A 144,179-nucleotide genomic window follows, 5' to 3' on the forward strand; every position below is an offset into this window, starting at 1 on the left:
CTCAAACGGTCAGAAACAGACTCCATGAGGATGGTAATGAGGGCCCGACATCCACAGGTGGGGTTGTGCTTACAGCCCAACACCGTGCAGGACGTTTGGCATTTGCCAGAGAACACCAAGATTGGCAAATTCGCCACTGGCGCCCTGTGCTCTTCACAGATGAAAGGTTCACACTGAGCACATGTGACAGAGTCTGGAGACGCCGTGGAGAACGTTCTGCTGCCTGCAACATCCTCCAGCATGACCGGTTTGGCGGTGGGTCAGTCATGGTGTGGGGTGGCATTTCGTTGGGGGGCCGCACAGCCCTCCATGTGCTCGCCAGAGGTAGCCTGACTGCCATTAGGTACTGAGATGAGATCCTCAGACCCCTTGTGAGACCATATGCTGGTGCGGTTGACCCTGGGTTCCTCCTAATGCAAGACAATGCTAGACCTCGTGGCTGGAGTGTGTCAGCAGTTCCTGCAAGAGGAAGGCATTGATGCTATGGACGGGCCCGCCCATTTCCCAGACCTGAATCCAATTGAGCACATCTGGGACATCATGTCTCGCTCCATTCACCAACACCACGTTGCACCACAGACTGTCCAGGAGTTGGCGGATGCTTTAGTCCAGGTCTGGGAAGAGATCCCTCAGGAGACCATCCGCCACCTCATCAGGAGCATGCCCAGGCGTTGTAGGGAGGTCATACAGGCACGTGGAGGCCACACACACTACTGAGGCTCATTTAGACTTGTTTTAAGGACATTACATCAAAGTTGGATCAGCCTGTAGTGTGGTTTCCACTTTAATTTTGAGTGTGACTCCAAATCCAGACCTCCATGGGTTGATAAATTGGATTTCCATTGATTATTTTTGTGTGATTTTGTTGTCAGCACATTCAACTATGTAAAGAAAAAAGTATTTAATAAGATTATTTCATTCATTCAGATCTAGGATGTGTTATTTTAGTGTTCACCTTATTTTTTTGAACAGTGTATTATACATTAACAAATTAACAAATGTTGTCAAATTCAATAAGACAATGTTATGCCACATGGTAATTATATTTTTATGGAAAACATATATCTCTATGAATTAGAATGGTATTATGAAGTAATTTACTAGCCGAAGTGACAGTTTATTTCTGCTTTAGTAAAATTATTTGTCGCTGTCTTGGTGAGATAGCAATATAGCGTTGTAATACAGAAACAGTCCAGCACCCAGGCTGATATTTAGTAAAATGGAAACAAATGTGTTCACGGACAATGGATAATGAACTTCCAGCACAAGGTCGGATGACCAGGGAGAACACCACCAACAATAACCTCATCACAAGTAAGTGATGACCCTGACTGGACATATTGGCAGTAGGCATGTAGACAAACCAACAGCAACTGCACTTTTAATGTATAATCTCCATTGTATGCTTTTTAGACTAGTTCTAACACTAGCCTTAATCATCTGTTAAATTATGATGTTTCATAAATCATATCGATGTTAGACTGGTTAATATTAAAAGTGGCCTTTCACCCTGGGCTGAGGTTGATTGAAAGGGAAGTAATTATCATCAGTGTGTCAGCTCAGTCAATCACTGAGAAAATGTGAGGGAGGCTTCCATTTCATTCATATTCTAAAACTGCTCAGAGATTTAGTCATTAACAAGCCTGAGAGTAGTGACTCAACTCATACCATTCAGATCTAATGGAAGACCCATAGGAAAAGGCTGTTTTGACCATATGGATGGTTAACTTAACTCTGCACCTTGGGGAACCATATGTCTCCTTCCCATCTTACTTCCACTAAATCTGCCATAAAAAATATGAAAAAGGCATGTTTCTTATCGTAATGTGACTATTCTCTCCAGCCTCAGGCCTTGGCTCTGCCGGCTGCAACCTCCACTCTGGGGTCCTCTGGAGGAGAGAGCGGGGCTACCACCAGGAGCCACAGTGATCTCCATACAGACTTCCACACTGGGCCTGCACCCTCTGCTCTGGGGCTCCCGGAGGCAGAGATCCGGAGAGGCACGGACCACAGGATGTCCCTCCTCTCCCTGGCCATGAGCAGAGTGCATGGGTGAACAAGCATTATAACTCTGCCTGAAAGACACCCATCATCCACCTTTTATGGTGACAATAACGCCCTTATTTGCTGTGGAACTGACAGCGTTTTAACTACTTTGCGGATATGAAACAAACCGACAATCATAATATCAGTCAAAAATATCAAATTCCTAGTTTATGCTACAAAACCAACTTTATAAGAGGTTTTAAAAATAGGTTAAATTTGACTCAGTTTCATGACATAGAGTAAGGCATTGTTGGCAGAATAGATGGATGCAGTTCAATGCATGAGTAATATAATTCACCAATATATTTCTTGGTAGTCCCAAAAATATTGCTGTCAGGTCGTAAATCACAGCTGGCTTGGTACATTGTTTGCTGCCTCCACCCATTCGTGCTGCACTGTATCTGTTTCAATTACTCAATATTTGGACAAAAACAGACATATGTAACTAATGCTGGGAATGTCACTACAATCAAACTAGCAAGGGCAATGATCACAAGTCAGTCATGCTACTAATTCCCATCGTTTATCAGTGCAAATTTTATGGCCAACTACAAACTGAAAAAGTTTGAGAGGTTTTATCTACTCCTCGTTAGATTTTAACTACTCTGGCTCTGGCTAACATAAGTTGTTGATCTTAAGGAGGGAGAAAAAGCCTACTTCTTCATGGTTGTTTGATCAATAGGACTGTGAAGTTCCCAAATGTAAGAGGACTCCCGTTTAATTTACATATTCGCAGAAATCCATTTAGGTGTATTTTGTGGCTTTTGTCGAATGCTTTATAACTACTTAGAGAGGAGATTCCAACATCCGGTGAAATCGGAGCGCACCAAATACAAAATCGTAATATTAAACATTCATAAAAATACAAGTGTCATACATGACTCTTTAGCTTAGAATCTTGGTAGTCGAACTGCATTGTCAGATTTCAAAAAGGCTTTACGGTGAAAGCATAGCATTCGATTGTCTGAGGACAGCGCCCCACAACAACATCCTTTTCAAACCAGCACAGGCGACACAAAATAGCGATAAAATAAATCACTTACTTTTGAAGATCTTCCTCTGTTTGCAATCCCAAGGGTCACAGCTACACAATGAATGGTCGTTTTGTTCGATAAAGTCCTTCTTTATATCCCAAAAACGCCGTTTAGTTGGCGCCATTGAATTCAATAATCCAGTCCTTCAACATGCATACAAAGGATTCCAAAAAGTTACCAGCAAAGTTCATCCAAACGACTCAAACAATGTTTTTTATTAAACCTCAGGTTGTCTAATATCTAAATAAACGATAATATTTCAGATGGAGATTACTATGTTCAATAGCAAAGGAAAAGAACGAAGAGCGCATCCACGTTCACACGCGCAAAAAGACTACTTTTGCCCTGGCGCTCAACTTGGAACGACTACAAATACTTCTTCATTTAAAAAAAAACAAGTCTAAAACCTTGTATAAAGACTATTGACATCTAGTGGAAGCCATAGGAACTGCAATCTGGGAGGTGGAAATTAGATCTTTCAATAGCAGTGCATTGGAAGTCATTCTGAGCTCGAAAAAAAATAATTCTGTATCGATTTTCCTTGGGGTTTTGCATGCTATATCAGTTCTGTTATACTCACAGACATTATGTTAACAGTTTTAGAAACTTCAGAGTGTTTTCTTCCAATTCAATGCATATTCTAGCTTCTGGGCCTGAGTAACAGGCAGTTTACTTTGGGCACGTCAGGCGGAAATTCAGGAAACTAGCCTTACTCGCAGAGAAGCTAATGGTCTAAAGTTGCGCTACTGCCTGTAAACACACAATCCAGTTCAAAGTGAATGATGGCAGGCCCATGTGGCAAATGGCTTGTTTTTGATATAAGCCTACTGGAGCTCTGATTTGGCTATGGCGCACTGGTCTGTGTAGAGTAAGGTCCTGGACAAGACTGGCATGGTTTTATTAGGTTTTATTTACTGGAGTGTCGCACGGCCGCTTTCCCACTATATATTGCTGTAGAATTTTCACATGCCTTACTCTACGACATTCCCAAACATTCTATGAAATTATGAAAACGTGAAAATGACCATATCTAAGTGCTCGCTTGTCAGAAAATGTAAAAAGAAAAAGGCATCATATTCTTAATGAGGGTGTATATGAATAGATTTCATGTTGCTAAAAACGCTGTCAGTTACATGTTTAAGTATTGGAATTAGGCCAAGACCGTATCTAAAGCTAATAGCAATGGTCAACTTGATGAAATGTCTGGAGGTGTTGGCAGAAAGAAAAACAATTCTGGGACATTTGCTGTATCTGACCATTTCTGAAAGACAAAAACAATTGCATATTGTTGTGGACCTGTAAACAGATAATTTGAATTCAACTTGAAATTATAGTAGCCTGTCTAATAGGCCCAATTAAACAAGAGATGTGCATGGTAATTTGTTCTATGGCTACTTCGGGAATATTAACCCATCAATAGTTGTACAGTGCCTTCGGAAAGTATTATTTTTCTTTACTATTTATATAAATGCTATTGGTCAATCTGTTAAAAATAGTACATTTCCTCTATATGTGGATGATCTATTTTGTACGCATTTGCCCCAACTGCTGACCTGGCTGTGACAAGGCTACAGTCCAATTTTGCAGTTGTGCAGAAAGCCTTTACTGATTTTAAAACTCGTGCTTAATACAGGCAAAACAATACATGTTGTTTACAAGTTCTCGTAAGATTGTCTCAGATGGATTACGTCATCAGATGGTTCAATAATCAAAAGAGTCCCTGCATACAAATACCTTGGTATTTGGATTGACAATGATTTATCGTTTAAACAACATCAGAATCAGCATGTTAAGAAACTCATAGTTACAGTGGGCTTTTTTTTACAGAAGCATCTGGTCTCTCTCTAGTCAGCAAGAAGCAGAGCACCTTTCTACCTGTTCTTGATTATGGTGATACTATTTATCAAAGTGCAGTTTTTCATAGCGCCCTTCATTTTATCATAGAATACAGCTTTATTACTCATCACTGTATTCTTTACCAAAAGGTTGGCTAGACCTCTTTGAAGTCACGTAGATCACGTCATTGCTTTTTTTGTTTATAAAGCCCTGCTCCACAAGCTTCAGACTTACCTAACTGTTAGGCTGGGGTTACAGAAAGAAACTTTCACACAATTTTAGTTGCAGTTGCAGGTTGTAGCCTGTACAATTTCACTAGCTAGCCAAAATAACGTTGCAAACAACACAACTACCTAGCTAGCAACAATCTAAACAAGGTTAAGAACAAATTCTTATTTTCAATGACAGCCTAGGAACAGTGGGTTAACTGCCTTGTTCAGGGGCAGAATGACAGATTTGTACCTTGTCAGCTCGGGGATTTGAACTTGCAACCTTTCGGTTACTAGTCCAACGCACTAACCACTAGGCTACGCTCTTCCTAGGCTGTCATTGAAAATAAGAATTTGTTCTTAACTGACTTGCCTAGTTAAATAAGCTTACAATGAATTAAGCTAGCTAGCATAGTTCATGGTAGACAATTTCAGTTGAAACTGGTCAGGGAAAGGGTTCACTTTAAAATTAAATTTATTGACTGCTAAACCATGTACAATCATTTGCATACATCTCCTGTTGTGATAGGTCTCTTTTCTGTCAAGGCTGATTGTGTGTTGTGCTGCGCCGCACTAACACCTGTTGGAATTCTGAACCTTCGAATGGATCATGTGACACAAGTGTTTGTTTTGATTGGCTGTTGCTTGCAACTAGTTGCTCAAAGTTTCAAATGTATGCAAACAAGTTTCCGATTAGTTGCTTATTAGTTGCAGAGGGTGTTTCACGAAGCAATCAAGAAGCAACTCAGTTGTGTGCAAGTTGCATCGTCTAACAACAGCCTAAAGAGGTTAGAATGACAAGTTATTAAACTAGTTAACTTTGGAGACTCCTTCGGTGTCTACAGAGTTAGGTAAATCAGCCTTTAGTTTTCATGCTCCACATGTTTGGAATAATCTCCAAAATACATTTTGAATAGATTAATTAGTGTCCCTAGGGCAGTTGGCAGCGGACAGATGATTTTTATGATGAAACATTTTTGTTTTAGTTGACTGTATTTTCTGTATATTGTGTATACACTGAGTATACCAAACATTAGGAACACCTTCCTAATATTGAGTTGCCCATTTTGCCCTCAGAACAGCCTCAATTTGTCAGGGCAAGGACTCCACAAGGTGTCAAAGTGTTCCACAGGGATGCTGGCCCATGTTGACTCCAATACTTCCCATGGAAAGGGTGACCGTCTGTTCTACCATTAAACTGCACATCGGATCGCATTGAGCAAAATACTTGAAATAGCTTATCTGTTTACTACTGTGAAGTGGGTCCAATTAAATGAGAGATTGGACGAATGGTAGCCTATCCTAACTTGGTAGCCTATCCTAACAGTCAGAAAAGGTGAGGAAATTAAATAAATAATAGAAATAAAATGCCTTATTCTAATTATTTTAGAATTCAAAGACAAAATATATAGATTTTTGCTCTTCTCAGTAATGGCAAATGATTGCCTGTTTTTTGCCTTGTAATGCAATACTTCAACCACTAGAAACTGTGCATATCTCATAATTGATGATTTTCTACCATAACACATGCATACTAATATATTGTTTCACGAGCTGAAATAAACGAGCTGAATAATATCCCAGACAAGCTTATTTCTCTAAAATGTTGTGCAATTTCTCCTTTGCCAAGATAATCCCTTCACCTGACAAGTGTGGCATATCAATAAGCTGGTTAGACAGCATGATCAATGCTGGGGACAATAAAAGGCCACTCTCAAAGGCGCAGTTTTGTCACACAATGCCACAGATGTCTCAAGTTATGAGGGAGTGTGCAATTGGCATGCTGACTGCAGCAATGTCCACCAGAGCTGTTGCCAGATAATTGAATGTTCATTTCTCTGCCATAAGCCACCTCCAATGTCATTTTAGAGAATTTGTCAGTATGTCCAACCGGCCTCAAAACTGCATACCATGTGTAACCACGCCAGCCCAGGATCTCCACATCGGGCTTCTTCACCTGCGCAATTGTCTGAGACCAGCCACCAGGACAGTTGATGAAACTGTGGGTTTGCCCAACCAAATAATTTCTGCACAAACTGTCAGAAACCTTCTCAGGGAAGCTCATCTGCGTGCTCGTTGGCTTCACCTGGGTCTTGATCTGGCTGCAGTTCTGTGTCGTAACTGACTTCAGTGTCAAATTCTCACCTTCGATGGCCGCTGGCACGCTAGAAAAGTGTGTTCTTCACAGATGAATCCCGGTTTCAACTGTGCCGGGCAGATGGCAGACAGCTTGTATGGCGTCATGTGGGTGAGCGGTTTGCTGATGTCAACTTTGTGAACAGAGTGACCTATTGGGGTGGTGGGGTTATGGCAGGCATAAGCTACGAACAACGAACACAATTGCATTTTATTGATGGCAATTTGAATGTGCAGAGACGCCGTGACGAGATCCTGAAGTCCATTGTCATGCCATTCATCCGCGGCCTTCACCTCATGCTTCAGCTTCAGCGTGATAATGCACGGCCCCATGTTGCAAGGATATGTACACAATTCCTGGAATCTGAAATGGCCTGCATACTCACCAGCCATGGGGCAGCAGGTAGCCTAGTGGTTAGAGCGATGGACTAGTAACCCAAAGGTTGCAAGATCAAATCCCCGAGCTGACAAGGTAAAATCTGTCGTTCTGCCCCTGGAAAAAGGCAGTTAACCCACTGTTCCTAGGCCGTCATTGAAAATAAGAATTTGTTCTTAACTGACTTGCTTTTTTAAATAAAGGTAAAATAAAAAAATAAAAAAACATGTCACCCATTGAGCATGTTTGGGATGCTCTGGATTGAAGTGTACGACAGTGTGTTCCAGTTTCCAGCAATATCGAGCAACTTCGCACAGCCATTGAAGAGGTGTGGGACAACATTCCACAAGCCACAATCAACAGCCTGATCAACTCCATGCAAAGGAGATGGTGAGGCAAATGTGGGTCACTCCAGATACTGACGGATTTTCTGATCCATGCCCCTACCTCTTTTTTTATCTGTATTCCCAGTCATGTGAAATCCATAGATTAGGGCCTAATTAATTAATTTAAATTGACTGATTTCCTTTAGAACTGTACCTCAGTTATATCCTTGAAATTGTTACATGTTGCGTTTTTATATTTTTGTTCAGTGTAGAACAATGCCCTAAATAAATGGTGCGCTGTTTGAGGATAATATTTGACAGTGTTCACAGCTCTGAATGAAATCCCTGGTCTGACATCACATTACGATCACAAGATTAAAGAGAAGTAGCTAGTAATTTGGAGTTGTAATCATGATGCAGATGAATTCATTCTGCAAGTAAATGCTCTGTTGGGCAGAATAAATGATTGATTACAGACTCATACATTGTGGCACAGTGACATGCCTACTCCTGCTCCCTCCCTTCGGCGCTCAACGTCGCCCATCTACTAATCACTGTGTGGTTCTACGTTGGTGGAGGGCCCTTTGAGTGTCTTCCAGCCCATCAATCAGTCCTCCTGTACCATGTTCTGGGATGTAGATGTGGACATCCACCAGGCTCTGGAGAGGGAACCTGCCACCTGCCCTCCAGAGCGTATCTACATCCCGAGAAATCGGCTATTGACCTGGGCCCACACATCCTTCGTTGCTGGACACCTTGGTATCACCCGCACCATCCAATCCCTCTCCAATAAATACTGGTGGCCCGCTTTCGCGCAGGACGTTGCCCACTATGTCAACTCATGTTCAGTATGTACTCAATCCAAATCTCCCCGGCACACTCCAGCAGGGAAACTACTTCCCCTTCCCATGCGTCGGCGGCCTTAGTCACATCTGTACATAGACTTTGTAACGGATCTCCTCCTTTCTGATAGTTTTACAACTATTCTGGTTGCTGTTGATATATTCTCTAAATCCTGGCATTCTATCCCTCTCTCTGGTCTACTTACCGCTCCCCAGGTCGCTGAGGCACTATTCCAGCAGATCACCTGGCACTATGGCCAGATCACCTGGCACTACGTCGCGGGTCTGGAAATCCTTTATGGAAAAGCAGGGGGCCACGGTCAGCCTCACATCTGGGTACCGGCCTCAGTCTAACGGGAAGGTGGAGAGGACCAACCAGGAGCTGGGGAGGTTCCTAAGTAGTCACTGCCAGGACCGGCAGGGGGAGTGGACCCGATTCCTTTCCTGTGCGGAATATGCCCAGAACTCACTTCGTCACTCCTTCACTGAATTGACTCCCTTCCAGTGCTTCCTGGGATATCAGTCAGCCCTGGCTCCGTGGACTCCGAGCCAGCGCGCTGTCTACCGTCAGAAGTATCAGGTGGACCGCAGTGAGGCTCAGTGTTCCATCCTGGCTCTCCACCAGAAACCTCCCGCTCTGCCTGCCCTACCGGAAGCTAAGCCCCCAGGTTTGTGGGGCCCTTCAAGATCCTTTGGAGGTTCAATGAGGTCATATATAATTTAGAACTCCCCACCAACTACCGGATCTCACCGTCCTTTCATGTTTCCCACCTCAGGCCGGTGGTTCCTGGTCCCTTGGCTGATGCCGACCCCCGTGACACCCCTCCGTCTCCCCTGGAAATCGAGGGGATCCGCCTATGCTGTTAAGTCCCTCCTGGACTCCCGACATCATGGGGGATGACTCCAGTACCTGGTGGACTGGGAGGGGTACGGTCCGGAGGAGCGCTTTTGGGTGCCAGTGGTCGGACATCCTGGACTTTAACATTATCCGGGATTTCCATCTCCGCCTTCCGGACCATTTCTCACCGTCGGGACCATCCAACCGCTCATCGGGTATTGGGTAATGTCACGCCTACTCCCTCCATCCGGCGCTCGACATCGCCGGTCTACTAACTACCGTTCCTGGTAACCCACATTGCACACACCTGGCAACCATCATTGCACACACCTGCTCCCCATCGTTAAGCACAACTGGCCCCCAGTTTCCTCAGTCATCAGGCAGTATTGGTTTTAATTACATTCAGTATGCATCTCCTGTTTTGTAACAACTTCAGGTTTATTTTTTTATTAAAACCTTCTGCATCTGCTGCCAGACTGCCTGCGTATACACACACAGTCCCTGTGCCACAATGAAGATGCCAGATACACACTAATAATTTCAAACAATAATTCTTACATAACTATGAAAAAGTCTGTTGTAGGCAAGGTCTTGTTTACCACTGTGTTCATGTTGTTGTTTTTATAGAGTTATGTACTAACTAGTCTGTTAAGTACTAAATCAAAACTGTAGCCTCATACATGAGCCCTTTTCATGTTCATAAGCATCATTACCATAACTGTGTGCGTGCGTGTGTTTAAAGCAGTGACGAGCTGAACTCCCTCTCCCAGGGGGAATCTATTATCTTATCATTTCATTTATTCACTTGAGTAAACAGTATAAAATGACTTAATTTGCATAATCCCGCTCTCTACCCGCTCCTTGTAGGGATAAAACAGCAATACACTATCAATACAGTGGATTGGCCAAAAACTGACGCACTATTATGATAATTACAGAGGTTAATATATGCAATTTCATGTGTACTTAGTTTAAATTTTGTAGCAATTATTCCATGACAGCGCCAGTGGCTCATTACCAGTGCACTTTTATTTTTTTATTCTCCCTGTGGACTGTAATCAAGCACTGAGTTTATGTAAACACAATCACACTCCGGTACATCTCTTTTATGTTCTGGATGGCATATATATTGTTAATACAATATCATATTAATTGGGAATAATGCAGTTGTTAACCCCAGCTGACAATTATGCATGTTGGTGGATTTCAAAGGATTCTATTGTAGTTTTGTATGATTATATTGCAATTTTGTATGAACACAGAATATGACCTGTTCTACATTGGATTCTACTTTGGATTATATTGTAGATTTATATGCACTCAATCTGGCCTGATCTACTTTGGCTCTCCTACTGGATGTACTGTATGTCACTAAATCAAAGCATTTTCTCTCTCCCTCCCATTCTCTCTCTACCTCGCTGCTGCCTGCCCCTGGTACTGGCCTGTCTGTCCTGCCAGTGCTCTACACTGATCCTGGGCCTGTTGGAGGCCTGCTCCTCCTGCTTCCACACCTTCTGCTCCTCCTGCTTCTGCTGCTGTTCCCGCTGCTGTGCCGCCCTCCAGGAGGCACCCGTGTGAGGACCTACACTGCCACACCCACTGCCACCAGATCCTGTTCGAGTCCTGCTGCGAGCCCACCGAGTGTCTGGAGATCTGTTAGAATGGTTGTGAGCTCTGCCACAAGAGTTAGTTAGTAGTGAACCTCAATTTCCGGCTTTCTCACGTGACATACCAATTCACTATGACTTCCCTTAATTTCAAGAGGACAGATCAACAAAAACTTAAATGGTCAGAATCTATCATCAGTGACACTGGTCAACGTGTGGGTAGTGGTCTGAGATTTAACTCTACAGCTAAAGCGAACGTGCAGTCAATGTATTAAACTATGAGTAATTGCTGTAGGTAATTGAGTCAGAGGACAAATTAACAAATAAAATGGTCTATATGTCCGCATCACAGAGACATTGGTCATTACAGTGACACAGACCTACTGGTGGGGTACATGAAAGGGCTTCCCAATATCTACAACTTTTGAGTGAGTTTATGCTCTCATTAATGTTCTCTGCCATTTGTTAAGGTCACTTGATATAGTCTACATCACCAAAAGTTTGTGGACACCCCTTCAAATTAGTGGATTTGGCTATTTCAGCCATACCCATTGCTGACAGGTGTATAAAATCGTGCACACAGCCATACAATCGCCATAGATAAACATTGGCAGTAGAATGGCCTTACAGATCTCAGTGACTTTCAAGGTGGCACCATCATACGATGCCACCTTTTACAACAAGTCAGTTTATCACATTTCTTACCTGCTAGAGCTGCCCCAGTCAACTGTAAGTGCTGTTATTGTGAAGTGGAAATGTCTAGGAGTGGCAATGGCTCAGCCGCGAAGTCGTAGGCCACACAAGCTCACAGAACGGGACCGCCGAGTGCTGAAGTAAGTAGCGTGTAAAAATCGTCTGTCCTCGGTTGCAACCCTCACTACCGAGTTCCAAACTGCCTCTGGAAGCAACGTCAGCACAATAACTGTTCGTCGGGAGCTTCATGAAATGGCTGTTCATGGCCGAGCAGCCACACACAAGCCTAAGATCACCATGCACAATGTCAAGCGTCGGCTGGAGTGGTGTAAAGCTCGCCACCGTTGGACTCTGGATAAGTGGAAACGCGTTCTCTGGAGTGATGAATCACGCTTCACCATCTGGCAATTCGACGGACAAATCTGGATTTGGCGGATGCCAGGCAACCTGCCCGAATTGACAATGCCCCCGTGCACAAAGTGAGGTCCATACAGAAATGGTTTGTCGAGATTGGAATGCCAACTGCGAGCCAGGCCTAATCGCCCAACATCAGTGCCCGACCTCACTAATTCTCGTGTCTGAATGGAAGGAAGTCCCCCCAGCGATGTTCCAACATCAAGTGGAAAGCATTCCCAGAAGAGTGGAGGCTGTTATAGCAGCAAAGGGGGGACCAATTCCATATTAATGCCCGTGATTTTAGAATGAGATATTTGATGCGCAGGCGTCCACATACTTTTGGTCATGTAGTGTATATGTCAATATTTGTATTCACTATGGGTAAAATGGAGGATAAATACTATCAATCAAACATACAGTGTGACTTTGTGGAAAGTTAATGTGAATAATGTTATTTACCACGAACATCAGCCACTGGAATGTTCTAACTGTTGTGGGATCACCTGAACATCAAGAAATATGCATCTTGTAATGCAGATTAAATAATGTTGGGGCAAATTAGCAATTAAAATATTGTAATGATTCTGACCCCAATGTACCCCAGTAGAAAGAAAGGGCTCCCTTCACTGTGGTTCAGTCTGGGTTCTCTCCAAATACGATACCTGCTTTGACTCCTACCTTCACAATCCTTAACAGCTATGGGATGGAGCAATGTCGAACGTGTCAGCTCAGTTTTTAATTCCTTTTCATGTGTCAGATAAAGCACTTAAAACATGAAAGGACGCCTTGCAGCAACGCAAAAGGCTGACAAGAAGCAGCAATAAATGTAATATTTATCCTGTGTGTGATTTTGGGGAGATAAATTCCTAAACATCGAGGTCTTTTGAAAATGCGAAAGCTTGAAGATCGATGTCGGCTCCTTTGAGCTCTTTGCAAATGATGACAGCCAAGAGGCAGGTGTAAATAGCCAAAAATACAACAAAGCCCAACCAAAAGACAACACTGTCAACCTGTCCCAGGCTAGCTGAAAGAGGCTCATTTAAAGGCACCTTAGAGCAAAAATATTGAATCAAAGCATCCCTTTTACCCACAACACATCTTAATTATGCTTTTTGCCAATGACAAATAACAGTGATGACATTTAATTTAGAGCTTGGTGACCATATACAAGAAAATAAACACTCATGTTTGTTTCACTTGTCCCCCTCAATTTGCCTCACCCATGGTCCAATGGATTATGGTACCACTTTGGCCTAATGCATAGGTCTCATATGCCCAACTTGCACACAACCCTTTTGGTCATTAAAGCCCCATTTATACCTGGTTCTAACATGCGTCTGTTGTCCTGATCTTATCCACATTCTGATTGTGCCCACATTTGTCGACAGGTGTAGACAATCAAGCATATAGCAAGCATATAGCATTTCGCTACACCTGCAATAACATCTGCTAAACGTGTATGTGACAAATACAATTTTATTTGAGTAATTATGGACAATGACACCTCTACAATTCCTCCAGAATCAAGACCATGTCTTCATTAGAAACCAAGTACCTACTGGCACTGGTCGGATGCCTCAGTCCAATCGAAGTACTGAACAAAAACATATAAAGCAACATGCAACAATTTCTAAGATTTTACCGAGTTACAGTTCATATAAGGAAATCAGTCAATCGAAATAAATAAATTAGGCCCTAATCTATGAATTTCACATGACTGGGAATACAGATATGCATCTGTTGGTCACAGAAAAAAATGCGTTTGCCTAATGCAGCACGACACATCTTCGCATAAAGTTGATCAGACTGTTGATTGTGGCCTGTGGAATGTTGTCCCACTCTTTAAAGGCTGTTTGAAGTTGCTGGATATTGGTGGGAACTAGAACACGCTGTCCTACACGTTGATCCAGAGCATCCCAAACATGCTCAATGACATGTCTGGTGAGTATGTACGCCATGGAAGAACTGGGACTTTTTCAGCTTCCAGGAGTTTTATACAGATCCTTGCAACTTGGGGCTGTGCATTATCATGCTAAACATGAGGTGATGGCGGCAGATGAATGGCACGACAATGTGCTTCAGGATCTCGTCACGGTATCGCTGTACATTCAAATTGCCATCGATAAAATGCAAACGTGTTTGTTATCCGTAGCTTATGCCTGCCCATACCATAACCCCACCGCCGCCATGGGGTACTCTGTTCACAACGTTGACATCAGCAAACCCCTCACCAACACAACTCCATACACGTGGGCTGCAGTTGTGAGACTAGTCGGATGAACTACTAAATTCTTCAAAATGACATTGGAGGCATTCCTGCAGTCAGCATGTAAATTGCACACTCCCTCAAAATCTTTGGCATTGTGTTGTGCGACAAAACTGCACATTTTAGTGGCCTGTTATTGTCCCCAGCACAAGGTGCACCTGTGTAATGATCATGCTGTTTAATCAGCTACTTGATATGCCACACCTGTCAGGTGGATGGATTATCTTGGCAAAGAAGAAATGCTCACTAACAGGGATGTAAACAATTTTGTGCACAACATTTTTGAGAATTAAGCTTTTTGTGCGTACGGAAAATATGTGGGATCTTTTATTTCAAGTCATGAAACATGGGACCAAAACATGTTGCGTTTACATTCTTGTTCAGTGTAGATCACACATATAGAAAATAAAGATATTAATGAAGAGATATTGTCCCGAATGAGAGAGAAATGGTTCCCAAATTCAATTCCAGTGCAAAATCGAATATTTAAAAGACATTGTACAGAAAGGCCAAGTAACATACTGAACATGCCCCCCCCCCACCCCCCATTCACATGCCCCCCCCCATTCACATTGACGGGCTGTAGTGGAGCTGGTCGAGAGTTTCAAGTTCCTTGGTGTCCACATCATTAACAAACTATCATGGTCCAAACACACCAAGACAGTTGTGAAGAGGGCACAACAACACCATTTCCCACTCAGGAGCCTGAAAAGATTTGGCATGGGTCTCCAGATCCTCAAAAAGTTCTACAGCTGCATCATTGAAACCAATACCTGGAAATAGTAGTCCAGCAATGATCAACAACCAATTTGATAGAGCTTGAAGAACATTGAAAATAATAATGGGCAAATGTTGCAAAATCCAGGTGTGGAAAGCTCTTTATCCAGAAAGACTCACAGCTGTAATCGCTGCCAAAGGTGCTTCTACAAAGTATTCACCCAGGGATGTGAATACTTATGTAAATGAGATATTTCTGTAATTCATTTTCAATAAAATTGCTAAAAAATTAAAACATGTTTTCACTTTGTCATTATGGGGCATTGTGTGTAGATGGGTGAGAGAGAAATATTTCATCCATTTTGAATTCAGGCTGTAACACAACAACATGTGGAATAAGTCAAGGTGTATGAATACTTTCTGAAGGCAAATTGTTACTCATTGTGTATTATTACTTTTATTATTAGGTGTTTATTTTTCTATTTCTCTATTTTCTTTCTCTTAATTGATGGGAAGGGCTCGTATGTAAGCATTTCACTGTTCGTCCACACCTGTTTACAAAGCATGTGACAAAGAAACATTTCATTTGAACTGATGCGTAAAGTCCACAGCTTTCTGTAAGCATGATTGAGGCCACTGTCCAATATGATGATGTACAATGAAATGGGCACTTTAGGCTACTTTCATATTTACATGTACACTTTATTCCTTTATAAAGCTATGGTATTTGCTTTACATGCGTGCACCTTTTGAGCTTTTTATCCATTGCCGCTTTTATACATTTTCATAATTTAACCACTCGTCTTGCTATAGGTTATCATATTAGAGATTCTTTGAAATACAAACTTTTGGTATGCCTTTTCTTAAGACATGCCTAAACACAACCAATGTATCAAAAAAATATATATAAAAAAAATATATATATATAACATGAAGGCGAGTAATGCATAAAAAGGTACCCATAGTCTTATAGGAGGAGGTTATTCACTAGTCTTTTGAGAAGACTAGAGCGAGGGCATAACAGTAAAATGGAAAGCCCCGCTGACATTTATGAGAAGTGTCTACATTGTTGAAGAACCACTGGGCTAGTCTTACGAGAAGGTTGGAGTGAGGGAAGAAGAGGCCCCACTGACAATTGTTTGTAGGTCTTAAGAGAAGTTTGGATATTAAGCTGATTTGAAATTAGGATAATAATCAGATTGAAATTCAGCTATTAAGTACTGAGTGAATGAGAGCTGTAGGGGGACTAGCTCCGATGTGAAAGAGGTCTGAATAAATACCCCAACCAGTTCTGTATGAGCTGAGTTTCCAGTCCTGTGTGAGCTGAGTTTTGCGATCTATACCGTTATCTACGGTTCTGTTATCTAGGGGTTCCGTCCACCACCGGCTATCGTAGTCTGGGACTACTAGCACGTGGTGTTATTGAGCACAGGGTTCTGGTGGGAAGCTTCGATAGACCACCAAGTGCTAACAGTCAGTATCTGGTTAATGTGTGAAATGCTTCATAATGTATGTGATATCAATAGAGAGGTGTACTTTAAAAAAAGATATTGACTGGCTTTCATCAGGCTGGCCACTGAAGAAAAAGCTTCGAACTGTAACTAGAGCCTGCAACCTGGTTCAGGTTATCAATCAACCTGCCAGGGTAGTTACAAACAGTACAGGAATGAAATCATCAACATGTATTGATCATATCTTTGCTAATGCTGCAGACATTTTTTGAAAGCAGTATCCAAATCCATTGGATGTAGTGATCACAGCCATTTCAAGGAAAACCAAAGTTCCAAAGGTTGGGCCTCATATTGTGTATAAGAGGTCATAAAATAATTTTTGTCATGATTCCTATGTTGTTGAGGTGAAGAATATTTTTTGCTCCGTGGAGTGTAATGATGAGCAACCAGATGCTACACTTGACACATTTATGAAATTGCTTATCCCAGTTACTAATAAGCATGCATCCATTAAGAAAATGACTGTATGGTTGAGAGGGATGAGGCAAAAGAGATGGTAAATAGGTCTGGCTGTACAACCGATTGGCAAACATACTGAAAATTTAGCAGCTAATGGCAGCAGCTAATGGGGATCCATAATAAATACAAATACAAATATGTATAGAAAGTAGCATCAACAAAATACATATAGTACATAGGATGTAACTATAGAAAGGTCTACATGGTCTGAACTACTGATAATAGCACAAGTATTATTGTAGGCATTTAGAATTGTTGAAGATGCACATGGGGTGGTGTGGATGTAAATACCTAAGTCCATTACCACCCATCAGATCTACAGATAGAGGATAACATAATGTCTCAGGATCTCATTTGAGGGTAACATGTCTCAGAGCAGTGGTCACCAACCGGTCGATCACGATCGACTTGTCGATCTTCAAGTCATTTCTAGTCGATCGCCTAACATTTATGTAAAAAATCCAACGATAAAGCCTTCTGTTCCTTTTTTTTTTATTCGTATTTTTTATTAGTCTACCACTGTTGGTGGTAGGTGCAGCCAATTCGGCCGCCCTGTGCGCCGGGTAGGCAAACTGTTGCCATTTCATGTGCCTTCCCGGTGGGCCTGGAGAGGAAATCAAGTGCACTATGCTACAGCAGGCCAATTAGACTGCTCAGATGACCGAGTCTGCAGTAGCGTAGCAGGCATAAAAGAAAGTTACGGCAAAATTGATACTGTGAGATTTCAAAACGTTTAAAACCATGACTAGAGAGAGACTGTCAACGAATACAGCAAAGAGCTGCTGTTTTTATGAGTGAGTTCATGTTTAAGTTCTTACTCAGCACTGTCAACACTTAGTATTCAATGCTTTTATAAGCCATAAAATGCCCGTTCTTCCTATTTCCACTCAGCGCTACAACAAGCAGTGCAGCAGTAATGAATGAGTAGGAAAGTGTATCTATAGGCTTGCGTTGTTATTATTAGCGGCTTGGGTCTTTTTTAATATCAAGGAATATTTCACTTTCTCTGTACATAGGAGTAGCAACATGAATTTGTGCGTGAGGCAGAAATAATGCGGTGCGACTTGAGTTTCACCATCAGCTGGAAGACGGTGTCCCTTTTTGGTCATGTCAGTGGAGGAAAGGGAGAGCGGAGGGATGTTGAGAGACGGACCCTCAGTCTGCTGCTCTCTCCCTCCTCTGAGACTGACCATCAGATGAAGGCACCATCAGCCCAGTAAAATAAAAAGCAAATTATTTAAATGTATGCTCACTCAGCTGTGCCTCACAAGTAATACAACAATGGATCTATTACCGGTGTGATCATATAAACTACCTCAATTTTTTTTATATATATTTTTTTAATTCCCGAACAACAATGCATTGGAAGGTAAATTCAAGCAAAGCCAGTATGCGGTGATAATGTATTGGGCCTATAGCTTACTGCACAAACCTCATTGCTACAGTACTGTTTTTAATTGGTTAATGTTGCACAGGCTTACATTTTTTAAGTCATGTTAATAAAAAATAAGAGCGGTAGATCTTGGCATGCATTTTGACTCAGAAAGGGATCTTGACTCAGAAAAGGTTGGTGACCACTGTCTGAGGATAACACGTCTCCATAGTAACGAGGATAACATGTCTCATTAGAGGATAACATCATAACATGTCTCATTAGAGGATAACATCATAACATGTCTCATTAGTAACGAGGATAACATCTCTCAGAGGGTCAAATGTCTCGTTAGAGATAAGGATGACATGTCTCATCAGTGGAGTTTGATGGTATAACGTTATCATGTATGTGGACATGAGAAAGTACTATTCCCGAATATGCTGTTACTGGAGATAAAGTAACATATGTCTGTAGGTATTTATATGAGGTGTCTAATACCTTGTTTATTACCATGTGTAGACAAAATAAATCTCGATTAGATAGTGATCGGATCATCTTGATCGATGACGACAACCACATATTAATGCAAGGCTATAGATAAGTATAAATGATTGATATAGGAATGAAAAGATGGAAAAATAAAGGCGAAAGATACAATACCAGTCAAAGGTTTGAACACACCTACTCATTCAAGGGTTTTTCTTTATTTCTACTATTTTCTACATTGAACAATAATAGTGAAGACATCCAAACTATGAAATAACACACATGGATTCATGTAGGAAGCAAAAAAGTGTTAATCTGTTGAGGACAGACGTTCCACTAGCGGAACCCCGTTCCGCCTGCGGAACCCCTAGCCAACAGCCAATGGCATCGCACGGCGCAAAATACAAAACCAACTAAAAAAAACACAATCAATTTTCTCAAACAATCAACTATTTTACACCATTTGAAAGATAAGACTCTCGTTAATCTAACCACATTGTCCGATTTCAAAAAGGCTTTACAGCGAAAGCAAAAACATTAGATTATGTTAGGAGAGTACATAGACACAAATAATCACACAGCCATTTTCCAAGCAAGCATATGTCACATAAACCAAAACCACAGCTAAATGCAGCACTAACCTTTGATGATCTTCATCAGATGACACTCCTAGGACATTATGTTATACAATACATGCATGTTTTGTTCAATCAAGTTAATATTTATATCAAAAACCAGCTTTATACATTAGCATGTGATGTTCAGAACTAGCATACCCACCAAAAACTTCCGGTGAATTTACTAAATTACTCATGATAAACGTTGACAAAATACATAACAATTATTTTAAGAATTATAGATACAGAACTCCTTTATGCAATCGCTATGTCCGATTTTAAAATAGCTTTTTAGCGAAAGCACATTTTGCAATATTCTGAGTACATAGCTCTGCCATCACGGCTAGCTATTTTGACATCCGCCAACTTCGGGGTCACCTAAACTCAGAATTACTATTAGAAAAATTGGATTACCTTTGCTGTTCTTTGTCAGAATGCACCCCCATGACTTCTACTTCAACAACAAATGTTGTTTTGGTTCCAAATAATCCATAGTTATATCCAAATACCTCTGTTTTGTTCATACGTTCAGGTCACTATCTGAAGGGTAACGCGCGAGCGCATTTCATGACAAAAAATTTCCAAATATTCCATTACCGTACTTAGAAGCATGTCAAACGCTGTTTAAAATAAATTTTTATGCTATTTGTCTCGTAAAATAGCGATAATATTCCAACCGGACAACGTTTTATTCATTCAAAGAGAGAAAGAAAAAAATGGCGAAGTCTCGTGAACGTGCATCTCCAGTGTCACTGTCCCCAGGCAGGCCACTTACAAACTCTGCTGCTGTAATTTGCCCAGAGACAGGAGACGCGTCATTCCGCTTTCTAAATGCTTTAGAGAGCCAATGGAAGCCTTAGAAAGTGTCACGTTACAGCACAGATGCTGTAATGTCGATAGAGATGCAACAGAAGGACAACAAATTGTCAGACAGGGCACTTCCTGCATGGAATCTTCTCAGGTTTTGGCCTGCCATATGAGTTCTGTTATACTCACAGACACCATTAAAACAGTTTTAGAAACGTTAGAGTGTTGTCTATCCAAATATACTAATTATATGCATATTCTCGTTTCTGGGCAAGAGTAGTAACCAGTTTAAATCAGGTACGTTTTTTATCCGGCTGTGAAAATACAGCCCCCTAGCCCCAACAGGTTAACAGGAAGCCAGTGTAGAGAGGCTAGCACTGGAGTAATATGATCACATTTTTTGGTTCTAGTCAAGATTCTAGCAGCTGTGTTTAGCACTAACTGAAGTTTATTTAGTGCTTTATCCGGGTAGCCGGAAAGTAGAGCATTGCAGTAGTCTAATCTGGAAGTGACAAAAGCATGGATACATGTTTCTGCATCATTTTTGGACAGTTGATGTTGAGATGTGTCTGTTACTTGAGCTCTGTGAAGTATTTATTTGGGCTGAAATTTCTGAGGCTGGTAAATCTAATGAACTTATCCTCTGCAGCAGAGGTAAATAACTGGGTCTTCCTTTCCTGTGGCGGTCCTCATGAGACCAAGTTTCATTGCGCTTGATGGTTTCTAAAGACACTGAGGCAGCAGATATTTGTGTCATTCTCAAAATATAATATTTGTGTCATTCTCAAAACTTTTGGCCACGACTGTGCATTACCAGTCAAAAGGTTAACACACCTACTCATTCAAGGGATTTTCTTTATTTTTACTATTTTCTACATTGTAGAATAATAGTGAAGAAACTATGAAATAACACATATAGTAACCAAAAAAGTGTTAAACAATTTTAGATTCTCTCAACCAGATTCATGAGGAATGCTTTTCAGTCTTGAAGCAGTTCCCACATATGCTGAGCACTTGTTGGCTGCTTTTTCTTCACTCTGTTGTTAAACTCATCCCAAACCATCTCAATTGGGTTGAGGTCAGGTGATTGTGGAGGCCAGGTCAGCTGATGCACTCTCCTTGGTCAAATAGCCCTTAAACAGCCTGGAGATGTGTTTTTGGTCATTGTCCTGTTGAAACACAAATTATAATCCCACTAAGCGCATACCAGATGGGAATGTGTATCGCTGCAGAATGCTGTGGTAGCCATGCTGGTTAAGTGTGTCTTGAATTCTAAATGAATCAAAGGCCGTGTCACGAGCAAAGCATCATCACACCTCCTCCATGCTTCACGGTGGAAACCACACATGAGGTCATCTGTTCAGCTACTCTGTGTCTCACAAAGACATGGCAGTTGCAACCAAAAATCTCAAATTTGGACTCATCAGACCAAAGGACAGATTTCCACCAGTCTAATGTCCATTGCTGGTGTTTCTTGGCCCAAGCAAGTCTCTTCTTACTATTGGTGTCCTTTAGTAGTGGTTTCTTTGCAGCAATGTGACCATGAAGGCCTGATTCACGCAGTCTCCTCTGAACAGTTGTTGTTGAGAAAGGGTGGCTACTTTAAAGAATCTCAAATCTCAACTATATATTTTCATTTGTTTAACACTTTTTTGGTTACTACATGATTCCATATATGTTATTTCATAGTCTTGATGTCTTCATTATTATTCTACAATGTGTAGAATAGTAAAAATAAAGAAAAACCCTTGAATGAGTAGGTGTGTCCAAACTTCTGACTGGTACTGGCTATAACAATCACTATAATTACCAGATCTGCATACTGTGCTATTTGTCCTTTAGGGTCAAGTTCAATTAGAAAATTAGGATTATGTATTCTTTTCAAGGGTTTTGCGATGTGTAAATCAGATTCCCATCAATTATTGCAGGTTATTCAAATTATATGTGTAATGCTAGAATATAAGAAGGATAACATGTGGACTTTTTAATTTATATTTATGTTCTGCCAAATAGCAAATGTGTGAGTAATGAACATTTAAGAACTGTTCTTGTTGTTTAAAAAAAAACTATAATCTTGTTTTACTGAAATTCTGATCTAAAGAAGTTAACAAATTCCTTTCCTCTATTGTGATTGTAGGAATGGGAATAAGTGAGCCTAATGTTTTACTGAACTTTAATTTTTATTTTCAAACGGATCTAATGAGCTGAATGAAATGGCCCGACATGCCTTTCTTTAGTTGAATTTGACAACTGACAACTTGCAAAGTGAGCCGATAATGAGCCGCTGTATATGGACATTTGCACATGACTGTTTTTACAACAAACAAAAAAATCCAATGATGACAGTGATGAGGATGATGATTGGATTGTTGTTGCTATTATATTATTATTACAATTTATTAATGTTTTTGTAGCTATTAATATGATAGTGTTTATGATTAATATCAATATTAGTATCATTGTTATAAATATTGTTATTACTAATTGACGAAGATCACAATGGAATAACTGGTAGGATCTTGGTGTCTATGATGGTTATTGTCATTGTCAGTATTGGAATTGATGCAACAGCAGTAATGGTGATATGTTTATTGTTATCATAATTCCTATTATTATTATTGAAATTGCTGTAATTGGATGTTGTTGAATATTGGGAAGGTGAGTACTGTTAGATTATTGTTGGTATATTTCTTTACTGGCTAATATTGTTAGTATGATTATCACTATTGATACAATTAGTTATTGTCATTAGTATTATGTTCCACTTTTTGCTGATATCTGTTGCCCTCAGTACTATCTAATTGATTTATCTATTTCTTTATTTAAAAAAAAAAAAAATTCTCCATTTGTTTTGTTATGTTTTGTAGCTAATCCCAAAAAAGTATAATCCTCTCATGGTCATGCCATAGGCTTAAAGGCCATGGGCTTACGTTTGAGGGGTGGCAGCAGTGAAAAAGCTTTTTGGGACAGTCCCAATTTCTTGCTCGGGCCACGCCAATCGATGGTTGAAGGTGCGCTTTAGGATGCTAAAGGCATGTTACGGGTACGTGGGTGGTATGATAGTATCAGGGACAACACCCCCATTTGGGATGGGGGAGGCTCTGACGGGAGAGATACTGCAATAGAATTGGAGGGTTACTAAGTTGCAGCTACAGTATGCTTAGTAGTGCATATATTAACGTACAGCTACATGGATACAGTGAGGGGAAAAAAGTATTTCATCCCCTGCTGACTTTGTACGTTTGCCCACTGACAAAGAAATGATCAGTCTATAATTTTAATGGTACGTTTATTTGAACAGTGAGAGACAGAATAACAACAAAAAAATCCAGAAAAACGCATGTCAAAAATGTTAGAAATTGATTTGCATTTTAATGAGGGAAATAAGTATTTGACCCCTCTGCAAAACATGACTTAGTACTTGGTGGGAAAACCCTTGTTGGCAATCACAGAGGTCAGACGTTTTTTTGTAGTTGGCCACAAGGTTTGCACACATCTCAGGAGGGATTTTGTCCCACTCCTCTTTGCAGATCTTTTCCAAGTCATTAAGGTTTCGAGGCTGACGTTTGGCAACTCGAACCGTCAGCTCCTTCCACAGATTTTCTATGGGATTAAGGTCTGGAGACTGGCTAGGCCACTCCAGGACCTTAATGTGCTTATTCTTGAGCCACTCCTTTGTTGCCTTGGCCGTGTGTTTTGGGTCATTGTCATGCTGGAATACCCATCCACGACCCATTTTCAATGCCCTGGCTGAGGGAAGGAGGTTCTCACCCAAGATTTGACGGTACATGGCCCCGTCCATCTTCCCTTTGATGTGGTGAAGTTGTCCTGTCCCCTTAGCAGAAAACACCCCCAAAGCATAATGTTTCCACCTCCATGTTTGACGGTGGGGATGGTGTTCTTGGGGTCATAGGCAGCATTCCTCCTCCTCCAAACACGGTGAGTTGAGTTGATGCCAAAGAGCTCTATTTTGGACTCATCTGACCACAACACTTTCACCCAGTTGTCCTCTGAATCATTTAGATGTTCATTGGCAAACTTCAGACGGGCATGTATATGTGCTTTCTTTAGCAGGGGGACCTTGCGGGTGCTGCAGGATTTCAGTCCTTCACGGCGTAGTGTGTTACCAATTGTTTTCTTGGTGACTATGGTCCCAGCTGCCTTGAGATCATTGACAAGATCCTCCCGTGTAGTTCTGGGCTGATTCCTCACCGTTCTCATGATCATTGCAACTCCACGAGGTGAGATCTTGCATGGAGCCCCAGGCCGAGGGAGATTGACAGTTCTTTTGTGTTTCTTCCTTTTGCGAATAATCGCACCAACTGTTGTCACCTTCTCACCAAGCTGCTTGGCGATGGTCTTGTATCCCATTCCAGCCTTGTGTAGGTCTACAATCTTGTCTGTGACATCCTTGGAGAGCTCTTTGGTCTTGGCCATGGTGGAGAGTTTAGAATCTGATTGATTGATTACTTCTGTGGACAGGTGTCTTTTATACAGGTAACAAGCTGAGATGAGGAGCACTCACTTTAAGAGTTGTTATTCTGTCTCTCACTGTTCAAATAAACCTACCATTAAAATTATAGACTGATCATTTCTTTGTCAGTGGGCAAACGTACAAAATCAGCAGGGGATCAAATACTTTTTTCCCTCACTGTACTTATACAATACCAGTCAAAAGTTTGGACACACCTACTCATTCAAGGGGTTTTCTTTTAGTTTTTACATTGTAGATTAAGACAAATCAAAATATATTTTATATTTGAGATTCCTCAAAGTAGCCACCCTTTGCCTTGATGACAGCTTTGCACACTCTTGGCATTCTCTCAACCGTCTTCATGAGGTAGTCACCCGGAATGCATTTCAATTGACAGGCGTGCCTTGTTAAAAGTTATATGGGGAATTTCTTTCCTCCTTAATGCGTTTCAGCCAACTAGTTGTGTTGTGAGAAGGTGGGGGTGGTATGCAGAAGATAGCCCTGTTTGGTAAAAGACCATGCCCATATTATGGCAAGAACAGCTCAACTAAGCAAAGAGAAATGACAGTCATTACTTTAGACATGAAGGTCAGTCAATCCGGAAAATTTCAAGACATCAAGCGCTATAATGAAACTGGCTCTCATGAGGACGGCCAGAGGAAAGGAAGACCCATAGTTAACCCTGCAGCAGAGGATAGGTTCATTAGTTACCAGCCCAAATATTTTAGTTGAAACTGCAGCCCAAATAAATGCTTCACAGAGTTCAAGTGACAGACACATCTCAAGATCAACTGTTCAGAGGAGACTGCGTGATTCAGGCCTTCATGGTCAAATTGCAGCAAAGAAACCACTACTAAAGGACACCAATACAAAGAACAGACTTGTTTTGACCAAGAAACATGAGCAATGTATATTAGACCAGTGGAAATCTGTCCTTTGGTCTGATGAGTCCAAATTTGAGAGTTTTGGTTCTAACCACAGTGCCTTTGTGAGACGCAGAGTAGGTGACCTGATGATCTGTGTGGTTCCCACCATGAAGTATGGAGGATGAGGTGTGGGGGTGGTTTGCTGGTGACATTGTTAGTGATTTATATAGAATTCAAGGCATTCTTAATCAGCATGGCTCCCACAGCATTCTGCAGCGATACTCCATCCCAAAAAAGCAGCCAACAAGTGCTCAGCATATATGGGAACTCCTTCAAGACTGTTGGAAAAGCATTCCTTGTGAAGCTGGTTGAGAGAATTCCAAGGGTGTGCAAAGCTGTCATCAAGTCAATGGGTGGCTACTATGAAGAATCTCAAATATAAAATATAGTTTGATTTGTTTAACCTCTATGGGCTAGGTGGGACGCAAGCGTCCCACCCGTGGTGCACTCCATCAACAGCAGGTGCATTTCAAGAGCGGCAAATTTGAATCCAAATAAATGTCAAAATTCAAATTTTTCAAACATGCAACTATTTTACACCCTTTGAAAGATAAACATCTCCTTAATCTAACCACGTTTTACGATTTCAAAAAGGTTTTACGGCGAAAGCATAAATTTAGAGTATGTTAGGACAGTACATTTACAAGAGTTGTGTGTAATGTTTTGTCAATTCAAAGACAGGGTCACCAAAACCATAAAACCGGCTAAAATGATGCACTAACCTTTTACAATCTCCATCAGATGACACTCCTAGGACATTATGTTAGACAATGCATGCATTTTTAGTTCTATCAAGTTCATATTTATATCCAAAAACAGCGTTTTACTATGGCATTGATGTTGAGGAAATCGTTTCCCTCCAATAACCGGCAGTCAAGTCAGTACCACAAATTAAATAATTAAAATTAGAAAACATTGGTAAAATATTATATTGTCATTTAAAGAATTATAGATTTACATCTCTTGAACGCAATCAACTTGCCAGATTTAAAAATAACCTTACTGGGAAATCACACTTTGCAATAATCTGAGCACTGCGCCCAGAAAAATACGCGTTGCGATACAGACTAGACGTCATGTTGGGGAGATCTAAAATCGAAAATACTATGTAAATAATCCATTACCTTTGATTCTCTTCATCAGATGTCACTTCCAGGTATCACAGGTCCATAACGAATGTAGTTTTGTTCAAAAAAGCTCATCATTTATGTCCAAAAATCTCCGTCTTGTTAGCACATGATCTAAGCCAGCCGGACTTCTCGTCATGAACGAGGGGAAAAAATATATTTACGTTCGTTCAAACATGTCAAACGTTGTATAGCATAAATCATTAGGGCCTTTTTTAACCAGAACATGAATAATATTCAAGGTGGACGAATGCATTATCTTTTATAACGTATTGGAACGAGGGTACCCAACATGAACTCGCGCGCCAGGTGTCTAATGGGCAATCATCGTTCCATGGCTCTTGTTCGGTCAGATCTCCCTCCAGAAGACTCAAAACACTTTGTAAAGGCTGGTGACATCTAGTGGAAGCAATAGGAAGTGCCAAAATATTCCTCAGCCCCTGTGTTTTTCAATGGCATAGGTTTAAAGGTAATACAACACATCAGGTATCCACTTCCTGTCAGAAAATGTCTCAGGGTTTTGCCTGCCAAATGAGTTCTGTTATACTCACAGACACCATTCAAACAGTTTTAGAAACGTTAGAGTATTTTCTTTCTATTTCTAAGTATATGCATATTCTAGTTACTGGGTAGGATTAGTAACCAGATTAAATCGGGTACTTTTTTTTATCCAGCCGTGCAAATACTGCCCCCTAGCCCTAACAGGTTAACACTTTTTTTTGCTTCCTACATGATTCCATGTGTATTTTTTCATAGTTGTGATGTCTTCACTATTATTCTACAATGTAGAAAATAGTAAAAATAAAGAAAAACCCTTGAATGAGTAGGTGTGTCCAAACTTTTGACTTGTACCGTATATTACATATTTAAACAGTGAGGCCCAAGGGGCTGTTCTTAAACGCGACACAACGCGAAGTGCCTGGATATGGGTCTTGGCCATGGTGTGTTGGCAATATACCACAAACCTCTAAGGTGCCTTATTGCTATTATAAACTGGTCACCAATGTAATTAGAGCCGTAAAAATAAATGCTTTGTCATACCCGTGGTAAAAGGTCTGATGTGCCACACCTCTCCGACAATTAGCATTCAGTGCTCGAACCACTCAGGTTATTATTCTATATAAGCTGTTTAAACTACTTTTTATTTTCTCGATCCTAATGACATAGGCCTAGGTGTAAAACAGCCGAGGTGATAAAGAAACGACCCTGGAATAAAAACAAAATGTGTGTGGGTGGAGAGAGGGTTGGTTTTTTACAGGTTTACTCGCTTTGGATTGTCATTACTCCATCTATTCTTGGCTATTGTGCCATGGCTGTGTCTGGGTTGATTGTAAGTTAAACTTACGTATTCCTTTATAAGTAGTGTGATGCCTAAGACACATTTCTACTGGCAGTCATTAGTGGCCATTAGAATCTGTTCCTTTTTCCTCCTTCCTTTTTTGTCGGAATAAAACAGGATATAATGAGGACAACATGACATATGTCTTGTATGTAATCGACATAAAGAACTGGTCTTGCGATATATATATAGGTCGTTTTCTCTTAATTGGATCCACTGAAAAGAGCAGGCTGGGCTGACATGCCTATAGCCTAGCTAGGACTTTCTAAATTTGAGCATGAGTTTATAATATTGTGCTGTTATTATTTCTATTAATATGATCTGTTTTTTGTTGTTGATTTTTTAAGACTTTTTTTCCAAGCTTGGCACACCTGTATTTGAGGAGTTTCTCCCATTCTTCACTGCAGATCCTCTCATACTCTGTCAAGTTGGATGGGGAGCTTTGGAGCACAGATATTTTCAGGGCTCTCCAGAGATGTTAGATTGGGTTAAAGTTTCGGCTCCGGCCGTGCCACTCAAGGACATTCAGAGACTTGTCCCAAAGCCACACCTGTGTTGTCTTGGCTATGTGCTTAGGGTCATTGTCCTGTTGAAAGGTGAACCATTGCCCCAGTCTGAGGTCCTGAGCGCTCTGGAGCAGGTTTTCATCAAGGATCTCTCTGTGTTTTGCTCCGTTCATCTTTACCCCAATCCTGAATAGTCTAAAACCTTACCAAGTGAGGAAAAATTAGCTCACAGTTCAGTCTGGATGCTTGCTATGGGGCTTTCGAGTCATCATACCGCTGCCACTGAGAAGGCAGGAGCTTGAAGAACTCCATTCAGGGCACTGTGGCATGGTGCGAATGAAGGAGATTTCACGCCGCTACTTTTGGTGTCCAGGTTTGAACGCAGCTATCGAAGACAAGGCCAAGTCAGGTTCCGCATGTCAAAAGATGAACATTTTTTTATTTCACCTTTATTTAACCAGGTAGGCTAGTTGAGGACAAGTTCTCATTTACAACTGCGACCTGGCCAAGAAAAAAGCAAAGCATTTCGACACATACAACAACACAGAGTTACACATGGAATAAACAAACATACAGTAGAAAAAAAATCTATATACAGTGTGTGCAAATGAGGTAAAGCGGCAAATAGGCCAGGGTGGCAAAGTAATTACAATATACCAATTGAACACTGGAGTGATTAATGTGCAGAAGATGAATGTGCAAGTAGAGATACTGGGGTGCAAAGGAGCAAAATAAATAAATAAATACAGTATGGGGATGAGGTAGTTGGATGGGATATACCGTAATTTCCGGACTAGTAAGCGCACCTGAATATAAGCCGCACCCACTGAATTTAAAAAAAATATTATTTTGAACATAAATAAGCAGCACATGTCTATAAGCCGCAGGTGCCTACCGGTACATTGAAACAAATGAACTTTACACAGGCTTTAACGAAACACGGCTTGTAACAAAAATAAATAGGCTTTAACGAAACACGGCTTGTAACAAAAATAAATAGGCTAACGAAACACGGCTTGTAACAAAAAATAAAACATTTGCAGTAAGCTTTAGTTGTCTTTTTGCACTGAGTCATATCTTCACGCTGCTGTTTCCAACGTCATATCATCGACTCATTAAGACCAAGCTCCCGTGCAGCAGCTCTATTTCCTTTTCCAACAGCCAGATCAATCGCCTTCAACTTGAAAGCTGCATCATATGCATTTCTCCGTGTCTTTGCCATGATGAGGGTGACAAAATGACTACCGTAATCAGAATGATGGGAAGTTTGAGAGCGCTCGATTTAATCTAAACAGTAAACAAAAAAGTTGTTTGACCTTAACCCGTTCGGCAATTTCATTGGTCTAATAAAAGCTTCATGCCGCCAAAAAACTGAGCACGTCACAGAATGTGTTTTTTTGGAGAAAAAAAATAGAAAGCGGGAAAAATCCATATTAGCGGTATATAGATATATATAGCAGTATATAATTTACGGTATATAGATGGGCTATGTACAGGTGCAGTGATCTGTGAGCTGCTCTGATAGCTGGTGCTTAAAGCTAGTGAGGGAGATTTGAGTCTCCAGCTTCTGTGATTTTTTTGCAGTTTGTTCAAGTCATTGGCAGCAGAGAACTGGAAGGAAAGGAGGAATTGGCTTTGGGGGTGACTAGTGAGACATACCTGCTTGAGTGCGTGCTACGGGTGGGTGCTGTTATGGTGACCAGTGAGCTGAGATAAGGCGGGACTTTACCTAGCAGAGACTTGTAGATGACCTGGAGCCAGTGGGTTTGACGACGAGTATGAAGAGAGGGCCAGCCAACGAGAGCATACAGGTTGCAATGGTGGGTAGTATATGGGGCTTTGGTGACAAAACGGATGGCACTGTGATAGATTGCATCCAATTTGTTGAGTAGAGTGTTGGAGGCTAGTTTGTAAATGACATCATCGAGGATCGATAGGATGGTCAGTTTTACAAGGGTATATTTGGCAGCGTGAGTGAAGGATGTTTTATTGCGAAACAGGAAGCCGGTTCTAGATTTAATTTTGGACTGTAGATGCTTGATGTGAGTCTGGAAGGAGAGATTACAGTCTAACCAGACACCGAGGTATTTGTAGTTGTCCACATATTTTAAATCAGAACCGTCCAGAGTAGTGATGCTGGCCGGGTGGGCAGGTGCAGGCAGCGATCGGTTGAAGAGCATGCATTTAGTTTAACTTGCATTTAAGAGCAGTTGGAGGCCACGGAAGGAGAGTTGTATGGCATTGAAGCTCATCTGGAGGTTAGTTAACACAGTGTCCATAGAAGGGCCAGAAGTTTACAGAATGGTGTCGTCTGCGTAGAGGTGGATCAGAGAATCACCAGCAGCAAGAGCGACATCATTGATGTAAACAGAGAAGAGAGTCGGGTCGAGAATTGAACCCTGTGGCACCCCCATAGACTGCCAAAGGTCCAGACAACAGGCCCTCCGATTTGACACACTGAACTCTATCAGAGAAGTAGTTGGTGAACCAGGCGAGGCAGTCATTTGAGAAAACAAGGCTGTTTAGTCTGCCGATAAGAATGTGATGATTGACAGAGTCGAAAGCCTTGGCCAGGTCGATAAATACGGCGCCACAGTAATGTCTCTTAACGATGGTGGTTATGATGTCGTTTAGGACCTTGAGCGTGGCTGAGGTGCACCCATGACCAACTCTGAAACCAGATTGCATAGTGGAGACGGTATGGTGGGATTCGAAATGGTCGGTAATCTGTTTGTTAACTTTACTTTCGAAGACCTTAGAAAGGCAGGGAAGGATAGATATAGGTCTGTAGCAGTTTGGGTCTAGAGTGTCTCCTCCTTTGAAGAGGGGGATGATCACTGCAGCTTTCTAATCTTTGGGAATCTCAGATGATACGAAAGAGAGGTTGAACAGGCTGGTAATAGGGGTTGCAACAATTTCGGCAGATAATTTTAGAAAGACAGGGTCCAGATTGTCTAGCCCGGCTGATTTTTAGGGGTCCAGATTTTGCAGCTCTTTCAGAACATCAGCTATCTGGATTTGGGTGAAGGAGAAATGGGGGAGGCTTGGGTGAGTTGCTGTGGGGGGTGCCGGGCAGTTGACTGGGGTAGGGGTAGCCAGGTGGAAAGAATGGCCAGCTGTGGAAAAATGCTTATTGAAATTCTCAATTATAGTTGATTTATCGGTGGTGACAGTGTTTCCTACCCTCAATGCAGTGGGCAGCTGGAAGGAGGTGCTCTTATTCTCCATGGACTTTACAGTGTCCCAGAACTTTTTTGAGTTTGTGCTACAGGATGCAAATTTATTTTTTAAAAAGCTAGCCTTAGCTTTCCTAACTGCCTGTGTATATTGGTTCCTAACTTCCCTGAAAAGTTGCATATCACGGGGGCTATTTGATGCTAATGCAGCATGACACAGGATGTTTTTGTGCTGGTCAAGGGCAGTCAGGGCTAGAGTGAACCAAGGGCTATATCTGTTCCTGGTTCAATCTTTTTGAGATGGTGAGGAAGGCACTTTTAAAGAATAACCAGGCATCCTCTACTGATGTGATGAGGTCAATATCATTCCAGGATACCCCGGCCAGGTTGATTTAGAAAGGCCTGCTCACTGAAGTGTTTTAGGGAGCGTTTGACACTGATGAGGGGTGGTCGTTTGATCTCAGACCCATTACGGATGCAGGCAATGAGGCAGTGATCGCTGAGATCTTGGTTGAAAACAGCAGAGGTGTATTTGGAGTGCAGGTTGGTTAGGATGATATCTATGAGGGTGCCCATGTTTATGGATTCGGGGTTGTACCTGATAGGTTAATTGATAATTTGTGTGAGATTGTGGACATCAAGTACAGATTGTAGGATGGCCGGGGTGTTAAGCATGTCCCAGTTTAGGTCACCTAGCAGAAATGAGCTCTGAAGATAGATGGGGGCAATCAATTCACATATGGTGTCCAGGGCACAGCTGGCGGCAGAGGGTGTTCTATAGCAAGCGGCAACGGTGAGATACTTGTTTCTGGAAAGGTGGATTTTTAAAAGTAGAAGCAGGAATTGTTTGGGTACAGACGTGGATAGTAAGACAGAACTCTGTAGGCAACTCCGCCCCCATGGCAGTTCTATCTTGGCGGAAAATGTTGTAGTTAGGGATGGACATTTTTCAGGGTTTTTGGTGGTCTTCCTAAGCCAGGATTCAGACACAGCTAAGACATCTGGGTTGGCAGAATGTGCTAAAGCAGTGAATAAAACAAACTTAGGGAGGAGGCTTCTAATATTAACCTGTTGGGGATAGGGGGCAATATTTGCACGGCCGGATAAAAAACATACCCGATTTAATCTGGTTACTACTCCTGCCCAGTAAGTAGAATATGCATATAATTGTTTGATTTGGATAGAAAACACCCTAAAGTTTCTAAAACTGTTTGAATGGTGTCTGTCAGTATAACAGAACTCATTTGGCAGGCCAAAACCTGAGAAGATTACAAACAGGAAGCGCCCTCTCTGACCATTTCTTGGCCTTCTTGATCATCTCTATCCAAAACAAGGGATCTCTGGCATAACGTGACATTTTCTAACGCTCCCATAGGCTCTCAGTAGGCGCCAGAACGTTGAATGATGACTTTGCAGTCCATGGCTGAAAAACAGTAGCGCATTTGGATAGTGGTCGATCTGAGAACAATGAGACTGGGGCGCTCGTGCATGAGACTCCACCATGTTTACATTTTCAGTCTTTGAACGAAAACAGGGTTTCCCGGTCGGAATATTATCGCTTTTTTACGAGAAAAATCGCGTAAAAATTGATTTTAAACAGCGTTTGACATGCTTCGAAGTACGGTAATGGAATATTTAGAATTTTTTTGTCACGAAACGCGCCGGGCGCATCACCCTTCTTTACCCTTCGGATAGTGTCTTGAACGCACGAACAAAACGCCGCTATTTGGATATAACTATGGATTATTTGGAACCAAACCAACATTTGTTATTGAAGTAGAAGTCCTGGGAGTGCATTCTGACGAAGAACAGCAAAGGTAATCCAATTTTTCTTATAGTAAATCTGAGTTTGGTGAGTACCAAACTTGGTGGGTGTCAAAATAGCGAGTCTGTGATGGCCGGGCTATCGACTCAGAATATTGCAAAATGTGCTTTCACTGAAAAGCTATTTTAAAATCGGACATAGCGATTGCATAAAGGAGTTCTGTATCTATAATTCTTAACCTGTTATGGCTAGGGGGCAGTATTTTCACGGCTGGATAAAAAACGTACCCGATTTAATCTGGTTACCACTCCTACCCAGTAACTAGAATATGCATATACTTATTACATATGGATAGAAAACACCCTAAAGTTTCTAAAACTGTTTGAATGGTGTCTGTGAGTATAACAGAACTCATTTGGCAGGCAAAAACCTGACATGGTTTCATGCAGGAAGTGGCCTGTCTGACAAGGTGTCGTTCTTCTTGTCTCTGTTTATTGAAGAGTGAGGATCTTAGCTGTCCCGTGACACTTCCTACGGCTGCCATAGGGTCTCAGAAGGCGGTAAAAAGCTGAATCGTGGCTTTGCAGGCTCTGGCTGAAACAAAGTAGCGCGTTTGGGTAGTGGCTGGTTACAGTACTGTGAGACTCAGGCTCGTGCCCGCGTCGACCGAAAGCTTTGTTTACTTTCCTCTGTTTAGCTAAATGGACATTCCCGGTCGGAATATTATCGCTTTTTTACGAGAAAAATGGCATAAAAATGGATTTTAAACAGCGGTTGACATGCTTCGAAGTACGGTAATGGAATATTTAGATTTTTTTTGTCACGAATTGCGCCATGCGCGCGACCCTTATTTACCCTTTCAGATAGTGTCTGGAACTCACGAACAAAACGCCGCAATTTGGATATAACGATGGATTATTTTGGACCAAACCAACATTTGTTATTGAAGTAGCAGTCCTGGGAGTGCATTCTGACGAAGACAACAAAAGGTAATCAAACTTTTATAATAGTAAATCTGATATTGGTGAGTGCTAAACTTGCCGGGTGTCTAAATAGATAGCCCTGTGTTGCCGGGCTATGTACTTAGAATATTGCAAAATGTGCTTTCACCAAAAAGCTATTTTAAAATCGGACACATCGAGTGCATAGAGGAGTTCTGTATCTATAATTCTTAAAATAATTGTTATGCTTTTTGTGAACGTTTATCGTGAGTAATTTAGTAAATTGTTAGCAAATTCCTCCGGAAGTTTGCGGGGGGTATGCTAGTTCTGAACGTCACATGCTAATGTAAAAACCTGTTTTTTGATATAAATATGAACTTGATTGAACAAAACATGCATTTATTGTATAACATAATGTCCTAGGTGTGTCATCTGATGAAGATCATCAAAGGTTAGTGCTGCATTTAGCTGTCTTCTGGGTTTTTGTGACATTATATGCTAGCTTGAAAAATGGGTGTCTGATTATTTCTGGCTTGGTACTCTGCTGACATAATCTAATGTTTTGCTTTCGCTGTAAAGCCTTTTTGAAATCGGACAGTGTGGTTAGATAAAGGAGAGTCTTGTCTTTAAAATGCTGTGAAATAGTCATATGTTTGAAAAATTGAAGTTTTTGTATTTTTGAGGAATTTGTAATTCGCGCCACGCCTATCATTGGATATTGGAGCAGGTGTTCCACTAGCGGAACGTCGAGATGTAAGAGGTTAAAATAATTGTTATGTTTTTTGTGAACGTTTATCGTGAGTAATTTAGTAAATTCACCGGAAGTGTTCGGTGGGAATGCTAGTCACATGCTAGTCACATGCTAATGTAAAAAGCTGGTTTTTGATATAAATATGAACTTTATTGAACAAAACATGCATGTATTGTATAACATAATGTCCTAGGAGTGTCATCTGATGAAGATCATCAAAGGTTAGTGCTGCATTTAGCTGTGGTTTTGGTTTTTGTGACATTATATGCTAGCTTGAAAAATGGGTGTCTGATTATTTCTGGCTGGGTACTCTGCTAACATAATCTAATGTTTTGCTTTCGTTGTAAAGCCTTTTTGAAATCGGACAGTGTGGTTAGATTAACGAGAGTCTTGTCTTTAAAATGCTGTAAAATAGTCATATGTTTGAGAAATTTAAGTAATAGCATTTCTAAGGTATTTGAATATCGCGCCACGGGATTCCACTGGCTGTTGAGTAGGTGGGACGCAAGCCCATAGAGGTTAACATGCATGATAGCATAGCGATAGAATAGATTCAAGGCATAATGAATGTACAGACAAAGGTATGGTAGGATGTGAGTACATTGAAGGTAGACCTAGGCATTGAGTGATGATGAGAGCGATATTGTCTCTAGAAACATTTAAACCAGGTGATGTAATTGCATATGTGGGAAGTGGAACTAAAATTGTTGGTTAAGGCATAATGAGCAAGGCTAGAGTCTCTACGGTGAAATAAAACAATAATCTCTAACCAGAACAGTAATGGACAAAGCATATTGACATTAGGGAGAGGCATGCATAGCCGAGTGATCATAACGGTCCAGTGAATGGTTGGGCTGGCTGGAGACACGGCGATTCAGACAGCTAGCAGGCCAGGGCTAGTAAGCTAGTCTGTTTTAGCCTCCTCTTGCGGTTCCGTCGATAGACCAGTCGTGATGGATTAGTAGGGTTCCTTGTAGCAGAGGGGTCCAGTCCAATTGGCAAATGGATCTATTCAGCTAACAGTCCAATATGCTCTAGACAGCTAGTTTGTCGCGGCTAACAGGCTAGCGGATGGGCATTCAGGGGATGTCGCGACGAAGGGGCCTGTTGGAAGAAGAAAAAACCTCAGTCAGATTACATCAGTAGTCCAGTTGTGATGAATAAGCAGGGCTTTGTGTGGTAATGGGCCCAGGCCGATTGGCAAAATAGAAATAGTGGCAGGAGAAATTGGCCTATTAGCTAACAGTCCATGTTAGCTATTAGCTAACATGCCTCGCTACACCCATGAGACTTCCCAGAGGAGCCTTGGCAGCGAGTCCACATAGACTATGCAGGCCCACTGGTATGTTCTTAGTCATAGTAGACTCTCACAGCAAATGGCCTGAGGTCACAGTGATGAAGAGCTCCTCAGCAGAGAGAACCATCGAAGCGCTACGGTCAATCTTCAGTCGCTTCGGATTGCCAACGCAACTCGTTAGCGATAACGGCCCCTAACTGGTGTCTGAAGAGTTCCGGTCATTCATGGAAGCAAATGGGATTCAGCACATCAAGTCAGCACCGTATCACCCTGCAACGAACGGCCTCGCTGAAAGATTTATTCAGACGATGAAGCGAGCTTTAAAATCATCACAAGGTAACAGGTCCCTCAATGGGTGCCTAAACACCTTCCTGTTGACCTATAGAAACACCCCCCCATGCTACAACCAAAGTGGCACCCGTGTCAGCCATGATGAAAAGACCGCTTCGCACGCGACTCGATGTCCTGAGACCTCCAAAGACTAAATAGGTTGTACAGACACAACAGAGAGCACAGGTGGAGAGACAAAAGACAGAAGCTTCAGAGCTGGAGAGAGAGATCTTGCTCAGAGCTACTACAAAGGTTCAAAGTGAATACAAGCAACAGTGGTCGCACAAACAGGGCCTGTGTCCTACACAGTTCACACACCGGAGAACATAATCTGGAGGAGACAAACCAAGATCAGCTACTGGAGACCTACCATGACTATGAGCCATCACTTGAACATCCACAGCAGCAACCTACAAATGTGGAAAGTGCACCTGACTCACCTGAAACAGCCAGAGTGCCTACTCAGGGTACTGTTACACCCCATTCTGGGCATACACATCATCACTCAGACTCAGAGACAATGGGACTGTAGACTCACCTGTACGTCGTCATTACCCTGCAAGAGAAAGACGAGGCCTGAAAGGTTGAATATTTAGTTCAGACTAACCTCCGACATTGGGGTAGAATACACCCCAGGGTTAAGTCTGAGAAATGAGGCAGTCTACCCTCTTTCCCTAGATGAGAAAAGGCTATTCTGAAAAGGTCCTTTATTTACATAAAGAGAACAGTTATGTTGAAAAGAAAATAATATGAAAAACAGTGAATATTTACTTTTTCCTTACGAGGTATCAAAAGTAAAGGGGGAGGAATATGTTGTGTATTGATATTCTAGTGTGTCCCTTTACGGCACCTCTAACACCCCCCTTTTTTACGTACATTGCAATGCTTGGAATTTTTTGTCCTGTGGAACGCAATAAACAATGCCCACGTTAGTTTCTACTCCTGTCTCATGTCCTGTCCTTATATTAGCTGTATAAGTAATAGTGTCCTATCTAAATCAAATCAAGCTTTATTTGCCACATGCGCCGAATACAACAAGTGTAGACTTTACTGTGAAATGCTTACTTACAAGCCCTTAACCAACAGTGCAGTTCAAGATGAAGAAAATATTTACCAAGTAGGCTAAAATAAAAAGTAACACAATAAGAATAACGAGGCTATATAGAGGGGGCATCGGTACCAAGTCAGTGAGCAGGGGTACAGGCTAGTTGAATTACGAGCCTTGTTGGTTTAGCCGCAGAAAAAGTCAGCAACCTTCCCGCTAGCCGTGATTGGCTGAGATAATGAGTGGGCTGGACATGCTGAGAGATGAGTTTGGACTGGTCTGCCATATAGCACGCTTCTGTCTATTTGAGCTGGTCAGTATGTGTAGGTAATCCGGTCTAACGTCCCTTTTACATTTTTTGATCACGTAGTAAAACTGCATGAGTGTTGCTCTCCACTTTCTGGAGGCCCGAGTTTTAAAATCAGTGGAATTTGAGTATGATGGCTAAAGAGATGGAGAAAACACCTGTCTCCAGATTACATCTTCAAACTAAGGCATCCGTGACAGGAGACGCGTCCATCGATGATGATAGTCTAGCTAGCTACATTTTCAGATATTACACGTTTCTAATTTTGACAGAAAGCAGTTTCATTTCAAGTTAAAGTGTACTGTTAGCTAGCGAACGTTAGCTGGCTGGCTCACGGGACATGTATGATCTTATTATTTGTATCTTAGAACCATTTGCTTGCCTAGTTATAGCCTAATGTTAGCTAGCTAACGTTGATCCTGGTTGGTTAGCTACATGCAGATTCATAAAAGGGTAGTAACGTCATGAGTTGGGATTATGGTTCATTGTTTAGCTAGCTTTTAACAAAAGACTCCACTATACAAGTATCCATTTCAATAGAATGTCACTGCAACAACTGTTGATAGACGGTTGTTGGTAAATTCGCTCTGGCTATCTATTCCGATTTCAGACCACGGGTAAGATAGTCTAGCTAGCTACATTTTCAGATATTGCATGTTTCTAATTTTGACAGTCTTTTCATTTAACGTTAAAGTGTACTGTTAGCTAGCTAGTTAATGTTAGCAGGCTGGCTCGTTAGCTAATGTTATGTGTATGATCATATTATTCTTATCTCAGAGCCATTTGCTTGCCTAGTTATATTGAACCTGATTGGTTAGCTACATGCATATTCATGCAGGGTAGTAATGTCATGAGTTGGGATTATGGTTCATTGTTTAGCTAGCCAGCTAGCTACATGTCTTAACAAAAGACTCCACCAGGCAAGTAACTATTTTGGGTAGCGATTGTAAATTCAGTATGGCCATCGACTCTCGTCTGAGTGTGCCAGAGCGCAGAATAACTGATGAATTTATGAACCTCAACACCCGTTGAATATGGCCAGTGTCCATAAACATAGGAAAAAAAACATAATTCAATTGTTGCCAGCAGCACAGTTAGTCACCAATGCTCTCGATAACATGAAAACAGCCTAACCAGCTCTGCTAGGGCGAGTAAAATGGTCAGAGTGCGGTGTACTCTCATTTGTGTCTGGAAGTAGCTAGCCAATGTTAGCCAGTTAGCTTGGGTGCTTGACTGCCATTGTGAGGTCAGAACGTTCGGATCAACCCTACTCATCGGCCAGAACGTCCAGTGTGCACTCTGAATGCTCCGAGAGCGAAACGCTCTGAATTTATGAACGAACAATCTGACAGCACAGTTTCAGTCACCAACGCCCTGGATAACATAACAGCCTAACCAGCTCTGCTTGGGCGAGTAATGTTCAGTGAGCTGTTCTCTCATGTATGTCTGGAAGTAGCTAGCACGTTATCTTGGGTGCTTGACTGCTGCTGTTAGTACAGAACGCTCGGATCAACCTTTAAAGAGATGGGTGGGGCTAAAGCTTAAGAGGATGTGAACGATGCTGAATGGGAGTAGACAAAGAAGGGCTCTCCAGTAGTAGTAGTACCAAAACATTCAAAGGCCATTTTCTTAAAGTGAGTTTCAAGTTTATCAACATTCAAAGCAGAATTACTGTAGCATATGATATACAATTTTCTAGCAAGTCTCTACCTTCATCCTATGTGTAATTTTTTTTTTTTAAATAAAAAAACAATTTCACATTTTGCTATATTAAGACCGATTTGAGACGTCTGTCACAAATGAGTAGAGATGCATGAAATAAGCTATAAAATTGCAAAATCTTCTCTTCGACCCATGAAAGAATTGGTCTTAAGTAGCAAAATTTGAAGTTGTTTTTTTACATTCGATAAAAGTAGCTAACAGTACACTTTAACTTGAAATGAAACCACTTTCTGTCAAAATGTGTAATATCTGAAAATGTAGCTACAGTAGCTAGACTATCTTGGGATTATCTATTATCTCCATCATCAATGGATGTGTCTCATGTCAAGGATGCCATTGTTGTCCTTAGTTTGAAGATATAATCTAGAGACAGCTTTTTTTCTCCATCTCCTTAGCTATCATACCTGAATTCCACTGATTTCAGAAAGTGGAGAGCAACACTTACACAGTTTTACTACATGATACATAAAAAAAGCTGCGTTAGACAGGATTACCTACATATACTGACTAGCTCAAATAGACAAAAGCATGCTATATGGCAGACCAATCCAAACTCATCTCTCGGCATGTCCAGCCCACTCATTATTTTAGCCAATCATGGCTAGCGGGAAGGTTGCTGCCTTTCTGTGGGTGGCTAAACCAACTAGGCTTGTAATTTAACAATTTTATTCGTATTTACAGATGGCATACACGTTTGTTATTAAGGCACATGAAAGTTCACATGTTCGAGAAGGCATTTTTGCCCCAAAAAGTTTACGAATAAATGGCTCTCCTTTGAAGAAGTGACCTGCGACATACGCCTAGTTTCCTGAAAAGGTCAGAATTGTAGCAAAATTGCTTTAAAACTGCAACATTTTCTTTACACCCCCTGACAAAATGTTTAGATTGCACAAAATTAACTCTAAATCGTGATATGGGTACACAGAACCGTGAGCAACTGTGGCCCCTCATGATGAGTTACATTTTTTTGTGGCCCCCACCACCATCAAAGTTGCTCATCCCTGGTCTACCTTCTGAGGACCTAGCCAATGGCTGACAAAGCTAGCTCGATTTTTCTCCCCAAAGGGCACCAAAGAAAAATCCTGAGTGGATATTTTTTTTCTCTTCAGTGTTTTTCCAACACAAACTGAAGTGAAGAAATCAGAATATAATTTAAATTATCGAAAAGATTAAAATGAAATAAAAACATAGGCCATTACGGATCTCCACTGTTCAAACACACTGTAATTCACAATTTATTGTTGTAGTGTAGTAAAAAACGGTGTTTTTGCATTTGTGTAACTACTATATTGCATGAGCCAAACAGAAGTAGACATACTTGTCACATTTACATCTCTTACTTTTAGAAGCAAGTAAAAGACAAAACAACGATTAAACATTAAACACAAGCTTACGTATCTCTGCGAATCACATATTTGCATCTGGGTTGTGCTCATTAGGCACCAAATGGAAGAAAATGGACTGAAACAGTGAGAGAATACCTGGACATGTCAATAAGAAAGCCTCATTTACACTTTCCATTGCAATATGCTTTAAAACTTTTTCTGTTGCGTGCCCAAAGAACACGGCCCCGGTCAAACCGATGCTGCTCATTCACATTCTATTATGTTTGGTTTGTATGTTTTTTTGTGTTGTGGGCTAAAGATTAAGAGAAGCAATCATATTCAATATATTGCTTTGATGTACTCCTTGGGTGCATGTTTATGTTACAATAATATGTTTACAGTTCTGCAAAGACCACTTTGACAGAGAAGACAATCATGAATAAAAAATCACTACAATACAATAGTTTGCACGTCTTGTAATATTGTAAACAAATGACCATAATCTGTGAGCCATTATTACATTAAGTGATTATAAAGGATATTTTGTCCAGTTAGAGAAACAAATGCAAACTGGACACACTGGAAGTTGAGAGTTCTCACTGCCATGGAATGTAAGTCTTATTAACAATAGAATAAAGTTTGGCAACAAAGGCCAGTCAGTAAGGTTTCTGACTGTAGGGTGGAGTCGATTACGGTGTCCATATTAGGACAGCTTCGGAGTTAGAAGGCGTTGGTGTCAGAGTCAGGATGTTGAGTTGTAGTCATACTCAGCCATATTCAATCATTGAGGTTCCCATTGTTATTCCAGGTCTGATTGATGTCCCTCCTTTTGCTCCATGTCCTGCTGCATCTCTGGACTGGTATTAGCTGTTGTCAGCAATTACATCAGACATTCTTTATCCTCCAAATTCTTAACCACTGGTGATGTCTCTTCCTTGACGAGGGGCCTGCAATAAAAAAAATACTATAAATTATCAAGACGACTTAGTTCTTCTCAACCAACCAACGTTTGTCAATCAATATATTTATTGTCCCAACTGGGAAAGTTATAGTTCGGTCAGGGAAAAAGATCACATCACATCTAGTCTCCATAGGCAGACGGGTTGCGTCCCACTGACACTTACTTCCTGATTTGGCCTTGTTTTTCATCAATGCTCATTAAGAAATGCTAGCGGCCATGATTGAAGGCAAACAAGAGATGCCTTGGGGGTGTGGTTTGATGTGGGTGCAGGGCTGTCAGCTTTCGAAGATGGCTTGGAGTGATATTTCCTACTGTGAATGTCATAGGCTCCATCCCTAGCCAGGGGGGGAGAGTCGGGTTGGAAAATTGTTTTAAAGCTAATTTCCTCCAATTCTACAGATTTTCACTTTTTTATTTTTATTTCACCTTTTTTTAACCAGGTAGGCAAGTTGAGAACAAGTTCTCATTTACAACTGCGACCTGGCCAAGATAAAGCAAAGCAGTACGACACATATAACAACACAGAGTTACACATGGAGTAAAACAAACATACAGTCAATAATACAGTAGAAAAATAAGTCTATATACAATGTGAGCAAATGAGGTGAGATAAGGGAGGTAAAGGCAATAAATAGGCCATGGTGGTGAAGTAAATACAATATAGCAATTAAAACACTGGAATGGTAATTTTGACAGTAGATGAGTGTGCAAAGTAGAAATACTGGGGTGCAAAGGAGCAAAATAAATAAATACAGTAGGGGAAGAGGTAGTTGTTTGGGCTATTTATAAATGGGCTATGTACAGGTGCAGTGATCTGTGAGCTGCTCTGACAGCTGGTGCTTAAAGCTAGTGAGGGAGATAAGTGTTTCCAGTTTGAGATATTTGTAGTTCGTTCCAGTCATTGGTAGCAGAGAACTGGAAGGAAAGGCGGCCAAAGGAGGAGTTGGCTTTGGGGGTGACAAGTGAGATATACCTGCTGGAACACGTGGGTGCAGCTATGGTGACCAGCGAGCAGAGATAAGGTGGGACTTTACCTAGCAGGGTCTTGTAGATGACATGGAGCCAGTGGGTTTGGCGACGAGTATGAAGCGAGGGCCAGCCAACGAGAGCATACAGGTCGCAGTGGTGGGTAGTATATGGTGCTTTGGTGACAAAACGGATGGCACTGTGATAGACTGCATCCAATTTGTTGAGTAGGGTGTTGGAGGCTATTTTGTAAATGACATCGCCAAAGTCGAGGATCGGTAAGATGGTCAGTTTTATGAGGGTATGTTTGGCAGCATGAGTGAAGGATGCTTTGTTGCGAAATATGAAGCCAATTCTAGATTTAACTTTGGATTGGAGATGTTTTATGTGAGTCTGGAAGGAGAGTTTACAGTCTAACCAGACACCTAGGTATTTGTAGTTGTCCACATATTCTAAGTTAAAACCGTCCAGAGTAGTGATGCTGGACGGGCGGTTACAGTGCCTTGCGAAAGTATTCGGCCCCCTTGAACTTTTCGACCTTTTGCCACATTTCAGGCTTCAAACATAAAGATATAAAACTGTATTTTTTTGTGAAGAATCAACAACAAGTGGGACACAATTATGAAGTGGAACGAAATGTATTGGATATTTCAAACTTTTTTAACAAATAAAAAACTGAAAAATTGGCCGTGCAAAACTATTCTCATTTTACCACTTAGCCTGTACTCAACACTGTTCATAAATGCATGGACACGAGTTGGCATATCAGATTTGAAATTACACCAGCAATATTGGTAAGAAGTGAAATAATAAGTCTGTGGAATAACAGTAGTGTTCTTGTTGAGAAAAGCACACAAATTACTCTATTTTAGCCCATAGTAGGGGATGAGAATTGTTCTAATGACTTACATCAGCTATTGTGAAAGAACAAATAAAATAAATACATAAAATCTCCTGAAGATTACATAAATCTGCCCCTAAACCCAACACAAATTAATGTATTGTCCTCCCACTAGAAACAGTAACACATTTGGGTTCACAATCTGTTTGCGCAAAATAATGTTCATAATACAGTTCGACAAATCTGGTCATCCTGCCTTTTCAATGTTACAGCCTAATGAACCTAGTGCTAAATTTACATTTACCAAACGAGGTAAATAATGTAGCCTATGTATCTGGGCTCATGAAAGTGGTGGATTAAATCACTAGTAATATGAGTGCAATTGCTAAAGTTATGTAGATATTCTAAAAAGTATTTTGATAACTTTCAAGTGTAACAGTTCCATGTAAACCATACGCCACATAATATAGTAGAAGCAGTGTTCTGTTAATATAACAATGTGCAAATATTATACCTTCCTGTATGGTGTCATTTAAAACAGGAGTTCCCTGACATGTTTTAAGAATACACCCCCCCAAACACACACACATTGATAGTACTATGATTAAATAATAACAAAAGATGATCAAAAGTAAGTCTAATCTTTTTAATGCTGAGTGCAAGGTCTCTCCCAATTCAGACATCAGTATCAACCTGTTTCAGTCAGAGGACTCCATTTCAAAAGCATCTCTTCTGCCAATCTGTAGAAACGAGGAAGAGTTGATGAGTGACATTACTAAACACTTGTGATGTCTGGGATTTCTGGGACAACATGACACCTGTCATGTCTTTACCATAACAGTGATATACTGTGACATACACACAGCTGGGCCAGTGAAGTGGAGTGTGGGCTGCGTTGTCCATTTGTGTCCTGGAGGTCCGGATGTTTTAGTAACTTGGTCCGGTGTACCAGACCCAAATAACTGCTGCCTATCAGGTCTGCAGGGGTCCTGTTCTTTAATACAGTCAGAGCATTCTCAGTCAGTGGAGCCTGAGTAGATGTGATTGGGAGGGAATGGATGACAGAATGTATCACTCATAAACCTCATGTCAACACTAAGAGGAAATTTAAAAACTTTAGTGAACAAGCTTTTTTTTTTACATTATCTTTATTTTAGTGACCTTGATTGTATCTCATCTATCCCTGAACCTGATTTAGCTTTAAGCTTCTTGCAAATGTGTTCAATACAATTGTAGATAATCATTCCCCCTTCAAAACTCAGAGTTAAATAGATTGCATGCCTGGTTAATTCCTGAATTATCTGAAACCATTCATAAAATAATTGTTGCCTAAATCAAGGCCAGGAACAAAGGCTTGGGCCCAGATTGGCAATCTATTAGGTAATTGAGGATTAATGTGTAAAACTGATCAGAAAGGCTAAATCTGATTTATGTAACTACCCTTTCTGATTGTAAGGCGAATCCAGCTAAAATCTGGAAAACTGTCAAATGTGACCCTTTTCAGGTAGCTAGGCGTATGTCACACATCACACAGGAGAGGAATTTTCATTTTTTTCTTCTTCATTTTTATCTAAATATGTTTTGGGGCAGAAATGCCTTCTGGAACATGTGAACTTTTATGTGCCTTAATAACAAACTTGTATTCCATCCGTAAATAAGAATAAAATTGGTAAATTACAAGCCTAGTTCGTTTAGCCACGGAAAAAGATGGATCCTAACTCTAGCAATGATTGGCTGAGATGATGGATGGGCTGGACATGCTGAGAGATGAGTTTGGATTGGAATTTTTTTAGTGGGTTGGATACCTTTTTAAGGAAGAAGAATGTGTTTTTTTATGATTGATTTTATTTTGCTTTTTATGTATTGTTTATATTAATGTGTATATGGATGTGTAGTTTGAGGTGTATATTGGATCTTGATCTGTATTGTTGTGTTATACAGGGCTCATCTGAAAACGAGACCTTGGTCTCAGCTTTGACTCCTTGTCTCCCTGTTATTTATTTTGCCAGAGTAGGAGTTTGTATAGTTTTGCTTTATGAAGTTTCAAGTTTTAATGTCACATGCACAAGTACGGTGAAATGCCTTGTGTAACAGTTCTGAAGATGAATAATAAAGGTACACTCACTTGTAAACTGGTATTAAGAGCAGTCCAATAAGCAAGGCTGGAGAGAAGGTTCTTCCCTAGCGTTGGGCTTCTACAAAATGACAACAAGGTCTTATAGTAATGTATTCTCACAAATCAATACAACTCCACGCAACTTATATAGTTAGAGGCAAGGTTTAGCTAATACTAATTAAATCTGCCAGGTTCGATCTCTTTCCTTTTCAAAACACAATAAAAATAATCTGAAAAGCCAGATTTCTAGAATAGACATCCTTAAAAGAAATGCATACAGTATGTGTACAAAATACTGTATAAAAGGCCTATTTGGAGTTATAACACTCTTCATTGTAAATAAGAATGTGTTCTTAACTGACTTGCTTGGGTAAATAAAGGTGAAATAAGTAAATAACTGTATGCTCTATATCATTTTATAAAAGTATCAACCCAATATACAATACCTTGTGATCTTCTGAGACCTCCTTCTCTGGTACTCCACCTCGTCCACTGTCCACACGGCCCCCTTCACATTTTCCACACGCACAAAACACTTGTGCAGGCTCAGGTTGTGGCGGACTGCATTCTGTGTGTGTTTGACAGGCAATAGGGTCAGAAAAGGCTTCACGTACAGAACTCAAGGGAGGCGTTATCACAATTATGGCATCCCTATTAGGAAGTCATCACATCAGACAAAACTGATGACTTCCTAATATGGATGCTGTACACGTTATTATTTTCAACTTGTAAGTCACAATCAACATTATAACAAAGATTAAGTCAATACAGTACCTTCCACACTGCAGCATTGCGTCTGAAGTAGGCAAAGGTCTGTGTAAACCAGCTGTATATCTCATTAAGTGTTAACTGCATGTCTGATGCATCCATTATAGCCTAAAACGATGACAACAAAAAAGGTTGTAACCCATCAAATGGGGCGAATGCTGATATACCCCTTTTTACGCAGGGATTACAGGGGAAACTATAAGTTAAATTCATGTCTACTTACCTGTCTTATCAGAGTAGCATAGGTAAAAGGTGGCCTGATATCTGCATTTCTGTACATCTCATGATTTGGGCTAAATTCTATTTTAAATAAAATACATTGTACAATTGGTTAATTTCATTCACACGGATATTTCAACCAGGTTGGTTAATATTCAGAAAAAATCCTGAGTATTAAATACGTGTCACAGATGATATTGAAAAGGACATGCAAAGGCCAATATTGACTTTTTCATAGCACAAGACTGGAGCAACAGTGAAGCAGGGACAAAGCTATGTACATCTATTCAGTATGGACTGTGTTGACATCTGTGCGGGTTGTTACCTGAAGACAGAGAGCAAAGAGAGGTGTGCTTGTCTGAGTGGTGTCTTCGCATTGCCCCCACACTTGTGGGGCAGAGTCCTGCAGGCCCCCGGGGTGAGGATGGGGAAGTGACAGGGGCCGTTGGGGACATCTGAGGGTCATCTTGAGGGGACAGTGGTGGCAGGCTCTTGGACATGGTGACACTGGACCCAGAACTCAACTGCACACAGAAGAAGAAGTAGAAACACAGACCAGGGTGGAAAAGGAGAGGAAAGAAAAAGACCAGAGGGAGAGGAGGGAGCTTTTTAAATGGGTGTGACCGATGCCATTGGATTTGCTTCTTCATTGGTGTTTCCACTAATATCCTTTGGAGAAGGAAGTCAATCGTCAGTAATTAAAGGGTGAAATTGTATCATAAGTATTGTCATTACAGCGCCATGTTAGCTAGATTAGTTAATAATTAGCTTCTCTATTATCCAAGCTTGTGTCTTAACCTGCTGTCTTCAAAATGTCTGATCAATGTCTGATGTAAACAGAATTCACAAAAACGAAATGTTATTGTGATCACGTTAATTTATTGTCAGCGTTATTTCAGCTTTACTTTTGCATTGCTGATATTTTAAGCAATGTATGTCATGTTCGGGTTGAAAATATCATGCCTCTAAATATCATTCAGACAATAAACATAAAATATAGCTGTGAGCAGCAGCAATGAATGGGGTTCACAAGATGACACAAGATCAGTTTGATAACAAAGCAAGCACTCTATCATGTAGGAACTATCTTCCTTTAGGTGCAATCAGTGAAATTATTACCATGTTTATCTCTCAATACCACAAGGAGGATGCAAGGGAAGTTTAGTATTGTGCTGTTGGGTGGTTCTTTGAATGCAGCAGGTAACGATTGTTAAAGTAATTCATTATTGAGTTTATATACCAATTCTGGGGTCAATTTGACTAGTGGTTTAAGTTAAGATTAGTGAAATAATTTCAGCATTAGTGTATTGGTATATTGCGGTCATCATTGAATTCTGGGACTTTATTTTGTCAATCTGTTTGTAAAGGATTTAAATCTCAGTTTGTACACTCTACATTAGCATTTCAAAATACTTCAATACATATGTAACACACTGACTGTTGAAGTGGCAGGACTGCCGGTTTCAAATTTTCCCAAATAAAATATCCACTTTCACTACGTTCAGACCACATAATAGGGCAACAATATGTAACCTCCCTATACCGGTACCCCTGTATATAGCCTCACTACTGTTATTTTATTGTTGCTCCTTAATTATTTATTTTTTTCAGTTTATTTTAGTAAATACTTTCTTAACACTTATTTTTCTTTACTGCATTGTTGGTTAACCTCTTGGGGCTATGTGGGACGCTAGCGTGCCACCCGTGGTGCACCCTATCAACAGCAGGTGCATTTCAAGAGCAGCAAATTTGAAACCAAATAAATGTCAAAATTCAAATTTTTCAAACATACAACTATCTTACACCCTTTGAAAGATAAACATCTCCTTAATCTAACCACGTTGTCCGATTTCAAAAAGGTTTTACGGCGAAAGCATAAAGTTAGATTATGTTAGGAGAGTACATTGACAATAGCTGTGTGTAATGTTTTGTCAATTCAAAGACAGGCGTCACCAAAACCATAAAACCAGCTAAAATGATGCACTAACCTTTGACAATCTCCATCAGATGACACTCCTAGGACATTATGTTAGACAATACATGCATTTTTAGTTCTATCAAGTTCATATTTATATCCAAAAACAGCGTTTTACTATGGCGTTGATGTTCAGGAAATCGTTTCCCTCCAATAACCGGCAGTCAAGTCAGCACAACAAATTAAATAATTAATATTAGAAAACATTGGTAAAATATTATATTGTCATTTAAAGAATTATAGATTTACATCTCTTGAACGCAATCGACTTGCCAGATTTAAAAATAACCTTACTGGGAAATCACACTTTGCAATAATCTGAGCACTGCGCCCAGAAAAATACGCTTTGTGAAACAGACTAACGGCCATGTTGGAGAGATCTAAAATCGAAAATACTATGTAAATAATCCATTACCTTTGATTCTCTTCATCAGATGTCACTTCCAGGAATCCCAGGTCCATAACGAATGTAGTTTTGTTCAAAAAAGCTCATCATTTATGTCCAAAAAGCTCCGTGTTGTTAGCACATGATCTAAGCCAGCCGGACTTCTCGTCATGAACGAGGGGAAAAAATATATTTCAAACATGTCAAACGTTGTATAGCATAAATCATTAGTGCCTTTTTTAACCAGAACATGAATAATATTCAAGGTGGACGAAAGCATTCTCTTTTAAAACGTATTGGAACGAGGGTACCCAACATGACCTCGCGCGCCAGAGTCTAATCGGCCATCACCGTTCCAAGGCTCTTGTTCGGTCAGATCTCACAGTAGAAGACTCAAAACACTTTGTAAAGGCTGGTGACATCTAGTGGAAGCAATAGGAAGTGCCAAAACATTAATAAGATCCTGTGTGTTTCAATGGCATAGGCTTAAAGGTAATTCAACACATCAGGTATCCACTTCCAGTCAGAATCTGTCTCAGGGTTTTGCCTGCCAAATGAGTTCTGTTATACTCACAGACACCATTCAAACAGTTTTAGAAACTTTAGGGTGTTTTCTATCCATATATAATAAGTATATGCATATTCTAGTTACTGGGTAGGATTAGTAACCAGATTAAATCGGGTACGTTTTTTTATCCAGCCGTGAAAATACTGCCCCCTAGCCCCAACAGGTTAAGGGCTTGAAAGTAAGTATTTCACTGTAAGGTCTACACCTGTTGTATTCGGCGCATTGACAAATACAATTTGATTTGATTATAAAGATATACTACATGTTCATCTGCATAATTTAAATCTAACATTGATTTGCACTGAGACAAAGTCCACTTGATCAATAGTTATTAATCTAGTATTTTATTGTGCCACTAGTGCCAATGACATCTATAGTGCCATCAACTGGTCTGGTGCAGCTATCTAAGGTTCACTCAGCATTTAAGGACATATGTATGAGGTTTACATACCAAATTTCTTGGCCTCATGGCCATCGGTTCAGTTCATTTAGTCCTGGTGTGATACGGTGCCATCCACTGGTGTAGTGTAGCTAACGTTGAATGCAGCAACTAATCATTCTCCATTTCATTAGAGACTAATTCATTGAGTCTGACTCCAGATTTGGTATATAATCTGACTTATGGTTCATGAGAAGAAGATTTGTAAAGAATTTCACCATTAGCATATGCACTAATAGGTACAGTACCAGTCAAAGATTTGGACACACTTTCTCATTCAAGGGTTTTTCTTCATTGTTACTATTTTCTACATTGTAGAGAAGACATCAAAACTATGAAATAACACATATGAAATCATGTAGTAACCAAAAAGTGTTAAACAAATCAAAAGATATATTATACTTTGAATTCTTCAAAGTTGCCACCCTTTGCCTTCCACAAATAAACTTTTAACAAGGCACACCTGTTAATTGAAATGCATTCCAGGGTAACTACCTGATGAAGCTGGTTGAGAGAATGCCAAGAGTGTGCAAAGCTGTCATCAAGGCAAAGGGTGGCTACTTTGAAGAATCTCAAATCTAAAATATATTTAGATTTGTTTAACACTTTTTTGGTTACTACATGATTCAGTATGTTATTTAATAGTTTTGATGTCTTCACTATTATTCTACAATGTAGAAAATAGTAAAAATAAAGAAAAACCCTGGAATGAGTGTGGCCATATTTTAATACAGCAACTATTTCTTCACAAAACCATTAAAGGCTGATGTAATGAATCTAAATATAAAATCTGGAGCGAATCTGATGTTAGGTTCATGAGGAGAAGGTGATTGCAGATGATTTTGAGCGTTAGCCTTACATATGCGAAGAATAAGTTGTTAATAGTATCCTAGCCTCTGCCGAATCTCCAACAAGCAAATGTTTTGGTTTTCAGGGGAAATGGTAAGAGAGCTTGTGATTTTTGTCCTTCTCATCAAGACCAGTATTTAGAGGATCTAATTTCAGGCGTTTTCTTTTACGCCTGCAATGTTAGGTTAAACCTCTTACATCTAGACGTTCCGCTAGCGGAACACCTGCTCCAATATCCAATGATAGGCGTGGCGCGAATTACAAATTCCTGAAAAATACAAAAACTTAAATTTTTCAAACATATGACTATTTCACAGCATTTTATAGACAAGACTCTCCTTTATCTAACCACACTGTCCGATTTCAAAAAGGCTTTACAGCGAAAGCAAAACATTAGATTATGTCAGCAGAGTACCAAGCCAGAAATAATCAGACACCCATTTTTCAAGCTAGCATATAATGTCACAAAAACCCAGAAGACAGCTAAATGCAGCACTAACCTTTGATGATCTTCATCAGATGACACACCTAGGACATTATGTTATACAATACATGCATGTTTTGTTCAATCAAGTTCATATTTATATCAAAAAACAGCTTTTTACATTAGCATGTGACGTTCAGAACTAGCATACCCCCCGCAAACTTCCGGGGAATTTACTAACAATTTACTAAATTACTCACGATAAATGTTCACAAAAAGCATAACAATTATTTTAAGAATTATAGATACAGAACTCCTCTATGCACTCGATATGTCCGATTTTAAAATAGCTTTTTGGTGAAAGCACATTTTGCAATATTCTAAGTACATAGCCCAGCCATCACGGGCTAGCTATTTAGACACCCGGCAAGTTTAGCCTTCACCAAAATCAGATTTACTATTACAAAAGTTTGATTACCTTTTGTTGTCTTCGTCAGAATGCACTCCCAGGACTGCTACTTCAATAACAAATGTTGGTTTGGTCCAAAATAATCCATCGTTATATCCGAATAGCGGCGTTTTGTTTGTGCGTTCCAGAAACTATCCGAAATGGTAAATCAGGGTCGCGCGCATGGCGCATTTCGTGACCAAAAAAATCGAAATATTCCATTACCGTACTTCGAAGCATGTCAACCACTGTTTAAAATCAATTTTTATGAAATGTATCTCGTAAAAAAGCGATAATATTCTGACCGGGAATCTCCTTTTAGGCAAACAGAGGAAAAAACACAAAGACGGGGGCGGCCAGTGCACGCGCCTAAGCCCACAGTCCCTTGATCGGCCACTTGAGAAAGGCGATAATGTGTTTCAGCCTGGGGCTGAAATGACGACATTCAGGTTTTTCCCTGGCTCTGAGAGCCTATTGGAGCCGTGGGAAGTGTCACGTTACCGCAGAGATCCTTTGTAATTGAATGAGATGTCAAAGAAAGACAATAAATGGTCAGACAGGCCACTTCCTGTAAAGGAATCTCTCAGGTTTTGACCTGCCATTTGAGTTCTGTTATACTCACAGACACCATTCAAACAGTTTTAGAAACTTTGGAGTGTTTTCTATCCAAAGCCAATAATTATATGCATATTCTAGTTACTGGGCAGGAGTAGTAACCAGATTAAATCGGGTACGTTTTTTATCCAGCCGTGAAAATACTGCCCCCTAGCCATAACAGGTTAATAGTTTCCTTGTTTTTTAAGACATCAATACCAAATTCAGTATGGTTCATCTTAGGGACGTCCATGATAGCGATGACACGTTTAAAGTTGATAGGCTTATGTGGAGTGGATTTACAGTGTTTAAAATGGACACGTAAAATCTGTCAGCCATCTTTTGACCAATCACTTAACAAACCAAGTTACAATTTCAATTTTCACCTAAAATGACATACCCAAATCTAACTGCCTGTAGCTCAGGACCTGAAGCAAGGATATACATATTCTTGGTACCATTTCAAAGGAAACACTTTGAAGTTTGTGGAAATGTGAATTGAATATAAGAGAATGTAACACAATAGATCTGGTAGAAGAAAATGCAAATAAAAAACAACCATTTTGTTTCTCTACCACCATCTTTGAAATGCAAGAAAGGTCCCACATCTAGCCATCACTCGGGTTGTTCCGATGGTGTCCACAAGATGGCAGCAGTGTATGCGCAAAGTTTCAGATGGATAACTTGAAGTATGAGCAAACTACAGTACATGACATTTAGTGTGAAGGCGGAGGTAGCGGTCCTGCTGCTGGGTTGTTGCCCTCCTACGGCCTCCTCCACGTCTCTTGATGTACTGGCCTGTCTCCTGGTAGCGCCTCCATGCTCTGGACACTACGCTGACAGACACAGCAAACCTTCTTGCCACAGCTCGCATTGATGTGCCATCCTGGATGAGCTGCACTACCTGAGCCACTTGTGTGGGTTGTAGACTCCATCTCATGCTACCACTAGAGTGAAAGCACCGCCAGCATTCAAAAGTGACCAAAACATCAGCCAGGAAGCATAGGAACTGAGAAGTGGTCTGTGGTCACCACCTGCAGAACCACTCCTTTATTGCGGGTGTCTAGCTAATTGCCTATAATTCTCACCTGTTGTCTATTCCATTTGCACAACGGCATGTGAAATGTATTGTCAATCAGTGTTGCTTCCTAAGTGGACAGTTTGATTTCACAGAAGTGTGATTGACTTGGAGTTACATTGTGTTGTTTAAGTGTTCCCTTTATTTTTTTGAGCAGTGTATTTAGTATAGTTTTATCTAAAAGGTTTAACTTTTTAAATTTTTACCATTTATAAATAAATTCACTGAGGATGGTCCTCCCCTTCCTCATCTGAGGAGCCTCCACTGATGGGCTTACATTTCAAATTTGGTGTCATTTCGTCCTATGGCTCATGAGAAGATGTATTAGCATATGTGCATCTTCTGGTATAGTGTGGACATCTTTGAATGCATCAATGTTATTTTCAAAGGAGCACTTTTTTAGTTTCCTTATTTTGTATGATATCAATCCCAAACTTAACATCGTTCATCATGTCTTTGATTACCGTAAAAAGTTTCAAGTTGATAGACCATTATGGATTGGATTTACAAAGGATTTAACTTGACTTGTAAAATCAAATTTCCTGATATATCAATAACAGCCATCTCTGAACCAATCCCTTATCTTTTCTCAAACTAAGTTAGGAGATCTACCATGGGCCTACATACCTGTGTTAATTGAACTAATGGTTCATGAAAAAAAAAAATTCAAAGGTTTTCCAAAATGTCCAATATGGAGGAAAATCTATCCTCTTGCACCTTATGGGTCAAGGAAAATTGGTTCAGCATGAGTAAAGACGCCGACATACAACGTTTCAAGTCTCTAGGTCAAATGGGGCAGCGGATATGAGGGTTTAAGTGAGACTGCTTATAACTACACCAGCGATAGGCAAATCGGTGACATTATTTTTGACCAAGTTACTCATGGCCTCTACTTTTGCTGTGAACCCATAATAAAGAAATGTAATGAAGGACAGTAATCTCATGAAAAAGCAATACCAATTGAATGTGGGTAACCTATTGAGTCCATTTGAAAACATTCTTGATGGGGTTGGGAGAGGTCAAAAGTCACCTTAGATTTTCATACACACACACAAGCACCTTTTGCTCAACAATTGCTTAAACATCATATCTTTACAATAGCTTCTGTTAGTGTTCTCTATGCCCAGCGAACCTGATAAGAAAAGTCTGACTCCCCTTGTAGGCTGCTGAGAGATTCACAAGGAATATAACGGTTTCCCTCATTCACGCCAGGCCAAAGGGTCAGAACTATTGGTGCTTTCATCCCATGCTGCACCTTTTAAAATCAGATATAACCTCACTTATTATAGATCTGGACTCATATCAACTGAGTGAACAAAACATTAGAAACACCTTCCTATTATTGAGTTGCACCCACTTTTGCCCTCAGAACAGCCTCAATTCGTTGGGGGCATGGACTCTACAAGATGTCAAAAGCATTCCACAGAGCAGCTGGCCCATGTTGACTCCAATGCTTCCCACAGGTGTCAAGTTGGTTGGATGTCCTTTGAGTGGTGGACCATTCTTGATACACCCTGAAAACTGTTGAGCGTGGTCTGGTCAGTCTATGTCATGGAAAGAGCAGGTGTTCTTAATGTGTGGTGTGGTGTCAGGAAAATAACCTCACACTCAACGTCAAGAAAACAAAGGAGATGATCGTGGACTTCAGAAAACAGCAGAGGGAGCACCCCCCTATCCACATCGACGGGACAGTAATGGAGAAGGTGGAAAGTTTTAAGTTCCTCGGCGAACACAACACGGACAAACTGAAATGGTCCACCCACACAGACAGCGTGGTGAAGAAGGCGCAACAGTGCCTCTTCAACTTCAGGAGGCTGAAGAAATTTGGCTTGTCACCAAAAACACTCACAAACTTTTACAGATGCACAATCGAGAGCATCCTGTCGGGCTGTATCCCCGCCTGGTACCGCAACTGCTCCGCCCACAACCGCAAGGCTCTCCAGAGGGTAGTGAAATCTGCACAACGCATCACCGGGGGCAAACTACCTGCCCTCCAGGACACCTACACCACCCGATGTCACAGGAAGGCCAAAAAGATCATCAAGGACAACAACCACCCGAGCCACTGCCTGTTCACCCCACTATCATCCAGAAGGCGAGGTCAGTACAGGTGCATCAAAGCTGGGACCGAGAGACAGAAAAACAGCTTCTATCTCAAGGCCATCAGACTGTTAAACAGCCATCACTAACATTGAGTGGCTTCTGCCAACATACTGATTCAAATCTCTAGCCACTTTAATAATAAAAAATTGGATGTAATAAATGTATCACTAGTCACTTTAAACATTGCCACTTTATATAATGTTTAGATACCCTACATTACTCATCTCATATGTATATACTGTACTCTATACCATCTACTGCATCTTGCCTATGCCGTTCGGCCATCCATCATCCATATATTTATATGTACATATTCTTATTCATTCCTTTACACTGTGTGTAAGGTAGTTGTTGTGAAATTGTTAGATTACTTGTTAGATATTACTGCATGGTCAGAACTAGAAGCACAAGCATTTCGCTACACTCGCATTAACGTCTGTTAACCATGTGACCAATAAAATGTTATTTATTTTATTTGGGACACATACAATAGCTAGAGCAATATACCAAAGGACTCCAGAAATATAATTTGCCTGCTCATGCTAATGTGTAGTGTCACCTACAACTACACTTGGATTTATGATGGAATTTTTATGGTATGGCATTATCTCTAAAGAACCATACAATTTAGAATCTGTTGTTCACAACTCATCATTCTTCAAAGTGCGTTATACATGTTGACTGAATAGGGCATTTTCTGTGAGACACTATAGGTGTGGTCGGTCTGTATACTTACAGGTTTGGAAGGGGACTGTGGTTCCAAAGGTGGCAGGTGTAAGTGGGCCATCATAACTTGGAGACGCTCCCGTTCTTTAGAGAGCTGATAGAGGAGGAGGAGAGAGTGCAAGAAGAGGAGAGAGGGGGAGGAAAGAGAGAGAGGTACCACGGGATGGAGGGAGCAAGAAGAGGTGAAGAAACCCCAAAGTAGTTTGAGCTGAGGTACGCTGTCACAACAGTCTCACACACACACACACACACACACACACACACACACACACACACACACACACACACACACACACACACACACTCACCTGGAGGTCTAACTGCTGCACCACCTGCATCTGGACTCTGCACTGGGCTGTGCTCCTTTCATCCAGAATGTGCTCAATACTTAGGTGCCTGAGAACGCTCACATGAGTTACTAGGGTGATACACACACGCAGAAACTGCTTTATACACTATACATACACTCTCCATGGGAAAACTTACTTGATAAACTGGCTGATGTTTTCACAAACAGTCTCACAGCCTGGCCAAATACACACACCATATCCATAGAGTGAGTGTGTGATTGTTTGATCCACATTCAGCAAGCTGCAGGTAGAGGAGGAAGGTCTAAGGGTTACTCATACAGAAGAGCATAAGCATCATAAAAAAAAATACATAAAAAAATACATTTGTTATTTTACAGTCTGAGGAACAAAGAGAGAGGGGTTAAATAAAAATTAAAAGCACCTTGTTTTTGATTTTGAACAAGCTGCTACAGTGCTTTACTATAAACTTTACTACAGATTTTGCTGATCAAAAAACCTAAAGCAAAACAACAAACAAACAAAATAAGTTGTCCCAGTGGGACTCTTACTAAAATTGAGAACAAACGACTTGGGGAAGTGAAGCTGTCTGTGGCTAACAGCTTAATTGATGTTTACAAAACAGACCGTTTTAAATGTATTTTTTCAGTAGGCTGCACAGAGAAAGTGGTACCACTTTACCCTATGGCAGGGGTGTCAAAATCAATCAGCGCAAGGGCCATATTGAAAAAATACAATGAATTTGTGTGCCAGACATGTATTTATTTTTTATTATTGCATACAACTGCTACCCAAACTGGCCATTGTTTTATTTAAAAAAAACATGGCCCTTTATAATGTCCACTTATGTATATAGGATGAAGATGAATTAGATATTAGTCTAAAAGAAATGTGAGATAATGTCTAGATGCTTTTTATAGTAGAGATCAAGTTTATTAATTGAGACAGTGGATTGCACAGTCAGATGGAACATAGTAAATAGGCATTTTAACGTCATAGATTTAGCCGTTGGTATCTTGTGGAATAGACATCGGCTGGAATGTGCTTTTAACCAATCAGCATTCAGGATTAGACCCACCCGTTGTATAAAGCATTTTTAACATATTACAATTTTAATGTCACGACTTCCGCCGAAGTCGGTTCCTCTCCTTGTTCGGGCGGCTCTCGGCGGCCGACTTCGCCGGTCTTCTAGCCATCGCCGATCCACTTTTCATTTTCCATTGGTTTTGTCTTTGTTTCCCACACACCTGGTTTTCATTTCCCAATTACTGGTCATGTATTTAACCCTCTGTTTCCCCCATGTCTTTGTGTGTGATTGTTTATTGTTAAGGTCAGTACGTTTCCGGCTGTTTTTTTCGGGGTGCTGTTTTCACCCGTGTTTTGTGGCAACCATTATTGTTCGCACATTGGTATTGTTACTTTGTGCTGTTTTCTCGAGTAAAGTGCGTTGTTCACTCATCTCTGCTCTCCTGCGCCTGACTTCATGCACCAGCTACACCCACCTTCTGACATTTAACATATACTGCTCAAAAAAATAAAGGGAACACTTAAACAACACAATGTAACTCCAAGTCAATCACACTTCTGTGAAATCAAACTGTCCACTTAGGAAGCAACACTAATTGACAATAAATTTCACATGCTGTTGTGCAAATGGAATAGACAACAGGTGGAAATTATAGGCAATAAGCAAGACACCCCCAATAAAGGAGTGTTTCTGCAGGTGGAGACCACAGACCACTTCTCAGTTCCTATGCTTCCTGGCTGATGTTTTGGTCACTTTTGAATGCTGGCGGTGCTTTCACTCTAGTGGTAGCATGAGACGGAGTCTACAACCCACACAAGTGGCTCAGGTAGTGCAGCTCATCCAGGATGGCACATCAATGCGAGCTGTGGCAAGAAGGTTTGCTGTGTCTGTCAGCGTAGTGTCCAGAGCATGGAGGCGCTACCAGGAGACAGGCCAGTACATCAGGAGACGTGGAGGAGGCCGTAGGAGGGCAACAACCCAGCAGCAGGACCGCTACCTCTGCCTTTGTGCAAGGAGGAGCAGGAGGAGCACTGCCAGAGCCCTGCAAAATGACCTCCAGCAGGCCACAAATGTGCATGTGTCTGCTCAAACGGTCAGAAACAGACTCCATGAGGGTGGTATGAGGGCCCAACGTCCACAGGTGGGGGTTGTGCTTACAGCCCAACACCGTGCAGGACGTTTGGCATTTGCCAGAGAACACCAAGATTGGCAAATTCGCCACTGGCACCCTGTGCTCTTCACAGATGAAAGCAGGTTCACACTGAGCACGTGACAGACGTGACAGAGTCTGGAGACGCCGTGGAGAACGTTCTGCTGCCTGCAACATCCTCCAGCATGACCGGTTTGGCGGTGGGCCAGTCATGGTGTGGGGTGGTATTTCTTTGGGGGGCCGCACAGCCCTCCATGTGCTCGCCAGAGGTAACCTGACTGCCATTAGGTACCGAGATGAGATCCTCAGACCCCTTGTGAGACCATATGCTGGTGCGGTTGGCCCTGGGTTCCTCCTAATGCAAGACAATGCTAGACCTCATGTGGCTGAAGTGTGTCAGCAGTTCCTGCAAGAGGAAGGCATTGATGCTATGGACTGGCCCGCCCGTTCCCCAGACCTGAATCCAATTGAGCACATCTGGGACATCATGTCTCGCTCCATCCACCAACGCCACGTTGCACCACAGACTGTCCAGGAGTTGGCGGATGCTTTAGTCCAGGTCTGGGAGGAGATCCCTCAGGAGACCATCCGCCACCTCATCAGGATCATGCCCAGGCATTGTGGGGAGGTCATACAGGCACGTGGAGGCCACACACACTACTGAGCCTAATTTTGACTTGTTTTAAGGACATTACATCAAAGTTGGATCAGCCTGTAGTGTGGTTTTCCACTTTAATTTTGAGTGTGACTCCAAATCCAGACCTCCATGGGTTGATGAATTGGATTTCCATTGATTATTTGTGTGTGATTTTGTTGTCAGCACATTCAACTATGTAACGAAAAAAGTATTTAATAAGATTATTTCTTTCATTCAGATCTAGGATGTGTTTTTTAAGTGTTCCCTTTATTTTTTTGAGCAGTGTGTTTTAAAAAAAGAATATCAATACTATTTGTCCAGCCTTTGCTGCTATACTTGCATAATATGCTGCGACCCTAATCAAAAAGTATTTAATAATTCCAAATAACAAAAATGTTGCTAGGTTGGTGTAACATAAAAAAAAAAAATGCACTGCATGGATCACTGGTGTGGTTGAATGCGCAATTTCTGTATTGTGCACTCAAAATGTCTTGTAGTTGACTAGCCAGCCTAGGTTACTGCTCAAATGTTGCTGTAATAAGCCTACATGTTTTTCCGTTGCATGGTGTTTTGTTGCAGGTTTCGTTTTTTGGTTATTCAGTGTCATGCTTTAAAAACCAAAGCCGGAGTGCAACATTTTAGTAGCCTAGCTAGGAATGTGGCATGTGTCTGTACACTTTTCCGCCACTGAGCGATGTAAACAGGACACGTGAATGCAGCACAATTGATGTTGAATTCACAGATGTGAGCACATCAGGCTGTAATGTTAAAGTAAATGACTCAACTGTTGACTCATTTATACTCACTTGGGTGTCCTATTGTCCTTTAGTAGTATAGTCATTTATACCCGCTTGTGAATCCTTTACTGTATCTTCTAACTTTTTGACAACCAAGATTATATTTTCTGTAGGCTACCGTTGGAACCGAAACTTGGCATGGAAATTTACCCTACAACACCTTTAAACTTCGGTCTGGTAGAAGATTTCGTCAGTGCCATTAGTGATCATATGATACAGTGCACTGGATGGTGTGTGTGGCAATGCACTGCCATTTGGTGTGCAGCACATTGGCAGTGCTTGCTGGGATTTAAAGTATTGAGTATTGCGGGCTGTATGGAAAATGACCAAAATTAATTGACAACCCATATAATTGCGCAGGCCGGAGAGAAATGTGTAATGGGCCTGATTCGGCCAGCTGGCCATGTGCTTGACACGTGCCCCAAGGATTCTAATCCATATACCTTTATTGTAAAGTGTTATGGAGAAGGCTTTACCCTTCTCTTGGGCTGGAACTAAGAGATTGGCCGTTGGTAGGGAAGTTGTGGGTGTTTGACATTGATGCTTTGGCTGTAGTTACGGGTTCAGTAGGGGACGGAGTGCTGGTGGTGGTGATGACACGGTCTGGACAGCTAGCCTTTGTGCTTTTATCTTCCATTGTGGTGTTGGTTAGCTCCTTCCATATCTGCTGGAGCTCAATAGTACTCAAGCCAGCTGAAACACATAGACATACATGTACAATATTACCATGCAACACTGGGGTTAAAGGTTATAGCTTCAAGGAGAGAATATGTGTAGGTAGGGGTATAGTTTTACTTGAGTCTTTCTGAGCGGTGAAAGTAAGGGCAGATATAAGAGTATGCTTGATGAGAATATGTTGGGTCGCCTGATTTGAAAACGGGGCCGCGAAAGTAACTCTGGAAAAAAATGTAAATGGACTGCTTGGTTCATATATCTCGGGTAACGTGAGTAACCTCCGATATCTGCTAAATGACAAATGTGGCTCTAACTTTTGAACGGTTGGAGCTATACACTATTATGACCCCTTTCCTGAAAGCTAGGACTCTCAGGAATATGTGCTGTTTCCCTCTATAATGCTAGAACAGAGTGGACAGCACCAAATCAGATTGGGGTATGAAAACCTCATTGAAATCAATGATTGTGTTCATTTCTACACAGAAGTTCATAAACAAATGCCGGATGATATTCTGAGGTAATGATTTTTTACTTTGACTACATCGAAAACGCATTCATTACACATATATAAGAATTTCATGAACGTCTAATAACAGGTCCAAAACGCATTATTATAGGTTAAAAACCTGTTGGGGATAGGGGGCAGTATTTGCACTGCCGGATAAAAAACATACCCGATTTAATCTGGTTACTACTCCTGCCCAGTAACTAGAATATGCATATAATTAGTAGATTTGGATAGAAAACACTCTAAAGTTTCTAAAACTGTTTGAATGGTGTCTGTGAGTATAACAGAACTCATATGGCAGTCAAAACCCTGAGACAAATCCAAACAGGAAGTGGAAATCTGATGTGTGGAATCACTTTCAAGCCTTTGCCATTGAAACACACAGGGACTTATTAATCATTTAGCACTTCCTAAGGCTTCCACTAGATGTCAACAGTCTTTACAAAGTGGTTTGAGTCTTCTATGGTAGAAACTGACCCAAAGAGAGGCTTGGGAAGTTGGTCACAGGGGGAGGGCCATTACTACTATGACGCGGGCGCCCATGGGAACCCTTTTGTTCCGAAACGTTTAGTAAGACATTGCAATCGTCCACCTTGAATATTATTGAAGCTCTGGTTGAAAAAGGCCCTAAAGATTTATCTTATACAACGTTTGACATGTTTGAACGAACGTAAATATATATTTTTTGCACATTCGTGACGACAAGTCCCGCGCGCTTCAGTACATTATGAGTAGCCTTTGGAACGCGCTAACAAGAAGGAACTATTGGGACATAAATGATTAACTTTTTCGAACAAAACTACATTTGTTGTGGACCTGGAATTCCTTGAAGGGCCTTCTGATGAAGATAATCAAAGGTAAGGGAATATTTACAATAGTATATTTGATTTTAGATGGTTCCAAGATGGCGCTAACATGTATCGCCTAGCCTATTTTTCTGAGCATACCACGTCGTTTATTGCAAAGTGTGATTTCCCAGTAAAGTTATTTTTAAATCTGGCAATGTGGTTGCATTCATGAGATGTTAATCTATAATTCTTTGAATGACAATATTACATTTTAACAATGTTTTCGAATAGTAATTTTGTAAATTGTAGCGCTCATCCACCGAAAGCATTTGAGGGAAAATATTTTCTGAACGTCACGTTTCGATGTAAAATGCTGTTTTTATATATAAATATGAACTTTCTCGAACAAAAAATGCTTGTATTGTGTAACATGATGTCCTAGGAGTGTCATCTGATGAAGATTGTCAAAGGTTAGTGGAGCATTTAGCTGTGTTTTGGGTATTTGTGATGCATGCTAGTTGCTTTGAAAATGGCAGTGTGATTTTTTTTGGCAGGGTACTCTCCTAACATAATGTAATGTTTTGCTTTTGCTGTAAAGCCTTTTTGAAATCGGACAACGTGGTTCGATTCAGGAGAGGTGTATCTATAAAATGGTGTAAAATAGTCATATGTTTGAGAAATTGAAGTTATAGCATTTATGAGGTATTGTATTTCGCGCGACACGATTCCACTGGCTGTTGACAAGGGTGGGACGCAAGCGTCCCACGTTCCCAGACAGGTTAATGAAATATATCCATAGCATAGTGCATTCATGTCATGCTATGAAAGACCTCATATTTACGTTTCCTAATAGCTGCATTATTTCAATGATAGTGTAGTGTCATCATAATTGCTGTTCTCAAAAGTGTGTTTCTACCATACCAGTTCCTTAATTTATCCTGTTTTAAAAATGTTCACAATGTGCAAATGTACAATGGCGATAGTGAAATAACATTAACTAAATGCCTCATGAGTTTTATTACATTTTGTAACGTTTATTGGCAGAGTTAGAAAAAGTGTTGACATTGTGCCAGGGGCTTAGCTAGCTGTAAGGAAATAAAACCAAAAAATGTCAATAGTAGTTAGGAGTCTTTGGCGAAGTCCTCAGCACTACCTATGTTACATCTGGAAAATTGTAAGGAAAAGTTAATATTTTATTAACATTCTGTGTTGTGTCCATATTCTTTTCGATAAGTGAGTAATGTTTATAAATGCTTTATGAATGGGAAAATAGATTTTACTTTAGACTAGTATGACCAACTCATTTCTGATGTGGAGGAGGGCTGGTAATGACTTACGAAAGAGTTTTGATATGATCCTTAACTATGTGATTTGATCTGTAAAATGTGTCCTGAAGATGTAACCTTGTGGGGATCTTCATCCACAATTGACTTTGAGTAGTAGTAGTAGTAGTAGTAGTAGTAGTAGTAGTAAACTGGCCAGTGGGGGAAATGGGGCTGGTACAGGCTATATATCAACATAATATAAAAAACACACTTTTGAGAACAGCCATAATGATGACACTACATGTATCAAGATACCTAAATATGAGCTCTTGCATAGCATGACATGAATGCGCAATAGATATGCTATGGAAATATTTCATGAACCTTTAATAATGCGGTTGGGACCTGTTATAACACGTTAATGAAATGCTTATAGATGTGTATTGAATGCGTTATGGCTATGAGGTCAAAGTAAAACGTTACCCTTCAAACCATACTTTCTTCAGATTGAAAGTACTGTCAGACTGATTTGTTATAGACTGTCATAGCCCCAAATAAAAAAGTAAACGTTGGCTGTTGATTTCATGACATTTTTTTGGTGTGGTCGCAATTGTTTCTTAAATATCAAGATATGGTCATGGACCAAAAAAGTTTGGGGAACCCCTGCATTAAGTAAACCAAGGAGTTAGCTACAGTAGAGAGGATTTACCTGGAAACAAGGTGTGGGAGGCCAGGCCTGGTCTCTGCACTTTGAACAGCTCCTGCTGGAGGAGCTGCTGGAACACTAGCTGCTGCCTAGAGAGCTGAGTGAGAGAGTGAGTGAGACATGCTAAGGGTTCAGTGTCTATGTTTACAGTGTTCATATTCACACATCCATAGAAGTTGTGTCAGTGTCACTTGGAGTTTGAAGCAGGTGCTGTTGTCCGAGTGACTCTGAACTCATTGTTACTCTGAGGCTGTCCTAATATGGACACCGTATCTTGGCTACATTATCCATCACCATAGAAACACACACAAAATAACTATAACATTTTACTTGGATAGATTATGCGATACAAGTTCCAAGTACTGCAACACTTACTTACTTGTAGGTTACTTCTCGACAATGCCACAACAATAAGAAATAATAAAAGATAAGAATAAGAACGTAAAGTAAATGGCTTAGGAGAATAGAATAAAAATTTTAGCTTAAAACCTGTTAGGGCTAGGGGGCAGTATTGACACGGCTGGATAAAAAACATACCCGATTTAATCTGGTTACCACTCCTACCCAGTAACTAGAATATGCATATACTTATTACATATGGATAGAAAACACCCTAAATTTTCTAAAACTGTTTGAATGGTGTCTGTGAGTATAACAGAACTCAAATGACAGGTCAAAACATGAGAGATTCATTTACAGGAAGTGGCCTGTGTGACCATTTCATGAACATGTTTTCCATCTCTATCATTTACTAAGGATCTCTGCTCTAACGTGACACTTCCCACGTCGTCCATAGGCGCTCAGAGCCCGGGAAAAAACAGAATGTCGTCATTCCAGCCCCAGGCTGAAACACATTATCGCCTTTCTCATGTGGCCGATCAAGGGACACTGGCTTATGCGCGTGACCCCGACCGCCCCCGCCTTTGGGATTTTTTCCTCTGTTTGCCGAAAAGGAGATTCCCTGTCGGAATATTATCGCTTTTCTACGAGAAAAATGTTGTAAAAATTGATTTTAAACAGCGGTTGACATGCTTCGAAGTACGGTAATGGAATACTTAGAATTTTATTGTCACGAATTGCGCCATGCGCGCGACACTTCTTTACTATTTCGGATAGTGTCTGGAACGCATCGAACAAAACGCCGCTATTCGGATATAACGATGGATTATTTTGGACCAAACCAACATTTGTTATTGAAGTAGCAGTCCTGGGTGTGTATTCTGACGAAGACAACAAAAGGTAATCAAACTTTTATAATAGTAAATATGATTATGGTGAGTGCTAAACTTGCCGGGTGTCTAAATAGCGAGCCCGTGATGCCTGGGCTATGTACTTAGAATATTGCAAAATGTGCTTTCACCAAAAAGCTATTTTAAAATCGGACATATCGAGTGCATAGAGGAGGTCTGTATCTATAATTCTTAAAATAATTGTTATGCTTTTTGTGAACGTTTATCGTGAGTAATTTAGTAAAATGTTAGCGAATTCCCCGGAAAATTGCGGGGGGTATGCTAGTTCTGAACGTCACATGCTAATGTAAAAAGCTGGTTTTTGATATAAATATGAACTTGATTGAACAAAACATGCATGTATTGTATGACATAATGTCCTAGGGTTGTCATCTGATGAAGATCATCAAAGGTGAGTGCTGCATTTAGCTGTCTTCTGGGTTTTGGTGACATTATATGCTGGCTTGAAAAATGGGTGTCTGATTATTTCTGGCTTGGTACTCTGCTGACATAATCTAATGTTTTGCTTTCGTTGTAAAGCCTTTTTGAAATCGGACAGTGTGGTTAGATTAACGAGAGTCTTGTCTTTAAATGGCTGTAAAATAGTCATATGTTTGAGAAATTGAAGTAATAGGATTTTTAAGGTTTTGAAAATCGCGCCACAGGATAGCAGTGGCTGTTACGTAGGTGGGACGAATTCGTCCCGCCTAGCCTAAAGAGGTTAGGTATAATACAGGAAGGCACCATTTATAGTCCAATATTTACATGTATTGGAGAAAGGGGGGATAGGGGGCAGTGCATAAACTGAGCTTTATAAGAGTCTGTTAGCAGCAGTTGTGATGTGTGTGCAGCATGAATGTATATGTGTGTGTATGTCTGTGTGGGTGTGTGCATGTGTGCTAAGGTGTGGAGAATCAGAGTGTGTTCAGCAGTCTGGTGGCTTGTATATAGAAACTTTCTCTTAGCCTCTTATCAGACCTCATGCTTTGATACCATCTGCCCCACGGTAAGGGAGAGAACATCTGGTGGCGTGTGGGGTCCTTGATGATGCTGCGTTCACTCACTTGTCGTTGTTGGTTATCAGGCCTACAACCATGGTGTCGTGCAAAGCCTCGCAGTCGTGGGTGAACAGGGAGTACAACAGAGGACTGTGTTAAGAGTCAGTGTGGAGGAAGTGCCAATCCTCACAGTCTGTGGTCTGCCCTTCAGGAGGTCCAGGATCCAGTTGCAGAGGGTGATGTCCAGACCTAGGGCTCAAAGCTTGGTGACAAGCTTTTTTTTTAACTAGGCAAGTCAGTTAAGAACAAATTCTTATTTTCAATGACAGCCTATGAACAGTGGGTTAACTGCCTTGTTCAGGGGCAGAACGACAGATTTTTACCTTGTCAGCTCGGGGATTCGATCTTGCAACCTTCCGGTTACTAGTCCAACGCTCTAACCACTAGGCTACCTGCCGCCCCGAGCTTGGAGGAAACAATAGTGTTGAATTCCGAACAGCATGCTCATATACAGTAGTTGTTCCTCTTGTCAATAGCGAATTAATAGAGATGGAAATGGCATCTTCCATGGATCTGTTGGAGCGGTAGGCAAATTGGAGTGGGTCCAGTGGGCCTGGCATCCTGGCCTTGATGTGGGCCATGACCAGCCTCTCAAAGCATTTCATGATGACCGAGGTGAGCGAGGTGGGGCGATAGTCATTTGGGCATGTCACCTTGTTTTTCTTAGGCACTGGGATGATGGTAGTCTCCTTAAAGCAGGTGGGGACTACAGCCTGGGACAGGGACATTACATTATATTATCATATAGTATAGCAGGGGTGCTCAACTGGGGGTCTGCGGAGGTACTGCAGGGGGCCCGCGAAATAAATAAATATATATATTTATATATAAAAAGTGGATTTATTTTATTGAAATGTTATTATGAATATCACTAGCAACAACATACAAAATATTTGTATTACATACCTACAGTATAAAAGAGGGGAATATCATATTTCTAATGACATCAACTTTATTTCTCAACTCCGAATATTGAGCAAATTACACTCATTGGAGCTAATTGCACTCACTGGAGTATCTGAATTAGGCTTTCAAAAAGCACCCGAAGTGATGCTGGCTGCTGGCAAGCTTTCTTGACTTGAATTTATTTCCAAAATGTTAAATGTATGTTTTTTAACAAGAAATAGCATTGCTTATGGGTACCTTCATTTGTGTGTAAAATATTACTGTGCTCAGATTTTTTAAAATATATTTTAGGTTTGTAATAAAATGTTGTTTTTTTTTAGCTACAATGGCATTTTCATTTACTGTATATTTGACTGTGATATGTGGTTGTCCCACCTAACTATTTTAAGATTAATGCACTAACTGTAAGTCCCTCTGGATAAGAGCATCTGCTAAATTACTAAAATGTCAAATGTACATGTGTTATGTACATATCTCATTGCTGTATTGATCGATTAAAAAAATATGTTGCCATCACAAATGTATTATTTGTACAGTTCTTTATTTATGTATTTTATTTAACCAGGCAAGTCAGTTAAGAACAAATTCTAATTTACACTGACGACCTACACCGGCCAATTGTGCGCTGCCCTATCGGACACCCAATCACGGCTGGCCTGGATTCAAACCAGAGTGTCTGTAGTGACGCCTCTAACACTGAGATGCAGTGCCTTAGACCGCTGTGCCACTCGGGAGCCCAACTACATGTACAAATGTAGTTATTTGTTACATTTGACTGTGTAAAACCTAGCAGTACTATGTATTTCTCAGAGAGTGAGGGAGATATATAGTGTTTTGTAAAAAACATTTGTCTCTGAAATGTAACCAAGTGATATATTATTTTGAAATCTATCTTTCATTGAACAACCCCATGCCGTGATTTGATACTTAAACACACCAATCTCTTTCATAAGTTCTTTAAACAATAAAAGCTCATTTACCAACTTTTCCGAAAATGGATATACACTGAGTGTACAAAACATTAGGAATACCTTCCTAATATTGAGTTGCACCCCCTTTTGCCCTCAGATCAGCCTCCATTCATCGGGGCATGGATTTTACAAGGTGTCAAAAGTGTTCCACTGGGATGCTGGCCCATGTTGACTCCAATGCTTCCCACTGATGTGTCATGTTGGCTGGATATCCTTTGGGTGGTGGACCATTCTTGATAGACACAGGGAAACTGTTGAGTGTGGAAAAAACCAGCAGCGTTGCAGTTCTTGACACAAACCGGTGTGCCTGGCACCTACTATCATACCATGTTCAAATGCACTTAAATCTTTACTATTGCCCATTCACCCTCTGAATGGCAAACATACATAATCCATGTCTCAATTGTCTCAAGGCTTAAAAATCCTTATTTAACCTGTCTCCTCCCCATCATATACACTGACTGAAGTGGATTTAACAAGTGACATCAAGCTTTTACCTGGATTCACCTGGTTAGTCTATGTCACGGAAGGAGCAGGTGTTCATCATGTTTTGTGCACTCAGTGTATAGCATTTTGGCAAAAAACTCTTCAGTTGGACATACACATTGCTAACCAGAGTAGTTACAAACAGCACAGGAATGAAATCCTCAATATGTACACATGGATTTTGTGTTGTAGATATGTGGTAGTGGAGTAGAGGCCAGAGGGCACACACTTAGTGTGTTGTGAAATCTGTTATGAATGTATTGTAATGTTTTTAAAATTGTATAACTGCCTTAATTTTGCCGGACCCCAGGAAGACTAGCTGCCTATAATAAATACAAATACAAATAAAAATGCAAACCTTGATTTAACCAGCTAAACAGTTGCTATTAGTGAAGATGTGTTTGGGCTGATATTAATAGATTCGTTTAGGAGACAGGTGGATTCAACTTTATAATCAAGTAGATATAGTTTACCCAATTTCAGTTTCTGAAGTGGGTAAAGTTGGTAATCATTTTACAAGCAGAGTGGCACATTTGGGAGGAGAAGCTTCATTTCCAAAAGTTGTAAGCAGTCAAAACCATTGGTTTTTGAGACAGGAGTGTCTAATTAGCAAATTTTCAAAGATGCATTACAAGCTCAAAACTTTTTTCAACAAAAATGACAATTATGACAATAATTGTGGGCATTTGCATGACAATTAACCGTTACCCCAAATTCCATAATCGTCACAGCCCGAGTTACCTTTCTAGCAAAAGGCTATGTTAGACTTTACACTTCTTCCAATTATAGTGTGGGGAGGTCAAAATAATGAAAACCAAATATATTAATTTTAAAATGTTGATTACTTGTCTTTGCCATTACCATTCACCGGACAATAAGACAAGACGTGGAAAAAAACATATGATGGGGTCCCTGGGTTGCCAGATTGCCTGGGCGGTGGTCCCTGGGCAAGAAAACGTTGAAGACCTTTGTAGTATAGTATAGTAATACAGCATAGTATAGTAATTTGGATTGGATCGTGCTGTACCTGCTGGAGCAGGATAGCGTGCTGCTGTTGTTGGAGCAGAACCTGGAGCTGACCCGCGGACAGAAGCTGCTGCATCTGCTGAGGACTCATCATAGTCATTGAGACCTGTGTGAAGAAGAATCGGCGGATCGGACATTGAGGAGACAGATCGGATGTTCTGGTGCTTACCTCTCTTAGAAGCTTTTATTTACAATATTAACAGGTGCTGGACTAATTGGCCCATAAACTTCGTACAGAAAATGTTACTTGCCTAGCCTGCTCTCCTTCAAGCAAAGTCAACTGAGCACCTAGTACTCTTTCTAGGAACTCCCTTCAGCTAGGAATGTTCCACCATGACAGCCCTATAACACAGTTCTACCATAAATACGTAATTTCTCATGGACATATAACATCCTAAACAACAGTTTTACATAAACAAAGACTTCAATAACTTGTGCCATAAATTCTTCTTTAAGTCACACAATACACATTCATGAAGTAATTCTCCTCAGGATAATTAATCACTTTGGCTATTCCCGTCAACCAATAAATGTTCCTCGATGACTTATAGACTAATTTGCGCCATGCGCTCCATGATCCCTGTCATACACACAGGTGAGGAGAGCGAGCGTATTCAGTGTAAAAGTGTTGCATAGGAAATGACACCCTATTCCAGGCAAATTAAAAACTGGACCTCAAAGCCAGTTCCACTGCAAATATGTATTCTTCCCCTCTAATAAAGGACTGATTTAGAACTGGGACAGCAGGTCAGCAGGTCAGTGCAATTAATTATCAGGTAGAACACAAAACCAGCAGCAGCTCCTGGCTCGGATTTGAATACCAATTTCCCTTTTCCTGGAGAGCTACCCTCCTGTATGTTTTCGCTCCAACCCCAGTTGTAAGTTACCTGATTCAGCTTATCAACCAGATAATTATTAGAATCATGTGTGCTAGATTAGGGTTGGAGCGAAAGCCTACAGGACTGTAGCTTTCCAGTAACAAGGTTGGAGAACGCTGCCCTATATAGTGCACTACCTTGACTAGAATTGAAAACATTGTACCATGCTCTTGTGGACTATCCATGTGCGTATATTCATTATATTGTCCACTCATTTTGACTGAAAATACCACCTTTCCCTGTATAATGCACTACTTTACACTCAAAATGTAAACAATGGCGCCGGAGGAGCTGTCGTTTACGGGTTCCTAACAAATTGTGCTATTATGTGTGTTTTTTTCACATTATTTGTAACTTATTTTGTACATAATGTTTCTGCCACTGTCTCTTATGACCGGAAAGAGCTTCTGGATATCAGGACAGCAATTGCTTACCTTGTACTGGACAAAGATTTTTTATCACACAGGTCTCAAGTCGGACGCGAAGTATTTACTTCAGATAGCTCGAGGTGACATGTAAGGATCCGACGGTGAGTGAGTAATCCCTTGTACCATCAGTCCTATTAGCCAACGTGCAATCATTGGATAACAAAATGGTTGAGCTCCAATCAAAACTATCTTACCAACGGGACATTAAAAACTGTAATACCTTATGTTTCACCGAATCGTGGCTGAATGACAACATGGATAACATAAAGCTGGCGGGGTTTTCAATGCATCGGCAAGATAGAACAGCTGCCTCCAGTAAGACAAGGGGTGGCGGTCTGTGTCTATTTGTAAATAACAGCTGGTGCACAAAATGTAATATTAAGGAAGTCTCAAGGTTCCTTATCTCATGATAAGCGGTACTCCACACTATTTACCAAGAGAGTTTTCATCTATATTTTTCGTAGCTGTCTATTTACCACCTCAAACCGATGCTGGCATTAAGACAGCACTCAACGAGCTGTATAAGGCCATAAGCAAACAAGAAAATGCTCAGCCAGAGGCGGCGTTCCTAGTGGCCGGGGACTTTAACCTGTTGGGGCTAGGGGGCAGTATTTGCACGGCCGGATAAAAAACGTACCCGATTTAACCTGTTAGGGCTAGGGGGCAGTATTGACACGGCTGGATAAAAAAACATACCCGATTTAATCTGGTTACCACTCCTACCCAGTAACTAGAATATGCATATACTTATTACATATGGATAGAAAACACCCTAAATTTTCTAAAACTGTTTGAATGGTGTCTGTGAGTATAACAGAACTCATTTGGCAGGCAAAACCCTGAGACATTTTCTGACAGGAAGTGGATACCTGATGTGTTGTATTGCCTTTAAACCTATCCCATTGAAAAACACAGGGGCTGAGGAATATTTTGGCACTTCCTATTGCTTCCACTAGATGTCACCAGCCTTTACAAAGTGTTTTGAGTCTTCTGGAGGGAGATCTGACCGAACAAGAGCCATGGAACGATGATGTCCCATTAGACACCTGGCGCGCGAGTTCATGTTGGGTACCCTCGTTCCAATACGTTATAAAAGAGTATGCATTCGTCCACCTTGAATATTATTCATGTTCTGGTTAAAAAAGGCCCTAATGATTTATGCTATACAACGTTTGACATGTTTGAACGAACGTAAATATATTTTTTCCCCTCGTTCATGACGAGAAGTCCGGCTGGCTTAGATCATGTGCTAACAAGACGGAGATTTTTGGACATAAATGATGAGCTTTTTTGAACAAAACTACATTCGTTATGGACCTGTGATACCTGGAAGTGACATCTGATGAAGAGAATCAAAGGTAATGGATTATTTACATAGTATTTTCGATTTTAGATCTCCCCAACATGACGTCTAGTCTGTATCGCAACGCGTATTTTTCTGGGCGCAGTGCTCAGATTATTGCAAAGTGTGATTTCCCAGTAAGGTTATTTTTAAATCTGGCAAGTTGATTGCGTTCAAGAGATGTAAATCTATAATTCTTTAAATGACAATATAATATTTTACCAATGTTTTCTAATTTTAATTATTTAATTTGTGACGCTGACTTGACTGCCGGTTATTGGAGGGAAACGATTTCCTCAACATCAATGCCATAGTAAAACGCTGTTTTTGGATATAAATATGAACTTGATAGAACTAAAAATGCATGCATTGTCTAACATAATGTCCTAGGAGTGTCATCTGATGGAGATTGTAAAAGGTTAGTGCATCATTTTAGCTGGTTTTATGGTTTTGGTGACCCTGTCTTTGAATTGACAAAACATTACACACAACTCTTGTAAATGTACTGTCCTAACATACTCTAAATTTATGCTTTCGCCGTAAAACCTTTTTGAAATCGTAAAACGTGGTTAGATTAAGGAGATGTTTATCTTTCAAAGGGTGTAAAATAGTTGTATGTTTTAAAAATTTGAATTTTGACATTTATTTGGATTCAAATTTGCCGCTCTTGAAATGCACCTGCTGTTGATGGAGTGCACCACGGGTGGCACGCTAGCGTCCCACCTAGCCCATAGAGGTTAAACTGGTTACTACTCTTGCCCAGAAACAAGAATATGCATATAATTAGTAGATTTTGATAGAAAACACTCTAAAGTTTCTAAAACTGTTTGAATGGTGTCTGTGAGTATAACAGAACTCATATGGCAGGCCAAAACCTGAGAAGATTCCATACAGGAAGTGCCCTGTCCGACAATTTGTTCTCCTTCTGTGGCATCTATATCAAAAATACAGCATCTTTGCTGAAACGTGACATTTTCTAAGGCTTCTATTGGCTCTCAAAAGGCGCCAGAAAGTGTAATGGGGTGTCTGCAGTCTCTGGGCTAAGTACAGCAGCTCTGTTTGTTACTGGTCAGGCTGAGGACAGTGACACTGGAGATGCGCGTTCATGAGAATTCTGCATGTTTTTCTTTCAGCCTTTGAATGAATACAACGTCGCCCGGTTGGAATATTATCGCTATTTTACGAGAAAAATCGCATAAAAATTGATTTTAAACAGCGTTTGACATGCTTCGAAGTACGGTAATGGAAGATTTTGATTTTTTTTGTCACGAAATGCGCTCGCGCGTCACCCTTCGGATTGTGACCTGAACGCATGAACAAAACGGAGCTATTTCAATATAACTATGGATTATTTGGAACCAAAACAATTTTTTTTGTTGAAGTAGAAGTCCTGGGAGTGCATTCTGATGAAGAACAGCAAAGGTAATCCAATTTTTCTTATAGTAAATCTGAGTTTAGTGAGGGCCAAACTTGGCGGGTGTCAAATTACTTAGCCGTGATGGCCGGGCTATGTACCCAGAATATTGCAAAAAAGTGCTTTCGCCGAAAAGCTATTTTAAAATCTGACACCGCGATTGCATAAAGGAGGTCTGTATCTATAATTCTTCAAATAATTGTTAAGTATTTTGTTAACGTTAATCGTGAGTAATTTAGTAAATTCACCGGAAGTTTGTGGTGGGTATGCTAGTTCTGAACATCACATGCTAATGTAAAAAGCTGGTTTTTGATATAAATATGAACTTGATTGAACAAGCATGTATTGTATAACATAATGTCCTAGGAGTGTCATCTGATGAAGATCATCAAAGGTTAGTGCTGCATTTAGCTGTGGTTTTGGTTTTTGTGACATATATGCTTGCTTTGAAAATGGCTGTGTGATTATTTTTGGCAGGGTACTCTCCTGACATAATCTTCGCTGTAAAGCCTTTTTGAAATCGGACAATGTGGTTAGATTAACAAGAGTCTTGTCTTTAAAATGGTGGAAAATTGTCATATGTTTGAGAAATTGAAGTTATAGCATTTATGAGGTATTTGTATTTCGCGCCACGCAATTCCACTGGCTGTTGACGCAAGCGTCCCACCCTGCCCAGGGAGGTTAATGCAGGGAAACTTAAATCCGTTTTACCTAATTTCTACCAGCGTGTTAAATGTGCAACCAGAGGGAAAAAACCTCTAGACCACATTTACTCCACACACAGAGACGCATAAAAAGCTCTCCCTCGCCCTCCATTTGGCAAATCTGACCATAACTCTATCCTTTTGATCCTGCTTACAAGCAAAAACTAAAGCAGTCCTTGGTGTCAACATCACCAACAAACTATCATGATCCAAACACACCAAGACAGTCACGAAGAGGGCACGACAATGCCCCTCAAGAGACTGAAAAGATTTGGCATGGGTCCTCATATCCTCAAAAAGTTCTACAGCTGCACCATTGAGAGCATCCTGACTGGTTGCATCATCGCCTGGTATGGCAGCTGCTCGGCCTTCGACCGCAAGGCACTGCAGAGCGTAGTGCATACGGCCCAGTACATCACTTGGGCCAAACTTCCTGCCATCCACGCCCTCTATACCAGGCAGTGTCAGAGGAAGGCCCTTAAAATTGCCAAAGACTCCAGCAACCCTAGTCATAGACTGTTCTCTCTGCTCCTGCTTGGCAAGCGGTACCGGAGAACCATGTAGGGGCCCAAAAGGCTTCTTAACAGCTTCTACCACCAAGCCATAAGACACATGAACAGCTAATCAAATGGCTACCCGGACTATTTGAATTGTCCCCCCCCATTTTTACTCTGCTGCTACTGTTTTTTTTTGTACACTTTTTTTTCTTAAAACTGCATTATTGGTTGTAAGTAAGCATTTCACTGTAAGGTCTACACCTGTTGTATTCTGTGCATGTGACAAATACAATTTTCTTTTCTTTTTTATTTGAATTTGCACCTATAAACCATATGGAATAGTATGGAATTTTGAAGACACCGGGGTAGGACACAAGAGAACAAACATATTCATAAATGTCTGACTACATGACTGCATAACAGGTTGCATCTATTTCTAAAGGTGTCCCTAGAATGAGAAGGAGCTGTGTTCACCGGTTAATTAACAAAATAATTACATGCATGGTGTCACTCCTAATGCGAATTTATGGACATTATTCAAGACAAATACACACTGAATACTAACTGACCAGTGCCAAATGACACCAGTGAATGGCCACAGTGATAAAGAATAAACAGCAGCATGTTTTATCTTATTTTGTATCAGGAACCTAAATGACTGACATGACTAAATTAAACGTATGTCTTATGCAATCTGAGGACAAACTACACCTCTTGACAGATCTTATGCCAATTGGAAATAAATATGTTTTCAGTGTTTCAATTGCAAGAAAACATCAAATAAAAGACTGCAAAACAGAATATCAAATAAAAATGCACACTGTCAATAGTTTGGTAATGCAAACACACTTAAAGGTACTTTTTTGTTAAGAAAACACACACATGACGCAAACTATGATTCTAGTATGATGAAATAATAATCATTGTTGGCTCAATAATTTTATTTAACATTGATATCATGAAATATTCTGAAAGTATGGAAATCACCTCTTGTGCTGCCACTCCATAAGTGTGGGGATAGTAGTGATCTTCATAACTATCACCCCATTTCAAGGCTTCCTTGTCTAGCTAAAATTCTTGAATCCTTGGTAAATGTACAACTTTGCTCTTTTTATCTTGTAAATGTCATTTTTTTTATTTAAACCAATCAGGATTTAGGCCTGGGCATAGCACTATTACAGCAACCACTTTAGTTGTTAATGATCTTGACAATGCTTTAGACAAAATCTCCTATCATTGCTATGCAGACGACACACAATTAATCTTCTCCTTTCCCCCTTCTGATAACCAGGCGGCGAATCGCATCTCTGCATGTCTGTCAGACAAATCAGTGTGGATGACGGATCACCACCTCAAGCTGAACCTCGGCAAGACGGAGCTGCTCTTCCTCCCGGGGAAGGACTTCCCGTTCGATGATCTCGCCATCACGGTTGACAACTCCCTTGTGTCCTCCTCCCAGAGTGCTAAGAACCTTGGCGTGATCCTGGACAACACCCTGTCGTTCTCCACTAACATCAAGGCGGTGACCCGATCCTGTAGGTTCATGCTCTACAACATTCGCAGAGTATGACCCTGCCTCACACAGGAAGCGGCGCAGGTCCTAATCCAGGCACTTGTCATCTCCCGTCTGGATTACTGCAACTCGCTGTTGGCTGGGCTCCCTGCCTGTGCCATTAAACCCCTACAACTCATCCAGAATGCCGCAGCCCGTCTGGTGTTCAACCTTCCCAAGTTCTCTCACGTCACCCCGCTCCTCCGCTCTCTCCACTGGCTTCCAGTTGAAGCTCGCATCCGCTACAAGACCATGGTGATTGCCTACGGAGCTGTGAAGGGAACGGCACCTCCATACCTTCAGGCTCTGATCAGGCCCTACACCCAAACAAGGGTACTGCATTCATCCACCTCTGGCCTGCTGGCCCCCCTACCTCTGCGGAAGCACAGTTCCCGCTCAGCCCAGTCAAAACTGTTCGCTGCTCTGGCACCCCAATGGTGGAACAAGCTCCCTCACGATGCCAGGACAGCGGAGTCAATCACCACCTTCCGGAGACACCTGAAACCCCACCTCTTTAAGGAATACCTAGGATAGGATAAAGTAATCCTTCTAACCCCCCCCCCCCCTTAAAGGATTTAGATGCACTATTGTAAAGTGGTTGTTCCACTGGATATCATAAGGTGAATGCACCAATTTGTAAGTCGCTCTGGATAAGAGCGTCTGCTAAATGACTTAAATGTAAATGTAAATGTAAACAAAACAATTAAATGTACTGCTTTATTTGAGGACCTGTCAAAAGCTTTTGATACTGTTGATCATGCTATTTTATTGAATAAGTTGTCTTCTATAGGCCTGATCATGGTTTCATAATTGTCTTAGTGACAGAACTTCAGGTCATTGATGGGAGTTTCTTGAAGTACATGAAGGTGCACCACAGGGGTCGATTTTGGGACCTGTTCTTGTCACTATTTATATTAAAACCATTGGTCAGTATGTTAAAAATGGATAATCTATATGCGGATGAGACTATTATGTATGCTAATGCCCCGACTGTTGATCTGGCTGTGTCAAAACTACAGTCCGATTCTATAGCTATGCAGGAATCCCTTGGTAATTTAAACTTTGACAGAAAGGTGTACGTGGTCAGAGACCCACTAAAGCAGCACCGCCCCCTCAAGAGTCTGAGCCTGCCTGGTCCAAAAGCCAAAGTCCCCAGATGGGTGAGCATAATATACAAGGATTATCTTAAAGCTGCTAATGAGAACCTTGACAACCTTGTACCTAGCCGTTAGGAATTCCGGTGGAGTACCATACCAAGGTAATGGCAGTGCTGGCAACAATGGCTGCAGTAACCCATGGAGAGGGAGTCACACTCGGACAATCAGAGAGTGGGCATATTATTGTGGCCCTGGCGGTACAGAATAATCAAACGGTCTGACTGCACAGAGGTACTTGGAAAAATGTGTCACACTTCCTATTGCTTCCACTAGATGTCCCCAGTCTTTACAAAGTGATTTGAGACTCCTACTGTGAAAACTGAATGAATGAGACGCAGTGGAACGTGGTCACACGGAGAGGGCTATCACCATTATGATGCCGACGCCCCTGGTTACCCTCCCTTTCGAAACGTTTTGAAACACAATGCAATCGTCCCCCTCGAATTTTATTGGCTCTCTTGTTGAAAAACGCCCTGAAGATTTATGTTATACAACGTTTGACATGTTTGAACGAACCTAAATGGGAAAAAAATGAATTTTCTCGAAATGGCTGTCCCATGGCCGATGGAAGTTTTGGAGCAGCCTTCAGACGCGCTAACAAGAACAAGCTCTTGGAACATAAAGGAGTATTTTTTTCGAACGAAAATACATTTGTTGTGGACCTGAGATTCCTGGAAGTGCTTTCTGATGAAGACAACCAAAGGTAAGGGATTATTGACAATAGTATACAAGACTAGGTGTGATATGCGATTGTTCCAAGATGGCGCTGACCTGTAACGTTAGCCTATTTTTCAGAGTATCGCATCCCCTTTCATCGCAAAGTATGATTACCCAGTAAAGTTAATTTTAAATCTGGCATTACAGGTGCTTTCAAGAGATATTCATCTATAAATCTTAGAATGACAATATTACATTTAAAAAATGTTTTTGAATAGTAATTTAGTAAATTGTAGCTCTGTTTCATCGGATGCATTTGAGGGAAAATAGTTAGTCAACGTTACGCACCGATGTAAAATGCTGTTTTTATATATAAATATGAACTTTATCGAACAAAAGAATGCATGTATTGTGTAACATGATGTCCTAGGTGTGTCATCTGATGAAGATTGTCAAAGGTTAGTGCTGCATTTAGCTGTTTTTTGGTTATTTGTGATGCATGTGGTTGGTCGGAAAATGGCTATGTGGCTACTTTTACAATATACTCCTCTAACATAATCTAATGTTTTGCTTTTGCTGTAAAGCCTTTTTGAAATCGGACAACGTGGTTCGATTCAGGAGAGGTGTATCTATAAAACGATATAATTTGAAAAAAAAAATATGTATATATATATATATATTACATTTTGCTATGCTAATGGCGATATGATTTTTCGCTGGATGTCCATCCCGAGGCCGCACAGGGGTTAATCAAATCTTTCCATTCCTGCTCAATTTGGCATGCCTTCTTAAACAGCATAACCGTATACGCATTAATACATCAGTCTTCTGTTGAGTTGGGCTCGGGGATTGAACAACAGTTAAATATTTGAGTTTGTGCTTGTGTGTGTGTGCCTTTGTGTGTATATATTTTTTTTAAATCACTAGATGCACTATACCCGAGGTGAAGGCGTTCAAAATTATGTTGGCTGCGGATCTGGTTCTGTACTATAGGTGGCACTATGTGCTATTTTTTACAGGATGGGCTAAAGGCCCTAGGATCCATGTGTACAGGTCAGCCAGTCACTGGAATGATAACCCAACTTGACATGAGGGGGAGGTTTTAGAGGGTGGAATATTTGAGGACAATTAGAGGTTTACTTAGTCGCAGCTAGTATGCTTAACAGTGCAAATATCCTGGTACAGCTATATGGACACTTAATTATCATGGTACTTCTTAATGGTAAGTTTACAAATATTATATATTATGGTAAGTACAATCAAAATGTTTATTTCATTATGGTAAGTGGTGTGAAATAAGTATATCTAGTTATAATTGTAATGGCTTAGCAGAAAATAAGAAAAGACAGTTTTCACCTGACCTAAAGATAAGGAATATAATATCTATTGTTTACAAGAAACTCATTCTAAACCTTTAGAAGAAGTTGTATGGAAAAAGCAAGGGGGGGGGGGGGGATGACGACGACAACTCAATAGGAGTGATGATATGTGGAGTTCCAGGTCTCCGGCAGCCTCTGGAACTGCCGGTCTGCGGCCAACAAGGCAGAGTTCATCTCAGCCTATGCTACCCTCCAGTCCCTCAACTTCTTGGCGCTGACGGAAACATGGATTACCACAGAAAACACTGCTACTCCTACTGCTCTCTCCTCATCTGACCACGTGTTCTCGCACACCCCGAGAGCATCTGGTCAGCGGGGTGATGGCACTGGATTCCTCATCTCTCCCAAGTGGACATTCTCTCTTTCTCCCCTGACCCATCTGTCTATCTCCTCCTTTGAATTCCATGCTGTCACAGTCACTAGCCCATTCAAGCTTAAGGAATACCTGGGATAGGATAAAGTAATCCTTCTAACCCCCCCCCAAAAGATATAGATGTACTATTGTAAAGTGGTTGTTCCAATGGATATCATAAGGTGAATGTACCAATTTGTAAGTCGCTCTGGATAAGAGCGTCTGCTAAATGACGTAAATGTAAATGTGAATGATATCAATTTACAATAATGTTGGTCCAAATGTGCAAACTGTTCAAACAGACCCGCAAGGAAGGTGGATCCTATAAACAGATTTGGCTCATTAATCTATATGTCCCAAATAATGATGATCCACGCTTCTTTGAAAATATGTATAATCATTTATCAATTTTACAGGCAATACATGACTCAATAATTATGTTGGGAGATTATAATACGGTTTTAATTACCTCAATAGACCAGAAAGGAAATCACTACAAAATATCAACCTCATGCACTTAAGGAAATTATGAATATTATGGATATATTGTAACTACTGGATATATGGAGGCTTAAAAGTCCTTACCTACTGAGATATACATGGCAGAGGCTCAATCAAGCTAGTTGTCTTGACTACTTTCTTATGTCATTTTTGATGACACCAAAAGTTAAAAGAGTGTTGATAGGGGACAGACAACACTTAGTTCAACGGGGAATATCTAGCAGGGTAGAAATATGACTAAATTACTTGTTGGAAAGGTGACATCCTATGACGGTGCCACGTTAAAAGTCACTGAGCTCTTCAGTAAGGCCATTTTAATGCCAGTGTTTGTCTATGGAGATTGCATGGTGGTGTGCTCAATTTTATAGACCTGTCAGCAACGGGTGTGGCTGAAATAGCCGAATCCACACATTTTAAGGGGTGTCCACATACTTTTGTATATATAGTGTAACATAGGTACAGCAGATCCCCTTATTGTATGGGACACTTTTAAATGTGCCTTTAGAGGCCATACAATTCAACACTCATCTTTGAAACAAAAACTATTTAAGTCAAAAGAGTTCAGATAGATAGCAATAACAACTAACAGAGGCACAGAATAAGTTAGAGGAAAAACAAAAAAAAATGGAGGAACGATCAAGTGTAATAAAGCGAACTGGATGGAATATGGTGAAAAATACAGAAAAAACTTTTTTAATCTTCAACATATAATTACTACCAAAAAGAATATACAGAACCGTGTTACAAATGACAGAGTAATACATGATTCCTTAAACAATATTTTGAAAGAGGAAGCATAGTACTTTAAGCATATGTTTTCATTTCAGTCTCCTCCATGTCCACTAACTGAAGTTAATTGTAAGGATTTTTCTTATATTAATAGTGTTAAATTAACAGCTATGCAGAAAGACTCATGTAAAGGCCTAGGTACTAATTACAGAGGAGGAAATTGTAGATGCAAATTAAAGAATTTTAACCACTCCTAAAACAATGGTAGACTATCTGATACCTAGCAAGAAGGTCTGATTTCACTTTTACTGAAACAGGACTCAGATGGTAAATATAAAGATGCAGTGAACCAAAAAACTGCTGACCCCTTTCACTTCGGTGTTGTGAGGCCAAAATCCTAGCAAAATGCATAGCGCATAGAAATAAAAAGGTATTATTCTTCCTGATCAGACAAGTTTTTTACATGGAGATAATATAAGACAGGTACTGGAAAGAATATAACGCTATGAAAAATCTGGGAAACCAGGCCTGGTATTCATAGCTGACTTTGAAAAGGCCTTTGAAGTATGACTGGAATATATATATATATATATATAAATGCCTGGACAATTTTAATTTTGGAGAATCTCTTACACAATGGATTAAAATGATATATACACTGCTCAAAAAAATAAAGGGAACACTTAAACAACACAATGTAACTCCAAGTCAATCACACTTCTGTGAAATCAAACTGTCCACTTAGGAAGCAACACTGATTGAAATGTATTGTCACATGCTGTTGTGCAAATGGAATAGACAACAGGTGGAAATTAGAGGCAATTAGCAAAACACCCCCAATAAAGGAGTGGTTCTGCAGGTGGTGACCACAGACCACTTCTCAGTTCCTATGCTTCCTGGCTGATGTTTTGGTCACTTTTGAATGTTGGCGGTGCGTTCACTCTAGTGGTAGCATGAGACGGAGTCTACAACCCACACAAGTGGCTCAGGTAGTGCAGCTCATCCAGGATGGCACATCAATGCGAGCTGTGGCAAGAAGGTTTGCTGTGTCTGTCAGCGTAGTGTCCAGAGCATGGAGGCGCTACCAGGAGACAGGCCAGTACATCAGGAGACGTGGAGGAGGCCGTAGGAGGGCAGCAACCCAGCAGCAGGACCGCTACCTCCGCCTTTGTGCAAGGATGAGCAGGAGGAGCACTGCCAGAGCCCTGCAAAATGACCTCCAGCAGGCCACAAATGTGCATGTGTCTGCTCAAACAGTCAGAAACAGACTCCATGAGGCTGGTGAGGGCCCGACGTCCACAGGTGGGGGTTGTGCTTACAGCCCAACACCGTGCAGGTCGTTTGGCATTTGCCAGAGAACACCAAGATTGGCAAATTCTCCACTGGCACCCTGTGCTCTTCACAGATGAAAGCAGGTTCACACTGAGCACATGTGACAGACGTGACAGAGTCTGGAGACGCCGTGGAGAACGTTCTGCTGCCTGCAACATCCTCCAGCATGACCGGTTTGGCGGTGGGTCAATCATGGTGTGGGGTGGCATTTCTTTGGGGGGCCGCACAGCCTTCCATGTGCTCGCCAGAGGTAGCCTGACTGCCATTAGGTACCGAGATGAGCTCCTCAGACCCCTTGTGAGACCATATGCTGGTGCGGTTGGCCCTGGGTTCCTCCTAATGCAAGACAATGCTAGACCTCATGTGGCTGGAGTGTGTCAGCAGTTCCTGCAAGAAGAAGGCATTGATGCTATGGACTGGCCCGCCGGTTCCCCAGACCTGAATCCAATTGAGCACATCTGGGACATCATGTCTCGCTCCATCCACCAACGCCACGTTGTACCACAGACGGGCCAGGAGTTGGCGGATGCTTTAGTCCAGGTCTGGGAGGAGATCCCTCATGAGACCATCCGCCACCTCATCAGGAGCATGCCCAGGCGTTGTAGGGAGGTCATACAGGCACGTGGAGGCCACACACACTACTGAGCCTCATTTTGACTTGTTTTAAGGACATTACATCAAAGTTGGATCAGCCTGTAGTGTGGTTTTTCACTTTAATTTTGAGTGTGACTCCAAATCCAGACCTCCATGGGTTAATAAATTGGATTTTCATTGATTATTTTTGTGTGATTTTGTTGTCAGCACATTCAACTATGTGAAGAAAAAAGTATTTAATAAGATTATTTCATTCATTCAGATCTAGGATGTGTTATTTTAGTGTTCCCTTTATTTTTTTGAGCAGTGTATTAACCCCAGGTGTAAAATAGTAAATAATGTCTCCTTCTCGGAAGGTATTAAATTGTCAAGAGGAGTAAAACAAGCTGTCCGTTATCGGCTATCTATTTATCATGATTCTTTAGTCATATCCCTGTTTACCTATTTACTTATTGCCCTGCCTACACCTAACGACTTGTTTTAATTATATGAGAATAAAATATTCCACTTTATTTGGAAAGACCAGCCAGACAAAATTAACCAGGCCTATTTATACAAGGAATATGAATTCTGAGGGCAGAAATAATTAAACATTTAAGCATTTGACCTCTCACTAAAGGTTTCAGTCACACAAAAACTATACTTAAATTTGAACTGGTTCTCTAGAAGATTAGTAAGAAGAGCTCACCCCTTGTTCAAGAATGGCCTTTTCCACTTCATTCAAATTACAACCTCTCACTTTCAGGTTATTTGAAAATGAAATAATCTCCAAAATATCGCTATTTTTAAAACTAGCAAAAAAATCTGGTTGCAATTTCAGTTTAATCCCCAAGTAAAAACAGACAAATATTAGAATAAATATTATGGTTAAACTGAAATATACAAATGGATAAAAAAAATTGGGGGGGGAGATATTTACATATAATCTTTGTAAATTATATAATAAATGGGAATGGTGGAGTTATGTCACACATGGAGTTAGCAAAATATATGGAAATGCTCTATCCAAAATTACAACCAACTGATTGCAGCGTTACTGCAAAAATGGAGTAGGCAAGTAGAAAGGTCGGCCATGCATTAAAGACCAAAATTGGCGAATTAGAAATGTGATAATAAAAAGTTTCCCTTGTGTTGTCTTAAGGGTAAAAAAATACCTGCCACTATGTTTAACAGCAGAGAAAACCCCCTAAATGATATTTTATCAACTTGACATTTGATGACTTTTCCTAGAGTGACCCCAACATTAGGAAAAGTGAAACATCGCCTTTGTTCATATTTTCATGAAAGCTGTACACCACCAGGGTACAAATGTTGTCTTAGGGTCATTTTTGACCCTGCAGTTATAAAATTATTTACACACCATAAAAACACACACACACAATGAGAAATTTATATTATATGTGCTACTGATTGAACTCAGCCAGCAGCTCCTGAAAAGGAAGATCACCATGGTTGGCACAGTTAGAAAGAACAAGCCTGAGTTCTCCCTTGCACTCCTCGCAACAAGGGGGAGAGAGGCCTTCTCATCCATCAAAGTTTGCCTTCACCCCCACCACCACTCTAGTTTCTTACCTCCCAAAGAGGAACAAGAATGTGGTCCTCCTGAGCACACTGCACAAAACGGCTGAGATCAGTGATCATGAGGACAGGAAGCCAGCCATCATCCGGGACTACAGCCACAACAAAGGAGACGTGGACAACCTGGACAAGGTGATTGCCACTTACAGCTGCAGGAGGATGACTGCCTGCTGGCCACTGGTCATCTTCCATAACATCATTGATGTGTCCTCATACAATGCCTTCGGGATATGGAACAAGATCAACCCTACCTGGATGCCTGATAAGCAGAACAAGAGGAGGGTGTTCCTGAAGCAGCTGGGAAAAGAACTTGTAACCCCACACATTCAAAGAAGGGAGCGCCTCCCCCACACAGCAGCCTCTGCATCGCTTGTGTTGCTGTTCAGGGGGCTGAATCTTGTCCTGATCCACTTGAGGCTGCAGCTGGGGCAGGCAAGAGGACGAGATTCCAAATCTGTCCCCCAAAGAAGGACATTAAAATAAATGCTATGTGCTGCACATGTGAGAAATACATCTGCAAAGTCCATGCACACACACTTGCATACTGTCCTACATGTGCTAATTAGAGTTGCTTGATTTATGTTCTTCCCGTTTTTGTTTCGTATCTATTATCTTACTTTTTTCTTATTTATTGTTGTTGTTTATACACCTTGTGGGTGGGGGCAATGTTTAAAAATATGGGAGAAGACTAGTATTTTGTAGTTGAATTCCTCATTGTACATTATAAAATAATATATCACTATGTTGCCAAAAAAGTTCAAGACAATGTTTCCCTTCAATAGAATGCATACAAAACAAATGTTGGCACATTTCTGCTCCTTTCTTAGGCTATACAAGTGCTATCTCTTGCTAAAAAAAAGTATGTTTACACCTATGCAGTACCTTTAGCAATAATAATAAACCTGTACTTTAGTAAAGAAAACAATGACAGGTGTTGTAATAAAAATGAGTGGTGTCCACTGATTAAATGCAGTCTTTCTGCATTGTGAAGAGGGAAAACCCAGATATTCACAATGTTTGTGTTGAATGACAGGTTGTTTCTTCATGCAAAATATATTTGGGGTTTAAAATTCAATTAAGCTGCTTTATTTGAGGGGTTTGTTGAAGGCGGGTCATTTTTTACCCTTAGAACTAGGGGAGTATACATAACGTTAAGACTACACAAGGGATAAGGGCCAAAAATGTGAAGTTGGGAGGAGATTTTTGATATACCGATTCCATAGCACATGGTGTATGAACTGATACATAAAACGAAGCCAGATTCAAAACTTTTCTATGGTCTTCAGAGATGGGAGGGGTTGAGGGTAGCTGAAGGCTCGGACTAAAAACAAACAAAAGATAACTAATGTGAAATATACTGTCCGTGAAATGTATGTAGTACGTATAAGCTGGAAGTGTAAGCTTAAGTATTGTTGTCGATTAGTTTACTGGACTACTGTTCAGTCATGTGGTCAGGTGCTACAAAGAGAAAAAATAATAAAGAAGGAAAATATTTAAAAACATATATAAATATATTATATATTTACTCAGACAATTACATTGAGAGAAGCCACAATATCAGCAATATTAAAGCTGATCTAACCCCACAAAAATATATAAAAACAAATTCAAATTAAATAAAAAAACATGTTGTCTTTAAACTCTCGTAAGAATGTTCACTCATTAGATGGTTCTCCAATTGAACGTGCTTCCTGCATACAAATACTTACAGGGCCTTCAGAAAGTATTCACATCCCTTGACCTTTTCCACATTTTGTTGTGTTACAGCCTGAATTTAAAATGGATTACATTTAGATTTTTTGTCACTGGCCTACATGTTTACTAATTCATAAAAAATGAAATGCTGAAATGTCTTGAGTCAATAAGTATTTAACTCCTTTGTTATGGAAAGCCTTAATAAGTTCAGCAGTAAAAATGTGCTTAACAAGTCACATATACAATTGCATGGACTCACTTTATGTGCAATAATAGCATTTAACATGATTTTTGAATGACTACTTCATCACTGTACAACACACAAACAATTACAGTGTCTTTGGAAAGTATTCAGATCTCTTGACTTTTTCCACATTTTGTTACGTTACAGGCAATTCCTTCAACCTAATGGCTTGTTTTTTGCTCTGACTTGCACTGTCAACTGTGGGACCTTATATAGACAGGTGTGTGCCTTTCCAAATCATGTCCAATCAATTGAATTTACCACAAGTGGACTCCAATCAAGGTGTAGAAACATCTCAATGATGATCAATGGAAACAGGATGCACCTGAGCTCAATATCGAGTGAGGCTATGAATACTTATGTAAATAAGGTATTTTATTTATTCATTTTTTAATACATTTGCAAAAATGTCTAAAAACCTGTTATCGCTTTGTCGTTTTGGGGTATTATGTGTAGATTGCTGAAGATTCTTTAAAAAAATCTATTTTAGAATAAGGCTGTAACGTAACAAAATGTGGAAAAAGTCAAGGGGTCTGAATACTACAACAACTGCATTGTTGGTTAAGGGCTTGTAAGTAAGCATTTCACTGTAAGGTCTACTCCTGTTGTATTCGGTGCATGTGGCAAATCAAATTTGATTTTGAGTTATTTGATTTAATACGCACCTGTAGGGGCCGTGGTTTGGTGTGGCTCTTTGCAGAGTTCAGACCACTCTTCTTCTGTTGCTGCTGGAGTAATATCTTAGCTGCCTGCAAAAACTTAAATGAGAGAACACATCCAGGATTCTGCCAGTATCATCCCAGTACCATTGTGGTATAATCACAGTACCAATGCTAGCACAAACCCAGTATCATCAGACTATTGAAAAATGTCTTAAACCAGTGAGGCAGACTTTTGCATGTGTTTGGTATTGTTTGTCCATTCCAATGTAGCCATTACAATGAGCCCTTCCTCCCCATTGCTCCCTTACCTGCCTCCTCTGCCTCAAACATGCTGGCTAAAGTAAAAACCACATTATTTTTCTGATTGGCAGAGGGTAGCAGGAGGATCCATACCAGACAAAAGGAGAAGGGGAATTTCATAACAAGAAAGTGTAGGCTAGAAAAAATGATGCTTAAAATAATGATGCTTAGCGATTGACATTATACCTAAAGTGGACATTGCCATTGGCTGCATGGAATTAAGAGCCAAGTTTGAACATTGGAATGTGGGATGTAATCTACATCGCCTCGATTAGGCTGATAAAACTCAAAATTATTTTATTTAAGAATTTTAAATTTAAGCATAATTATTTCTATATAGCCTACACTTTCTCGTTCTGAACTAGTGGGACCTTCTAACATGAGTGGGATTAGTGTGGCTTCGTGACAATGATCAAGGGTAGCTGCTCACCGATTTAACAGCTCCAATGCAGTTACACCTCCGACACCACCAAAACATCAACTATGCGGGTGTCGGCTATCGTCGGTTACCTTGATCTGTAGCTGGCTAGATTAACTAGACTAAGGTCTAGATTCACTAGGCCTTAGTCTAGTTAATCTAGCCAGCTACAGAATCTAAACTTGTAGTAGTTATGGCCTTATTGATTTAGCTAGTGACTCTCACTCAGATATCATGGCATGAGCCATTGCAAAATGTGTAGAATTGCAGGAAATTAGCTGTAAAACTGCAAAAAATATTGTTCGGTAAAGCAAACTCATTTGTTAACTTTTTGTTAATATAGTTTTTTCTGCTAACAAATCCCTCTATAGTTTTTAATCCGGTGCTGAGTTAATGTGAGTTAATGTGTAGCGGCTAATTGCATAGCTAATCAGCCATGTGAATGAAGCTACAGCAACCAATGTGATCATGGCTGGGGTAATTTTAGCTTGTTTTTGCTGTTCTCCAAATAGCATTTTAGAGTTTTTAAATTGTATGAATGCAGTAAATGATCTTCAACTTAAAATGTATTGGATGGGTGATGGGGGTAAACCTCTATAAGTATTTATAATGGATTATTCGTATAAGTTATTATAGTGTTACCAACTCAGTAAAGTGGGAAAGACCACATATTAACACACACAGACCAATGTCTCAGCAGGACTCCCTGATTAAATAAAGGTTAAATGACAAGTTTTACAAGGAAAATAATTGCATCATTGTATGCACAGACATTACTAGCCTCTCTCAGTGTCGCTAAACTCATCCAATTTGTCCCACATTTCAAGCAGAGCCATGATTTTGAGCTATGAATAATTAGACTACTATCAAACACTCTATACAACAAAGACAAGATACATGGCCAGTTTCAAAGTCACTGACTGAGGTGTGTAAGATGCACACACGTGTGCATGCAGGCTAGTGTCTGCATGCACGCGCACACACACCCACACATTAAATACACATTAAGATACAAACATAGTCAACTAAAACAAACACATTCTTCCTTATAAAAGTCCTTTGTCAGCTGTCTGAATTGCCCTAGGGACACCAAAGCATCCAATCGAAATGTCTTTTGGAGAATATTCCAAACGTAGGTAAATTAGCCTTTAATTTCCTTGCACCCTAACTCTGTAGACACCAAAAGGAGTCTCCAGAGTTAACCAACCATGTGAACAGGTTTGATAACTAGTCATTTTAAATCTTAACAGTGATGTTAGGTAAGTTGGAAGATTGTGGAGCAGGGCTTTGTAAACAAAAATTGCGAAATGATGTGATCAACGGGACTTCAAAGAGGTCCAGCCAAGCTTTTGGTAAATCATTTAGTGATGAGTAATAAAACTGTCTCCTGTGATAAAACGAAGGGCACTTTGATAAATGGCATCCAGGGGTATAAGAGTGGTGGCAGCTGCAATTTGATAAATAGTATCATCTTAATCAAGAACAGGTAGAAAGGTGGATTACACGATCTGCTTCCTACTGACCAGAGAGGCAAGATCTGTTTCTGTAAAAAGAAGCCCACTTTAAATCAACATGTACTTAGTTTTGCCTTTATTAAACACAAGTTTTAAGTGAGTAAGGACTTTCCAATACAGCTGTAAAATCTGACTGTAGCCTTGTCACAACCAGGTCATGCGTCGGGGCAATTGCGTAGATAATAGTAATATCCACATATAGATGAAATATATATATTTTTACAGATTGACCAATAGCATCTATATGAATACTGATAAGAGCAGATCCTAGTATCGAGTTCTGGCACTAAGATAATCATAAAACCATGAGCAGGCGTCAGAGCCCAGGCCAATCGAGGACAACTTGTTCAATAAAATAGCATGATCAACAGTATCAGACGCTCTTGACAGGTCCACAAACAAGGCAGCAGAATTCATTTTAGCATCTAAAGCACATGTGTCAAGCTCATTCCACAGAGGGCCAAGTGTGTGTGGGTTTTCCCTCTTCCCTTGTACTTGATTGATGAATTAAGGTTACTAATGAGTAAGGTACTCCCCACACCTGGTTGTCTAGGGCTAAATTGAAAGGTAAAACCAAAAACCTGCAGTTACACTAGGTCCTCCATGGAATGATTTTGACACTCCTGGTCTAAAGCAATGACAATATCATTAACAACTAATGTGGTTGCAGTGATAGTCTTGTGCCCTGGCCTAAACCCAGATTGATTTACATTCAAAATACCATGCTCAAATAAAAAAGAGTGAAGTTGCTTATTTACCAAAGATACGAGCTAGACATGGAAGCCTGGAGATGGGACAATAATTATCAAGATCACTACTATCCCTGCTCTTAATGGTTTCCATACTTCTGGAATATTTCCTGATAACAATGTTAGATTTAAGATATGGGTTACTGAGCCAGCAATGAAGGTGGCAGCACACTTGAGTAGACTCTGTTCCAATTGATCAGCCCCTGTGGATTTCTTGGTATCTAAGCGGCATCAAGGACAATGTTTTCTGTGAATTGCCAAAATGCAAAAACTTAATGACCATATTCCGAGTCAATCTGCAAAACTCCAGAAACAGCGTTTAAGCCACCCTTAGAGAAAGTAGAGTTAGACGATCTTTCCAAAAGATAGCCCGTTTAAATTAAATGAAGATAAAATGCATCAATGATGAGTCTGAATTCATTTGTTGAGGCAGAGAGGAGGTAGTGCAACCCTTCAGAGATTTTACAGTTTTCCAGAATTTAGCCAGATTCCCCTTACAATTAGAAAGAGCAGTTACATATTAATCAGATTTTGCCTTTCTGATTAGTCTTACACATCGATTCCTTAGTTGCCTAAAAGATTGTCAATCCAGACCTAAGCCTGTGTTTCTGGCCTTGTCCCAGGCAACATTTCTCTTATCAATGACTATGGATAAGTCAGAAGTGAACCAGGCATTCGATCTACAGCACCTTAAACTCTCAGAGTTTTGAAGGAGGCATGATTATCTACAATAGTATTGAAGACATTTGCAAAAAAAGCTTAAAGGTAAATCATGTTCAGGGATAGCTGAAATAAATGTAATTAAAATAAAGATAATGTAAAAAAGCTTGTTCACAAAAGTTTTTAAAGTTCTTCTTAAACACATAGATTTATGCATTCTCACATCTCTGACACAGACAACTGGGCAATGGTCACAAAAATCCAGTTTGAAAACTCCACTAGCAACATATTTATCTAGTGTATTCTTCAAAATAAGATCAATCAGGATAGATTAGGATTCGGACATGTAAGCTCAGTTATCAGCTGAGGTAGGTTTTGCTCAGAACAAATATCCTTCAGCGTCTCTGACTGGCGTCCTCCAATCAATATTAAAATCGCCCATAATTAGTACTTCAGATTAACCATGCTTAATTCAGAAAAAAATCCTAAGAGCACATGAGGGAGCAGAGGGAGGGTGATACTCTTCTATTATTGTCAGCTGGTTATCATGACTAAGGCTCACATTAACAACGAGACAATCAAACTTATTAGGGATTGAGGTAGCAAGAGATACAGAAACATTTAAATATGGCAACACCCCCACTTCTGCCAATTCTGTCTGATCTGTAAACATTATAACCAGATAGAGACACGTCAGAGTCCAGCACAGAATATTCAACCAAGATTCAGAAATTACCAGAATGTCCACATTGGATTGAGAAGCCAGAATTTCAATAAAATCCTTCTTTGAAATCAAACTTCTGGAATTTACATGAACAAATCCAAAACTGCCGCTGCGGGATTTCAGGTCAGATGGAGTCTCTAATACAAGGTAACCCGTTATTAGAAAATACCATGGGATTGCTTTGAATTGGTATAGGCAGAGGATTGTCTAGAACTGAACCATTTGGCCTACAGTATGCCTCTGGTAAGGATGTGGGTTGAAACAAGAGTCAATGAGGGTTACCTTTTGCGGGTCTCCCAATTAGAGGTTGATGCATGAACATGGCAAATACGGCCCTGTGGGATTCTGGCAGGAATGGGACTAAAGTTCTAGTCAAGCTTGAGATGGGACAGGATCGACGGGGGGGATTTCATTAAAAAAAAAAATCTATAAAAAATAAATGATCCCCCTTCGACTCGCTCTCGCACCTTGCAGTTGGAACCAGTCACTACTTTACCTCAGGTGCCAATGTAGGCTATGTCTGTGAATAATGAAGCACTCAAGAGAGGAAATGCATCATCTAGTTGCAGCCAAGGACCCATCACTAACATTTATATTAGAGCCAAGGAAAGAGCGATGTTTTATCTGCAATTGATAGAGTTGTCTTTGACAATGAAGGAATCAAGTACATGGCTGTGGTTTAATCAAATAGGCTAGGCTACCAACCGGAGAGCGGGACAAGCGGCCTGAAGCGCATAGCTGCTCTAGTCCCAACAACTTTACCGGTCAAGCCCAATTGTTTGCCATTTAATTAAACCTGTGCCATCTGAAGTAAAGAGATAAATAAAAAATAGATTGACTGATGCAGTACTGCTGTTGTAAATGTTAATGTTCTTGTTGTAAATGTTGTAGCCTAAATGTTCATATCTGTGCGGTACTCAGCTGTAGGCTAGGGTTTTATATGCTGAGCAGACCATCCTACTGGGGTCTCTGTCCTCATCATCAAGCCTTAATCATCTACATTTTGGTCAATTAAAAGATACTCATCCAGACTGACTAAAGTCAGTGCATTTAACTAAGATAGGTAAGATGACCATATTGCATTAATTAAATTATTTTCAATACTTACTAAAAATACATAATAGCCTACATATTTCTGCACATAGAAATTAGCTTGGAGGCGGGAGTGATTTAAAACATGCTCTTTGACTACAGTCAGTGCATTTAACTAAGATAGGTAAGACAACCATATTGCATTACTGAAATGATGTTCAATACTTCCTAAACACAAGCAATAATCTACATATTTCTGTGCATAGAAATTAGCATGGGACGGGAGTGATTTTTATCAGAAGGGACAGGAAAGTTCCGTGGTAACAGAACTGTTGCTGGTTCAGGACAGTACAGGACATTTTTTTTTTTTTACAGGAAAAGACGGCACAGGAATGAATTTTCACCTGTGCCATCCTCTACTCCCAATCCCACCCACGACAAAAATATATACATTGTCTGCATATTTCAAATAATTTAACTCAATGTACATTTCAGATCTACACTCTCATGATAAAACTATCATCACATAGCTTAGAATAATTGTGAGTTATTTAGATGACTAAATAGAAAAAAACTTACCATCTAGACTGAGACGTTCAAGCATAACAGTGTTGGGCTTCCCAAGTCCTGTAGTCATTGAGAGAATGAGAGAGGATAATAGGATGGAACGAGTTGAGTGTTTATCTGAGGAGGAGGAGTTGGAGGGGGAGGAGTTGCAGTGGATGGAGAGATGAGGGAATGGCAGTTGTGGTTTGAAATTATGGGTAATTTCAAGAATTGTGGTAGCAGGATCATGTTTGGGTATGCTTGTCACCGGCAGGGGCTGGGGAGTTTGTCAGGATCAAAAGAAATATGAAAGGAGCAAAGCCCAGGTAAAAAGTTAGAGGGAAACCTGTCTCAGTCTTCTGAATACCTAACCTTGGGTGTAAGGACCAATGCTGGAGTAGAGAAGCAGGTATGGAGAGTCAAACATTTAATTAGAACAAGACATGGAACAAGACAGGACCAGCATCAGCACATGGGTATACAAGGACATATGACAATCAATGCTGAGCGGGGAACAGAGCCGGGGGAACAGACAGATATAGGGGAGGTAATGACAGAGCTAATTGAGTCCAGGTGAGTCCAATACTCGCTGATGCGTGTGACGGGGAAGGCAGGTGTGCATAATGATGGTGGCAGGAGTGCGTAATGCTGGGGAGCCTGGTGCCCTCGAGCGCCAGGGGGGAAGTGCGGGAGCAGGTGTGACACTTGGAATAGGATACCATTTTTCAGCGTGACAATTGCACACATTTTAATGCCAAAGACACACCAGAATGGCTTTACAAGAGGTGTTAAGTGTTCCAGGTGGGTCCAGTTTCAAACCTGAACTTAAATCTGCTTGAAAATCAGACACGGTTTGAATATTGCTGTCCATCTATGATTTCCAAATAAATGTACTGAGCTTGAGCAGTTTTGACAATATCAATGGATATATGTTACCCTAAGAGTTGTGCAGAGTTGGTAGAATCTTATTGAAAATGAGTTACACCTGTAATTGCTGCCAAAGGTGCTTCCACCAAGTATTAATTCTGAGGTGTGAAGACAAACGCAATCAAGACATCTGTTTTTATTTTTTATTAATTTAGAAAATGTTATACTTTTTCTTTCACTTTGAAAATGTGGAGAAGGTTGTGGAGATTGAAGGAAGAACATGTAATGCAATATCTTTTTAGATTTAATTTTAAGGCAGCAAAATGTGACAACTGTGCAGACTTTTCCTAGGCACTGTATCTTCTAAATATCATAGAGCGGTATCATGCTTCAAAAAGAAAATGAAATGCCATTGATAGATAGCAGCGTGAAGAACAAAAAAAAGTCTGCAGCTAGCCAGCTGTCATAGCATTTGTCAAAGAGCTATTTGCAGTAGTGTTTGTCAACACTTAGCTCAGGCTCCATCTGAGGACGATGGCATTATGCACTGCTAATTAAAAACAAATGAAAATGCCCTGTGATTGCACTGTAGCACAGGGACAAGTGGTAAACAAAAGCAGCATTTAAACGCATTGGCATGTCGCCAATTCAAATTGTTATAATATATTTTATAATTTAGGTAAAACCAAGTATGTTATTTTCCAAATAATGTAAAAATGTATCTGATGATTTATGCATATGTACTTTGGATGGTGCCCTCAGGGCTGTAACCAGGGTCTGAGTTTTAGTGAGGTTCGGTTAAAGAATGTTAATTTATAAGAAAGTTGAATCTAATTTACACAATTTAAAAACTCTAAAATGCTATTTCGAGAACAGCAAAAACGAAATAATTCAGTCACCATTTATTCCAGTTATTGACTATGGCGATATCGTCTATATCAGTGGTTCGCAAACATTTATAGTCCCGTACCCCTTCAAACATTCAACCTCCAGCTGCATATCCCCTCTAGGACCAGGGTCAGCGCACTCTCAAATGTTTTTTTGCCATCATTGTACGCCTGCCACACACACTATACAATATATTTATTAAACATAAGAATGAGTGCGAGTTTTTGTCACAACCCGGCTCGTGGGAAGTGACAAAGAGCTCTTATAGGACCAGGTCACAAATTGTGAATAACTCAGCACAGGTTAATGAGAAGGGTGTGCTTGAAAGGATCCACATAACTCTGCAATGTTGGGTGGTATAGGAGAGAGTCTCAATCTTTATTAATTGTCCACACACAGTCTGTGTCTGTACAGTGAGGGAAAAAAGTATTTGATCCACTGCTGATTTTGTACGTTTTCCCACTGACAAAGAAATTATCAGTCTCTAATTTTATTGGTAGGTTTATTTGAACAGTGAGAGACAGAATAACAACAAAATAATCCAGTAAACGCATGTCAAAAATGTTATAAACTGATTAGCATTTTAATGAGGGAAATAAGTATTTGACCCCCTCTCAATCAGAAAGATTTCTGGCTCCCAGGTGTCTTTTATACAGGTAACGAGCTGAGATTAGGAGCACACACTTAACCTGTTATGGATAGGGGGCAGTATTTTCACGGCCGGATAAAAAACGTACCCGATTTAATCTGTTTATTACTCCTGCCCAGAAACTAGAATATGTATATAATTGTTTGATTTGGATAGAAAACACCCTAAAGTTTCTAAAACTGTTTGAATGGTGTCTGTGAGTATAACAGAACTAATATGGCAGGCCAAAACCTGAGAAGATTCCAAACAGAAAGTGCCCTCTCTGACCATTTCTTGGCCTTCTTTAGCCTCTTTATTGAAAACAGAGGATCTCTGCTGTAACGTAACACTTTTAAGGCTCCCATAGGCTCCCAGAAGGCGCCAGAACGTTGAATGATGACTTTGCAGTCAATGGCTGAAAAACAGTAGCGCATTTGGATAGTGGTCGATCTGAGAACAATGAGACGGGCGTGCGTGTGCACGTGAAGAGTCCATTTTACATTTTCAGTCTTTGAACGAAAACAACGACTCCCGGTCGGAATATTATCGCTATTTTACGAGAAAAGTCGCATAAAAATTGATTTTAAACAGCGTTTGACATGCTTCGAAGTACGGTAATGGAATATTTTGAAATTTTTTGTCACGATACGCGCGGGCGCGTCACCCTTCGGATAGTGTCTTGAACGCACAAACAAAACGCCGCTATTTGGATATAACTATGGATTATTTGGAACCAAACCAACATTTGTTGTTGAAGTAGAAGTCCTGGGAGTGCATTCTGATGAAGAACAGCAAAGGTAATCCAATTTTTCTTATAGTAAATCTGAGTTTGGTGAGTACCAAACTTGGTGGGTGTCAAAATAGCTAGCCTGTGATGGCCGGGCTATCTACTCAGAATATTGCAAAATGTGCTTTCACCGAAAAGCTATTTTAAAAATCGGACACCGCGATTGCATAAAGGAGTTCTGTATCTATAATTCTTAAAATAATTGTTATGTTTTTTTGTGAACGTTTATCGTGAGTAATTTAGTAAAATGTTAGCGAATTCCCCGGAAGTTTGCGGGGGGTATGCTAGTTCTGAACGTCACATGCTAATGTAAAAAGCTGGTTTTTGATATAAATATGAACTTGATTGAACAAAACATGCATGTATTGTATAACATAATGTCCTAGGAGTGTCATCTGATGAAGATCATCAAAGGTTAGTGCTGCATTTAGCTGTGGTTTTGGTTTTTGTGACATGATATGCTAGCTTGAAAAATGGGTGTCTGATTATTTCTGGCTGGGTACTCTCCTGACACAATCTAATGTTTTGCTTTCGTTGTAATCCCGCCCCCCACAATCCCGCTGCGCCTTGGTCCTCTTCTCTCCAGTACGACATTTTTTGTGACAATATGAATGCAGTTGCCACTGTATTGAAGCCATTCGACACAGTTTATCATAGCTCATTGCGGGCGATAGGTTCAGTACACATCATTGCATTTCGTATCAGAAAGTAGGCTGGCCCTCGAAGTCTCGTAGATCGATGCATTGTTCTGTTTTTGTCTATAAAGCCCTCTTGAATAAACTTCTGCCATACATTACCTCATTGTTAACCTTTAACCAGACCTGGACTCAGGAATGGCTAACCCTGGAGATTCCTTCAATCTCCACTGAGTTCGGTAAATCTGCTTTTAGTTTTTTTACACCTCTCATGTGGAATGATCTCCAAAAGTCTTTAAAGTTAGTGGAGTTGGTGCCTCTAGGGCAATTCTGTTGGATGTTAGAGGGCCTTTTTACTGAAGAATGTGTTTGTTTCATATGATTGTGTTTAGATTTTTGTGTTTGCTTTCATGTATTGTGTAATTATCATGTATATAGATATATAAAGTTTAATTGATGTTTATTGATGCATTCATGCAGGGCTCATCTGCAAAAGAGACTGTGGTCTCAGTATGACTCCCTGCTTAAATGAAGGTTAAAATAAGAATAACATCTTATCCTGGGAAACGATGGATGCTTGCTCTGGAATTAAATTAAATTACTTAAAATATAATCTAATTAAAATTGAGAATTTATGTTTTCTTTAAGTTGATGCAAAGGTCCATATCAGATATATTTGTAATCAAGTCATTCTTTATTTTAATGGTATATATTGTGTCTTTTGTTGCTTTATTTTGGTGTACAATTTTCACTTTTAAGCTATTCACATTTACTTTTACAAATAAATGTACATTTACATTTACAAATAAAAACAAATAGCCTACTTTAGTTGAGTTGAATAAAAATACGTTTCTCATACATTTAGCCTTCTCTCTTCATATTCATTGTACTATGGGAATACAGTTTTGTTAAACAATACTTACATGATATTTACACACACTTCAAAATCTGATAAAGAAACATACAGAAATGTCATAACTCTCCTGTGACAATCTGAAGGATCAGCTTACAGTGGTCTATAGCGTGCTCTTTCTCATAGAGAGCGGGAAGTTGACTGTTTTATGGCAGTCGTAAAATACACTGCCTCTATGCTCTGTGGTGTACGAGATTGGAACACAGAGAGACACTTGGACAATCAAAAGTTTGAATAATTAAACAATATTTCTATTTTTGAGAATGTGGGAATGGTCCGTGGGTATTTAAAGAACAATCCTGTCAAAGTTGTTTCATTTGGTGACCTCATGAAAGACAGGAGACACACATTACTGTATCTCTGTTTGTGTAGACTTTTCAATGATCAGATTTACATCTAGATGTTGGATAAAATGAATGAGTAAATGTTAGCCTTCTAAATGAGAGTATGGATTTTCATATCAACTTTAACTAGTCAGTGACCACGCCCTGTGACGCCAGACATTACATCAGGCGTCATGGAATTGCCCCTTTTTCCATAGAGTATAAAACCACTTCCTACAAAATGTACATTAAGTCAGAGAATCCGGGACAGAGTCCCCACGTTGAAATGGCTACAATTCTATAGGCCATTAGACTAGAAAACATGCAGCTGACGCTATAGCCCATTATAGCTACATGTTTTCTAGTCTAATGGCCTATAGCGTCAGCTGCATGATTTCTAGTCTATGATTAAGAACTACAACTCAAATAAATATTTATTGTCAGTTTCAATTAAGTCTACTAAAAAGTATGAGCTGGTGCACACCCCCCAAAAAGTTAGTAGAGGTGCTGACTATTGGAGAGTAAACTGAAGGAAATAAAAATATTGAAAGGCGCACACTATGTATAAGCACCAGTGTTTCGGCATCGCATGCCTTCTTCAGCGTAATATCGTGAATGCTTGAACCAGGTTATGTTGACAAAAAGTGCAATTAGTGCAACCAATGATCACAGTGAGGGGTGTGTCATAGTAATTAGGGTGATGCAGGATGAAAATAGTAATTAACCTCTTATGGCTAGGGGGCAGTATTTTCACGGCTGGATAAAAAAAGTACCCGATTTAATCTGGTTACTAATCCTACCCAGTAACTAGAATATGCATATACTTATTATATATGGATAGAAAACACCCTAAAGTTTCTAAAACTGTTTGAATGCTTTCTGTGAGTATAACAGAACTCAAATGGCAGGTCAAAACCTGAGAGATTCCTTTACAGGAAGTGGCCTGTCTGACCATTTCTGGAACTTCTTTGCCATCTCTATCTTTTACTAAGGATCTCTGCTCTAACGTGACACTTCCTACGTCGTCCATAGGCGCTCAGAGCCAGGGAAAAACCTGAATGTCGTCATCCCAGCCCCAGGCTGAAACACATTATCGCCTTTCTCAAGTGGCCGATCAAGGGACTCTGGGCTTAGGCGCGTGACCTGGCCGCCCCCGTCTTTGTGATTTTTTCCTCTGTTTGCCGAAAAGGAGATTCCCGGTCGGAATATTATCGCTTTTCTACGAGAAAAATGGCATAAAAATTGATTTTAAACAGCGGTTGACATGCTTCGAAGTACGGTAATGGAATATTTAGAATTTTTTTGTCACGAATTGCGCCATGCGCACGACCCTTCTTTACCATTTCGGATAGTGTCTGGAACGCACGAACAAAACGCCGCTATTCAGATATAACGATGGATTATTTTGGACCAAACCAACATTTGTTAATGAAGTAGCAGTCCTGGGAGTGCATTCTGACGAAGACAACAAAGGTAATGGAACTTTTGTAATAGTAAATCGGAGTTGATCAGGGCTAAACTTGGTCGGTGTCTAAATGGCTAGCCGTGATGGCTGGGCTATCTACTGAGAATATTGCAAAATGTGCTTTCACCGAAAAGCTATTTTAAAATCGGACATATCGAGTGCATAGAGGAGTTCTGTATCTATAATTCTTAAAATAATTGTTATGTTTTTTTGTGAACGTTTATCGTGAGTAATTTAGTAAATTCACCGGATGTTTGCGGGGGGTATGCTAGTTCTGAACGTCACATGCTAATGTAAAAAGATGTTTTTTGATATTTATTTATTTTTGATATAAATATGAACTTGATTGAACAAAATATGCATGCATTGTATAACATAATGTCCTAGGGTTGTCATCTGATGAAGATCATCAAAGGTTAGTGCTGCATTTAGCTATGGTTTTGTTTTTTGTGACATTATATGCTAGCTTGAAAAATGGGTGTCTGATTATTTCTGGCTTGGTACTCTGCTGACATAATCTAATGTTTTGCTTTCGCTGTAAAGCCTTTTTGAAATCGGACAGTGTGGTTAGATAAAGGAGAGTCTTGTCTTTAAAATGCTGTGAAATAGTCATATGTTTGAAAAATTGAAGTTTTTGTATTTTTGAGGAATTTGTAATTCGCGCCACGCCTATCATTGGATATTGGAGCAGGTGTTCCGCTAGCGGAACGTCTAGATGTAAGAGGTTAACCCTTTCACACGTACAATCACACGGGGTGTGATCGTTCTACAGTGGTCCCTGAAGCGTATGATCACACCCCGTGTGATTAGAACACTCATTTAGAACACTCATTTAGAACGGCCAGTTTCGAATGACGTAACAATCAACATTTCAGCTGGCCACACTTTTTTCAGAAACTATTTACACAAACACAGTCCTTACAAAGTTATGTTCATAATGTGAGCAGTTTATTTTTGGATGCAATGTTCAGATATTCACAGAAGTATCTATAGCATAACACAATCATCCTAACCGGAAAAATGTAGGCTACATTTGTCCTAGCGCTGAGGAAAGATTGACGCAACACAAGCGGTCATATTTTCTAACTATCGGCTGACATAAACTACACTATGAATTAGCTAATAGCAATTACTAAGTACAATTAATCACATCACGGGTGAGCTCACCGTTGATCAAAATAATTGAGTAAAACACTTTCTAGAAATCGAAAGTAATCCGACGATTAGTTTCAGCACGCAGCCATGCTTTTTTACCTCACAGAAACCGAAGATAATAAGAGAAGACAAGATGAGTTGTTGAAGGGGTGTGGTCTACCATCATTCACATCCCGCATTCACTTCCTGAAGTTCTCAAAAAATGAGTGAACCCTTACTCACCTCATTTTGTTATAGCATCTTTGGTCCGACAGACGATCAAGTGAAACCCAGAATGCATTGTATGTCAACAAACATGGCTCCATACACAAAGCTGGAATTAGCTTAGCTCATCATAATCAGTACAACCTTCAAAACATTATTTTACACACATACTATGCGCCCTTTACAATTTATGCAAAAATTGGAACGCATGATTTATCACGGGTAATTGAAAAACGTAAATAAAATAGTAAATATACCAATAATACCACAAAAATACCACCAAACATTTTCTGATAGTGATTTATTGATACAAATTGCGCGTTTAGGCAGTCAATCACGGTAACCTCTCACTCCCACTCTGAGCCATTCAGTGTTGTTGTTTATGTAACAATCACATCCTGGAATGGAGAGAACGTTCGAACATCACGTGCATAAAAAAACTCACGCTGGGGCGACCGTTAGAGATATTTGGAACTCACGCGTGAAAGGGTTAACAGCATGTTGAATATATGGGGATTTTATTTTCAAAATCATATTGCAACATGATTAGATATTGTATATCATTTTAACATCATTAATCATTATTGTTTTATTTAATTTCATATTTGATTATTTTTTTTCCATTTAATTTTGTTTAATCTTTTAGTTCGAACATAATGCAAAATAAGCATCATCAACATAGGGAAATGATGGGGCCATACTTGTAAACATTAGAAAAAGTTTCTCATCAGCCTATCAAATAATTGAATTTGGATGTTTACATGTATCCCTCTGGTGGCCGAGTTGACCTCTTTTAAGAAATGCTATTGTTTGTGGAGGAAAACCTTTGATATGCTGATGAGGTATTTATTGCAGGAAATAATCACTGCCACCTGGTGAAGTTACCATAGGACTAACATGTGCCAGGTCATCTGATGTTACCATCTATGATGTAGCATTCTATCACATGACACTAAGTCAGCGATTTTAATTGACTGATGCTTAAATTTGACCTTAAACTTAATCTTTTTATGATGTTCATTCAGCAGATATTCATAAAAAGGGTCTGAGGTCAAAGTCAATATTCAGACCACTAGGGATCAGCGTTTTTAGAGATCCTGTAGGCTTCCCTCTGTAGTAGAAGGTTCTCGATGTTAAATCCTCTCATGAAGTGGTGCCCCGAAGAACGTTTGTCATATCATTGAAAAAAAAGTATTCTTATTAGTGATGGGAAATTTGGTTGTTTTTACTGACATCTTTTGACTAATTTCATTCGAGTCATTAATGCCTAAACACTAAAGAGTCATGATTCCACTAGCCTCTCGTTCACATATCGTTCACCATAGAGGTCTTAGTGTAGCAACAGTTGAAGTCGGAAGTTAACATGCACCTTACCTAAATACAACCTCAGTTTTTCACAATTCCTGACATTTAATCTTAGTAAAAATTCCCTGTCTTAGGTCAGTTAGGATCACCACTTTATTTTAAGAATGGGAATTGTCAGAATAACAGTAGAGAGAATGATTTATTTCAGCCTTTATTTCTTTATTTCCCAGTGGGTCAGCAGTTTACATACACTCAATTAGTATATGGTAGCATTGCCTTTAAATTGTTTAACTTGGGTCAAACGTTTCGGGTAGCCTTCCACAAGAATCCCACAATAAGTTGGATGAATTATGGCCCATTCCTAGTGACAGAGCAGGTGTAACTGAGTAAGGTTTGTAGGCCTTCTTGCTCGCACAAGCTTTTTCAGTTCTGCCCACAAATGTTCAAAAGAATTGAGGTCAGGGCTTTGTGATGGCCACTCCAATACCTTGACTTTGTTGTCCTGAAGCCATTTTGCCACAACTTTGGAAGTATGCTTGGGGTCATTGTCCATTTGGAAGACCCATTTGCGACCGAGCTTTAACTTCCTGACTAATATCTTGAGATGTTGCTTCAATATATCCACATAATTTTCCTCCTTCATGATGCCATCTATATTGTGAAGTGCACCAGTCCCTCCTGCAGCAAAGCACCACCACAACATGATGCTGCCACCCCGGTTCTTCACGGTTGGGATGGTGTTCTTCGGCTTGCAAGGCTCCCCCTTTTTCCTCCAAACATAACGATGGTCATTATGGCCAAACAGTTCTATTTTTGTTTCATCAGACCAGAGGACATTTCTCAAAAGAACGATCTTCATCCCCATGTGCAGTTGCAAACCGTAGTCTGGCTTTTTTATGGCGGTTTTGGAGCAGCGGCTTCTTCCTTGCTGAGCGGCCTTTCAGGTTATGTCGATATTGGACAGATTTTTACTGTGGATATAGATACTTTTGTACCTGTTTCCTCCAGCATCTTCACAAGGTCCTTTGCTGTTGTTCTGGGATTGATTTGCACTTTTCGCACCAAAATACATTAATCTCTAGGAGATAGAATGCGTCTCCTTCCTGAGCGGTATGACGGCTGCGTGGTCCCATGGTGTTTACCAGACATGGCTGAACAGCTCAAAAACATCCTGTGGCCATCTGCATTAGCATCGAATAGCCACCGCGATATGCAACTTTTCAGGGAAGTCAGGAAACAATATACTCAGTCAGTTAGGAAAGCTAAGGCTAGCTTTTTCAAACAGAAATTTGCTTCTTGTAGCACTAATTCCCCAAGAAATTGGACACTGTAAAGTCCATGGAGAATAAGAGCACCTCCGCCCAGCTGCCCACTGCACTAAGGATAGGAAACACTGTCACCACCGATAAATCTACGATAGTCGATCATTTCAAAAAGCATTTATCCACGGCTGGCCATTCTTTCCACCTGGCTACCCCTACCCTGGCCAACATCTCAGCAGCCCCTGCAGCAACTTGCCCCCCCCCCCAGCTTCTCCTTCACCCAAATCCAGACAGCTGATTTTCTGAAAGAACTGCAATATCTGGATCCCTACAAATTAGCTGGGCTACAAAATCTGGACCCTCTATTTCTAAAATGATCAGACGATATTGTTGCAACCCCTATTACTAGCCTATTCAACCTCTCCTTCGTATCGTCTGAGATCCCCAAACATTGGAAAGCTGCCACGGTCATCCCCCTCTTCAAAGGGGGAGACACTAGACCCAAACTGTTATAGACCTATATCCATCCTGCCCTACCTTTCTAAAATCTTCGAAATCCAAGTTAATAAACAGAACACCGACCATCTCGAATCCCACCATACCTTCTCCACTATGCAATCTGGTTTCTGAGCTGGTCATGGGTGCACCTCAGCCACACTCAAGGTCCTAAACGATATTATAACTGCCATCGATAAAAGACAATACTGTGCAGCCGTCTTCATCGACATGGCCAAGGCTTAACGACTCTGTCAATCACCATTTTCTCATCAGCAGACTCAATTGCCTTGGCTTCTCAAAAAACTGCCTCGTCTGGTTCACCAGCTACTTCTCAGATAGAGTTCAGTGTGTCAAATTGGAGGGCCTGTTGTCCGGACCTCTGGCAGTCTCGATGGGGGTGCCACAGGGTTCAATTCTCTGGCTGACTCTTTTCTCTGTATATCAATGATGTCGCTCTTGCTGCTGGTGATTCTCTGATCCACCTCTACGCAGACATCACCATTCTGTATATATCTGGCCCATCTTTGGACACTTTGCTAACAAACCTCCAAACGAGCTTCAATGCCATACAACACTCCTTCCGTGGCCTCCAACTGCTTTTAAATGCTAGTAGAATTAAGTGCATGCTCTTCAACCGATTGCTGCCCGCACCCTCCCGCCCAACTAACGTCACTACTCTAGATGGTTCTGACCTAGAATATGTGGACAACTACAAATACCTAGGTGTCTGGTTAGACTGTAAACTCTCCTTCCAGACTCACATTAAGCATCTCCGATCCAAAATTGGAGAATCGGCTTCCTATTTCGCAACAAAGCCTCCTTCACTCATGTCGCCAAACATACCCTTGTAAAACTGACTATCCTACCGATCCTTGACTTCATCAATGTCATTTACAAAATAGCCTCCAACACTCTACTCAGCAAACTGGATGTAGTCTATCACAGTGCCATCCGTTTTGTCACCAAAGCCCCATATACTACCCACAACTGAGACCTGTATGCTCTCGTTGACTGGCCCTCACCACATATCTGTCGCCAAACCCACTGGCTCCAGGTCATCTATAAGTCTTTGCTAGGTAAAGCCCTGTCTTATCTCAGTTCACTGGTCACCATAGCAACACCCACCCTTAGCACGCGATCCAGCAGGTATATTGCACTGGTCATCTCCAAAGCCAACACTTCCTTAGGCAGCCTTTCCTTCCAGTTCTCTGCTGCCAATGACTGGAACGAATTGCAAAATTCTCTGAAGCTGAAGTCTTATCTCCCTCTCTAACTTTAAGCATCAGCTGTCTGAGCAGCTTACCGATCACTGTACCTGTACACAGCCCATCTGTAAATAGCACACCTGACTACCTCATCCCCATAGTAATACTTACCCTCTTGCTCTTTTGCACCCTAGTAACTGTAATTGCACATCATCATCTGCACATCTATCACTCCAGTACTAACGCTAAATTGTAATTATTTTTGCCTCTAGGGCCTATTTATTGCCTACCTCCCTACTCTTCTACATTTGCACACACTGTACATAGATTTTTCAATTTTTATTTTATTTTGTGTTATTGACTGTACGTTTGTTTATGTGTAACTCTGTGTTGTTGTTTTAGTCGCACTGCTTTGTTTTGCTTTATCTTGGCCAGGTCGCAGTTGTAAATGAGAACTTGTTCTCACCTGGCCTACCTGGTTTAATAAAGGTGAAATAAAAAAATTAAAAATAAAAAAGATTTATCTTCATGTGACAAGGATTAAAAAGCATTTGCCAGTATCGACTTCATTCATGATGATGACTGCAAGCTTGCTAGTTAAGATTTCGAAAGTATGATGTTGACATGATCAGTCCAATCAAAGCTACTGTAGATATAACGTCATTTTATCTGTGGCCTTCTTGGATGGACTCTTCGAATGTAACTCCATGGCAGCACCCAAAGGGCTTGAATTTTCTAGCTCTACCCTTAGATTTGGTGGTGACGTAGTGACTGACAGGAGACTGAGCCAATCACAGCACAACTACAAAACATTACCCAATCCCGGCACAACTAGAGAACATTACCAACCCCTGCACTCCGTAATTTCCGCTGGCTGCCCCACCACAACAGAAAGCACTGAGTTAGTGTCACGTTGTATAATGACTGTTTACAGGAGCAGGAATATGTAATAGGGGTTTTTATTTTCTCCACCCAAACAAAAGAGCGAGGTGAAACCTCTAAATAATTCACGGGGCAGACCCGTAAAACAAGTACACAATAACACGTAGCATGGAAGCCGATACAATAGCACAGGTACTCACACGACCAACAAACATGGTAACAATAACCAACAAGGACAATGGGGAACAGAGGGCACATATATCAAATCAAACTTTATGTCACATGCCCCGAATACAACAAGTGTAGACTTTACTGTGAAATGCTTACTTACAAGCCTTTAACCAACAGTGCAGTTCAAGAAGAGTTAAGAAAATATTTACCAAGTAGACTAAAATAAAAAGTAATAATAAAAAGTAACACAATAAGAATAACAATAACGAGGCTACATACAGGGGGCACCAGTACAGAGTCAGTGTACGGGGGTACAGGTTAATTGAGGTAATTTGTACATGTAGGTGGGGGTGAAGTGACTATGCATAGATAATAAACAGCGAGAAGCAGCAGTGTACAAAGGGGAGGGGGGGTGGGTCAATGTAAATTGCTCGGTGCGATTTTATTAATTATTCAGCAGTCTTATGGCATGGGGGTAGAAGCTGTTGAGGAGCCTTTTTGTCCTAGACTTGGCGCTCCGGTTTTGCTTGCCGTGCGGTAGCAGAGAAAACAGTCTGGAGTCTCTGACAATTTTGTCTTTCCTCTGACACCGCCTATTGTATAGGTCCTGGATGGCAGGAAGCTTGGCCCCAGTGATGTACTGGGCCATTCACGCTACCCTCTGTAGCGCCTTACGGTCAGATGTCGAGCAGTTGCCATACCAGGCGGTGATGCAACCAGTCAGGACGCTTTCGATGGTGCAGCTGTAGAAACTTTTGAGGATCTGGGGACACATGCCAAATCTTTTCAGTCTCCTGAGGGGGAAAAGGTTTTGTTGTGCCCTCTTCATGACTGTCTCGGTATGTTTGGACCATGATAGTTTGTTGGTGATGTGGACACCAAGGAACTTGAAACTCTCGACCTGCTCCGCTACAGCCCCGTCGATGTTAATGGGGGCCTGTTCGGCCCGCCTTTTCCTGTAGTCCACAATCAGCTCCTTTGTCTTGCTTACATTGAGGGAGAGGTTATTGTCCTGGCACCACACTGCAAGTTCTCTGACCTCCTCATTTTATTTTTGTTATTTTATTTTATTTCACCTTTTATTTAACCAGGTAGGCTAGTTGAGAACAAGTTCTCATTTGCAACTGCAACCTTGCCAAGATATAGCAAAGCAGCTTGACACATACAACAACACAGAGTCACACATGGAATAAACAAGCATACAATCAATAATACAGTAGAAAAATCTATATACAGCATGTGCAAATGAGGTAGGATAAGAGAGGTAAGGGAATAAATATGCCATGGTGGTGAAGTAATTACAATATAGCAATTAAACACTGGAATAGTAGAATGTGCAGAAGATGAATGTGCAAGTGGAGATACTAGGGTGCAAAGGAGAAAGATAAATAAATAAATACAGTATGGGGATGAGGTAGATTGGATGGGCTATTTACAGATATAGGCCATCTCATCGTTGTCGGTGATCAGGGCTATCACCGTTGTGTCGTCAGCAAACTTAATGATGGTGTTGGAGTCGTGTTTGGCCACGCAGTCGTGGGTGAACAGGGAATCCTGGAGGGGACTAAGTACAAACCCCTGAGGGGCCCAAGTGTTAAGGATCAGCGTGGCAGACATGTTTTTGCCTACTCTTACCACCTGGGGGCGGCCTGTCAGGAAGTCCAGGATCCAGGTGCAGAGGGAGGTTTTTAATCCCAGAGTTCTAAGCTTAGTGATGAGCTTCATGGGCACTATGGTGTTGAACGCTGAGCTGTAGTCAATGAACAGCATTCTCACATAGGTGTTCCTTTGTTCCATGTGAGAAAGGGCAGTGTGGAGTGCAATTGAGATTGCGTTGTCTGTAAATCTGTTGGGGCGGTATGTGAATTGGAGTGGGTCTGGGGTGTCCAGGAGGATGCTGTTGATGTGAGCAATGATCAGCCTTTCAAAGTACCTCATGGCTACCAATGTGAGTGCCACGGGGTGGCAATCATTTCGGCAGGTTACCTTTGCTTCCTTGGGCACAGGGACTATGGTGGTCTGCTTGAAACATGTAGGTATTACAGTCTCGGCTAGGGAGAGGTTGAATATGTCAGTGAAGACACTTGACAGCTGCTTTGCGCATGCTTTGAGTACACGTCCTGGTAATCCATCTGGCACAGTGGCTTTGTGAATGTTGACCTGTTTAAATGTTTTGCTCACATCGGCTACCAAGAGAATTATCACACAGTCATCCAGAACAGCTGGTGCTTTCGTGCATACTTCAGTGTTGCTTGCCTCGAAGCGAGCATAAATGGCATTTAGCTTGACTGTTAGGCTCACGTCACTGGGCAGCTCACGTCTGGGTTTCCCTTTGTAATCCGTAATCGTTTTCAAGCCCTGCCACATCAGACGAGCGTCAGAGCCGGTGTAGTAGGATTCAATCTTAATCCTGTATTGACGATTTGCTTGTTTGATGGTTTGTCTGAGGGCTAGCAGGATTTCTTAAAGCGTCCGGATTAGTCTCCCGCTCCTTGAAAGCGGCAGCTCTAGCCTTTTAGGTCGATGCGGATGTTGCCTGTAATCCATGGCTTCTGGTTGGGATATGTACGTACATTCACTGTGGGGACGACGTCGTCGATGCACTTATTGATGAAGCTGATGACTGAGGTGGTGTACTCCTCAATGCCATTGGATGAATCTCAGAACTTATTCCAGTCTGTGCTAGCAAAACAGTCCTGTAGTGTAGCATCCGCGTCATCTGACCACTTCCGTATTGAACGAGTCAATGGTACTTCCCGCTTTAGTTTTTGCTTGCCAGCAGGAATCAGGAGGATAGAATTATGGTCAGATTTGCCAAATGGAGGGTGGGGAGAGCTTTGTATGCATCTCTGTGTGTGGAGTAAAGGTGGTCTAGGATTTTTTTTCTTTGGTTGCACATGTGACATGCTGCTAAAAATGTGGTAAAACTGATTTAGGTTTGCCTGCATTAAAGTCCCCGGGCACTAGGAGTGCCACTTCTGGGTGAGCATTTTCTTCTTTGCTTATGGCCTCAGAGTTGGTTGAGCGCGGTCTTAGTGCCAGCTTCGTTCTGTGGTGGTAAATAGACAGCTACGAATAATATAGATGAGAACTCTTGGTAGATAGTGTGGTCTACAGCTTATCATAAGGATCTCTATCTCAGGCGAGCAATACCTCGAGACTTCTTTAATATTAGACATTGCGCACCAGCTGTTATTGACAAATAGACACACACCCCCACCCCTTGTCTTACCAGAGGTAGCGTCTCTGTTCTGCCGGTGCATGGAAAATCTCGCTAGCTGTATATTGTCCGTATCGTCTTTCAGCCACATCTCGGTGAAACATAAGATGTCACATTTTTTGTTGTCCCGTTGGTAGGATAATTTTAATCGTTGGTCATCAATTTTATTTTCCAATGATTGCACGTCAGCAAGAAGAATGGATGGCAATGGGAGTTTACTGGCCATGTTCCAGTGAAAGCAGGATATCCTTCTCGTCGGACTCGTTAAAGGAAAAAGTTTCTTCCAGTCCGCGGTGAGTAATCGCTGTTCTCATGTCCAGAAGTTAACTTCGGTCATAAGAGACGGTAGCAGCAACATTATATACACAATAAGTTAAAAAATAAGTTACAGAAAACGCAAAAAAATAACAAAATAGCAGAATTGGTTGGGAGAATGTAAAATGTCAGCCATGTTCTTTGGCGCCATCTTCCCATTCCCCCTTATTAGTATACACATACAGATACACACAGGTTATCAGGAATCAAGGTAAGACCCAGATGCAGACTGTCGAAGTAACAATGTTTATTGTGGCAACAGGGGCAGACAAAGACAGGTCAAGGCAGGCAGGGGTCGAAGATCCAGGGTAAGGAAAGGTACAGGATGGCAGGCGGACTCAGGGTCTGGGACAGGCAGAGTTCAGTAATCCAGAGGTGGAGCAAAGGAACAGAGTGGCAAGCAGGCTCAGGGTCAGGCAGAGAGGTCAGGTGGGCGGGTACAGGGTCAAGACAGGCAAAGGTCAAAAACCAGGAGGACGAGAAAAGAGAGGCTGGGAAACGATAGGAGCTGACAGGAAAATGCTGGTTAGCTTGAACAAACAAGACGAACTGGAGAAAAAAAACAGACAGAGAACACAGGTATAAATACACAGGAGATAATAGGGAAGATGGGCGACACTTGGAGGGGGGTGGAGACAAGTACAAGGACAGGTAAAACAGATTAAGTTGTGACACAGGTGTGCGTAATGAGACAAGACAGTCCGGGGTTGGTGGTAATGAATCCAGTTTAGTGACGCCTAGAAGGCCGGTGACATAGACCTGGTGAACGGAATGAGCAGCAGTACCGGGGGGATTCGTGACGCATTTTGGAGCTGCCTTACTCAAGAAAGCAAAAAAAGTGACAATTGTATGTGGCTTTATTAAAACCTCTTACATCTAGACGTTCCGCTAGCGGAACACCTGCTCCAATATCCAATGATAGGCGTGGCGCGAATTCCTCAAAAATATGACTATTTTACAGCATTTTAAAGACAAGACTCTCCTTTATCTAACCACACTGTCCGATTTCAAAAAGGCTTTACAGCGAAAGCAAAACATTAGATTATGTCAGCAGAGTACCAAGCCAGAAATAATCAGACACCCATTTTCAAGCTAGCATATAATGTCACAAAAAACAAAACCACAGCTAAATGCAGCACTAACCTTTGATGATCTTCATCAGATGACACACCTAGGACATTATGTTATACAATACATACATGTTTTGTTCAATCAAGTTCATATTTATATCAAAAACCAGCTTTTTACATTAGCATGTGACGTTCAGAACTAGCATACCCCCCGCAAACCTCCGGTGAATTTACTAAATTACTCACGATAAACGTTCACAAAAAACATAACAATTATTTTAAGAATTATAGATACAGAACTCCTTTGTGCAATCGAGGTGTCCGATTTTAAAATAGCTTTTCGGTGAAAGCACATTTTGCAATATTCTCAGTAGATAGCCCAGCCATCACGGCTAGCTATTTAGACTCCCACCAAGTTTAGCCCTGACCAAACTCCGATTTACTATTAGAAAAGTTTGATTACCTTTGGTGTTCTTTGTCAGAATGCACTCCCAGGACTGCTACTTCAATAACAAATGTTGGTTTGGTCCCAAATAATCCATTGTTATATCCAAACAGCGGCGTTTTGTTCGTGCGTTCAAGACACTATCCGAATGGTAAATAAGGGTCACGAGCATGGCACATTTCGTGACAAAAGATTTCTAAATATTCCATTACCGTACTTCGAAGCATGTCAACCGCTGTTTAAAATAAATTTTTATGCCATTTTTCTCGTAAAAAAGCGATAATATTCCGACCGGGAAAGCGTGTATACGTACAAAGAGAGAGAAAATAAAAGCATGGGATCCCCTCGTGCACGCGCCTGAGTCTCACAGTACTGTGACCAGCCACTATCCAAACGCGCTACTTTTTTTCAGCCAGAGCCTGCAAAGCCACGATTTAGCTTTTTTGCCACCTTCTGAGAGCCCATGGGAGCCGTAGGAAGTGTCACGTAACAGCACAGATCCCCTGTATTGGATAGAGATAATCAAGAAGGGGAAGAAATTGTCAGACAGGGCACTTCCTGCATGGAATCTTCTCAGGTTTTGGTCTGCCATATGAGTTCTTTTATACTCACAGACACCATTCAAACAGTTTTAGAAACTTTAGGGTGTTTTCTATCCAAATCTACTAATTATATGCATATTCTAGTTTCTGGGCAGGAGTAATAACCAGATTAAATCGGGTACGTTTTTTATCCGGCCGTGAGCTGGAGACACGGCGATTCAGACAGGTAGCAGGTTGGGGCTAACAGCAGGCTAGCAGATTGGCCTCAGGGGGACATCGCAATGGGAGAGTCTGTTGAAACCCCCTCGGATGGTTACCTCGGCAGACCAGTCGTCATGTATCGGCTGGGCTCCGTGTCGGCAGCAAATGGTCCAGGCCAACTGGCAAAAGAGGTAATTGAAGCCCAGGGATTGCTTGATGCAATCTCTTCGGCTAGCCAGGAGATTTGCCTAGTTCGAGGCTAGCTGGTGCTTGCTTCAGGACAGAGACGTTGGACAGGAGTAGTCACTCGGATAGCAGCTAGCTAGCTGTGATGATCCAGAGTAAAGAGCTTGCGGTAGGAATCCGGAGAAGTGGTAGAGAAAAGCAGTCCGATATGCTCTGGGTAGATATCGCACTGTGGAGACTGGCAGGAGTTGCCCGGGCTGAGGCCGGCAGTCCGTATTAACGGTGATGACCGCTAGCAGTGGCTAACTGACTATTAGCTAGTAGCTAGTTAGCAGGCTAGCTACTGAAGGGGGGTTCCAGTTCAAAAGTGTAAAAATAGCAGATCCATACCACAATGGGTGAGGCGGGTTGCAAGAGAGTATGTTCAGTCCGTAGATGGAAAATGAGAAAAAAAATAATACAAATATATATGAAGAAAAAAGATGTATACAAGACAATCAAAACAGACATCCCCACTGCTACGCCATCTTGGATAAAAAAACAAGACTAGACCGGGCACGTGTGTACGCCATCGCACGCACGTTGATTTTGTCTATCCACACCAGATGCTATCAAGACACCCAGGTTGAAAAATCTAAATGAACTCTGTGTAAACCTAGTTAGTTTCTAGTAATGTCTCCTTCAGTTTTCTTCTTCGGACTTTATATGGCAGTTGGCAACCAACTTTAAGGTGCATTAACGCCATCAACTGGACTAGAGTGTTGACCTCAGTTCATCTTTCAATCACCCACGAGAGGGGGGAGAGCCGGGACTTGCAACGCATCAAGCGTCACAATTAGAACCAAGTTCTATTTAGCGCCTGGCTACGCAGATGCGAGAGAGCAGTGTGGGTGCAATGATTGAATAAAATGTATACATTTATTTTGTCATTCGGGCGGTTTGGTCAGCATTGTTAGAATTTATAATGTAGTCGGTCTGCTACTTTGACCTCCTCGTGGGCTAAAAATATAACAAAATGTTTCTAACCTCAAACATGGCAGGTAAAGCAAAAGTGCTATCAAACTCAAACTCTTAGTCTAGAAAAGTGGGGCCAGGACAATGTGGCAACAGTAAATGAGATAAACTAGCAGTGACTTGGGCTTGGCTGCTGGGCTGTAGCACCTTATATCCCATCACATGGTAATGACACAAGGAGCAGTGTATGATGTAGACTAGGCTACAATCTTCAGCTTTACATTGTCCGATTTTTTTGAAATGATAGACAATCTCACATTTGTCCAGGATCTCTTTGGCCACCTCTATTCTGGCTCCACTGATGTTAACATGCATTGGGAAATTTGGGTCAATTAGTGCCTTCTCACTCTGCATTAACTCTCTGGCCATCAAGGTAGTACTTAAACAACAAATGATGGGATAAATAATGTCTACCATCTATAGGGCCATTGGGAAACACAAAATAATGTGAAAACAGGCCTCCAACTGCCTTGTCATCTTAACAATAGTAATCAGCTGATTCATTGTGATAGTCTATGACCTTGGAAAACCTTTCTTGCTTGACTGTAATCATGAAAACAAGCCAGCTCACTGGGGATATTAAAGCTCCACTGATTTGGTGGATATTACACCAACATTTCATATAGAGTTTGTCACATAGCAACCAGGTACTCCATTGACCTGGGTTATATTCATTAGTGCACACCATAGCACATCGGTTAGCAACAGAAAAACAGAATCTCCTTGAATACATGCACACGGGTCCCTTCCCGTTTAAGACCATTTTCTTAGGTGTACACATGACAGGTGTGAAACTTATACTTATTTGTTATGCTAATCTAATCCTTTCAATGGAAGGACTTTGGCTAAACCCTCAGAAAGAGCTCTGCATGTAAACATTGGGTGCATTTGCCTTTGGCCCACTTTTGGGTGACCTACCTTTAAGGGTTACGCACAGATTTCTAACATCCCATAGATTTGCCTTTGATTACTGAATTATCCTGGAAACTAATTAGCATATGAACTCATCCGCAGCACATAAACTCCACAATTGTAGCTGTCTCTTTGCTTGTGTGAAGTATTGTTGTCGCCTGCCAGGAAACATTGCTGAACACAGATTCTGTGCCGGTTCTGTAGGTTCGTTTCTCAAACCAGTATCTGGTTGGGGAGGAAAACATGAATTGTTTACACATAGATCATGATATTCCGTCTTCACTTTTATAGTTCAAACAACATTCATACACCTGCATAGCATTGCATAACACATGAACAATGGCTGCTTATGATTGAGACGGCATGCTTGAACGAAAATCAATAATGCTTTATAATTATCTCTTCATAGCCTAGAATATTCTAAACATGAATACATAGCCTAATTGAGTCATCAATATGTAACTGGACTATAAATGTAACAAAAATAGTCTCAACATCATTGACAGGTCAACTTAACTTGACATTATGAATAGTATGCGAGTCTTTGGAGAAATGACCGAAAAATATTTTTGCCAGACCATAGAATAGATTTAACATACCTGATGTGCTTGACCAGGTTCTCACTCATATGGCGCTCTGCATTAGGGGAACCAGTAAGGTCCAGGACAATGGCAGAGTAGGTCCTGCGATTGACATACTAAATGCAAGCGGTAATACCAAGTCAGTGTATCAAAATGGCCTCATAAACATAATATATTCAAGTATAGTACTGTCCAATCTCGCACTAAATGGTCCATCTTATCAAGACTATCCAGTGGTAGTTTGCCACATTCCAAGCTCCAATCAAGTAACTGTGCTGCTCCAGACTGCTCCAGATACATTTATATGGTGTGGCAGGCCACCTTTTCGCAGTCAGGCTACCTTTGGCGAGCACATGGAGGGCTGTGCGGCCCCCCAAAGAAATTCCACCCTACACCATGACTGACCCACCGCCAAACCGGTCATGCTGGAGGATGTTGCAGGCAGCAGAACGTTCTCCACGGCGTCTCCAGACTCTGTCATGTCTGTCACATGTGCTTAGTGTGAACCTGCTTTCATCTGTGAAAGGCACAGGGTGCCAGTGGCGAATTTGCCAATCTTGGTGTTCTCTGGCAAATGCCAAACGTCCTGCACGGTGTTGGGCTGAAAGCACAACCCCCACCTGTGGACGTCGGGCCCTCATACCACCCTCATGGTGTCTGTTTCTGACCGTTTGAGCAGACACATGCACATTTGTGGCCTGCTGGAGGTCATTTTGCAGGGCTCTGGCAGTGCTCCTCCTGCTCCACCTTGCACAAAGGCGGAGGTAGCGGTCCTGCTGCTGGGTTGTTGCCCTCCTACGGCCTCCTCCACATCTCCTGATGTACTGGCCTGTCTCCTGGTAGCGCCTCCATGCTCTGGACACTACGCTGACAGACACAGCAAACCTTCTTGCCACAGCTCGCATTGATGTGCCATCCTGGATGAGCTGCACTACCTGAGCCACTTGTGTGGGTTGTAGACTCCGTCTCATGCTACCACTAGAGTGAAAGCATCGCCAGCATTCAAAAGTGACCAAAACATCAGCCAGGAAGCATAGGAACTGAGAAGTGGTCTGTGGTCACCACCTGCAGAACCACTCCTTTATTGGGGGTGTCTTGCTAATTGCCTATAATTTCCACCTGTTGTCTACTCCATTTGCACAACAGCATGCAAAATGTATTTGTCAATCAGTGTTGCTTCCTAAGTGGACAGTTTGATTTCACAGAAGTGTGATTGACTTGGAGTTACATTGTGTTGTTTAACCTCTTGGGGCTAGGTGGGACGCTAGCGTGCCACCCGTGGTGCACTCCATCAACAGCAGGTGCATTTCAAGAGCGGCAAATTTGAATCCAAATAAATGTCAAAATTCAAATTTTTCAAAAATACAACTATGTTACACCATTTGAAAGATAAACATCTCCTTAATCTAACCACGTTTTACGATTTCAAAAAGGTTTTACGGCGAAAGCATAAATTTAGAGTATGTTAGGACAGTACATTTACAAGAGTTGTGTGTAATGTTTTGTCAAGTCAAAGACAGGGTCACCAAAACCATAAAACCAGCTAAAATGATGCACTAACCTTTTACAATCTCCATCAGATGACACTCCTAGGACATTATGTTAGACAATGCATGCATTTTTAGTTCTATCAAGTTCATATTTATATCCAAAAACAGCGTTTTACTATGGCATTGATGTTGAGGAAATCGTTTCCCTCCAATAACCGGCAGTCAAGTCAGCGTAACAAATTAAATAATTAAAATTAGAAAACATTGGTAAAATATTATATTGTCATTTAAAGAATTATAGATTTACATCTCTTGAACGCAATCAACTTGCCAGATTTAAAAATAACCTTACTGGGAAATCACACTTTGCAATAATCTGAGCACTGCGCCCAGAAAAATACGCGTTGCGATACAGACTAGACGTCATGTTGGGGAGATCTAAAATCGAAAATACTATGTAAATAATCCATTACCTTTGATTCTCTTCATCAGATGTCACTTCCAGGTATCACAGGTCCATAACGAATGTAGTTTTGTTCAAAAAAGCTCATCATTTATGTCCAAAAATCTCCGTCTCGTTAGCACATGATGTAAGCCAGCCGGACTTCTCGTCATGAACGAGGGGAAAAAATATATTTCCGTTCGTTCAAACATGTCAAACGTTGTATAGAATAAATCATTAGGGCCTTTTTTAACCAGAACATGAATAATATTCAAGGTGGACGAATGCATACTCTTTTATAACGTATTGGAACGAGGGTACCCAACATGAACTAGCGCGCCAGGTGTCTAATGGGCCATCATCGTTCCATGGCTCTTGTTCGGTCAGATCTCCCTCCAGAAGACTCAAAACACTTTGTAAAGGCTGGTGACATCTAGTGGAAGCAATAGGAAGTGCCAAAATATTCCTAAACCCCTGTGTTTTTCAATGGGATAGGTTTAAAGTCAATACAACACATCAGGTATCCACTTCCTGTCAGAAAATGTCTCAGGGTTTTGCCTGCCAAATGAGTTCTGTTATACTCACAGACACCATTCAAACAGTTTTGGAAACTTTAGAGTGTTTTCTATCCATATATAATAAGTATATGCATATTCTAGTTACTGGGTAGGATTAATAACCAGATTAAATCGGGTACATTTTTTTTATCCAGACGTGCAAATGCTGCCCCCTAGACCCAACAGGTTAAGTGTTCCCTTTATTTTTTGAGCAGTGTATATGGGGGATAAAATCTTCCCAGCTCTGCAGATTCTGCTGTGAGGAGGCAGAGTCATTAGATCATTTATTTTGGTATTGTCCATATGTAGCTCGGTTTTGGTCACAGGTCCAGGAATTGCTGAAGAATTGCAACATTTGCCTAGAACTAACGCTGCAGATAGCAATACTGGGTGATTTGAAAAGCCATAGTCAATCAATCAATAATATAATACTTATTTTAGCAAAAATGTTTATTTTTAATTTACAATCTGTAGAAGCTATGAGAATGGAAAGGTTCAATTGTTTTGTGAAGCATCACAGCACAGTTGAAAAATATATGGCAAATAGAAATCCGAAATGGATGATGTTGATGGATAGATGGGAAGTGTTGAATGGAGCTGAAGGGTGGGACTAATAACAAGATAAACAATGTAAAACATACGGGGTCTGTAAAATGTATATATGTTCAGAACTTTTGTGATATAGCAAAATTACAAATAGAAATCAAACTGGATGGACATCAGAAATAGAGGAAGGACTAAAAACAAACAAAAAATAACTATTGTAAAATAGACTGTGTCTGTAAAATGTGTATAAGATGAATAAATTGAAGGTTAAAGCCAAAGTGCTTATTAGTTTACTCCAATTGGGCGATCGGTGGTAGGGTTTGCAGGGAATAATAATAAAGGTATATTCTTTAAAAAAGTATGTATGTCTATATAGGTATGTGTATGTATATATGTGTATATGTATGCATGCGGGTATGGATATATATATTTACCCAAAAAATAAATGGGGGATTGGAAATGATGCAGACAATTACATTGATGGAAGCATTGTTCTTTCCGCAATATTAAGCTGATCCACTCCTAAAAAAAATAAAAAATAAAAAAATTATGTCTGAGTATAACTGAACTGATATGGCAGGCGAAAACCAGAGCAGAATCCATCGGGAATAATTGTTTTTGAGGTCACCACCCATTCAAACACTTGTCTATGGAATATTCAAAGAAAATCCTCCCAGGTTGCAGTTCCTATGGCTTCCACTAGATGTCAAGTCTTTAGAAAGGGTTTCAGGCCTGTTTTTTGAAAAATGAACTAGAATTTGTTGTTTTTCTAGGTGGCTCTCATTGTAACTGTAGTCTTGTGGCACACGTGGATGAGGGCGTGCACTTCGTTATTTATCTCCGGTATTGAACATAATATTCTCTGTCTTAAATTGTATCATTTATTTACATATTAGGGTACCTGAGTATTGATTAGAAATGTTGTTTGACTTGTTTGGACGAAGTTTATTGGTAACTTTTGTGATTGCTTTGTCTGCATGTTGAACGACTGGAATGGGTGGATTACTGAATCAAACGCGGCAACTAAACTGACTTCTTTGGGATATAAAGAAGGACTTTACCGAACAAAACGACCATTTGTTGTGTAGGTGGGACCCTTGGGATTGCAAACAGAGGAAGATCTTCAAAGGTAAGTGATTTATTTTAGCGCTATTTCTGACTTTTGTGACGCCTCTGCTGGTTTGGAAAATGTTTTTAATGATTTTGTATGCGTGGCGCTGTCCTCTGATAATCGCATGGTATGCTTTCACCGTAAAGCCTTTTTTAAATCTGACAAAGCAGCTGGATTAACAAGTAGTTAAGCTTTTAACTGATGAATAACACTTGTATTTTCATGAATGTCTAATATTACGATTTTTGTATTTTGAATTTCGCACTCTGCAATTTCAACGGATGTTGTCGTGATGGGGCGCTAGCTTCCCACCTAGCCTCAAGGGAGGCCACCGTAGGTTGGTATGGGGTCCGGCAGATGATGAGGCCTTCCGTCTTCTCAATGGACATGTGACCTCCGTCCAAGTGCTGAAACATCCAAATCCCACGATATCCTTTGTGGTGGAGGTGGACGCTTCAGAGGTAGGAGTGGGGGCAGTTCTGTCTCAATGACAGGTGAACACACATAAGTTGTACCCATGTGTATTTTATTAGAAGAAACTGTGCCCTGCAGAGAGGAACTACAACGACAGTGATCGGGAGTTCCTTGTGGGGAAGTTGACATTAAAGGAGTGGAGGGTGCCAAGGACCCGTTCGTCATCCTCACCGACCACAGGAACCTGGAGTACAGGTTTGGGACGTAAATGTGTAGATCCGCCAGGCTCTGGAGAGGGAGCCCTCACCCCTGAACTGTCCTCCCGGGCGCACCTACGTTCCCACAGGGATAAGGGCTGCTGACCTGGGCACACACCACTGTCATCGCTTGAAATCCAGATATTTCTCGCACCATCCACTCCATCGCTGAGAGGTACTGTTGGCCCACCTTGGCGCAGGATGTCACTTGTCATGTCAACTCCTGTTCCGTATGTGCCCAAACCAAGTCTCCCCGGAATGCTCTAGCAGGGAAGCTCCAACCGCTTCCCGTGACTCAGCGACCCTGGTCTCATCTATCCATTGACTTTGTAACCGATCTCCCCTCCTCTGATGGTTTCACCATCATTCTTGTGGTAGCGGATAGATTTTCGAGGTCATGTCATTTAATTCCTCTTCCTAGTCTCCCCACTGCTCTCCAGGTTGCTGAGGCACTCTTCCAGCAGGTCTTCTGGCATTATGGCCTTCCGGAGGACATCGTCTCCGATCTACATCACGAGTATGGAGGGCCTTCATGGAGAAGCTAGGGGTCATGGTCAGCCTCACTTCCGGGTATCGGCCTCAGTCCAATGTGCAGGTGGAGAGGATGAACCATGAGCTGGGGAAGTTCCTGAGGAATCATTGTCTGAACCGGCAGGGTGAGTGGGCATTATTCCTTCCATGGGCAGAGTACGCCCAGAAGTCACTGCGACACTCCTCCACTGGGTTCTCCCTTCCAGTATGTTCTTGGTTTTCAGTCTGCCCTGACTCTGTGGACTCTGGGCCAGACCGAAGCTCCTGCGGTTGATGAGTGATCCGGCGCGCAGAAGAAGTGTAGAGTGACGCTCATCCATCGTAAAAAAAAAAGACCAGGCAGACCACCACCGCCCCTGTGTTCCACTCTGGGGATCACATCTGGCTCTCTACCAGGAACCTCCCACTCCACCTGCCCTGCAAGAAAGTGAGCCCCTGGTTTGTGGGGCGTTCAAGGTTCTCCAGAGGGTCAACGAGGTGACATATAGGTTACAACTGCAAGTCACTACCGTATCTCACCCTCGTTTCATTTCTCCCTTCTCAGGCCAGTGGTTCCTAGTCTCCTAGCTTATGCTGTCCCCCACAACACCCCGCCACCCCCATATGCCGGACATTGAGGGCAGTCTGGCATATGCTGTCAGATCTCTACTGGACTCCTGGCATCGTGGGGTTTGGCTCCAGTATCTGGTGGACTGGGAGGGGTATGGCCCTGAGGAGCGGTGTTGGGTTCCGGTGGAGGACACTCTGGATCCCAACATAATCCATGATTTCCACCTTCGCCGCCCAGATCGACCCACTCCTCGTCCTCCGGGTCAGCATCGTCCTGCAGCAGGAGTCAGGGTGGGGACTGTCACATCTACACCTGCTCCTCCCCTCCGGCGTGCGACATTGCCAGAATACTAACCACCGGTCCTGGGAATAATCATTGCACACACCTGACACTCATCATTACATGCACCTGGCACTCATCATTATGATTCACACCTGGACCTCATTACCTCCCCTTTATAGGTCCCTTCCTTTTGTTCATTCCACAGTTGGTATTGCACATGTGTTCATGTTACCTCGCTTCTGTTACGCTGTCTTGTTTCATGTTTGTTGTTTTCATTAATAAAGCCGCATACAATTATGGTCACTTTTTTGCTTTCTTGAGTAAGGCAGCTCCAAAATGCATCACAGATCCCCCCGGTACTGCTGCTCATTCCATTCACCAGGTCTATGTCACCGGCCTTCTAGGCGTCACTGCCCATAAGAAGTTCAACGTTTTACCTGCTTCTTGACTTACGGTGTTATCGTTAAGGCTATTATCCTCAGTAATTTTCCATCCAATTTGTCAGTGGCTTGTCATTCTCGAAAGACAGCAAAAACATTTTCACCTCTTCCACACTTACTTTACTGAAATAAAAATTACAATGTTTATCTTTCATAATTTGGTCAGATATACTTGGGTGTGTAGTGTCAGCGTTTGTTGCTTGCATGTCATAACTAAGTTTGCTAATCTTGCCAATGAAAAAAAATCATTAAAGTAGTTAGCAATATCAATGGGTTTTCTGATGAATGAGCCATCTGATTCAATGAATGATAGAGCGGCGTTTGCCTTTTTGCCCAAAATTTTATTGAAGGTGCTTCAAAGCTTTTTACTATCATTCTTTGTTATTTTTGTTTCTTCTTTTTATTCAGTTTAGTCGCATGATTTCTCAATTTGCAGTACGTTTGCCAATCGGTTGCACAGCTAGACCTATTTGACATTTATTTTGCCTCATCCCTCTCAACCATACCATTTTACAATTCCCTGTCAATCCATGGGGATTTAACAGTTTTTGCAGTCATTTTCTTAATGGGTGCATACTTATTAGTAACTGGGATAAGCAATTTCATAAATGTGTCAAGTGCAGCGTCTGGTTGCTCCACATTACACACCATGGACCAACAAATATTCTTTACATCAACAACATAGGAATCGCTACAAAACTTATTGTAACTATATTAGGCCCAGTTTTGGATCTTCGGTTTTCCTAGATTTGGCTACTATATTGTGATCACTACATGGATTTGGATACTGCTTTCAAACACATTTCTGCATCATTAGTAAAGATGTGATCAAAATATGTAGATTTAATTCCTGTGCTGTTTAACCTCTGTGCGGAAATCTCGTTACTGGGTTCAAATTCGACAACATCCAGTGAAATCGGAGCGCGCCAAATACGAAATCATAATTTTAAACATTCACAAAAATACAAGTGTCCTACATCATTTAAAAGCTTAACTTCTTGTTAATCCAGCTGCTTTGTTAGATTTCACAAAGGCTTTACGGTGAAAGCATACCATGCGATTATCTGAGGACAGCGCCCCACACACAAAAGCATTAAAAACCTTTTCCAAACCAGCACAGGCGTCAAAAAAGTCAGAAATAGCTATAAAATAAATCACTTACCTTTGAAGATCTTCCTCTGTTTGCAATCCCAAGGGTCCCAAGCTACACATCAAATGGTCAATTTAGTTGGTGCGCTTGATTCAGTAATCCACCTGTTTCCCTCATTCAAAATGCATACAAAGGAATCCCAAAAGCTACAAATAAACTTCATCCAAACAAGTCAAACGTTTCAAATCAATCCTCAGGTACCTAATATGTAAATAAATGATAACATTTAAGACAGAGAATAGTATGTTCATTACAGGAGATAAATAACGAAATGCGCACCCTCATCCACACGCTCCCCACAATACTACAGTCAAAATGAGAGCCACCTAGAAAAACTACAAATTCTAGCTAATTTTTCAAAAAACAAGCCTGAAACTCTTTCTAAGGACTGTTGACATCTAGTGGAAGCCCTAGGAACTGCAATCTGGGAGGTATTCCTTTGATTTTCAGGCATTTGAATGGGCAGACACCTCAACAACAAAAACATTCCGGATGGATTCTCCTTGGGTTTTGGCCTGCCATATCAGTTCTATTATATACACACACATACATTATTTTAATAGTTTTAGAAACTTCAGAGTGTTTTCTATCCAATACTACCAATTATATGCATATCCTAGGTTCTGGGCCTGAAGAACATGCAGTTTACTTTGGGCACGTCAGTCATCCGAATTTCCGAATACTGCCCACGGCCCTCAAGAAGTTAACTACCCTGGTAGGTTGATAACAGTTTGAAGCTTTCTCTTGAGTGGGCAGCCTGATGAAAGCCAGTCAATATTTAAATCACCCATATAATATACTTCTCTATTGATATCACATACATTATTAAGCATTTCACACACATTATCCAGATACTGAATGTTAGCACTTGGTGGTGTATAGCAGAATGCCACCAGAATGGGGGGAGATGAACCTGCAGCCATATTACTTCAACAGTATTTAACATGCGATCCTCTCTAAGCTTTTACAGAAATGTGGTTCTGAATATAAACAGCCACAGCACCACCTTTGGCAGTTCTGTAGATCTTATAGGTGAGTTTCAGAGATTGTCAGAATATGAATGTCATCTGTTACTATCAAATTACGGATTTCATGAACCTATTTTCGTAAGCTACATATGTTAACGTGGGCTATTTTGAACACTTTTTTGGGATGCTTGAATGCTTTTCTTGCTTTACTGGGAAGCTTAGCACAGGTAGACATGCTCGGGTTATTTATGTTAGTGCAGGATGAGCTGCACACAGTGGACTTCCTGCTTGGGCACACCACCTCAGTGTTAACAGTATAACTCTGGTTCATAAGAATATGATTACTGCATACAAAAGCTGTAGGATCAGCAGAGGCTTTCAGGGCAGTAAGAAGGACAGAAATTAGGTTACTTACATTGTCTTCCAACGCCCCTGGGATAATGTACATTTGCTGAAGCATTATGACAACTCAGAGACACAATGGTAGGGATGAAATAAGCTGGGCTTGGGTCATTGATAAGTCATTGTCTCAACGCAGCCTTACACCAAGAGAGACGTGAAGAGGGCACGACAATGCCTTTTCCCCCTCAGGAGTCTGAAATGTCCTCAGATCCTCAAAAGGTTCTACAGCTGCACCATCGAGAGCATCCTGACTGGTTGCATCACTGCCTGGTATGGCAACTGCTCTGCCTCCAACCGCAAGGCACTACAGAGGGTAGTGTGAACGGCCCAGTACATCACTGGGGCCAAGCTTCCTGCCATCCAGGGCCTCTATATCAGGCGGTGTCAGAGGAAGGCCCTAAAAATTGTTAAAGACTCCAGCCGCCCTAGTCATGGACTGTTCTCTCTTCTCCCGAATGGCAAGCGGTACCGGAGCGCCAAGTCTAGTTCCAAGAGGCTTCTTTACAGCTTCTATCACCAAGCCATAAGACTCCTGAACACCTAATCAAATGGATACCCAGACTATTTGCATTGCCCACCCCTCCGCCTCTTTTACACCGCTGCTACTCTCTGTTGTTATCATCTTTGTATAGTCACTTTAATAACTCTACATACATGTACATATTACCTCAACTAACCAGTGCCCCTGCACATTGACACTGTACCGGTACCCCCTTGTATATTGTCTCACTACTGTCGTTTTACTGCTGTTCTTTAATTACTTGTTACTTTTATTTCTTATTATTTTCTGTATTTTTTAACTGCATTGTTGGCTAGTGGCTCGTAAGTAAGCATTTCACTGTAAGGTCTACACCTGTTGTATTTGGCGCATGTGACTAATAAAATTGGATTTCATTTGTTGATACACAAACACACAGAGAGAGAACAGTGTTTTGCTTGAAGAGTGGGTGTTTTATTTGGGGGTTGTGCTTGCTTTGTCACATTTTGGCACTAACCCAACAGTCTTCAGACCAAAATAATATTTCACACATGGCTCTGGTGTAATGTCTGAAACAATGAAATTGTAGGTGACAAAGATACCACTCTGTTGTGGCAGTAAGAGGGTGGATTATTTTACTCCTATAGTAAGATCATGAAGTAGCCTATGAAAGGTCACAAGACTTTCCCACCAGTAACATATCCACACATTATTGATGGCACATAACAGTGCAGCACAGATTCACAGGCTTCCTGTTGACTGACACGCTGAGTCACTTAGGCCAAGTAAGATTGTTCCAGTTTTAGGACTATTCTCTGTCATGTGGATGGTGTCAATAAAAATTGCATTATTCCCTCTGAAGTGCACCGTGCATGATGAAAATGGGAATGAGCGGAGGGTGTAATGCAGCCATGTACATTGTGTTAAAGTTGCAGTCAAAAAAGAATCATGAGTAACTCAAGCCATGAGTCTATAGCCATTTTCCTTACAAAACTATATAAAATAATGGTGTGTAAACTGTGTTTAAGTGTGTTTACCCTCCATTTATTACATCCCTGTGTTGGATCTGCCTCAGTTAGGACACCATTAAAAAGGAATAGCAATCACTAGCTGCGTGATCAACTGTTTCTATTCTAGTAATACTTACCACACATTCTCACTGGCTATCATTGGAAAGGTTATTCAGTCTGAATCACATAGAACAAATAGAACTCGAAGCACATGTTCAAATAGATTAGCAACATGTAAGAGTGCTGTGTTATGAGAACTCTCAACCAGAACAGTGAAAGGCTACCGAGCGCAAATTGCAAAGAGCGCTCTGTAAACCACACCCTAGTGAGCGGAGGCATGTTGCCTGTTCATTAGGGCACATTTTACTATGAGGAAGCCAGATAGACCTCTCATTGCACAATGGTCCGCGGTAGTTCTGTGTAGTTATGCTAATATAAGTGTATTGCAGTGGGTTTTATCCAGGACTTAATAAGTAGCAGCCAGAAAAATAACGAGTCCCCAGACAGTTATTAATTGAACATTTTCTGCCTGAGGGGGGATTTGATTACCTGGATTTTGCATAATCTATTGACCAGTGTTTGGAATAAATTGTGCTAGTTGACAAGACATTAAATTCACATTATTGTTATTGACGCCAATTGTCCTATCTCACCCTTGTTGGATATTGTGGTGTCTCCTAGGCTTGCTCCATTAACACTTTTTAATATATTACTGAATGGGAAACTGATACTTGTCCTTTACTTATTGAAATGCATGGTGAATAAAGAGGGTATGCATTAAAAATTACAATAAACACACCAATTGTGAATTAATTGTATGTTTTGTACAGTCTGTTCAATCAATCAATCTCTACTACTACTACTACTACTACTACTAAACTCAGCAAAAAAAGAAACGTCCTCTCACTGTCAACTGCATTTATTTTCAGCAAACTCGACATGTGTAAATATTTGTATGAACATAACAAGATTCAACAACTGAGACATAAACTGAACAAGTTCCACAGACATGTGACTAACAGAAATTGAATAATTTGTCCCTGAACAAAGGGGGGTCAAAACAAAAAGTAACAGTCAGTATCTGGTGTGGCCACCAGCTGCATTAAGTACTGCAGTGCATCTCCTCCTTATGGTCTGCACCAGATTTGCCAGTTCCTGCTGTGAGATTTTACCCCACTCTTCCACCAAGGCACCTGCAAGTTCCCAGACATTTTTTGTGGGAATGGCCCTAGCCCTCACCCTCCGATCCAACAGGTCCCAGACGTGCTCAATTGGATTGAGATCTGGGCTCTTCGCTGGCCATGGCAGAACACTGACATTCCTGTCTTGCAGGAAATCATGCACAGAACGAGCAGTATGGCTGGTGGCATTGTCATGCTGGAGGGTCATGTCAGGATGAGCCTGCAGGAAGGGTACCACATGAGGGAGGAGAATGTCTTCCCTGTAACTCACTGCGTTGAGATTGCCTGCAATGACAACAAGCTCAGTCCGATGATGCTGCGACACACCAGCCCAGACCATGACGGACCCTCCACCTCCAAAATCAATCCCTCTCCAGAGTACAGGCCTCGGTGTAACGCTCATTCCTTTGACGATAAACGCTCATTCCGACCATCACCCCTGGTGAGACAAAACCACGAATCGCCAGTGAAGATCACTTTTTGCCAGTCCTGTCTGGTCCAGCGACGGTGGGTTTGTGCCGATAGGCGACGTTGTTGCTGGTGATGTCTGGTGAGAACCTGCCTTACAACAGGCCTACAAGCCCTCAGTCCAGCCTCTCTCAGCCTATTGCGGACAGTCTGAGCACTGATGGAGGGATTGTGCGTTCCTGGTGTAACTCGGGCAGTTGTTGTTGCCATCCTGTACCTGTCCCACAGGTCTAATGTTCAGATGTACTGATCCTGTGCAGGTGTTGTTACACGTGGTCTGCCTCTGCGAGGACAGCTGTCCGTCCTGTCTCCCTGTAGCGCTATCTTAGGCGTCTCACAGTACGGACATTGCAATTTATTGCCCTGGCCACATCTGCGGTCCTCATGCCACCTTGCAGCATGCCAAAGGCATGTTCACGTAGATGAGCAGGGACCCTGGGCATCTTTCTTTTGATGTTTTTCAGTCAGTAGAAAGGCCTCTTTAGTGTCCTAAGTTTTCATAACTGTGACCTTAATTGCCTACCGTCTGTAAGCTGTTAGTGTCTTAACGACCGTTCCACGGTGCATGTTCATGAATTGTTTATGGTTCATTGAACAAGCATGGGAAACAGTGTTTAAACCCTTTATAATGAATATCTGTGAAGGTATTTGGATTTTTACGAATTATCTTTGAAAGACAGGGTCCTGAAAAAGGATGTTTCTTTTTTTGCTGAGTCGTCTACTACTACTACTACCACCACCACCACCACCACAGCGGTCTAAGACACTGCATCTCAGTGCTAGAGGTGTCACTACAGACCCTGGTTCGATTCCAGGCTGTATCACAACCGGCCATGATTGGGAGTCCCATAGGGCAGCACACAACTGGCCCACTGTCATCTGGGTTAGGGTTTGCCCTGGGTAGGCCGTTATTGTAAATCAAAATAAATAAAAAAACTAGCAAGGTTGAGGTCATTTCCATTCCATCGAAAAGCAATGCAGATTAGTAGAAAGAGAAGGAAGGGAAGCGCTACTAAGGTACACAATATTACATTTTGGTAGACAGAAGGTGCTCTTTGGTAAAAGGGGTAAATTGGTCATCAAAAAGGAAGGAGGACCAAGGCACTCTTCATATAATTAATTAAAATGCCTTCATTAGTATGGCATATTCAATAGAAACAAAGTATTAAAAAATCTGACGCATTTCGGCTGCATGGCCTTCATCAGGGAGTACAAAAAATAATAATACAATGTCCTCTTTTGAACAGCTTTTCCAATTAGCCCTAATTAGAAGAGGGAGTGGTTACAAAATTGATTGGACATACCTAGTAAGCAATACCATACACATTAAAAAGTGAAATACTGTAGCTATGTTATCATAAAAATACAACTCCAAGCTAGAAGTATCAGGACACTTAGAAAGGTAGTTCTAACCTTAAATATGACTGGGAGAAGTGTCAAGAATAAGAAAGCAATATATTCCATAGTACACTGGAACACAGCAAAACATGAACAACAACAGTCTAAACATAGCCGAGGGCAATTGAGCAAAATGTCCACTCGATGACAGCAAATGGACCTATCACAACCCTACAGGAAGGGTGAGAAATCCATATCTTCATTTAAACCAGGGTATTTAGTGGCCTGTAGTTTGTAAATCCAAAAACTTTCCATTTGGTTTAACTGTTTAAGACGGTCCCCTTTTCTAATTGAGGCCGGGATATGATCAATACCCATAGCTTGTAGGTAGGCAGGGTTGCCATGGTGTAAGGACTTGTAGTGCCTTGCCATGGCGTACTTGTGTTCCGCTAAGCTGTCTTGAAGGCGTCTCTTTGTCTGTCCAATGTAGAACACCTTACATGCTCCAACCACTAGGCTTTTTTCTGCCGACTGTCTATAATTCTGCTTTAAGAATTTGAGTGGGAGGGTCAGGCTGTTGAAATGGCAGAATATGTCTCACATGCACAAAAATATACATTTCATATAAGGAAATCAGTCAAGTGAAATAAATTCATTAGGCCCTAATCTATGGATTTCACATGACTGGGAATACAGATATGCATCTCTTGGTCACAAATACCTTAAAAAAAATGGGGCGTGGATCAGAAAACAAGTCAGTATTTGGTGTGACCACCATTCGCCTCATTTGGTACGACACATCTCCTTCGCATAGAGTTGATCAGGCTGTTGATTGTGGCCTGTGCAATGTTGTTCCACTCCTCTTCAATGGCTGTAAAAAGTTGCTGGATATTGTCGGGAACTGGAACATGCTGTCGTACATGTCAATCCATAGCATCCTTGACATGCTCAATGGTTGATATGTCTGGTAAGTGCGCAGGCCATTTTAATCTTCCAGGAATTGTGTACAGATCCTTGCAACATAGGGCTATGCATTATAATGCTAAAACATCAGGTGATGGCGGCAGATGAATGGCACAGCAATGGGCCTCAGGATCTTGTCACGGTATCTCTGTCCATTCAAATTACCATAGAGAAAATGCAATTGTGTTCGTTGTCCATAGCTTATGCCTGTCCATACCATTACACCACCGCCACCATGGGACACTCTGTTCACAACGCTAACATCAGCAAACCACTTGCTCACACGACACCATACACGCTGTCTGCCATCTGCCCAGTACAGTTTAAACCAGAATGCCAATTTCACGCTTCCTCAAAACTTGAGATATCTGTGGCATTGTGTTGTGAACAAAACTGCACATGTTAGAGTGTCCTTTTATTATCACCCGCACAAGGTGCACTTGTCTAATGATCAAGCTGTTTAATCATCTTCTTGATATGCCACACCTGTCAGGTGGATGGATTATTTTACATTTGCATTTATATTTTTGTTCAGTGTAGTTTTTTTAGTTTTTGTCAATGACAGTTTGAATATACTTAATTTATTCTGCTAGTGTGTGTACCTTTGTGTACTGATGGAACAAAGTTCAGATAATCCAAATAATTTAATGACACTTTCTTAATGCAGCCCAGTCAAATAATAGGCTTTTTGCATGCCCAAAATCCTACGTATTTCCTCTAAAATCCCATCCAGCCCTTGACTTCCAGTATTGCGCATTCTCATCATCTTCAATATGATAGCAAGTGTGTATCTATTGTCAAGTAGTCAAACAAATGGAATAATTTGATTAGAACCTTCGTTATATTTTTGTTCCAATATAACATTACCTAAAAAAAAATAGTAAAAGCAAGGTTTTAATATTTTTACAAGGTGAAGGTAGCAGTACAGCTGGGCATTGTTGTCCCACTGTGTGAGGCTTAATCCAAGTTCAACTCTGTGTTACGCTTTCACACTTTCCATGCACTGGAAGACACACATAAAAATGGATCAGAAATATTTGACGTGAGAGATTCAACATGATCTACCATACCAGGGTCTTCCAAAGTAATGACTTGATCGATCCTTCAACTCCCACTGGACGTCTACTCAGTCCCAGTGCCAAGACCCGGGGTATGGTAAAGGAGAGAACGACCAAATTATGAACTGGCTCAAGGGGATGAAGATGTGCCCATGGACCTCCAACACCTGGATCAAGATGTTTGTTTAGCTGTTGACCCCTCTGCCATTGACCTCGCACTAGAGCAAGGCGAAGATCTCAGTAAGGAGGTAACGCAAGTGAGGAGACAGGTGGAGGAAATTCTATTTGGAGCGATTTCCTGCCTCCAACACCAACATACAGTTCTACCCAAGGTAGGTTACAATAATGTAGAGAAGTGAGGAGAAAGATTGCTGCTTTGCTTCTATAAAATATATGGTATCAAAAGGGTGCTCATGGAAAACAAGGTCTAAATAGACTGAGAGCAAAAATATGTTGTGGCTTAAGTATAATTTATTTAAACAATAAGCATGCAACAAAGTAAATAAAAACAACCTAAATTAAGGCTTTAAAAAACAATTGCACAAAAGGAGTGCCTTGATCTTAGTTGCAGGCTTATAGTTATTTGTGTTTTCTACTCAAGCAAAACAACTTTGCTCTCAGGTAAATAAATAATAAATAAAAAATAATGTTTTTTTTCTCATCATGACTAAATTTACATCTTGTCTTCTATACTCCTGGGTAGTACTACCCTCTGGAGGCATTTAACTTTGTCACGGCTGTCGTAGTGAAGAGAGGACCAAGGCGCAGCGGGTTGCGTGCTCATCATTATAATTTATTAAATAAATGTGAAAACAAGAAAACCGACAGACCGACAGTTTCACAGGCTACAATAATAACAGCCGTGCGAAATATACTACCCACAATTAACAACCCCAAACACATACCTATATATAGGACTCTCAATCAGAGGAAAATAGAAACACCTGCCTCCAATTGAGAGCACACCCAAACCTAAACATAGAAAAACTAAACTAGACAAAACGTAGAAAATACAACCTAGAACATACCCAACACCCAGAACTAACAAATCACACACCCTAAACACAACCAACCACCCCGAACCAACCAAAACAAATACCCTCTGCCACGTCCTGACCAAACTACAATACAAATAATAGCTAAACTGGTCAGGACGTGACAAAATTATAAATAAAGACATAAAAACATAATCTCTCATAATTCATCAAAACATTTCCCACTTCTGACATACAGTACCAGTCAAAAGTTTGGAAACACCTACTCATACCAGGGTTTTTCTTTATTTTTACTATTTTCTACAATGTAGAATAATAGTGAAGACATCAAAACTATGAAATAACACATATGGAATCATGTAGTAACCATAAAAATGCTAAACAAATCAAAACACATTTTATATTTTAGATTCTTCAAAGTAGAAACCCTTTGCCTTTTTCATTTTTTATTTCACCTTTATTTAACGAGGTAGGCCAGTTGAGAACAAGTTCTCATTTACAACTGCGACCTGGCCAAGATAAAGATTTTTAACCTTTATTTAACTAGGCAAGTTAGTTAAGAACAAATTCTTATTTACCCAGGCCAAACCCTAACCTGGATGATGCTGGGCCAATTGTGCGCCGCCCTATGGGACTCCCAATCACAGACAGTTATGATACAGCCTGGAATCGAACCAGGGTCTGCGGTGACACCTCTAGCACTGAAATGCAGTGCTTTAGACCGCTACACCACTCGGGAGCCCCTTGATGACAGCTTTGCACACTCTTGGCATTCTCTCAACCAGCTTCACCTGGAATGCTTTACCAACAGTCTTGAAGGTGTTTCCACATATGCTGAGCACTTGTTGGCTGCTTTTCCTTCACTCTGTGATCCAACTCCTCCAAAACCATCTCAATTGGGTTGAGGTCGGGTGATTGTGCAGACCAGGTCATCTGATGCAGCACTCCATCGCTCTCCTTCTTGGTCACATAGCCCTTACACAGCCTGGAGGTGTGTTGGGTCATTGTCCTGCTTAGTCCTACTAAGCGCACACCAGATGGGATGGCATATCGCTGCAGAATGCTGTGGTAGCCAAGCTGGTTAAGTGTGCCTTGAATTCCAAATAATTCACTGACAGTGTCACCAGCAAAGCACCCCCACACCATCACACATCCTCCTCCATGTTTCAGGGTGGGAAACACACATGCGGAGATCATTTGTTCACCTACTCTGCGTCTCACAAAGACATGGCGGTTGGAACCAAAAATCGCTAATTTGGACTCATCAGACCAAAGGACAGATTTCCACCGGTCAAATGTCCATTGCATACATGAAGGGAACTCTCGTGCGCCAGCTGTGTGGTTAGTGAGAAAGTGCATATTGCAAATGTACGCTCCCTTACTAGACGTCCGACTACGTCCGATAAATCAGCGGACGGCGTCGGGCCGCTCACAGGGGCCGGATCTTCCAGGAAGTCATCGAACGGAGTCTCTCGGACCTTCCGTTTCCGTTTAATAAAATGTTCAAATTTTGGTCATTTCTTTGCAGTTCCGGATTATTCCACGGGAGGGCGAATGGAATCATATTGCAAATGTAACGTATATATCACCGATCACGACGTGGCTTTTTCTCCTAAACGGAAAAGAATTCGAAGACGAAACTCGGTGTGTGTGGGTTTGGCATAATGGCCAGTTGGCCCCAAACAGGATGGAGTCGAGGCCTCGACGCTTTTCGAGTTAAGGCAATTTTTCTGGGATTGAAAGTCAAACAGGAAAATAGAGTGCTGATTTGACCGCTTCACATCAAACTACATGAGCCTAAGGGGTCAGGAGAAAAGGAACCATGCATTTACCAATGTTCATTTCAGAGAAATTGTACAATGACACATTGGTGATATTCAACAATAGGAGTTTTTTTCCCAAAAAAGTTACATATCCAGTTGCAGCGTGTTCAGATGAGTCCGTTAAGGCGGGTTTCGGAGCTCTGCGAGATTTCTGTGATTTTCTGTGATTTTCTGAAATAACACACACTTCTTCAACCCTCTGTAAATAAGTCAGTTCTTAACATAAAGACTTAAAACTCAATATTCTATAAGAGCTTAACGTTCAGATTCCTGTGTCAACCAGAAGTGCCTTAAAATGGTGTCATAGGGGCTGTTTTGAAGGGTTAAAAAGGTCAGATCTTTCCACAACTTCAAATGTGTGACTAGGCAACCCTCATGAACTGTATATCAATCATTTATCCCATCAGATGTCAAAGAAAAGCTCTCTCACACACACACACAGCAAGGATGGAGTGACACAGTGCGGTGCTTAAAGACACAAAGAGCCTGCAATGGCATTACCATTATCTCCATTATCTCTAGGCTGTGCCGAGTTCAATGAGACGCCCCACTTGACCGTAGCTCGCTCACTCAACTCAACCATGTGTCATTCAGTCAATTGTTAAGGTAGAGACTTCATATTCAGGATTCTGTTTATGTCTACCCCAAAGACAGCGTGTGTTGAGTAAGAGCTTCCTGTGAAAACCGGAAGTGGTTAAAAACACCCTAGAGCTATTGTCATATAACCTGCACATAGTGAAAATCACGCAACTCAACCATGTGTCATTCAGTCAATTCTTAAGGTAGAGGCTTCATATTCAGGATTCTGTTTATGTCTACCCCAAAGACAACGTGTGTTGAGTAAGAGCTTCCTGTGCCAACCAGAAGTGGTTAAAAACAACCAAGAGCTATTGTCATTTAACCTGCAAATAGTGAAAATCACGCAACTCTACCATGTGTCATCAAGTCAATTCTTAAGGTAGAGGCTTCATATTCAGGATTCTGTTTATGTCTACCCCAAAGACAACGTGTGTTGAGTAGGAGCTTCCTGTAACAACCGGAAGTGGTTAAAAACAGCCTAGAGCTATTGTCATTTAACCTGCACATAGTGAAAATCACGCAACTCAACCATGTGTCATTCAGTCAATTCTTAAGGTAGAGGCTTCATATTCAGGATTCTGTTTATGTCTACCCCAAAGACAACGTGTGTTGAGTAAGAGCTTCCTGGGACAACCGGAAGTGGTTAAAAACAGCCTAGAGCTATTGTCATATAACCTGCACATAGTGAAAATCACGCAACTCAACCATCTGTCATTCAGTCAATTCTTAAGGTAGAGACTTCATATTCAGGATTCTGTTTATGTCTACCCCAAAGACAACGTGTGAGGAGCAAGAGCTTCCTGTGACAACCGGAAGTTGTTAAACACAGCCTAGAGCTATTGTCATATGGCCAACCAGCAGATAGTGAAAATCACGCAACTCAACCATCTGTCATTCAGTCAATTCTTAACCTGTTAGGGCTAGGGGGCAGCATTTGCACGTCTGGATAAAAAAAATTTACCCGATTTAATCTGGTTACTAATCCTACCCAGTAACTAGAATATGCATATACTTATTATATATGGATAGAAAACACCCTAAATTTTCTAAAACTGTTTGAATGGTGTCTGTGAGTATAACAGAACTCATTTGGCAGGCAAAACCCTGAGACATTTTCTGACAGGAAGTGGATACCTGATGTGTTGTATTACCTTTAAACCTATCCCATTGAAAAACACAGGGGCTGAGGAATATTTTGGCACTTCCTATTGCTTCCACTAGATGTCACCAGCCTTTACAAAGTGTTTTGAGTCTTCTGGAGGGAGATCTGACCGAACAAGAGCCATGGAACGATGATGTCCCATTAGACACCTGGCGCGCGAGTTCATGTTGGGTACCCTCGTTCCAATACGTTAATAAAGAGTATGCATTCGTCCACCTTGAATATTATTCATGTTCTGGTTAAAAAAGGCCCTAATGATTTATGCTATACAACGTTTGACATGTTTGAACGAACGTAAATATATTTTTTCCCCTCGTTCATGACGAGAAGTCCGGCTGGCTTAGATCATGTGCTAACAAGACGGAGATTTTTGGACATAAATGATGAGCTTTTTTGAACAAAACTACATTCGTTATGGACCTGTGATACCTGGAAGTGACATCTGATGAAGAGAATCAAAGGTAATGGATTATTTACATAGTATTTTCGATTTTAGATCTCCACAACATGACGTCTGTAAGTCTGTATCGCAACGCGTATTTTTCTGGGCGCAGTGCTCAGATTATTGCAAAGTGTGATTTCCCAGTAAGGTTATTTTTAAATCTGGCAAGTTGATTGCGTTCAAGAGATGTAAATCTATAATTCTTTAAATGACAATATAATATTTTACCAATGTTTTCTAATTTTAATTATTTAATTTGTGACGCTGACTTGACTGCCGGTTATTGGAGGGAAACGATGTCCTCAACATCAATGCCATAGTAAAACGCTGTTTTTGGATATAAATATGAACTTGATAGAAGTAAAAATGCATGCATTGTCTAACATAATGTCCTAGGAGTGTCATCTGATGGAGATTGTAAAAGGTTAGTGCATCATTTTAGCTGGTTTTATGGTTTTGGTGACCCTGTCTTTGAATTGACAAAACATTACACACAACTCTTGTAAATGTACTGTCCTAACATACTCTAAATTTATGCTTTCGCCGTAAAACCTTTTTGAAATCGTAAAACGTGGTTAGATTAAGGAGATGTTTATCTTTCAAAGGGTGTAAAATAGTTGTATGTTTGAAAAATTTGAATTTTGACATTTATTTGGATTCAAATTTGCCGCTCTTGAAATGCACCTGCTGTTGATGGAGTGCACCACAGGTGGCACGCTAGCGTCCCACCTAGCCCATAGAGGTTAAGGTAGAGACTTCATATTCAGGATTCTGTTTATGTCTACCCCAAAGACAATGTGTGTTGAGTAAGAGCTTCCTGTGCCAACCAGAAGTGGTTAAAAACAACCAAGAGCTATTGTCATTTAACCTGCAAATAGTGAAAATCACGCAACTCAACCATGTGTCATCCAGTCAATTCTTAAGGTAGAGGCTTCATATTCAGGATTCTGTTTATGTCTACCCCAAAGACAACGTGTGTTGAGTAGGAGCTTCCTGTAACAACCGGAAGTGGTTAAAAACAGCCTAGAGCTATTGTCATTTAACCTGCACATAGTGAAAATCACGCAACTCAACCATCTGTCATTCAGTCAATTCTTAAGGTAGAGACTTCATATTCAGGATTCTGTTTATGTCTACCCCAAAGACAACGTGTGAGGAGCAAGAGCTTCCTGTGACAACCGGAAGTTGTTAAAAACAGCCTAGAGCTATTGTCATATGGCCAACCAGCAGATAGTGAAAATCACGCAACTCAACCATCTGTCATTCAGTCAATTCTTAAGGTAGAGACTTCATATTCAGGATTCTGTTTATGCCTACCCCAAAGACAACGTGTGTTGAGTATGAACTTCCTGTGACAACCAGAAGTTGTTAAAAACACCCTAGAACTATTGTCATATAACCTGCACAAGGTGAAAATCACGCAACTAAACCCTGTGTCATTCAGTCAATTCTTAACCTGTTAGGGCTAGGGGGCAGTATTGACACGGCTGGATAAAAAACGTAGCCGATTTAATCTGGTTACTACTCCTGCTCAGTAACTAGAATATGCATATAATTATTGGCTTTGGATAGAAAACACTCCAACGTTTCTAAAACTGTTTGATTGGTGTCTGTGAGTATAACAGAACTCAAATGGCAGGTCAAAACCTGAGAGATTCCTTTACAGGAAGTGGCCTGTCTGACCATTTATTGTCTTTCTTTGACATCTCATTCCATTACAAAGGATCTCTGCGGTAATGTGACACTTCCCACGGCTCCAATAGGCTCTCAGAGCCCGGGAAAAACCTGAATGTCGTCATTCCAGCCCCAGGCTGAAACACATTATCGCCTTTCTCAAGTGGCCGATCAAGGGACTGTGGGCTTAGGCGCGTGCACTGGCCGCCCCCGTCTTTGTGATTTTTCCTCTGTTTACCGAAAAGGAGATTCCCGGTCGGAATATTATCGCTTTTTTACAAGATAAATTGCATAAAAATTGATTTTAAACAGCGGTTGACATGCTTCGAAGTACGGTAATGGAATATTTAGATTTTTTTTTGTCACGAATTGCGCCATGCGCACGACCCTGATTTACCATTTCGGATAGTTTCTGGAACGCACGAATAAAACGCCGCTATTTGGATATATAACAATGGATTATTTTGGACCAAACCAACATTTGTTATTGAAGTAGAAGTCCTGGGAGTGCATTCTGATGAAGACAACAAAGGTAATAACATTTTTGTTATAGTAAATCTGATTTTGGTGAAGGCTAAACTTGCCGGGTGTCTATATAGCTAACCCGTGATGGCTGGGCTATGTACTTAGAATATTGCAAAATGTGCTTTCACTAAAAAGCTATTTTAAAATCGGACATAGAGTGCATAGAGGAGTTCTGTATCTATAATTCTTAAAATAATTGTTATGCTTTTTGTGAACGTTTATCGTGAGTAATTTAGTAAATTGTTAGTAAATTCCCCGGAAGTTTGCGGGGGGTATGCTAGTTCTGAACGTCACATGCTAATGTAAAAAGCTGTTTTTTGATATAAATATGAACTTGATTGAACAAAACATGCATGTATTGTATAACATAATGTCCTAGGGTTGTCATCTGATGAAGATCATCAAAGGTTAGTGCTGCATTTAGCTGTCTTCTGGGTTTTTGTGACATTATATGCTAGCTTGAAAAATGGGTGTCTGATTATTTCTGGCTGGGTACTCTGCTGACATAATCTAATGTTTTGCTTTCGTTGTAAAGCCTTTTTGAAATCGGACAGTGTGGTTAGATTAACGAGAGTCTTGTCTTTAAATAGCTGTAAAATAGTCATATGTTTGAAAAATTGAAGTAATAGGGTATTAAGGTATTTGAAAATCGCGCCACAGGATTCAACTGGCTGTTACGTAGGTGGGACGAATTCGTCCCGCCTGCCCTAGAGAGGTTAAGGTAGAGACTTCATATTCAGGACTCTGTATATGCCTACCCCAAAGACAATGTGTGTCTATTCTTTTTGCAAAAAAAACTAAAACACACACACACAGCTTGGCCATAGGGACATAGTTTGGGGCTTAGAGGCTTATACCGCCTTCAATAGTTACTTTCGTTCAAACGATTCAAGAACCGTCAGACCTAGAGCTCCGAAATTTTAGAAACCTGTTCTAGAGCTCAAGTCGATAGTGCACGGTGAATTATGTGGCTCTAGAAGGTTCTCAGACCGAGAAACCGCCTCGTGCATTTGCAATATGCTCAATTCATTTTGAATATCACGGACATGGCGACATGTAGAAATGTCCCAGAGTCGCAAGACTAGGTGCATTGAAACCGCCTCGGCCCATAGAGACGGACCCCAATGTCTCTGTCCGATAGCTCATTCAGGGACCCCGTAGTAACGCCCTGAAAAAGTGGATTTTCAGCACCAATTAAGGCCATTGCTCGGGCACCGAATGACCTATCGAGCCGAAACTTGGGATTCGGGGTCGCCTCTCATAGGCCTACACATATTGTCAGAGCTGGACCCGCAGCTATAAAGTAACTATGTGTTTTATGTTTTTTTTATGGTTAAAATTGAAAGCGCTGTGAATTATGGGCCTTTTCTGACATATGTGATAGTTGGCTTCTATACGAGTTGGAAAAAGTGGATTTGGTGTCAGATGGTATCAGTTTGGTGTCAGAATGACAGCTAATTGACTGATGGATGCTGACTGCTGGGTGACGAGCGATGGAGAGGAACCACAGTCACTGCACGGCCATCCCCAGTTCATCGGGACAGTCAATTATGCATTTCTACAGTATTTTTGAGCATGCCTAAATTCGTGATGCTAAATGCCCATTGAATCAAATTGCAAACGTAACGCGCGTTTTGCAAATGTAACGTGCGTTTGCAATATGATTCAACAGCAAAAAATATCACCAAAGTTGACATGATGAATCATATTGCAAACGTAACGCGCGTTTGCAATATGATTCAACAGCAATAAATATCACCAAAGTTGACATGATGAATCATATTGCAAACGTAACGCGCAATATTGCAAACGTAACATGCATTTGCAATATGATTCAACAGCAAAAAATATCACCAAAGTTGACATGATGAAATCAACACAATGAGCGATAGAGAGGAACCACAGTCACTGCACGGCCATCCCCAGTTCATTGGGACAGTCAATTATGCATTTCTGCAGTGTTTTTGAGCATGCCATATTTGTGATGATACAATACATGCATGTTTTGTTCAATCAAGTTCATATTTATATCAAAAACCAGCTTTTTACATTAGCATGTGACTAGCATGTGACTAGCATTCCCACCGAACACTGCCGGTGAATTTACTAAATTACTCACGATAAACGTTCACAAAAAGCATAACAATTATTTTAAGAATTATAGATACAGAACTCCTCTATGCACTCCATATGTCCGATTTTAAAATAGCTTTTCGGTGAAAGCACATTTTGCAATATTCTCAGTAGATAGCCCGGCATCACAGGGCTAGCTATTTAGACACCCAGCAAGTTTAGCACTCACCAAAGTCAGATTTACTATAAGAAAAACGTTATTACCTTTGGTGTCTTCGTCAGAATGCACTCCCAGGACTTCTACTTCAATAACTAATGTTGGTTTGGTTGAAAATAATCCATTGTTATATCCAAATAGCGGCTTTTGTTTGTGCGTTCAAGACACTATCCGAAAGGGTAAATTAGGGTGACGAGCATGGCGCAATTCGTGACAAAAAAATTCTAAATATTCCATTACCGTACTTCGAAGCATGTCAACCGCTGTTTAAAATCAATTTTTATGCCATTTTTTCTCATAAAAAAAGCGATAATATTCCGACCGGGAATCTGCATTTAGGTAAACAGATGGGGTCGACTCGGGCATGCGCCTAAGCCCATAGTACTCTGATCGGCCACTTGCCAAACGCGATAAAGTGTTTCAGCCAGAGGCTGCCTCGATATCGTTCAGCTTTTTCCCGGGCTCTGAGAGCCTATGAGAGCCGTAGGAAGTGTCACGTTATAGCAAAGATCCTCAGTCTTCAATAAAAAGAGCTAAGATGAAACACAACTTGTCAGATAGGCCACTTCCTGCATGGAATCTTCTCAGGTTTTGGCCTGCCATAGGAGTTCTGTTATCCTCTCTAGGCTAGGCGGGACGAATTCGTCCCACCTACGTAACAGCCACTGCTATCTGGTGGCGCGATTTTCAAAACCTTAAAAATCCTATTACTTCAATTTCTCAAACATATGACTATTTTACAGCCATTTAAAGATAAGACTCTCGTTAATCTAACCACACTGTCCGATTTCAAAAAGGCTTTACAACGAAAGCAAAACATTAGATTATGTCAGCAGAGTACCAAGCCAGAAATAATCAGACACCCATTTTTCAAGCCAGCATATAATGTCACCAAAACCCAGAAGACAGCTAAATGCAGCACTCACCTTTGATGATCTTCATCAGATGACAACCCTAGGACATTATCTTATACAATACATGCATGTTTTGTTCAATCAAGTTCATATTTATATCAAAAACCAGCTTTTACATTAGCATGTGACGTTCAGAACTAGCATACTTCCGGGAATTCGCTAACATTTTACTAAATTACTCACGATAAACGTTCACAAAAAGCATAACAATTATTTTAAGAATTATAGATACAGACCTCCTCTATGCACTCGATATGTCCGATTTTAAAATAGCTTTTTGGTGAAAGCACATTTTGCAATATTCTAAGTACATAGCCCAGGCATCACGGGCTCGCTATTTAGACACCCGGCAAGTTTAGCACTCACCATAATCATATTTACTATTATAAAAATTTCATTACCTTTTGTTGTCTTCGTCAGAATACACACCCAGGACAGCTACTTCAATAACAAATGTTGGTTTGGTCCAAAATAATCCATCGTTATATCCGAATAGCGGCGTTTTGTTCGATGCGTTCCAGACACTATCCGAAATAGTAAAGAAGTGTCACGCGCTTGGCGCAATTCGTGACAATAAAATTCTAAGTATTCCATTACCGTACTTCGAAGCATGTCAACCGCTGTTTAAAATCAATTTTTACGACATTTTTCTCGTAGAAAAGCGATAATATTCCGACAGGGAATCTCCTTTTCGGCAAACAGAGGAAAAAAATCCCAAAGGCGGGGGCGGTCGGGGTCATGCGCATAAGCTAGTGTCTCTTGATCGGCCACTTGAGAAAGGCGATAATGTGTTTCAGCCTGGGGCTGGAATGACGACATTCTGTTTTTTCCCGGGCTCTGAGCGCCTATGGACGACGTGGGAAGTGTCACGTTAGAGCAGAGATCCTTAGTAAATGATAGAGATGGAAAAGAAGTTCAACAAATGGTCAGACAGGCCACTTCCTGTAAAGGAATCTCTCAGGTTTTGACCTGCCATTTGAGTTCTGTTATACTCACAGACACCATTCAAACAGTTTTAGAAAATTTAGGGTGTTTTCTATCCATATGTAATAAGTATATGCATATTCTAGTTACTGAGTAGGAGTGGTAACCAGATTAAATCGGGTATGTTTTTTATCCAGCCGTGTCAATGCTGCCCCCTAGCCCTAACAGGTTAAACTCACAGACACCATTCAAACAGTTTTAGAAACTTTAGGGTGTTTTCTATCCAAAGCCAATAATTATATGCATATTCTAGTTACTGGGCAGGAGTAGTAACCAGATAAAATCGGGTACGTTTTTTATCCGGCCGTGTCAATACTGCCCCCTAGCCCTAACAGGTTAACTTACAAGTCCCACTGCACCTTCAAGGGGATGATTGACATGGCACCACATGTTGCAATCAACTTTGTTTCAGCCCTTCATGCTTGCTCTGTCAGCGAAAAGGAGATCCTGAAGCAGTCCGGCATCGTGTCTCTGCTAAAACCAGGGATGACCATAATGGTGGACAAAGTTTTCACTGTGGACGATTGTGTGCCCTGCAAGGTCTACAGAAAGGCTTTCCTCTTAAAGAGAGCACAGATGTCAGCAGCAAAAGTCAGGGAGACAATCCATTACTCGGCTGAGGGTTGATGTGGAGCAGCTGATTCGCAGAGTGAAGGAGCAAAAACTGTTTGACACTGTCATCCCTCTCCCCATCACTGGGAATGTCAACCAGCTCTACACCATTGCCTGCTTCCTCGTAAACTACCAGAATGGGCCACTGGTCAAAGCATGGGCAAAGGGCTAGTGATGCTGTCAATTTCAATACTTTTAGACTGGTAACTTATTGGCATGTTTTTAGCTCTGCTTCAGTTTATGTTCAGTGTTGCAAGTCTACAGTCTGTGTTTAACAGCTACATTCAGACCCTCTCTTCTAAATAAATTTCATTATTTGGGCCTGCACTCTACTATTTTGTCCAGTGTTTTCACAAATAAAACAACATGTTTCCCAAAAACATTTGACAACACTAATTTTAACTAGATTGTTGGATTCAGGGGGATACAACTGTTAACCACTGTTTTTGTACTATCGTTCCTAATCTAAAGCCTTATACCCTGTGCCGTCGCTGGATCGCGGCTGCGAAAGGTTCAGCAGGCTGATAGCTCTTCATATCTGGCTTAAAGACTACTGCTGTGTGCATAACTTTTATAGAACATATTTACACTTTTTGGAAACAAAAGATGCTCTACAGAGATGGACT

At 40.9% G+C, this 144,179-nt stretch overlaps 1 protein-coding gene across 1 annotated transcript; it reads right to left on the minus strand.

Annotated features, from left to right (window-relative positions):
• Window positions 1-11,053: 11,053 nt before the first annotated feature.
• LOC106560730 (forkhead box protein P2) lies at window positions 11,054-70,705 on the minus strand. The gene is made up of 13 exons (XM_045688718.1): window positions 70,607-70,705; window positions 67,783-67,929; window positions 64,933-65,026; window positions 61,464-61,680; window positions 57,555-57,659; window positions 57,377-57,464; window positions 57,079-57,162; window positions 47,805-48,003; window positions 47,484-47,560; window positions 47,267-47,368; window positions 46,939-47,060; window positions 46,502-46,571; window positions 11,054-11,296 (listed from the first exon to the last, which is right to left on the minus strand). Exons 1-13 carry the CDS (start codon window positions 70,703-70,705, stop codon window positions 11,054-11,056), a joined length of 1,647 nt encoding a protein of 548 aa, XP_045544674.1.
• Between the last annotated feature and the right edge of the window lie 73,474 nt (window positions 70,706-144,179).

Source organism: Salmo salar, chromosome ssa10 (genome assembly GCF_905237065.1).
Source record: "Salmo salar chromosome ssa10, Ssal_v3.1, whole genome shotgun sequence".
NCBI classification, from domain to species: Eukaryota; Metazoa; Chordata; class Actinopteri; order Salmoniformes; family Salmonidae; genus Salmo; species Salmo salar.

Coding starts and splice junctions, on each gene's coding strand:
- LOC106560730 (XM_045688718.1), bottom strand. CDS start 70,705: ATGACTATGATGAGTCCTCAGCAGATGCAGCAGCTTCTGTCCGCGGGT. Junction 47,061..47,266: donor GCAATGCTGCAGTGTGGAAG/GTACTGTATTGA, acceptor AAACACACACAG/AATGCAGTCCGCCACAACCT. Junction 11,297..46,501: donor CTCTTAATACCAGTTTACAA/GTGAGTGTACCT, acceptor CCATTCTAACAG/ATCTCCAGACACTCGGTGGG.